This window comes from Thermobia domestica, chromosome 13 (genome assembly GCF_964235325.1).
Source record: "Thermobia domestica chromosome 13, izTheDome1.hap1.1, whole genome shotgun sequence".
In the NCBI taxonomy this organism is placed as follows: Eukaryota; Metazoa; Arthropoda; class Insecta; order Zygentoma; family Lepismatidae; genus Thermobia; species Thermobia domestica.
The window spans coordinates 125,447,416-125,560,850 of NC_137466.1; the positions used below are offsets into that span (position 1 = coordinate 125,447,416).

At 35.2% G+C, this 113,435-nt stretch overlaps 2 protein-coding genes across 5 annotated transcripts; both read left to right on the plus strand.

The window, feature by feature from the left end:
- The first annotated feature begins 1,567 nt into the window (after positions 1-1,567).
- LOC145668484 (protein transport protein Sec61 subunit gamma) lies at positions 1,568-23,452 on the plus strand. The gene is made up of 4 exons (XM_081736417.1): positions 1,568-1,726; positions 13,351-13,455; positions 15,094-15,196; positions 23,237-23,452. Exons 2-4 carry the CDS (start codon positions 13,362-13,364, stop codon positions 23,244-23,246), a joined length of 207 nt encoding a protein of 68 aa, XP_081592543.1. The 5' UTR covers positions 1,568-1,726; positions 13,351-13,361; the 3' UTR covers positions 23,247-23,452.
- Positions 23,453-36,228: 12,776 nt separating this feature from the next.
- LOC145668485 (putative peptidoglycan muropeptide transporter SLC46) lies at positions 36,229-98,519 on the plus strand. Of its 4 annotated transcripts, none has more exons than XM_081736419.1 (6): positions 36,229-36,379; positions 58,377-59,389; positions 69,331-69,432; positions 71,396-71,542; positions 85,564-85,647; positions 91,524-98,519. In XM_081736419.1, the coding sequence occupies exons 2-6, from the start codon at positions 58,453-58,455 to the stop codon at positions 91,766-91,768; spliced, it is 1,515 nt and encodes a 504-aa protein (XP_081592545.1). In that variant the 5' UTR covers positions 36,229-36,379; positions 58,377-58,452; the 3' UTR covers positions 91,769-98,519. The 4 variants fall into 4 exon arrangements, with proteins under 4 accessions (XP_081592545.1, XP_081592546.1, XP_081592544.1 ...); XM_081736420.1 differs by lacking the exon at positions 36,229-36,379 and adding an exon at positions 36,472-36,602; XM_081736418.1 differs by lacking the exon at positions 36,229-36,379 and adding an exon at positions 36,617-37,043.
- The last annotated feature ends 14,916 nt before the right edge of the window (positions 98,520-113,435 follow it).

Below are 113,435 nucleotides of genomic sequence, written 5' to 3' on the forward strand. Positions count from 1 at the left end.
TTCTTGAGTGCGGGGGTTTCGGCTGTAGGGGTTTTGACCGTTCGTGCGTTTGGGGGATTTGTCCATTTGTGTGGGGGTTATGACCGATCGTGTGGGCGTTTTGACATTTCTTGAGTGCGGGGGTTTTGGCTGTAGGGGTTTTGACCGTTCGTGCGTTTGGGGGATTTGTCCATTTGTGTGGGGGTTATGACCGATCGTGTGGGCGTTTTGACATTTCTTGAGTGTGGGGGTTTTGGCTGTGGGGGTTTTGACCTAGACCCATAATCATTATTTGTGTATCACTTCAGGTTCAAAAGTTCTACTAACCCAAACTCCGAGTTGCATTGTATATTGGACACCCTATAGTATTTCTCACCTAAAAATGAGTTTTTCGGAAGATTTGTGTAGCCAATTAATTTTACTAAACAAACAGCAAGAAGTTTGAAAATTACATCCATTCTTTCGTCCTATGGGTTGTTTAGCTTCCAGAGAGAAAAAAAGGGATTTTTAAAAAATATTCAAGAGGGGCATATGTTATGGCAATGTCCTATCTGCTGTCTTCTGAGGCATAATTTCACAATCAAGTATTTTATTTAGTCCAGTGGGTATAGGCCTACTGCACACATCTTTTCAAGTGAAGTGAAGTGAATTTCTTTGTCGGTATTCTTGTTTCACATTACTCATGTCCAATCGCAAGTGTAATTTTCAGGAGAAATATTCAGTGGAATGGTTATTTATAAAGCAAGGAGGAAATAACCATGAAGTAGAGCGTAAATATCCACTAACTAGGGAAGGTCGCAGGGTGTTTTTGACTTCATATCGATACTATGCTCATTCAACTCCTTTTTACATACGAAACAACCAATTAGGGAACCAAAAAAATCCTTGGTAGCAAGCGTATTTGAATTAGAAGCATTGAAATTTCAAAATTGAGCAGATTTTTTTTAAAAAATGAAATAAACACTTTTAAAACAAAAACTTCATTTTTGGTATCGGAATGTTTAACAGAGGTGAGGTCAAAATGTACGCATTTTGCAAGATAATGGCACTTGTTGGGGAGGGAGTAAAGGGTAATGGCCTCCTACAACTTACAAATTGCCCCCCGTTTGACACACCGGATCGTGTAGGCTGATAAAATGTATTGGCTTCACTTATGTTAACTGTGTATAGATTGAACTGGAAAATTGTAAGTAAAAATCTGGAAAATGCAGGTCATTAATTGATTCTGAACAAATGAGTAGTAATCTCATCTTATATATAGCCAGAGATTGGTGTTCCGGTTTTTCGTGTACAAAATCTGGCAACCCTAAATAGATGAAATTCATATTCTCAATCCGTGCAAGACTTGGTATATTTGTAGTCATAATATTGTAGACCGATTGTTCTAATCTTCGCGGTTCGTAACACAGTAACCAATGCAGAAGCTAATAGAAGTGATTGTACAGTTTGTACCGTCGTTTCACGTTGCCTCTTAATAATTTGGTTACTCTACACAGAACATACGAGAGAGCCATCTGTGCAGACTGTAGAAGTACCAAATTGCTGTCTGGAGTTTCTTATATAGTCTTTGAACGTTTGGTGATTTAAACCGGAAATAACGTTGGCCAAACTTCCTGTTTTATGTGGCAGCTGACGTATGAACAACTGACGGTGAAGTAGACTTACGAAGTGGCAAGTCCCTTACGCTTACAGCTGGTAACCGAGGAGAGAGTACAGTCGGAGGTGTGATTGCCAAAGGAAAGAAAAGGTATATTGGTTCGTTTTTATAGTACTACGTAGTTTTATTGTAATAATAGAACAAGTGTTACGTATATTGTTTATCCTTAAAAGTAGTGCTCTTTGTATATCTTGTAACATCTTGCAAGTTAGTGAGTTTCATTCATATGTGATCCAGTTTATGGAAAAAGAAGTTGATGTGCAGTTTTATTGCCCAGATTCATACATAAATTCATTGCACATATACTTCTTTTTCAGTAAATCTAATGGCTTTGGTTTAGTTATGGGGAGACAACGGGAAGGTTCTAGAACACAGGTCCCCCTATATAGGTTAGTAGGTAAATTGGTTCCATTGTGTACCAAAGTTTATTTAATTCATATAGTATTACCGAGCAAGCGTCAGCGAGTGAAGGTGGGTTAGAGCCCCGCAGGGCACGTTGATTTCTGTCTTTATTACAGCTCAATGAGAACTGGAACCTGTTCTAGAACCTTGCCTGAGACAACTCTTTCACTTTTTTTTTTTTTTTTTTTTTTTTATTCTACTCTCATTCGATCATTTTATGGTTCAATACGTTAAATTAGATTAGATTAGGTTTTGTTTCAGCTACAACAACTTTCCACTTAACATCAATTGCCAGTCACAACTGTAAACTCGCTCCTGTAAATTATCCTGTTTCTGGCTAGTTTCCCCCAACTCTATACCGTTACTGATATAGTATACATGAAGCTGCATCAGTTCCCGAAGGAGCAGGACGCTCATACTTTTAGGGATTATTGATTAAGTATGTACGAACTTAAAAAGGGGGTAACAAAGCGACTTTTATTTACTTATCGACTGATACGAAAATAAAAAAGAACGTACCTTTTTAACATTTGTGAAGCAATACGTTGATAATGAGCAAAATCTTTTAAAATTTTGTGAAGAGCACTGATTAATGAACCTAATAACAATTTGCAGAAAGTGTGGAAAGGAGATAACAGCGAAAAAACTTGACGAAAGCGGACGCCCAACTTCGGAATAAATGCCGTGTATACACATAACTGAGGATAGCACAAAACATTGTATATGGCATAAAAACACGTACTTCACGCGTTGGATTAAGTATCTGTGTGTGTTTATGGACGTTTTCTCGTACAGGTTTACTTTTGGCGCATCACTAGAAAGAATTTTTGAAAGATAATAATTATTTCATTGCTTTCTCTTATTTCTGATAAAAGGTTTCTCCTGAGTGACTTGAAAATCTTACTTCGCATAGATAAAATTCAAGGGGGCCACCAGAAGAATTTTTAATTTTACAAATCTTTTAGAATTTGCGTATAAATACGGCTTCCGGATGTATGGCGTAAACGCTACAGCGCAAAAACACAAACTAACCAATGCTTGGTGGCCACTAAAAGCGCTAATGCTATCTAATCGAGTCAGGACACAGCGAAGCTGTTGTGTAATCGCGTTAGCGAGTGTGGTGAAAACAAATGAGTTTTGACAATGATAGTTTCAGTAGCACTTGTGGTTTCGTACTACTAATATTCCACTTGTAAACATAAAATGCAGATTCTGTACACTGCAGAAATATACCACCTGCTGTAATAGTATCATCTTTCATATGCATTAATTTATTTATACTTCGTAAAGCACTTGTAATGATTTTACACTAATAACCCAACACTTGCAAACTTAAAATTCAGCTGCATTACTTTATATTTACTTCTGTTGCCTGCAGAAATTTGTTCCTTATGGATAGTATTGACTTTTACGCATAAATCTTCCAAAATATGGTGCACCAAAACCACATCAACACCCGTTTCTCGATATGTTTTCATTACTTATACATGGGTAATTTTAAAGTAATATGACACAGTATTTCCGTAGATTTCAGAATTATGTGGATTCCTGAACTCTAGGACAGTTCTATGCATGCACATCATAACTTAGCACACTGCCTTCAAATAGCCTACCTCACTTTACGTCATTGCACTTTGGATATCATGGTTTTTGCCTAGTTTATGGACGAATCCGTGCTTAAGAAGTTAAACTTTGTTTAATGTATATCTATGTATGTACACATCTCACAAGTAAGAGCACAACAAATTTCGAGTACTTGCATATTGGGCTGTTAAAATATTAGACTAATCTTCTGGAGATGGCGGTCCCGGATTAGACTCACTTGAACCTATTTTCAACGGTGTAATACTGCTTATGTATTATTGTGATATACTTTACCTAGAATTACTTCTTTCATTTGCATCGTTCACTGTTGTTAATCACAAATAATTCTGATTTTCATTCTTTCTTTCCTCTTCAGTACATATGTATTCAGCTGTATTGTATTATTGTGCAAAATTAGTAGTGTTTTAAACTATGCACTATTCGAATATAACGAAAACAATAAATTCTTACCTTCTCATGTTTCTAACCAATACTATAAGCAACTGTTTACTACATTTATGTAAATAAGCTTTTAGAAGGGACTTTTTGGCCGGAGCTTTCTATCAAATACATGTCCTTGGAACATTAAAAATTACAAAAGACATACAAAAATATGTTTCTTTCCTGTAGTAGGTTGCCACATAAATGGATACTTATATTCATGAAATATAAACTTTTCTTACGAAGAAATGCACCCTTATCACTTAGAAATAGTTTCTTATGGGAGAGTTGCATTAATGGGTGCAGATTGTCTTTAGCAGAGCTGAGTATAATTACAGTGTGTGCAGATATTACATAAAAGTTGTAGTGCATAGAATACGAATAACTTGGAAAGCACAAGCCAATTTGTGCTAGATAACCACTACAAGCATGAACGCTGTCTGAGTGAGGACATGGGCATAGAAGGAAAGCCCAAGCGGAAGCGAGGGTGTTCGTCCGTTGGGACCAGGCGCGTTGACGACTATAAGTATACACATAAACGATAGTGGAAAAGCACTATATGGCATAAAATGCATTGTGTATGGCACAGCTTTGCGACACTTCGTACACTGCCTTCACGTAGCACTTCATTTCATGATGCCTTTCTTATGAAGTACTACATAACTACCATTTCATGCATGTAAGAGATTCCGATATATCTTAAGTATCTGTACAATCCTATTGTGAAATCAAGTAACGTATTTCTTGCATGAATTTTACACATTTATGCCCCCATAAAATGTTGCGCCATGTCACATTTTATTCAGATGCAACTCCCGTCTTTTAGCTTTCGTTCTGCATTACTGTATTTCCCTTCATTATTCCATCATTCAAGTCCTAGATTAGTTGATAAGACAGTGGGTATGGAACTGTCGTATTATGCTCTATTGCCTGTTCACCTAACATCGCATCAATACACGAACTTATGTAGTCCAGAACTAACTTCCGTTTTCTCCCTAATTAATCACCCTACACTGATGATATTTATTACTTTGTTTTGTTACTCTCATGCTGACATTTCGTCTGATTGTTTATTTCTCCGTAAATCTTATATTTTGGATCCGTCACTTGCAGGAGTTAACCCAAGTATTATTACAAATATGTTCTGTAAATTGACATGCATTGCATTGGCACTGACTATGAATGAATGAACAAGGGCTTGCTCACTACTCCAGTGATAGCTTTGCGTGTCATCCTGTGGTACAAAATTAGTATTTTCATCCACTTACAACAAATGCCTAAATTAAATCGATTTTCAACTCCGTTTGAAAATGGAAACTCTTGTAAAATAATAATAATCCCTTGCTGGTTACAAAATAAATATTCGGAAATACATTCATAACAGTCCGAACTCTTTTTGAAAATTTTCAAAATGTGGGCTTTTGAGAAAATCAAATTCAAAATGTAGAATTTTTCGAAAAATAATTAAAATCCATAGTGTTATACACGAACAAATGTCACTCACGCAATTTTTGGTCAATTTTGAGAAATTTAGAAGCCTGTTATTTTGAAACCAGTTCACATAGCAACCTGAAATATCAGGGCTTATCGTTTTCCAATGGTAACGAGAACTGTACCAAATTTCGTCAAAATCGGACTAGGCAAGGTAGAATTTTTGAAAATTGTGTTGATTTGATATTTGAATGGCTTTTACGTAACTTTGTCAAACTAAAATGTAACTTATTTATTTGCCATCTGTTCTAACTTCTTGTATTTATTTGCCATCTGTAACAAGGTCTAAAGCTGCTTCAAAAGTGTGCAGCGCATACAAATATAGAGAGATGTTGGCACACCATATTAGACAGTTTGTTTTCACGTAATTACTGTATAATTCTAGTGATATCTCTAAAATATTTTAGAGCTCACATGCAGCTATATAGGCACCTTTCTAGTGGGAGACCTAAGTTCGATTAAGTGGAAGCGTATATGATTCGAATCCCACATTAAACTGTAGATCCACGTCTCGTGTAAGTCGATGCTCAAAACTGAATTCAACCATTTTATTTTACTTAAAATTTGAGACTAAAATTTTGCTGCAATTCATCTCCGATTACGTCACTTCCAGTTTATTCGTACACCTTATCAATTATATTGCCCACATTAGCAGTAAGTACACTTTGTCATTGCTTAGCGAAGGATTTCACGTGTAAATTGAGCCATTAAACTTTTAAACTGCTTCGAGTTGCAGATCTCTATAATTTAACACCAGCTGTAGAAAGTAGGATTTTATGTACCTATTTAGTAGCTATTTGGCACCATTGTGCATTCACCAGAAGAATTCTCCTCCTTTATATTTTGTCAGTTTCAGTGCAAATTGACTTAAAAGTGCTTCTTGTTAGGAGAGCTCAATTCTCTGTAGTACCGAATTATAGCATTAAGGCAACATTAGATTCCTATATTCACTTCAGGTAGCTCCCAAGTGTTTTAACTGGGAGCTTAATGACACGTATTAATCGGAGCAAGATACAGACTGTATAAATATTAGTTCGTTTGCTTTCATTAGCCCAATGTCCAAAGTTTCTTCGGCTCTTCATGCGTAACTCTCATGCAAGTTGACCCATGAAGAAAATACTGGCAGTGCTAATTCTTTTTAATTCGACAATCCAAACTGGAGTTCTTTTGTAGTTCCATCAGGAAAATGCTATGGTAGTACCTTTAAATGCAGACCTTGGCCGATTTTCTTCTTATCCCATTGTTGTAGATTGTTAATAATTCCAAGCCTGAAAGGTTATTTCTGGTAATTCGTTAATTTAAAAATAATAATGAAAACTTTGTTTATAGTGGTTAGCACATTTAGGACAAGTTCTTTTCATTAATATGGGAAGACGTACTTTACATTTGCTGTACTGGTTACTCGCAGATTAAAGAGTTCTTCATTTTTCCAATTGAAAAGTAGAACACACTGACGCTGACTTGATAAGAGTTTCACTGTATAGCTCTGACACAATGAGGCAATGAAGTCTGCAATCGCGCATGCTTGTACGCATTATTTCTTATATTAACTGTATTTGATCTCAGTATTGTTACGAGTATTTGTTACATAATTTCTTTTCTGTAATTGTTTCTCATTATGATATTTTAGTTTTATATAATTGTTTTACAGTAAAATTGTACTTTTAATGGTGAACTATTTTGGGTATGAATACATGCGTCACTAATTCAGTTGCATATCGGAATTCTTTAGTTACATATTCCTTTATATGCAATTGTTTTGAATAAAGACATGCAGGTAACAGGGTCATATTCCAAAGGCGACAACTCTAGACATTTCAGCATGAAAGAACTCACTCAACAAATTTGATACTTCCAGAAGCAGACTGAACTAAATTGAATAATGTTGTACGATAAGCATATAGGTATGGTAGTACTCTATGGTGCCTGCCATTTCAATTCAGGCAGAGCATATACCATCACCATCTCAGATATTGTTGAAACTTATTTTTATAGCAACTAGACATGTTTTTAAGAGACCCATATTTTTTGCTTTGTCGAAAAAAATTTTCCCGCCAAGTAATGGGCCATCAAAGACGGGGAGTACAATTTATGAATTTTAGAAGACATGGAAAATGGACAACTTTGGAGCCTCACCATTCGGCTATGGACACAGGTAGTTATAATTCTTGTTGTGGTATGTACATAGGGATATAAACTATATTTTGTTATAGTTTGGTTTGTGTGTGCGTATCTTTTTGTACATAAATTAACAAATGAACGTCAATTTATCTGAAAAGTCGAAGTTTGCGAATTTTTTTTTCGAGCACTTCCGGTTCGAATTTTAAAATTGTTTTCACGGTTGGTAAGACCTGGTTACCCGCTTTCTGAAAAAAATTTGTATCGCTTCTGTGTGCAACCGTTTTGTCGCAAAAAAATTCGAGAAAATGTAAAATTTTCAAAAATCGCCATTTTCTCGAAAACCCCTTCTTTTAAAATTCTGAAATTTTGTCAGATGGTTCAACTTTACATGAATAATAAACACACCAAATACCATTCTCGACCAATGCTTCATGAATTAACTGCAGCCTTTTAAAGTTACGAAGTTTAGTTAACTTTGATGTCACAGTTAGCAACACTGGGAAAAATAAAAGTGCATTGATTTGATGATGTTTGTGGTTCACATTCATTAAATGAAGAATAAAAGGTTTTCTTGACTGTTTTCTTCATTATTTTGATCAAGAAGGCTCTCTGATATAGTCAAATGAGCCACCCCCTGCTCCGTCGTTTTCTTAAACCGAAATAATCTGAGGTGGAAATTACGATTACGAAACACACAAATTTTAAGTTTACTTGAAATGGCCATCCAATAAATTCTGATGGTCTACAAAAAGCCTGAACTATTACCTCAGTGATGATTTGGAATGTTCCAGACAAAGTCTCAATTAAGTGCGATGTCATTACAGTGATCGAAAAAGGATAAAAAGTTTTTAAAAAAATCGAAATGTTTTCTTACGCGTTCCAAAGAAATTTACTGACTTTTTAAACAGAACAATCCCAACATAAGAATGGGTCACTCGGAATTTTACAGTGGGTCAGTCCGCAACCTGCGAGGGAAGTGTGTATGTGTATGTGTGTGTGTTGTGTATTGTTCAAATTTTAAGTTAGCTGCTACTGCATTGCTACAAATCAAAGGTACAGCCTGTATTGAAGCTGTCATGAGTGACCTATTTCCTTTAGTAGTATGATCCGTAGAAAATGACAACTGTCTTCTTCAAGAATGTGGTGAATGTCCTGGAGTGGAAGCAATAAGTGTCGAGTCTTTAATTATTGATTCTAATGAAAATGAAAGTGTTACGTATTCCATATGGGAAAACAATCTCGTTAAAAAAAACTGTGCCACTTTGTTTTCGTATCGTACATTGCTGGTTTAACTTAAGAATTGTAATTCATGACTACATCAAGAAACTCCAAAGAGAATTAATTGCTACCGAAAAGCACCGTATAAAATTTCAAGATACAAATTTTATTTTCCTGCATGTGGACTTCGCTGAAAACTGGACTCTTATTCTGCAAAGTGAAATTCAGAGTTATCACCGGAATATAAAACAATTGACAGTTTTGTTGTAATAAACTTCGATAAAACACACGATTCGGCTCATGTACTCATAGCCATAGACAAGATTCTAAAAATACTTGAAGAAAAGCGAAAATATATTTTATAGAAAAAGGTTTGAATACGAGAAAATAAGTGTCTACAATTTCCCAAACCGTGTCAGTAATTTCTGATTGTGCTGCGTCCCACTTTAAAAATCGCTTTCAGATGTTCGAGATGCAGACAGGTCCGATAAAGTAGTGGTTTTGCAGTGAAACCGGCCATGCAAGGGTCTCTGCGACGGTATTGAGGGAGGGGAGGTGTAAAGAATGTGGCAACGCGGCATAACCTTAAGCAAAAACAGATACACAGTATTAAAACCGCAGAAGAAAAAAAATGAAATGAAATCTTTAATTTTTACGTCCCACGCTTATGCCGGTTAGGCTAAAGAAGACGGTGATTATGAGAAATGAATGAAATGGTGGAATGCAGAAAGTGGGAGGAAACGGGATAACCCCGAGAAAACCCAAGAGCACGGTGTTTGCCCACCACAAAGCCCACACGGCGCGAGCTGGGATCAAACCAGGGACCCCAAGCACCGGAGGTGAACGCTCTACCACTGAGCCACCGCGCCCCCACTAAAACCGCAGAAGAATTCGTGATTATAGTGCAAGTACAATCTCCGGGTATTACTCTCGTTTTGTTGCCTGGAACTTAATTCGACGACTTCCGGAAGAAAAAAAAAGGGAAAGTATGCGACCGGTAACTGGTATTCAACGAAGTCATCATTGGCTTTCGGAAAATGGCGAAGTTTTTATGGCAGTAACTGGTCACCGTGAACTAACTTCATGCTTCCCCCAAAATCGAACTTTTGCAATTCAAAGTGTAGATTTAAGAAATCTGCAAAAAGGAACTTTTGTTACATACATATATGTACGATAACCAGTGGTGCGTAGCAGAAATATTATGAATAAATCATGAATTACGTGAAGTTTAAGTGTTGTTTATGCTTCCACATGGACCTTCAGCATTTGTGACTATCGACAATGTGCTACGCAGGGGCGGATCCAGGACGGACTTCTGAAAGGGGGGGGGTAATACTGCTACTTAGAACTACTTTTAAAAGCTCCAAACTCTAAGATCGGTTTTATTTATATATAAAATAAAAAGTTTCTTCCCCTAGATCCACTCCTGGACCAGTTGAGAGTGAGCCAACACCTATTGGAGCACCTGCACGGTTACATGCTATTAGCGAAGAAGACACCAACCAAGCAAATGATTGGTCCATGTAATAATAATAATAATCAGTAAAATTTTGTTTCCGAAGACTATTTTAAGTAAGTGAACTTGAAATTTGTGTGTTTCGTAATCGTAATTTCCACCTCAGGTTATTTCGGTTTAAGAAAACGACGGAGGAATAGGGGGAGGCTCATTTTACTATTTCAGAGAGCCTTCTTGATCAAAATAATGGAAAAAACAGTCAAGAAAATCTTTTATTCTTCATTTAATGAATGTGAACCACAAACATCATCAAATCATTGCACTTTTGTTCCCAGTGTTGCTAACTGTGACATCAAAGTTAACTAAACTTCGTAACTTTAAAAGGCTGCAGTTAATTCATGAAGCATTGGTCGAGAATGGTATTTGGTGTGTTTATTATTCATGTAAAGTTGAACCATCTGACAAAATTTCAGAATTTTAAAAGATGGTGTTTTCGAGAAAATGGCGTTTTACAATTTCCCGAATATTTTGCGACAAAACGGTTGCACACACAAACGATACTTTTTTTTTCTTCTTCTTCAGAAAGCGGGTAACCAGGTCTTACCAACCGTGAAAACTGAATTTTAAAATTCGAACCGGAAGTGCTTGAAAAAAATTTGCAAACTTCGACTTTTCAGATAAATTGACGTTCATTTGTTAATTTATGTACAAAAAGATACGCATGCGCAAACCAAACTATAATAAAATATAGTTTATATCCCTATGTACATACCACAACAAGAATTATAACTCTACCTGTCTCCATAGCCGAATGGTGAGGCTCCAAAGTTGACCATTTTCCATGTCTTCTACAATTCATAAATTGTACTCCCTGTCTTTGATGGTCCATTACTTGGCGGGAAAATTTTTTTCGACAAAACAAAAAAAAAAAATATGGGTCTCTTAAAAACATGTCTAGTTGCTATAAAAAAAAGTTTCAACAATATCTGAGATGGTGATGGTACAATTTTATATTTTTTTGCCTGAGTTGAAATGGAAGGCACCCTATGGAACTACATCCGGTTGTTATTTTTTTTGTGAATATTGTAATTTTTTTATTTACACTAGTCTCCAATAAAATTTCTCCGGTACCTATGTACTCCTGTACATGAACACTAACTTGCATCTTAGATATCTATGAATAATTACAGAACTCTTGTTTCGAAGTCTGTGCCCATACTCCAAGTTACCATATGTAGGTTGAAAAACTTAAAACTTCCCCCTAAAATACCTTAGGTAATCAGCCACTAAATTGTGTGTTTAATTTATTACTTTTCATTACAAATTTCAGATCGTATGAGGTTACTTCAATTCGATTTCTTTATTTAAATATACGGAATATGCGCTGTAAGTTCTTTCTTGATTAAAAATAGGCACTAATTTTATACCTAGAAAGATCATGTCTCCTTGTCATATGATTTCAAACGTCTCTGGGGCCTTTTTGATTAACTCCTGCTGAATACCCAATATTTTTGTGGGAACGCACATAACCGTAAGTAAAGCTGTGTGATGAGCTACAAAAAGAAAGAAAAAAAAAGTTTGGTTTTCAGTAGATTCTGAGTTCTAGTATTTCAAGAATATCTCCACGTGGATGAATAACAAATGTTAATCTTTCTGAGTGCAAAGTAGTGCCTATTTTTAATCTATAAATATGTATCGTGTAGCATTCATTATCAAGTAAGTTCATTTTCTGTCTGCTCGTTTAAAAAGTTGGATCTCCGTAAAAGTGAGTAAACTCTCTCGTTCTTTCTCTCCGTCTTTTCCCACTTATGTGGGTAATGTTTTTGATGAATCTTCTCCATAATGCACTGGCTCGGAATTCTTCCTCTGTTAGACCTTTCTCCTTAAAGTCATTTTTAACCATTTCCATCTTGGTCTCCCCTACCTCTCTTTCCATTCACTTCCATTGCCATCACCTCTTTTGACCACATAGTCGTTTGTTCTGTTCATTAGATGGCCATACAGTTACAGTCTTCTTTCTTGGATTTTCGTAGATATCTCGATACCCTTGATTGTTTTCTTTACTCTCTCATTGCTCACTCTCTCTCCCTTGTTGTTACCCATATCCAGCCCACTACAGTAAAAACAGTATGTTCCACTCACCTTGACATTAACACTATACTCATTAGAATCTCTCAACCTCCCTCAAAAATACAAATTTGACATGGAGTCCCTTTTTTTTAATCACTATGCTCCTTATAAACTACGAACATAGTAAGACTTGATGGAGAAATCACATTAATTGAAGATTAAAAATACTATATCATTGTCTTCAATATTTTTTTTCACTTTCATATTTTAGAATTTGTTGACATAGATGGAACTTACACAACGGCACTTAAGTATCAATGAAATGAATAAAGCTTTTCCAAGCCTTGTCTACTGAATATCCGCCATGATGTATCCTAATATTACAACTTAATTCTTTCCAATTTCGTTTCTTGTCAACGCTCCTTCACCTCAATTAAAAATCTAATCTTCTGAACAATCTGAGGACTTGTGTAACATTTGTTGAATAATCTATTCTTTGTTTACATTTTATTATGATTTGCTGCCCAATTGTAAAACTTCTCTTGTCCATTTTACAAAACTTTTTTCTTTCATCTTGATTTCTACATTTGAAAATAAACAAAATAAGTTATGTAAAATGTAAAGTAAATACCTGACTGCATTTAATGGGATAGTTAGCTGAAATTAGGTATTAACAAATCATGAACAATAAATCAAAAAATTAAAAAAGTGGATAAGACATGTTTCGGAATTGGATAATTCAATTGAATCATGTTTAAGTTCGCTTTCACTGTTTCACTTTCATTTTTATTCACATGTATTTTGGTTACTTTTGTTTAAATGAAGTTATGATACTCGTGAATGCTAAGACAAAAAAACATACTTTGTGACATTTCAGTATCTCAAATAAATCGTGAACGGTCTGATAACATACTGTTCCATTTCGTTTCAGATTGTATCATAATGGATCAAGTATCAGCATTCATTGCACCAGGACGCCAGTTTGCCAAGGATTCTATTCGTCTGGTGAAAAGATGCACAAAACCTGATCGGAAAGGTATGCTTTTTTCAGTTTTCTAGGAAGTTCATATTGGTGTTAACGGCTACATAACGCCATAGTCTCAGCGGAAAGCAGAATTTTGTTTTAGGTCTCTGAATTTTTCCAAGTGCCTATAAATGTAATTCGTCAAATTTTAACGCCTATTAATGGATATTTTCTTGTACAAGAAAAGCGAATGTTAATATGAATGGTATATATTCCAAACTATTCCTTGTTGACATTTGCTCTTCTTGCACAAGAAAACATCGATTCGTAGACGTTAAATTGAAGGGCATCTCATTTATGCCCCAAAAAAGTGACATTGGCCCTTTTAGTCCCATGCCAAGATATAGAGGATAAAGTTCTGCACAAAACTTGACAAAACCGTTACAGAAACTCATGAACTGCTTCAACAAGCCTACAGGGAGTCTGCTTTTTCGTATGTACAAGTTACGAGGTGAATGAAGAAGTTTAAGTGGAGGGCAGGAATGGGTGAACGATGACTCCCACTCTGAACGACCATCAATAAGCCAAACTGATGAAAATGTAACTCGTGTGCGTGAGCTGTTGAATGCTGACCTTCAAATGAGTGTTCGACTCTTAACCAACGATCTGAACATTCCAAAAACCATCGTGTATCGCATCATAACGGAAGAATTGAACATGCGAAAGGTGTGCACTAAGCTGGCCCCCAAATTGTTGATAGACAATCAAAAGGCCAATCAAGTGTTGATCTCGAGTGAACTGAAGAAACATGTGGAACTTGGACCGGATTAGTTGAACAGAATTATTACCGATGATGAAACGTGGACATTCCAGTACGATCCAGAGACGAAGCTTCAGAGTGCCAAATGGAACATCCCTGCGTCCTCGAAACAGAAGGCGAGAATGAGCAAATCCAAATTGAATACAGTGTTGATTGTCATTTTCAATGCCAGGGATGTGGTTCACAGAGAGTTTGTGCCTCAAGGACAGACCATTATCGCTGCCTACGACGTTGGTGTTCAGGGAAAATTGCAAAAAAGGGACATCCGCGTGCTAAAAGACCGCCGCTACCTGGCTGCTGCGTCACAACAACGCCCAGCCACCGCACAGTCCCGACCTTACTCCGACTTCTATTTGTTCCCCAAGACCAAATGATCTGGTCTCGTAAATTAAAGTTCTGAAAATTTATGTTAAAAGACAAGAGCAATTCTAAGGTCAGGAACATGTTTTATGTTGTTACACTGTTACAACCCATGACATTTATTAAAAATGAACACTTGTTGGTACATCACAAAAAGTTGGAAAGTTCCCTTGACTTTTGCGTGAATGTGCTTTGAGGCTGGAATAAATAAGCCTGTCAGAAAATCAGTCACATGTCTTGGTTTGAATTAAAATTTTAACTAAATTCTCTATTGGTATTTTAACAGCACTATATATGGCAATTATAAGACCATATGTTTTGAAGGTGTGGGAGTTGCTTTATATGTGTCAATTTAGTTGCTTGTTTGTGAAACATTTTATACCATTAGCATATTACTAGTATATGTGCATGCGCGTAAAATATTTTTATGAATATGTGACAAATTTGCGTTAAGAAACAAGAGTTCCTAATGGTTCTCTTCAGTAATTTGATTAAACAGTTTTGCAATATAAGCTCTTTCTTCCTTTCAGAATTCCAGAAAATCGCTGTAGCCACAGCAATCGGTTTCTGCATCATGGGCTTTATTGGTTTCTTTGTTAAACTTATCCATATCCCTATTAATAACATCATTGTGTAAGTATTGTCTTCTATCAAATATAGTGTTAGTAAAAGTATTGGGAATTAAAAAGTAAGGAGGTTTCAAGACCCCCATGAACGGTTAGAGTATAAATTTCTAGAGAAAGTTTTGCGAATCGGTCTCTTACTGGTGTCCTAAGAGACAAGTTTAGTAACATAAGGTTTCTTCATAAATAAAAGAAAACAAAGGGTAAACTGTTTCTGACAAATAATAGTTTATAATAAATAAATAAATAAAAGTAACTCCACAACTGTCTGTTCGATGTACGGTCTTCTCATAAATATAATAAATCCTTAAGGCAACCATGTCGTGATTTTACGTGGGTATCAGTAATTTTAACATAATTTTGGTGTATGTAAAGAAAATTCTCTTGTCAAATTTCTTCTTAAAATCAAAGTAAGTCCTGGATATATATATAGTCCAGTATAAGTATACTGGATAATATATATGTGATCTTGAATATTCTTGTAGTTAGAAACGATTCTTATCCCTGTTGTTCTGCATTTAATGTTTTCCTGTTGTTACGCCATACAATTCGGAGCAGTACTATGTGTAGAATAGGGTGGAACGAAAATGACCTTTTTATATTAATAATAATGATAATAATAAGTTTTGTAATAGTGGGGAAAAGTTGCCTCTTACGTTCAAAAAGAAGAAAAAATTTGGTTGTTATACTACAGCATCTTAAGGTGCCGCAAAGAGCTTAAAAGTTCGTAAAAAGAAATTAAAAATTGAAAAATTATTTTTTTATGGTTTTCTCGTACATATAATGCTACAAAAGATAGTTGTAAATACATATATAATTGGAAAAGTTATTAATTACAAAATATAATTTAAAAAACATTATTGTGAAAAAGTTTGTATTTTTGCTAATTTTGAAACTTTTGGGAACTATTTTTGTTGTTACAAATAATAGTAAATGAAGTTGAAATAACAGCTCGTTAAATCAATTCTATATTTTATTATTATAATACACGTGAAAAAATATCATAATTCACTTTTAAAGACATTGAAAATTCCTTTTTTATCGTTTAAAAAACCCTTCATGATTACGTATGTTACAGCTGCAAAATGTTTGTTTCTACTTCATTGACACATTAAACTTTTTTTTTGTATCAAATTTTGGCATGTTCTCACGTGAGTCAGTTTTTGCTCTTATATGTCCTTCTCTTGCGAATGAACCACACTTTGAGCCGATTCGGTCACCAGTTTCACAACTCTTTCCACTGCTTGCGTGTGACAAGGAAACCGGGGAAAGTCGATAAGCGGGTCCCCTTTACTATTTGGTTGAGCTTCAGATGTCTTCCGTATAAAGTCTTTGAGAGAGTTACTGAGAACATGTTTTACCAGGGGGGGTTCAGTTACGTCATTTTCACCCCATGATGATATGTCGATCTAATCCTTTGCGTCAAAGTTTATCTGTGGGACATTAAACTTCCTGACTCCGCCTCTATTTTCTGTTCTTGCTTTTAAAACACGTTCTAAACAAAGTCCACTTAAATTTTTGCGCTCATCACATAGCATGGACGAAAGGAGATTTTCTGCAGGAACAAAGTACCCATTTCTTTGAATAACTGGATCTAGAACTTTCTTTAAATCATCAGAGAGAGAGCGTGAATATGAAAAACAGATGCTTGGAACCATAAGTACATGAAGGTTTTAACTTAATGTTAAACCACACAGGTGCATACACTTTCGCAATGTACTCAGCTAGAGTCTTAAGGTTTTCAGTTGCCACATACAATCTAAGTATACGGTTTGCTAATGTAAGCCACCTGGAGTGAGCAAGTTTTCCAGGGTTTCTTAAAGATAAATCTAGCGAACAATTTCCACTTGATACAGCGATACACATATCCAACAAATACCTTTTCTCTGTACTTAAATCATTTGTTTCCAAAAGAGGAAGGTTATTTTCAATTAGCAAGAAAATGACCACAGGAAGATTAATACAGTTTTCCAGCTGCTGACCTATTTCGCTTTTAAATTCATTAGGTCCCTTTGTTTTACCATCTAAACGATAAAAAAAAGATGTCGCAAAAGTAGCTCATTTTCATGGAACAAACAAATTAACCATTGTAAAGGTCATCCTATTTCATTTTCCATCGAAGGAATCACACCATTATTATGTTCCATATTTACAACGGTTCCATCACACCCAATAGCAGTAAAGTTCAAAAGTTGTTCGTTGTGTTCTGTCCAAGAAACTCCAATATACTGTCGGCTATGTCCTTTCCAGTGCCAGATTTAGGTGTTACGTGGCATAAAAACTTTGAGTTTGGTTACTCTATTAGTAAAATGTGCTCTTCTAAAATAACTTATTGGTATAACTTAGTTCCTTTCTTTTCTTGAACAATTGTTTTGCCTCTTCCCTATTAAAAAACAATCCTCTATTTTCGATTATCTGATAACAAAGACTATCATTAATGGTATCTCTTCGATTTTTTGATCCCTGTGATTAAACCCAAGTCCTGTAAAGCAGCACTAGCTATAGCTGCAGCAGCTCTATCTGATATTCCGTTACGGTCACAAATGGAAGCTACAGATGCTTTTTGATACGCATTTGAGTGCTTATCTTTTTCTCTTTTTTTTAATTTTAAAGGGCCTGGTAGTTGTTGTTCAAAATTCAAGTCTCTTTGCTCTTCAGTGCTGTCAATGTCGTCAGTAACTGTTTCTGTTACACTAGTACTTTGTGTCCGTTCTTGATTAAACTTAACTATTCTCTTTGTTCATTGCTTTTTCTTGTTTCTTTCTTTCTTTAAAGCGCTTGTGGTAGCTCTATCAACATTACTCATAACCATTTTCCTTGTAGAGCGTTGATCTTTTAGAAGCTCTTGTTTTAAAACTTGTGGTTTTCTTTCTTTTATACAACTACAAGTATGAAAGTTAACACTTGCAGGCAGCAATATCAAATAGACGTTTAGCTTCTCTAAATTTTGCGAGGTTCGAGTCAAACTTATCTGACCCTTTTCTACTTTTAAACCTTAATAAATTCCTATATTTAGCATGATAAAAGTTCATCTGTGAAATTCTAAAGTTAGAAACAGTGGGAATAGAAGCTCTTGATTATATTTGTTCTATTTGAGGAACTAAAGTCTCACATATTTCACTTACACTAGGATCCTTCCCTGACGCAACTTTGAGGTTGTCTAATAAAACAGTAGCACTTCATTACATCTTCGTAAGTAGGCAGTACAACTTCACAAAAATCGCTAAATCTTCGAAAATAGGAAATTTTGACATTTGTCTTGTATTCACTTGTTTGGACTGAGCCATTTTAACTCGCAACAATAAAGCAGCACACTAACTAACATAATATTACGTTGCTCTGTTACACAATAGACGCCAACTCAACTGAACTCGGTAAAGCGACTGACACCTGGTCTGAGCTTGTCATCACACGAAAACACTGTTGCCAACTCTTATTGGCCAACTGTTGCTAAATTTAGTAAAAGTGCACATAGTTTTCATTTTCAAGTTTCTTGGGTAGAGTAATGTAAACATGCCACACAGTCAATATGTAATTCTTGTAAGAATAAGAGCATACATTTCGTCACAATAGGATATATTGAAATAAGAACCGGTGCAAGATATGCTACAAATAATTAAATATGAAATACATAAATAGTAAAAAAAAATAACATTGCCCTAGCCACACGGTTATACCGCTTCTTGTAAAATCAGCGAAGTCAGGCAGGGGAAGGATAGAAGACCTTTCGTACTTGCTAGATGGTGTTGCCTTTGCGGCATCCACTCAGCATCGTCAGGATGATTAGACTCTGAAAGACTCTGATTAGACTCTGAAAGAAAGAACTGGCGAACTCTGGTGTTTCATAATGAGTGGAGCCGATATCCTGATCATATATCGCCCCAAAGGCATAAGTTTCACAAACTAGGTGGTAGACCCGCATCCTTTGACCTTGTACTTACGGTCTATCATGGCGTATATACTGGCCTGCTGTTTGTGTTGTGAAAATATTACGAGACTTATGACTTATCTTTGTACAAACTTTATAACTATGAAAAATATCAATACCCAATCGTTAGCTTGTTTCATAGGTGAGTACATTATTATTTGACAGAAGTATTATATGTTATTATTTGACAAAAGTATTATATGTTTGCTTTGTTACGATTGTACTAGACTTTTTGTAACCTACACTAACCTGACATAAGTAAAGAACACGAGAAATAAGCCTGATACTACTGCTACACACCGTTGTACAGAAGGGACATTCTTCATACTGAAGTTGGTATTTAGTGAAGCCCTCTTTGTTAGTACATAAGCTTAATTTCTATGTAGCTTGGTAACCAGAAATTCATCGATGATATTCTGTGACAAGTAGTACAGTACATAGCAGATTGCCTCTACTAACTATAGGTCTGTGTGGCCGTTCGTACAAGTTTAGGTATGAGAGATAGGAATCATTTTTATAGGGTTCATGTCCGTTCTACTACATTGTTTGACCCATTTTGTCTTCCAATGGGTGGTCAACTTTGCTCAATAACGTACTGCTCAGTCCTCAGTAAATTGCTCATCGTCCCGCGACTGTTTGCCTGTTTCAAAGAAGGTTAGCAATTCACATTCCAATATTTCTTTCGCAATATGCCCACCGCAAAATATGTAGCACACGACATTTTCGCAGCGTCTTTTTTTTTTTTTTTTTTTTTTTTTTTTTTTTTTTTTTTTTTTTTTTTTTTTTTCCAAATTGCATACCACGCTATGACACTATACGTTGCCGTAAAATAGTAATAAATCGTAATGTGTTGTTCGTTTCACATCCATTGTCGACCGAGAATTTGCGAAATTGGCATTTATTGCAGAATACAGTATAGTTGCAAAAGTGTTGTCGCTGTTGCACATGCCATTGGTAGTTTCCTAAGAGGGGCTTTTTTTCGATTACGTGTAGCTACATTTCCAAACTATGCAAATATCGCTAGACGGTTCTATCAACCTCGGCTCTGATGTCGTTAGATTGAATTGCTGGCTCGTATTCCAGGCGACTGCACATTTCATGTATGGTTAAAGCTGCTAGATTATTCAGAAGAAAATAAGTAAGATTTTTAAATATTTAGATACACATGTATATGCTTTCACACAATATGGGATATATATTTAGTTAGAAACTGGGACAGTTTGATTAAAAGTAATTTCAGCACAAAACATAAAAATGTATGTTACAGTTTCCTTTGGAAGATGACGAGGTTCGGATCCCATGGTACAATATAAATCCTCGTCTCATATGGCCTCAGTGCTGAAAGCAGTTTGGCGACACCTGAAAACCGCGAAAAGTCAAGGAGCTTAACAGTCAGAGAATTCTGCTAAGAGTCACGGAATTTCTATTTTCCAAGAGTGTGATTTTAATAACATTTGAAATGAAAATTTTAAGACCATTTTGGATGTGCTTGAATGCTTGTTTTCTAGTTGGTAACTTCAAACTTAGAAACAAATCTGCTTTCCACTAACGATGTGTAACAAACTTATGTTCTATAGTTGTGTGCTTTTTTTTTTTTTTTTTTTTTTCGCATGTCTAGTGGAATATCATATTGGTGAATCATCCATAAAGTGTAGTTGGATCAAGAATCCAATAGGAAATTAATTTTTTGACGCACGCATAATTTCAACATTTTTTCTTTTTCGTTCCCACTAGTTTTGATTTTATCCTTCCCACAAGTTTCCTGTCCTGCATTAAGTGAGGGTAGCTTATCACACAAATGAAAGGATTTTTGAAATATGGTTGCTCGTATTTGAGCTTGTGTGGTTTCATTTTAATGTATTTTAGTTCGCAAAGAGGTTTATCTCGTAAATGATTGAGTTTACGAAAACTACTGATAAATTTGCACATCAGCATGTGCATTGAGTCAATACTCAGTGGACAACCAGATTGATGTCATCAGACTTATGATCTTTAAGTATGAGATACGTATATAGATACCAAAGTGTACTTTTATTTGTGTTATAATCTAATACTTCTTGTTACATATTTAATCATTTTTCATCTATTTTATATTTGTGTAATGATTTAATTATGTTGATTCGTGTCAGAAGTTTTAAACAATATTGTTTATTCTTATTTTTAAACTATTCTGACATTAAAATGATGCAGCAGGTTGTACATGAGCTAAAATAAAAAGTTCCATTGTCTCTCTATGGGCATTCTTCGAGCTAAATTTTGTGGGGGCATTTTTTGACTTAAATTTCGTGTGCTTTTTCAGTGTCAATACAAAATGTTCAATTTTATAAAAGTTTTCTTTATATATATATATATATATATATATATATATATATATATATATATATATATATACGAGATGTGTAAAATTATATTGTACTGGAATGCAGCGTTTAAGAGATGGGCACAGAAACTCTTCTGGAGGTTTGGGGGGTCACCATGGGGACACCTTCGCTAGCACCTGGCTCCAAAAGTGTAAAATAAATTCCCATATGACTTTTTCCTTTCATATGTGACAAAACTTTCAGCATGTGACTGAAGTTAGATTCAAGTTTCAGGGAAAATACTTAATTCCTTGATTTATGTAAGAATTTTTATTAGGTAAGTATTTTGTAATGTCATAATAAAATACGTTGTATTTCTTCTTATAGTATTCTTTTTTCCAGATTAAGGAAAAATATATTCTGTATCATCGTTGTTAGGTTTCTTGGTCTTGTTTTTCCATCAACATGTGTAAGTCTGTATGCCTAATTACGTATCAGGAATAATTTCAAAAAACTGTTCTGGAAATCATGGAATTCTTTCCCATATTTTTTTGCGCCATCTTGTGAAAGGAACGCTAAACTCAAATCCAATGAATCAAATATATATTACATAATTCTTTGTTACTTTTTAATTGTATGTTATTGAAACTGCTTCTAAGTCCTTTCATCCATTTTAATATGTTAAAAAAGTCCCGTAGAATACATCGAAATTCTAAACCACTTGAGGTTCTGCTTTTATTAGTTCACAGTAGTTTCTGTTCCTGACATCAGTATATCGTTAAGATGCTAGAACCAAATTATTCTTCAACGTAAGATTGGGTGCCGGTTAGATAGCAGATAAAAACTCAATCTGTTGCATTTTATCTGTGAATACTAAGTTAAATCTCAAATTGCGTTGTTAACCCTGTATGAGAAATCAGTTCCTCTAAATTAACACGTTCACTTCGTTACGACTCACCGGTGGTTCGTGCGATATTTCATTTCTGTGCTGTGCCGTTTTATACATTCTATTACCTCTATTCGTTTTCGGTATTTTCGTTTGTACAGATTTTTAACATTACTGGCATCCACATGCTAACATTCAACGAGACACACGTGACTCGTATAACACTGAGATCCAAACTGTTTTACACTGCCGCATCGAACGTGTTAAAGTTTTTTTCGCACTAACCTATGAAACATTTTAAAAGCGTCCCAGACTATAATTTCTTTTAATTATTAAAGAAAACTGAAGAAATCATTTTGTTGGGGAAAATTAAAAACGTATAATGTAAAAGGTGACAGAAAAAAACGTAAGAGAGAAACATTAAGATCTGGAGCTCAGCGTGGTGCTGGTCCCAATCGACCTTACCTTGAGTCTATGCGTTTCTTTCAGTTTCATTTGAACTGTGCTATAATCCTATTAATAGTTGCTAATGGTACTCATAACACAGTGTTGATGCTGTGCTTACACCATACTGCCAGTGCCTAATTATACGAACTGAGGTAACTCCGTTAGCTTCTCACAGCCACATCAGCGCCATAACGCGAGTTGTTGTATTGTATGTTCACATAACCACCTACATCATATTTATCGATCTTTGCATTCGTTGGGTGTTTCTGTGGAATCAGGTGCCCTGCGTGTGTTCTATTTACTTACGACAAAATGTGTGTGTACGTATATACATTTCCGTAGTGTTTATACTCATCTTTTTAATTATAATATTCCTTAATAAAAACCACGAGCTTCAAAATTTGTAGTCATGTTTTAAATAAATTAAGATAAAATATTCTAAACTTGCTGTGTGTGTGTGTACTGATATTTTTGTTTCTTTGGTTACAGGGGCTCATGAAACGTAGCAGTCATGAGGCACAAATGTTGGATACCACATTGGTGTTCCGTCTGTATTATATTCGGGATTTTTTAAATAAATGTATGACGAAAATTTTGTGGTCAAAAAAAAATACTGTTTTCAAAAACTGTACTCGGAAAATAATTTGTGTGATGTTATCTAGTGTAAGCGATGTACACTATTCATTAAAAAAGTCAACTTGATAATTTCAATTGTTTTATTTTTGTGAAGTAAATTATTACAACTTCATATCTATGTTAATGGTGCAATGTTTTAATAAGATATTACTGTATTCTTGAAAACCCAATACTCATAAATAAAACTAATTGTTGAAATACTCGTAATTGAATATACCATGGAACTTTTTCTCCATCTTGTTACCATAGGAACATTAACGTCAGTCTAAATGCAGTTGAAACTAATATTATTCTTTGTTCCGCACTAAATACAAAATATGAACATAGCTTCAAAGAATCAAAACCGGAAGGCCAGTAATTACCCTCACCATAATAGAGATGTACTAATAATGTAAAAATATGCACAATGATTAGTTGACTTCACTCATATATGTGCTAATTTGTGTCTATGGAGTCCTGTTAGATTGATATTACAGCCAGAAATCTAGGTAGCGGCAGCATGTTGGACAAGATCAATACATACCTGTAATTAGGGGTCTCCATCTTCAAGGAAAACCGGCACTAACGACACATGAAGGAATGACAGGTGGATATGGTGGAAAATGCCATCTTAAGACAGTGAAACGCTGGAAGAGAGAGTTCAAATGTGATTGCACAATCTCAGGATTACTCAAGAGAAGGTCGTCTCTCAGTGGTGACAGACCCAGGCGTGGTAGCAGAAGTTGAGCAGCTAGTGCTTAAAATAGACGTGTAACTATTAATTTCTAGGAAGGTGAACAGGAGGGTTCCGTTTACACGACATTTTACATATGAGCAAAGTGGCAGCAAGGCGAGTTCCCCGATTGTTGAAACGTTTTCAAAACAGTAACGTGCACAATATGCATAAAGCATTGTGGACCTACCACAGGAAAAAGGATGCTTCTGTAAACAGATTAGTGACAATGCTGGGTGTATTTATTTGACCGTGAAACCAAAGAAATGTATGAAAATACGGAAACGCATCTCGCCTCCTACCCCAAAAGGCGAGATGTACTAATAATACAACATTCATTCGTAATGTCAGTGTTTTGGGATCATTAAGGTGTATGTTGTGATTGATTGTTTACAAAAAGACGCTGAATCACGAACACGCTGAAGAGTTACGGGATGCTATCGAAGCAAAAAGATTGTATTTCCTCTCGAAAAGTGTATTGCTGCTAGTGGAAAATGCACCACCATATCGAGCAGCAGAAACGCTTTTTGTGTGTCAATGTGGCTACGAACCTTTGCCCCACTCACCATATGCATCCGATCTAATTCCGTTCAATGACTTCCTCTTTCCAAATATGAAGAAACATTTGTGGGATACAGATTTTGCAGATGAAGCCATTAATGTGAAAATCTAGTTTGCCTCTCAACTCCCCAGACATTTATTTCATCATGGTTAAATACTTTTAAATATTCAACACATAATTTAAAACGACTGCTGAATACAAATTTGATGCAATTCTGCATATCCTTTTAGTTTTCTTGAAATATTACGTATGAAAGACATCTCACGTAAAAACAGTATCTCTAGCAACCTTGCCATATGATTGACATCACTTGTAAACAAGGATGCTCCTCTAAACAGATTAGTGACAATGAATACTAGGATCAGCTTTGTCTGCACAGGTAAATCAAATGAGTAATAAGATCTTGGTTTCGATCAACTATGGGTGATGAACAATTGAATGGCCTATGTAATGTCTCCTGAGCGTTCGCCGTAAAAGAGTGAACACCAGGATAGCGACTTTTGTGGGTGAAGTTATTAATAAAATTGCTTTGCAATCTCGCCGCATTCAACTGGTGTTCAAAGCAGTGGAAGAGAAAGATTAAAAAACTATATTTATGCTTCGATAATAAAATACTTATTTCTATTTCAGATTGGATAACCGCATTGAGAATTTAAGATCTGCTTATTTAATACTCACATCATAAAATATTGAAATATCATATAATTTATAAGAAATAAGCCTGATTGTCCGCAGTTCTTCTCTTAGTCCCCTTAATAGCCTAACCACATAATGTTAGTCGAAATTAAACTGAATTCGCCCCCTCTGAGAAAAATCCTTCTGATGCTCTTCATTATATTTGTACAATTACTTTATCAATTTATAATTTTTATATTATGAATCGTGTAACACCAAAATAATGTTTGAGATATAATATTTGGATGAACTAATGTTGTCCGCGAGACTCAAGAAATGTCTCGTCCCCTGAGCAACACTTATAAACCAAGGAACAGATACAAGCTCATATTTAATCTGGTATAGAATTTCATTTACGTCTCGTTGTCCTTTCGGAAAATGCTTTATTATGAGCTTCAGTTATTGTATTAGAACCTAATTTAAATTCAGTTTACAAAATTGAAGCTATAAACGCCTCTTTGGGGTATGATTTTAGCTTAATGGTAGTGAAAGCTCATTGTTCCCTTTTTATCTTTACATAATGTTAGTATATTTGAAATTGGATAGTTCTTCCGTTCGAATTTTAAATGCCTCAATAAATGCTATGTAATGTATATTACACTTGTTTCACGTAAAGGTGACCGGAAATTTGGTTCATAGGCAATAAGATTGCACGAGTATCACCTGATGTGTTGGTCCATTTCGACCAGATTGCAAGAAATCTCATCGCCTGGCGATGGTTTGATCGACTGAAAAATTCATTCGATCCACCAGTTGCCGAGCGAGCTAGACATCGCCAGGCAATGGGATTGTGAGAAAAATGGTGTGTGTGGCGGGAAGTAAGAATATCGGGTAACTGCTAAGTGTCTGCGCACACGCAAATCAGCCCAAACGCGGTAGCTACCTCTTCGTCAGTCATCTTGGCACCACAAGTACTAGGTCACAATTGACAGTGAGGAACTGACTGCTTATTTGACTGAAAAAAAAAAATAAAGTTTTCCACCAGCAATCTGATCGCCATTAAACAAATTACCGGTCGCCTACTAACTCGCTGCGTATATGACCATCTTAATCCCTTACATAAAAGGTTATTTCCTTTAAAAAAGAAAGAGAAAGCAAAACTAAAGTTTCAGTTCAAGCATTAACTCTAGGGCTTTATGCAGAGTCGTTTTGTAGTATGGTTAGCGTCATACTAAAGACCTGGCTACTGGAGGAAACATATGTTAGACTAAATATAACATTCATATTTTGTTCCATTCAGACTAAATACTACATTTTGAGAACAGCATGTTATTTCTAACGCTATTAAATTTCCACTAAAAGGTGTTATAACTACAAACAATCCGTTTGAACTAGAAACCTATTGCGTCCACAGATTTGCTCTTTCCTATCGAACAGTCGATTACCTTTGATTATTGGATTGCTTCTTCTGTTTTCTTTTTCATTTAGAATGCAGTTTCTTTTCATAGGTATTAATGAAATAGTCTAACATTTTCTTGTAAAATTCGATCCAAATAGATTGTTTTGAGAAAACATTGCCGAAAGAAAATCACCCTAAAACTAAATGATCCCTTGTGTATTTTTTCATAAGAAACTACTTACGTCATATTTTAGGGTTATTAGTGAAATATTTGTTTACAAAATACCGGTAGTTATAAAGTGGCCACTTAAGCTTTGCTTGAGAAAGTTCAATGACGAAAGACTTTCTGATATGCGGCAAATTGGAATTCAGTTAGTCACCACCCCAACTATAAGATCCCCCCTCCCCCGTTTCACATTGCCGCATGTGTAATTTACTTTAGTATCCAAATAGCTACTGCTATTTAAATAACAAAGTCAATTTTTACGTAACATACCCAGGCCATACCGCTTAAGTTAGAAACTTGAAATTTTGACAGTACATAGGATTTATGACGTGAGATATTACTAAGGAAAGATTTTTGGAAATTCCACGAGGGAGTAGCAAATGCGGCTGGTAATTATTTTATTTTTATTATACAAAAGAGATGCAACAGAATATAGACCAGTGCTGGAAGATTTATACAAGATATCTACATTTGTTCACAATATATTAAACCATTACAATCAAAACATATTTTACTAACACAAGTCCTTAAAAAAATAAGAGGAAAATAAAGAAAAGAGGAAAAGAGTAACAGAAATACCATAGTATACGGAAATTGGAAATCCAAATTTCCTACAATTTATTTTGATAATATCCTAATTTCTCACACTTAATATACGTTATTAATAGGGAAATCCGTCAATTATTACAGTGAAATGTCCATATCTCCGAATCTCCAAAGGGTAGAGACATGAAATTTGATATGTGGACTTCTCGTTTAAAATAGGTATTGGTTATTTTTAAATGAAAAACCAAATAAAATATAAATCTAAACAAGTTACGTAATAATTAAGACAAATACAGCAAATTATTCAGTGTCAAATCTACTTGTTTCCCGCATTTTGGCCTACTATATAGCATGGTGTGTTTCCAGTCCTGCGTGGTACTGCAAAGATAAATAAGATAATTGTCTCCACATAAATTGTGTAATTATGTTTAGGATTAACAAATTATACATGAAAAATCAGACACATTCGAGGGAGGGGCAAATTCTAGGCACGCTGCCTCTTTCCACCAAATATATATATATATATATATATATATATATATATATATATATATATATATATATATATATAGACCATCGAATGAGTAACAAATTTAAACATCAGAAGGGGCCGCGGTGGCTCAGTGATAGAGCGTTCACCTCTGGTGCTTGGGGTCCCGGGTTCGATCCCAGCCCCCGCCAAGTGAACTTTGTGGTGGACAAACACCGTGTGCGTGGGTTTTCTCGGGGTTCTCCCGTTTTCTCCCACTTTCTTCATTCCACCATTTCATTCATTTCTCATAATCACCGTCTCCTTTAGCCTAACCGGCATAACCATGGGACGTAAAACTCAAAAGATTTAAACATCAGAAATAACTTTTAAAATATTACACACACACAAATTAACAGGTTGACTGCCATGAGCATCATATGTGGTGCTCACCTTATTTTTCTATGGGGCCATGAGCACCATATGTGATGCTCATGCTCGATATCACAAATTACCGACCTATACAGGTTCTTGAGCATCATATATGATGCTCATTGTCACAAATTACTGTGAGACCATGAGCATGACATATGGTGCTCGGCTCCCATTGGTACATTTTCGGGAGTAGCAATAAATCGCGACAAAAGTGTGACATGACTATCCATAATTGAGCCAAAGGTAAGAAGAAATTTATGGCCTCCTGAAAGCAGTACCCTCAAATCACCTTGGCAGTCAACCTGTTAATTTGGGAATTTTTTCATGAAAATGAAACTTCCAATTTTTTCCACTTACCATATAATTGCAGTTCACTAGAGTCTTTCTATTTGATCTGTGCCCCTTCTGACGCTGCCGTCGATGTGTGCTTTCGAGTACCTCCCTCAAAAGAGGAGGGAAAAGTTGTAGCTGAGATCTTTGAATTGTTAGATGCGGAAGCGTTGCCAAAATGAATTATTTCACGGACTTCGCTGTCCTCTATCTTGTTAGCCATTCTAAGTAGCCTACGATCTTCACTCGTCAAGACCAAACGATTGAATGACAAATTAGCAACACAGCTGAGGTCATTCACTTCTTTTCCGTAAGCAAAGAAAGAATTTCTTCCGTCAGAGGGTGGCGGGGATGGGGCCGAAGTATAGTTCGCATACTTTCCGAGGGTATAGATGAGATAGACAGGCTCTACCACTATCTTGACAACATAGGAACAAAGATTGTCTGTAGTTCGGATTTTTTTTTTCTTTTACTTGTAAATTGTCATCTTATGTGCAAATTTGTTTACCTCGGTGCAAAGTCTCGAGCATATTGCCAAAATTAAAGGAATGACAAAAAAATATTTTAAAAAGTATTGAAATATACGAAGACCGAAACTTAGGAAAAGTGACCTAAAAGCTGAAAATTGGCAAAATATACAACAAAATGCGTTTTGAAATCAACACTTTTTGTTTCAGGACAAAGTGCAATATTATGTGTATATGATGGGTGTTGTGTCCGTGATAACCAGTAAAAGATGACATTTCATCAATTTCCGCCCCTATTCATAATGAAGTTGGTCCAGGGCGGATCCAGGACGGACTTCTGGGGGAGGTGTTGTAATACTGCTACTTAGAGCTACTTTTTAGAGCTCCAAACTCTGGGATGGAATTTTATTTATATATAAAATAAGAAAATTTCCTTTTCTGGGGGGGGGCGATTGCTCCCCTGAATCCACCCCTGTGTTCCCCTATGACCCCGGAGTTTTGATAATCTTTATATATACATTTTACTCAATAGTATAATAATATACTAGCGAAAAATATAGGATACTACTAACTTATATCGGGGTAGTCTCTCTTTACTCACTAAGTAAAAACTCCAGTAATACTAGGCTACTGTAACAGCTTGTTCAGATATTAACCGCAAGTGCTTTCATTGCGAAACGAATTCAGTCTACCGCACTTTCAGAGTACGCTAACCATAAAATAGCCACAACAATTCACCGGATGCGAAAAGTGTGAGCAGTGTTTCTTCCAAGTATTCTTCCGTCCGGGAAAACTTTGCGTTGCTCCGTTTCTTAGTTGACCATCTCGATGTGTAGCTAAGATTAATTTAAATGCGAACAATGTTCTTGCTCTGTAGGGCACGTCATTTAGCAAATACTTGTTGGCCGCTGCAAATAATAAACTACTTCAATTCCATTCACAATTTATTTTTGCTCCCCTGGAAGAAATCCTGGGTCTGATCCCAGTCAATGTGAATTAGACATGGACGTTCAACGTAAATTCTCATTCCACCAGTTCTTTGCAGATTATATTAAATTGATCTTACATAATGATATTAGAGTTAATAAATACAGTCATAGAAGGATTGAAGCTAAAATTTAGTATAGCTATAGTTTGCAAACGGTTCTTTAACTCTGAACTATTAGCAACCCTGAGCGGAAGCTGCAACTGTAAACAAGCGGAGCGGTCAGGATCTTCATAGTAACAACATCCAGTTTGAATCTCTTATATCAAAATATGAATTACGTACACAATATATAAATTATTTTTCTTTTTGTCATGTATTCAGGCAAGTGGGAAAATAGGATGAGGCCAAATGGATGATTCGCATGCTTCTGCGAGTGTAAATGTTTTTTTATATTGCTGCCAAAATGTCTTGAGTCGTGGCAAATATGTGATTTAAAGCACACACTCTCGACGCATCCATGTGTTGAGCCAATAAGGGTCCAGCTGTTGCTAAGTGAGAGAGCTTTGTAGTCGTCTACGCCAAAAGGAGTGGAATTCTTTCAGCCGATAGCAGCGCTTGGAACGGAAGACTAGGTATCAAGTCAATGTGGTATATCTATAGTAGTAGTTATAATACTTTAAACCAGAGATGTGCGTCTACGCGTAAAAAACGATAGTTTACGTTTACGTGTCAACTATGCGTAGACAATGTAAACAACGTAGACTATGTAGAATATGTCAACAAGACATAATTTAATATGGCGTCGTGTACAATAAAGGAGCTTTCTTTTGTCGTTATCTTGCGAAATTGCATACAAAATAGAATGTCTAAACCAGCAAATAGTAACTTTCGAATACTTAGTTTCGTCTTGATGAAGGAAAATGAAAAATATTATGCATTTTTTAAAATATGCAATAAAAAATTGGCAAATACAGCAGATTCAAGACTGAAAGCCCACAGGTGAGAATTAGTTTTGTAAATTTCATTATAAAAGCAGTGCTCGAAGTGGAAAATCTAAGGAAGTGGTATGTGCAGAGCAGAGTAAACATACAGATTAGATAATTCCCTCTACTTTTTATATGTTAGTCGTTTCCCTAATCATTCGCTGCACCGAAGCAAAACAACTGAATGAGGAAATATGAACAAACGAGCAACGAAATTCTTCCTTACATTTGATAGTGGTTGTTTACATAGTCTACACGGAAAAAGGTGTAATGTAGATTACGTATAGATTACAGTAGACAATCGCGTAGACGTAAAATTATAGTTTACGGCACATCACTGCTTTAAACACTTATGTACTAACGGGCCTTATGCAGAGTCGTTCTGACGCATGATTAGTGCCAACTAAAGAGTTCGACTAATATGTGTTTCCTGCAGAAGTCAGGCTTGTAGTATGACGCTAATCATACGTCAAAATACTCTGCAGAAGGCCATACGTACTGGAGGTCCTGAAGTTCCTAATTCTATTTGGTGGTGGTGCTAATGTAGTTACGATCGAAGCGGCGAGGGAAATTGCATGCGTGTTTCAATTATGGAATATTTTATCCACTATGCTTAAACATTTTATGAACATAGAACATTATTTTTCTTCCGGACTTTTTAGTAATCTTGATTTCATTTCTTTGGTGATTTGCTGGGCTCAAAAAACAAAGCGATGCTTGATATAATGAAATATAAATATGGGTAAATATCTTACCAAGTGTTTCTCAAAAGAACTCAAATTTCGAAGTACTGGAATTTCATGTGTTATATCATAAATATTTAATTAATTACCTGACAATAAGGCATACTTTATTTGTGTTTTACAAAAAAAAAAAAAAAATACAAGGGCTATTTTATTCTATGGATAAATTTGTTCGGACGATTTTCTGAATAAAAAATTCACCGATTTTCATAGATAAATGTTTCATTAATAACCTGGCAATATGGCATAACTCATTTGTCCCCATAGAACGTGCGAGGGATAGTTTATTCTCGATAATTAGTTTTTTTTTCGGACAATTTTCTCAAAAAACTACTTAGGCAATTTTGTCACATTTCATTAATTAGGCTACCTGACAACATGGCATAACTCGTTTGTCTTGAAAAAACGTGCAAAGGGTAGTTTATTCTTGGAGGTGAAATTTTTCGGATGATTTTCTCAATACTCTTACAAAATACTTCATACAATACTTCATCATACTCTTACAAAATTTATCCACCTCCTGGTAAATGGCAACGTTGCACTTTCATTTAACATTGGACACATAAAGAGTGTATAGCACAAACGGCTCGTCCGATTGAAACTATCCCTTCACTTTAGATTGAGAACATCATATTTAGAGACGGTTTCCTTCTTACATTTTGTTATAACTCTGGTAATAACAGAGTTACCCTATATCAAGAGACTTTTGAGACACCCTGTATATCAGAGGTATGTTCAATGCCTCAATTGAAAGGACACATAATGGTGAACAACTTTTATCAGGGAAGTTGAGCTTGTAATTTTGTTACAAAGTAACATAATTACTCCGTTTGTTATTATGTCTGCCGTAAATGACCACCAACGGCAACCATATTTGATTTAACGACCTTCAAGACTGAATATTCTTGAGGACTTTTTCAGGTTTGTTTAGAATGTGCTCAGCATCATTTTGGCACATGTTTCATTTTTATTGCAATTTGTTCAAGGTAAAGTGCTTTTTTTTTTTTTTTTTTTTTTTTTTACGTACGTTGACTGGACTAAAGGGATTCCAAAACGCTACTAGACATCAGCATGACTGATGACGAACCCTGTGTGTAAAATACTCCGTTTTGTGACTATCGCAGCATTGCATTTACGGCGCACGCTATTCTGGAGTTAGTTGTTAGTGATCGTAACCTCCATTTGAAAATGCCCTCACTTTTCCACTCGTATCGCTAGTTCTAAGAATATTTAAAACTTTGATTTGAATCATTACCCATTCTATTTTTCTAAAGGGTTTCGGATGTGAAACAGAAGAAACTCTTCCGTGAAATAATATTTTCCGCGACGGAACGATCTACGATTTACAGAGAAAAATAAGATATTAAAAACCTAATTGCGTCGGATATTCATCTCGTACTGAGTTGTTTTATTTTTGGATTTGAATACTTCTGGACAAATCGAGTTTATTCGCATTCTGGCACTGATTTAGGATAAGAAGAATTTGAAAAGGAGTAAACTGAAGTCCAGAGACCAAAGAAAATGCTTAAAAGCTTGTTCATAAACGATATGTCCCTGGAGTTACACGTGTGCAGCCACTTCAAATCTGTGGTCAACGAGGAAGAGATTTTTTTTCCACGGTCGACACTGACGAACTTCAAATACACAAAGCATCCTGAATCCCGGAAAAAGATATCGATGCCAGTTCTTTAGACTCTGTTTGACCTGCATCTTCCGGCAGTATTTCCTCTTTGCCGATCATCGATGACCTAAAAGGATGTGTGCGATCTCCTTGGGGAAACGACAGTATGCAGTTTCGAGGAATTAAGACTGGTTAATTAAACCACCTTATGGGGTTAAAATATTATTACGGTACTACGATTTTCTAATACTTTAAGTTGTTAGGGGAAAAACACTACAAATATATTCAGAATAGAAGCATTTTGTAATAAAAAAAAAAAGTATTATGTAACAAGAGGGTGAGGGGTTTGGCCTTGCATTACGAAGTGTGACAAGGGGGAGGGAGAAGGTAAAAATTGGTCAAAAATAGCGTTACGTAATATCTGAATGGCCCAATATTCCATAATTAAATATTTCATTAATAACCTGATGACATAAGTCTTTTGTCTTGAAGTAATCTACGAGCAGTAGATTATTCTTCGGGGTAAGTTTATTCAGACTACTTGCTTAAAAATGACAGGCGACTTTGTTCATATTCTATTTAAAAAAAAAATCACTAATAATCCTTTAATCTTGCGTAAAGTACTTCCATCAGAATATTTATACGGGTTAGTATATCATTAATAAACCTCATCGACGCAAATCTGTCTACAACATTGATGGGGGGGGGGACGTAAGACCGTTCCCACATTTTTTTAAAGGTGGTGTTCAAAATATTTATGAAGTTGAAAAACAATTTATTTATTTATTTATTTATTTATTTGCCTGTTTTGCATACAAATGAGAGTAATCTCGAGCACGCATACAGTTGTCAAAATTACAAAATAATTACATATATGGTATAGAAAAAAAACTTAGATAAAATAATACATACATAACTATGACTTTTATAAGCTTATACAATCATAATATAATTGACAAAGAAAAAAAAACATTTATACATTATCTTCAAAAAACTCATTTACCGAGTAGTAACATTTATCTACTAAGAACTCGTGAAGATCCGATTTAAACATAGAATATGATTTGTTTTGTTTTAGAAAGTCAGGTAACTTATTGAAAATTTTTGTGCAGTTAATATATACACTTTTTTGAAAAAACGAGAAATTTTGGGGGATAACATGCAAATTATTAACGAATCGAGTATTGTATTTATGGACATTACTGTTTTCAATAAATAAGTGTTTGTTACTTACGGTAAACAAGATAACTTTATATAGATACGCACAAGGTAATGGTAATATTTTTTGTCCTCGAAAGATGGGCTTGCAAGAAGATTTTGGTGACAATCCAAACACAACCCTTAGTGCTTTCTTTTGTAAGCGAAACGTGCTAATACATTCAGTAGAAAAACCCCAAAAAATAATACCGTAAGTTATTAAAGAATGGAATTTTGCATAGTACACCGAAACTAAGGCCTCTGTTGTGACATTACCTCTTAGTCTACGGAGGCCGAAACAAATACTACTTAATTTTTTGTTGAGTTGAGAAATATGCTCATTCCAAGTTAGTTTCGAACTTATGGTGACACCAAGAAATTTAGTTGAAATAGAAAAGTCGACTTTTTTATTATTTACCATTACGTAAGGAATAAATTTATTTTGAAGAGGATAAGAAAAATTTAGCAAGGAAGTTTTATCATTGTTTAGAACTAACTTATTGTTACTTAACCAGTTACTTAATCGTGAAAACGCAGTGTTTAGATTATATTCAATATCATGTCGTGGAGGATCAGGGGAGCAGAGTTGTTTTCAACATTGGGAGGCGGATAGATTTGGGGCTTATTCGGAGGGGGGTTATGAGATGAATATTACGGTAGATGAATCTGATTTCTGAGGTGGACCTGCTGTATATTATACAGCAAGTGACATCAATTTCATCTCACTTTCCTTTGTAGGAGTCGGACACAGGTCATCACAATTCTCCACAATAAAACACATTTCAAATCACATTATTCGGGGGACAGTCCCCTCAGTTCCAAGATTGAAGGTGGCATATTCCGTCATCCCCTGGAATTTGCGTCAGCAATAACCCTTGCATGTGAAATAAGTCACTTTTTGTGGAAAAATCTACAAGGGATAATTTAGTTTTGGGTTGACTTTCCTTCGACGATGTTTTCCAAAAACGCCTTATAATTTGGATCGTATTTGACACGAAAATGTTTCCTGCACCGTAACATAATTTAATTTCTGGAATTAGAGTGACAAAGTTTAGTGTGGTGGCCCGTACCTTTTATTTAAATTACAAAGTTGATTTTATGAATTCTATTTATATTGGAAGTACTACATATTATATTTACAGTTGGAGAAACACCGAAAATTCTTTATCCCAAGACTGGTTTAGAATCGAACTTAAGCTTCGCACTTGGTGTGCGGATACTTTCCACAGAGCAACCAGTGACAGAATTTCTTTACTACTTTGGTTAATTGTTCTTTTTATAACATAAATTTAAGCAATTATTTTGTAGACAGTACAAAATTCTGTGAATATTTTGAATTACATTTCCTTTCATGTATTTTATAATTAATCATTGATAGCATTTCTTTATTTTCCTGAAATGAGTCTATTGCAGAAAAATATTCAATCTTAGGATCTGAAAAGCCAAGGAAAGTTATAACTAATTCTGTTGTTACAAATCTGTTTTACGAGTAAAGTTCGAAGTAGTATCAACAGGCAAGCAGACGGAAAATCTTCGCCGATACCTCCCAATGACGCCACGAGCAGGGAGCCAATCAGAACTCTAAGCGCGCCTTTGGATTACCTGTTACATCATATATCTTGTTTGTAAGCCTTTCTGGATAGAGGGAAGCAAGTTTTTGATGACATTTCCAAAACAGAGTTTAGAATAGCATAATATAGTAGAACCAATGAATCTTTTCGTGATTATCGTAAATATATTTTGGATACGGTGTGATATATAACGTAAGTTTTAATTTTACAGTATTTGATCTATTGTTCAATACTATATGTATGAAGTATTTAAAGGTTAAAAAAAAAAAATACAGCAATGTGGCAACTCTGTAAAATGTCTAAAATACGGGGAGGGGAATCCCTTGATTTTAGATTTGCCAGACGATGAAATATAGTTTATTGATAGAAAGTACATATAATAATTTGTGGCCAAATAGAAGCTTCCACATGAAAGGTATCACTCTTATAAAATCAGTGTAAAAAGAATGCTACATAAAACAACAATGGAGCACATGTACTCTTTTAGCAGGACGCATATGTGCAGTTGTATGTCAATTTCGTGATGCATAGGATGGATGGTAGCAATAGGTTCTTTCTCTGGCTATAGCATTTACACTTGAAAGTTTCGTTCCATGCTCTTTTGTCTCTCCGTTATATTTTATGACTTATTAAAGAAAATAAATAAATTAAGAGATTGACAACACTGCGGCAATATGAACAATGTAATTTAAGTTTAAATGTAAGCATTTCAAAGAAATATAGTAATCTCCAAGTAAAGTTCCTCATGTGACCTCTCAATAAATACAATATTTACGAAGAAAATCCGAGAAATTGAGTGAATTATACGGAATTCAAGCAATAGACAAACGAAAACCGCAAGGATTATTTCCTGAAGGTAGGTTCAGAAATAGAGAAAAATACGTTTACAGGGAAAAAATTGAGAATTTATTTATCGAGAAATTCATACTAACTAAACAAGTTTAGCGTAATTTAAAATGTAAAAAGAAGAAATGTTGTTACGGGGAAGCACGGATTGTTAAAATTGAGCAGAAAGCGCGGGAAATGTAGGAAGACATTGGAAATAAATAGAATAGCACTTACGACCAGTGTTTAATATTAGGTTAGGTTAGGATTACTTGTGTGTGCTTCTGGTAAGTGAGTATGGTCTCTACAGCATTTCTCATTTCTACAAAATATATCGTAGAGGTTTACTCTTGGCGCACCACTAGAAAGAATTGTGGAAAAATTATAATTCTTTCACTGATTTCCTTCTTATTGTCCCCCAACAGTTTTTCCACTAGGCGATTAGAAAATATCTTACTTGGAATAGATGAAATTTAAGGGGGACACCACAAGTAATTGTTGAAAAATTACACATCTATTACGATTCATGTATAACTACGGCTTCCGGATGTGTAGCATAAAAACTACACTACAGAAAAAACAACCTGTGCTTGGTGACTACTAAAATACACGAATGCTATCTAACCGAGTCAAAGCAGGTCGAAACTGCAGGGCCAACATGATTGAGCAGGAGTGTGTCTGAAGGGAGCAGGCTCGTCAGAGATGGTGCGTATGTTCACAAGCGAGGTTAGTGGAAAGAAGTTTGTTTTCGCAATGATACAAGTTTCGGTAGAACTTTTCATGGTATCATATTAGTAGCACTCCACTTGTCAACATAAAATACAGGTCCTGTACACGGTGCAGAATTATACCGCCTGTGGAAAATAGCACCTAATAGAACCATCTTTCATTTTCACTCATTTATTTTATCCGTTGTAAAGCATTTGTGATGATTTTATCCTCAGAATATTTATTTAATTCTTTTACTACAAACTAGTCAAATGTCCATGTTTACTGAAGGCATTCTTAGAATTTTGCAAACTGAAGGTAAGTAATCGCAGTAAACGTGTTACGAAAGGAACTAGCCTAACGTAACATAGTGTTTTTAACGTAATGTAACGAAGTTCCCTTCTCGCTTTTCCCCCAAGTGAGATTATGACATACATTGACAACATTATTAACAATGTAAATATACTATTCCAGCAAACTCAAGAATTTTGACTGTGCATCCTAGAAGTATATATAGTAACTAAATTACTTACCTATTAACTTTTCCAGTGGAAATGCTAAACACTCGTTTTCAATACTACTTTCACTATCGTCTATATCAGTTAATATTTCGTCATTGTCTGAATCTGAGTCTTGTAAATTTCTTATCATGGGCAAAAAAAAAAAAAAAAATGTAAACAAAAAATAATTCTTCGAGCCTGACTTCGTAGCACTTAAAAAAAATGAAAAAGAAAACTCCGCACTTGTACTCGGTTTGCTTAAAAGCATTGTGAACAATAATTTTGGAGAACAACTATAATTTTCGAACTATTCTTTATCAGTTTTCATATCAAGTGACACTCTTGGGCTTGGTGTAGATGTTACAAAAGCAATCCGTCTGATTCCTAAGCAACTCGATATACTCAAGTTTGTTTTGGGTTGTGATAATTTATGACACCATTCAGACGCCTGGTGCTTTTGAATCCGTTGTAGAGGAGAAAAGAGGGAATAAAAGTAGGACAAGCTCAGGAGAGTAATGCTCCCGGAAGTAGGAACGAAAAACACAGTTCTGATAGGTTGGCGTTATCTATGTCTTGCCACGTTGCATTTAAATAGCAGAATTCATACGATTATTGTTGTCGGTCCTGGTGTCCGAGTGGGCTAGCGCTATATGCTAGTAACGAAAATTCTTTTGGCGTGACTATTTGCCGTACAGTGCCAGCTTCTGTTACCAGTGATCTCGTCTTATTTCCTGATTTCCGTCTCTTTCCCAGCGCTAAACACAACTCAGTGCTGTGGTTAATATCGAGTACTGTTCATTATATCTTTACTCCTGAGTTACGCCGTATCACCGAATACCAGGATTACTTGTATACCAGATATAGACATTTTCCACCAACCAGACGAAAAACCCTATTTGCACATTTCCTCGATGTAGCTCTTGTTCAAGCTTATAACTAACGCCCTGACTTTGGACGTTCTACCACTATGTAATCGTGCATTCTGATCTCTGTCACTCTACTAATAGAAAACAAGGAACTGTTCTCTGATACTCATGTAATCTGACTGTACTTTATGATTTATATGTAACTCTACTGTAATAAAGAAAATGAAAAAAAAAAAAACCCTGCTCGAGGATTTTTTTTTTTTTTTTTTTTTTTACATTTTTATAACACTTTTTAAATTAAAATAATACGAAAATAATACTCAAAAATGTGATTTACTTACTTTTGTGCAGATAAGTAGTAGTAGTAGTGGGAACGGGTTAGAAGTCCCGCAGGACTCGTTTTGTTGCCCTTGTACTCCATGATATAAGGCTCGTTTTGTTCCCCTTGTACTAAATGATATAGATTTTGTGACTAACTTAAAACAACTGACTAGGATAGCGCGTAAAACAGCTGGCTAGAGTAGCGCGCGAAAAAACGTACTTCCGGGAGTATTACTCTCCCGAGCGGGTCGTATAAAAGTCGCACATAATAAGGTAGTGAAACGTGAAAGAAAGAGACAGAAAACATACTGCGTTTATTCTGTCGAATAAGGAAGAATCTATTTTGAAGTAAATTTCAAAACGATATTACGAACTTCCCGTACTTTGTTCTTATGATGTTAGGCATATATATGCAGTGTGCGAATTAGATAATCTATATTGGGGGGGATAAAATTAGGCCAAAGGACATAGTCTGAAGGTTCAAATTTCAAAATGAGACAATAAATGCCTTACCCCCCATATATATATATGTGTGTGTGTGTGTGTGTGTGTGTGTGTGTGTGTGACATCTGTAATAAATAAGAGATTTATTAATTTAATAAATCTACCGACAATAACTATGCACATACATATTGTCTGACATACACACACCCCACTAATCCTTTCTGAACGTGTTTTAATGTTGTACTCACTCTTGTCCCCGTAGCTGTCTAAGGTTTATTTAATTAATAATTCGGCTCGAGCGATAGCCATGATCACAAGCATATGTTAATTTTTCCACTCATATTGAAAGCTTCCACTTTGCATTAATACATACAGGTTGCGAAAAGAAACCTACTTCAGTCTTGTGAAAACCACTAAAATTATCAGTTAAACCGGACATATCTTTTTTTTTAAAAAAAAAAAAAAAAAAAAGAAGAAAGAAAGAAAATCTAGATATTAGCGTATCAAATAAGAAATGGATTGTTGCTGGTCCCGATTTCTCGCATCAAGGTCAAATCGAAGGCCAAATATTTAGAATCTCTCAATTCAAATTTCGAGCTTGTGCTTCTACTTCCCGCTAAAGCTGTGCTCATTACGACTTTTTTTCTCCAAATATCGATTCCGTGATGGGCACAGAAAGTCAACACTTAAAAATTACTTTACTGTTAGGTTGAAGATGAGTTGATTCACTATGGGCTACGTTATTCAAATAAGGTAAAACATTACACTGAAATTTTTCAGACAACATTAATTGCGTGGACAGCAAACTGTACAGCCAAAAGATGGAAAAATGAAGGGTTAACTTTAAAAAAACTCGCTCCAGTTGAAATGCTTATACAGACACGGACAATGACACGGAGAACCAGTCGTATTAACAAATGCTGAAACAAATCTTGAATTATTCGCTTATTCACCTAAAAATAACCCTCATTAGCATGTCTGCTCACTAGGAGCGTATCCCCCAGCGTGTACGTTAACATATACTTACGAGAGAGTACCTATATCTCAGATTTTGAGTACAGTTTCAAAAGTTCATTTCCGTAAACTGTAAAAGCAGTGATTACTATGCTAATTATCACAAATTAAATGCAACTTTTGAGTTGCATACACATAACCTACTAGGGAATGAAGACCATGTGCTAACAAAGAGTAGACTGGAAAATGAAATAACATGTTATAACAAAAATTAAAATAAGATGATAATCGATACAAATATAGAGGATGAATATGACATATCCGAACTTCGCCAAGTATGGTAGAAGAAGCTATGTGTTTACTTCTTCTTGGCCAACCGCTAAGTACATTTATAAATCTATGTGTGGCTTTGTTATACGCAATTAGTACATTCAAATTCACAAACGATGACGAACTGAAGGGTACGAAGGTACAGTTGCAAGTAACAAACGTAGTCATAATAATATAGTTCTACTAAACAACGTTGAAAATAGTGGGTAATTAGGTGGTAAGTAGAAATGACCAAAACTGAACAGTTTACATCGATCATTTCGAAATACAGCTAGAAGATTAAATTTACAAGAAATAGCAAAAATCAGTGAAATTTGGAGTTATACTAAGCATAGTTTGAGGGGGAAAGCGAGCATCCCCGGTGGGGATACTTCAGCTGACTTCTTTGGGGGGGAACAAAATGTGATTGAGGGGGGAAATCCCCCTCATCCCCCCCCGGTAATTCGCACCCTGTATATATGTATGAATCAGATTGTAAAGGCGTGTAGCCACGGGCGAAGAGGGGGCCCTGTCTGTCCAAACTATTTCCAATTCCAAAATGAGGTTCATCCGGTATATGTTTAAGAAACTTATTTAATAGTTAATGCAAATGACGGACGTTTATAATAAAATATGATTTTAAAAAAATCAATCATCATCAATACGGTTTCTGTACCTAATTAAAACAACTAAAATTAATCATATGCTTTATATTCTCATTTCCCTAACTGGGCGCACACCGTATAAACTCTCTACTATATTATTGCATAATAATATCTGAGTTGATATTTTTTCGAGTTTTTTTCTTTTTTTCTTTACTATTTTAACCCAGATAAACAGACTGCTACAAACAGCATTTGTTTTCTTATGAATAGCTTATTGATTCATCTCCTATAATCCGGTTTTCAACTTCAGTACTTTCAAGATCCGTCAAGATTGATAAGGTAGCATCGTGAAAATATATGTGTATAGTATGTATGGTGAATTAAAATGCTTTCATGCCTTTCTGAAAGAGGTCGTTTGTTATGTTTTTAAAGTGTGAAAAGCTTTCCTCCCCCTGAAAGTAATGTTCCCCTAGAACAACATACTGGTTACACCCCTGATTATCCTGTAATAAAAGTTGAGTTTTATTTCCAAATTGAAGAAAAGTCCACTGAAAATTAGACGTGGGACTCATCGCTCGTTTTACTAATTGTTTTATATGGAAACCTTTAAAAGCGTGTATCATAACAACCAGTTGACATAAAAAGATGTAGTTTTCACGTATGTGTTCGCTATTCTTCTCTCTACTTCGTAAAGTGAGCAGTTAATATGCTAATACAATATTTCTAATAAGCGCCTCTGGTATTGTTAAGATTCGCAGTAGCACGAGAAGTCAGCTTGCAGAACTGCTTGTCGCGAATTGTCAACACCGCTTAAAGCCAATTTGACGCCGCGTGAAGCCAGCTCAAGGCCATGCCGCTTGTCATTTGAAACACACAATAGAAATATACCCGTAACTTGCATTCTCACGGCGGACGCGAGTGCTCCCTATTGTAGCCCTCTCTCCCTACTACACGGCCCTCCTGCTAAATTCCTACTCTGACTCGGTTAGATAACATTCGTGCTTTTAAATGGCTACCTAGCTTAGGGTGGTTTGTCGTTTTTCCACTAGGCTATACGTTTTATGACGTTTCCGGATGCAATATTTACAAGCTAAACGGTAAAGTCGTCTTGAAGTGAATGTGCACCGAGGAATTCTTGAGAAACGTTATGTAAGGTAGTTACAGTGAATTTCCTGATAAATGAAATAAAAATTAGCGTTTTTAAGCTTGAAAATTCAGAATTTACCCTATAGCACAAAAGCCAAACGGAATAAAGGTCATCACTCTACGGTAACTAATAGCGAAGAAAATTTAAATTTGATGTTGAACTATATGAAGAAGTGTAGTGAGGTCATATGTAAACTCACAATAGAACATAATGTGTTTCAAACCCACTGTCTTAGGAACTAATCTAGGAAGTGTATGATGTGATAGGGTAAAGAAAGGTGCCGATTGGTTATATTCTACAGATCCCCCTTTAGCACTTAGTACTATTCTGTTTTAGACGTGCAGAAGTATGTGAATTGATTTCTCGGCATTTATTCCATTAAGCCCTGCCAGCTGATGAACAGAAGGAATTGATCAAAAATTACAAATTGCCTTCGGGAGGCATTTCCAGTTTTAGCTGATAGGTTAGGTTACATTTAATTTGGTAAACGAAAAAAAATGCAAAGGAAAAAGGACTTATTATCAAAACAGACGTTGAACATAGACCTTGAATGCTAATATAGGCTCGGAAGAAAGCATGCCATCCACCACGTAGTCATGTCATTTATACTCAATAATATTCATATTCGTGTTAAATTAATATATGCAGCACGACAAACAAATATTCAAGTATTTTAGGCTACTCTTTTTTTTAAAAAAATAAATGCATTTATATACATTGCTATATTATTTGTCACAATTAATAATAAAATATTGATCGTCACGCCATATTCATTACAATACCTCACTCAATACTACATACAACACTTTGATATACCATTTACATATGTTTACACGTACACACAAAATACTATCACACATACTTTACAGAACATTCTAGTCGTAAGGTTCTGTAAGATTGTGTGAATCTCCACGCAGAAATCGATCGATTTGCTTTCGACCTGTAGTATAATCCACACAAAGGCAATGAAGTGTGTTCTGGATGTTAACGAACACACGTTGTGCTGGTTTTTTTTATATACTGTTCTCCCTCAGCCTGTGTTTCAAAATTGTGGATCGTGATGTGTTTTCTTGTTGAAGTTTTTTCAAGAATTTCCACATTGTGGGGTGATGATGCCCTACTAGATTCTTGAACTTTTATTGTTCAACTCCTCACAAATGTTGTTCGTGCTCGGATTGTTGGCAAGAGTTGCTTCTTGGGTGTTCCATGAGCTTGGGGTATATCGTAGAGGAAAACGCGTCAGTTTTAAAGATTGCACCGTTGCCACTTCTCTTAAAGCTGCCTGAAACGTGTATACTTTGAAAGTGATTTATTAGATCAGAGGCATTTTGCGATGTTGTCTCTTTTAGATGGGGAAAAAAAAAAAGAAAAGAAACTTGTTTAACATCTTGCGACGGTGGATATGTGCGTAAACTGGGATGTTACAAAAGACTGGAGTGTGTTGACCTTAAATGCTCCACGGTGAACAAGAGAACAATATAAAGGTAAGTCCAAGAATATCAAACCTGATCGAAAATAATGTATACTATCCCAACCTACACTAATCTACCCTAGTCTAAGCTAACCTTACCCTTAACATGCTGGACCTATTCTTTGGCACTATATATGAAACGTGTGGTTAGTAGAGTGAGACCGTTACAAGTGTTATAGGAAGTTGTGCACTCGTTGTTAATTCTGAATACTTAGAGTAATGTTTCCAGTGGTCAGTTAGTTTCTGTCATTTTATTCCCTGACATACAGTTATTTAAGTCGTACACCTTGTAAAACTGCTTATTTCCTGTATGTCTTATACATTATAACACTGCATAAACCCGTAAAGCACAATCGGACTGCTATATGTATTGGCAGCTAGTACAGGCTAGTGCATTCATGTTCGTCGTGTGGATAATCATTTTTACATGTAGACACCATATCTTCACCATGCCTTGGCGCAAAATAGATATAATTCGGTTCTAGTAGCCTCCTACCACAGACTATTTTTGTTGTTGTATAATCGTTTCCGTATACCTATCGTCACTTTGCGCGTGCTACTTACGGACGGACTCCCTCTCAGGCCCACTAGTATCGCCTTGCCTTGACCTCGGAATACATGTCTTTCTTGTAGCGAACAGGTAGCACAGATTTTTTTTTTTTTTTTTTTTTCATTAAAATAATTATTTTTATGCTACTTCAGCTTGCATGTATATAATAAATCTATGTGTAATTATTTGGGTATGCTGCACAAAAATAAGAGTGTAGAATATCTTAGGGAATCGTTTGAAGAAAGGGAAAAAAAGCCAATGCGCGTTTTATCCATGCCGTAAATCTGTCTTTGTGATACATCACTTTGCACACATGTTATTAATTTGTACGCAGTTATTTGGGCATGCGCAAGGAAACAAGATTGGAATGTCCTAGGGAATCATTTGAAGCAAGAACAGTAAAGTTAAAATGTGTTTTGAATATGAATTATTATTGTAACTGTAATTCTGTACACTACTTACTGTCTTTGCAGTCGTAACTCTGTTTCTTTCATCGCTTCGATTCCAGTAAGCCAGTGTGTCATAGTAGCTATTCTTATGCCCAAGCGTATTGGGTAAAATTGTAAAGTCGGTAATACAATACGGTTTTAAAGAATTAGAAAAGATCTGTATAAGATATCGCAGGTGAACTTTACAATACCCGCTCTAATTGGTATCCTTACACAGACTATAGATATTACACTCGATTAATTTTAACAAAAATCGTTATATTTGACGGCTGAGCTCGGCTAGAGACAGAACCGTCCCGTAGTCCTTGGTGTGTCTAGTATATTGTACTTTATTTTTCAGTGACTTCTGGCAGGATCTAGGCCAAATTTTATGGACAAATACCCTATCGTCTAAGGAATAAAATTGCTATATTTCGTGGCTGTGCTCAGCTCGGCAATAGAAGCTGTGTTCCCAGAGCTTTGCGCGCTAGGAGCTTTTGAGTTCGGTTCACTGACCATGTTTCCCTTGTTGTAATGTATAATCAAGTAAAACACTAAAATCATGTTCAAAAACTTACTTCCAACAGTGCATATTAGTTATGTGCAATAAGTATTCTTCATCTTTTCGATTTCCCTATGGCATATGTATCAAAATTTACCTACTGTAGTTGAGAATAGAAAACATTAAACAAGAAAATGGATGTTTAGATTAAAAATACATCTATATTAGTGAGTTCCTGCTTAGTCGAAATTATTAACGCGCGCAACTTTGGTATGCAGGATCCGGGACTAACTTCCGGCTGGTGTTCATTGAGCATCATGTGACAATTGGGGAGCTATCTGCATTAAAACGTATCAAACTTCAGTCCGGAAACCCGGAAGTAGTGGCGCTTGGGAAGCGATAAGATAACCATACATCCCTCAGTTGAGTGAGCGCCAACCTACCGGCCACAGATCTTTATGGTCTGTATCGAAAGAGAGTTTATATTACTTTCCTCTGTGTTAGATAATTTAATCTGTTTCTTAATACTGTGTAACTAAAGAAAACTGATAAAAATATAACTGACCAGCCATATGGCACACATTACAGCCGATGATAGTGATCAGGCCCTACTTTTATCTGAACTCTTTAAGTTTAACATCTCACGATTGTGCATCGAAACTAAGGGAGACGGTGATCAGGCTGAAGTTAGTCCCTGCACTGAGTGGGCTGGAGGATAGGGGCACATATTTGACTCACTCTCCCGCCTTAGATATTACAGAATAAATTGTAGTCAGAATTTTCTGTGTAGGCATTTTATTACATATTATAATACGCTTTTCTCTTTTCGAGTGATCTTACCGTGTAAACGTGTATTCAACAAGGAGATTTTGTGTAGCTGCTACCGCTGCTGAATACTAAATCCTTTGTTGATTGTGTTTTACAACACTTTTTTTTTCTTTCTTTCTTTCTTTAAGGGAAGTAAGGAAGAGGATCCCGAAGTTTAGTCTTGGGCACCAGAGTGTGTTAATTCGGTCTTGTACGTGGTCAGTTATTAGCTTCAAACATTATATATGTCATTTGATATATCTATGAAAGGACCCTGGGAAAACGAACAACTTAATGTAGGTTTTCTTTTGTGTGTGCTGTGAGGTGCAGGTAGCTATAGAAGAAATCTATGCATACCAGGAGGACACCACCACAATAAAATAATACTATAATGTGGAGTGGCTAGGGATATTCAAAATAGTACAGTAAATCTAAATAAAATGCAAATACAATGCATTAGCCTACGTAATTCCCTGTTTGGAGATAATGGTGATCTCCTGTGGAAGCCGCCACTGCCACGTTTATAGTCGGTAGAGCATAAATAACTGAATGAAAACAAACAAAGATCTCTATCAAAGATAACTGTTTGACTTCATTAACACATGTAATATATACACTATAATGTCCCAGTAATGAGATGCACGCAAGAAATAGATGATGCATTAACCTATAAGGAAATAAAATACACACATAAATACAATATACATCAATATTGTATTAATACTCTCGTATTACGCTCGGTGTTTACCCATTAATATTCATAATAACAAGATAATCTTTAATATGAACGCTAATTACGAAGCAAGAAATTTGACCACAAATTACTATAGATTTAAATAATGATATGCAAATGTGCACTCATCTGCATTTTGATATGCAGATGAAGGAGAGGGAACTCGGCCCTCAACAGTGCGGGAGCTTTACGAAATTGCCAGAATTTAAATATGAGTTCTGAACCGTCAGATAAAAACGTCCAGTACTTAACAATCCATAAAACAGCTGAAGATAAACAAATGAAACATAAAGTGAGATAGAGAAATATCATAGGGCGCATTGAATGGAGCAGACTGTTTGCCCACAGAGCCCCCTGTTATGGGGTGCTGGGGGTCACTCAAAAATTTCAAAGAGGAAAGCAAGTGATCTGTTACATCTTGAAAGGATAACGGATTGAAAAAATCATGATAATTCCAATAATGTTTCTTAGTAACAGTTGTTCCTGTGGGACACAGTTTACGAATACCCGAGAGATTCAACGGTTGAGATTATTAACACTTAGGGAAAGCCAGATACTTTTCGAGTATTACGAGTTCTATTATTTTTCTTCTAAAATCATGTTTTACTACATTATACGCTTTACCATACGTCGTATTACGCGACTTGTATTTCATTTCGCAAAAATCAACTTTACCCTAAAAACTTGTACGGTATTGTCTGAATGTTATGATATATGTTTTGGTTGTGCAGTCTTTCCCCTTTACCGTTGTATTAACAGCTATTGTGCAAGAGCTCCCATTTGAATAGTAGTTATTTCGTAAACTGTGCCCTACTCGAATATATATATGCATAATAAAAATATACTATAAAAGTTCTTTTTCTCATGGTCTTCTTAATGATAATCACATGCCTTCCCATTTGAAATTTTCGAATTACGTGGGAGTGTGTGTACCATGATACAGGCTCTGTAGGACAAACATCACGCTTCATATGTGTCCTGTGACATTTCCCTATCTCAAGGCTTGTTTTATATTTTTACCTTCAGCCGTTTACTACTATTTATAAGCACTAGACGTATTATCTGACTGCAAAGACTTCACATTTAAGTGATAACCATTTCGTAAACGGTGCCTTACGACAAAAGTGATCATTCTAAAGTTTTTTATTATTATTATTTACATAATGTAGCAGATCACATATCTTCCCATTTGAAATTTTTGACTGACTCTCAATGCTCTGTGAGACAAACAGCACGTTCCATTTAATACGCCCTATGAGATACTCCATCTCACTTGTTGTTTCATCATCTTATCTTCAGTCGTCTGTGATTTATGAGCACTGGACATTTTGTCTAACTGTACGAGAACTCTCATTTAAATGGTGATCATTACGTAAATGGTCCCCCACACGAAAAATTTCCTACGCAGTTGTTTTTTCTCATAATTTTTCAAACATAGTATATTAAATAACATACTTTTATATTTAACATTTTCTGGTGAATTTCAGTGCCTTATAACGATGTTGACTCCCGACCGCGACACTTCGTCGAGAAGGCGTAACAGCTTTTTCAGGTCAACCTCCTGACCAGGGAACTGTACGAATGGGGCACTCGAGTTGCCCGACGAGGTGCATCACATGTGAAAGAGGATGTAAAAAGATGTCCATATGCAAAATTGTAGCGGCTGAGGGCAACATGGACGAGCGTGAGAGGCGGAAGAAGTGGGGCCTACAGTGGGACTTATAACACAGAAATATGCAGAATCACACGTTTCGCTCTCGAATGGTGAAAGAAATGCATGCCAATTGTATAGGAAGTGGAACATAAGAAGAGGTGCTATATTGTGGGGGATATGGACATCAAGGGCGCCATCTTGAAAGTAGCCATCTTGAATTTGAATTCAAAATATTAAATGAAAAGTGGGGCGTGTGGTATATCAATTCAGACTGAAATTTTACCAGAAATTCATTGGTGTGAAAACTGCTATTGTAACTATCTTGTGAATTAGAAAAAAACGAACAGGTAAGAAAGAGCACAGAGATGGGTAAACAAATGTCACATTCCCATTAAATAAACCTTAAGAATAAAAAATCCAAAGGTAATTAGGTTGAGGTTAACGACCGTTTCTGATTCGTATGTATTGCTTGTTGCATTACAAGCCTACAATGATGGAATTTTTGCACGTAGGGGTTTGACCACTGGACAACACAAAGAATGTCGTAATAAGTGACTGATATTATAATGCTGTATTCTTCTTATAGAGGTGCATCCAGTGACTTCATTTTGCGAATGGTTTAGATAATATGGTTTTCCACACGATCACTGTCATACGCGTACAGTATATCTTTTTGTCATGTATTCTTTGCTGGACAATTGACTTGTACCTTAACAGGACTCAAATGAATCATTGGTTATGTTGCCTATGTCCATATATATCCCCTCCAGACGTTGTTGCATGTTCGTATTTCTCAACTTACAATAAAGAAACTATAAAATTATTCACACCAATGCATTTGTGGTAAAATTTCAGTCTTAATTGATATACCACATGCCCCACTTTTCATTTAATATTTTGAATTTAAATTCAAGATGGCTACTTTCAAGATGGCGCCCATGATGTCCATATCCCTCACAATATAGCACCTCTTCTCATGTTCCACTTCTCATACATTTGACATGCATTTCTTTCACCATTCGGGAGCGAAACGTGTGATTCTGCATATTTCTGTGTTATTAAGTGCCACTGTAGGCCCCACTTCTTCCGCCTCTCACGCTCGTCCATGTTGCCCTCAGCCGCTACAATTTTGCATATGGACATCTTTTTACATCCTCTTTCACATGTGATGCACCTCGTCGGGCAACTCGAGTGCCCCATTCGTACAGTTCCCTGGTGAGTGAGGTTTTCCTGGATTTTCTTCATTCGTACCAGGCAAATGCCGGGATAGTATCTAACATGAATGTCCCAGCTGTCGCTTCTTTCCTTCCCCATTCCTTTCTTCCTCTCCAATTCCCCAGGCAATGTGATCACCAAGGGACGTCATCTCTCATATGTGTGACGGGTTATCATGGCCATAGATTCCGAAAGCCCAAAACTCTATTCCCTAATCCCTAGTGCCTCATGATAAAAGCCCTATAGGACTAACAGCTCTATCCATTTAATGCATCCTATGGCATTTCCATATCTCATTTCGTGTTTCATCTTTTCATCTTCAGCCGTTTGTGACTTCAATATACGTTTTAACTAACTATGCAAGAACTTGCATTTAAATGGTGGTCATTTCGTAAACGGTGTACTTTGTTTCTCAGAATATACACTTTACATCAAGAGTGGAGCACGTTCAGACATTTACATTGTCCATAAATATGCTGTTCCTCTTTCTGCACATTATTCGTATTTCGTTTCATTGTTGCCATTCGCATTCAGCATGAAATAAACGTGTTGTACTGAAATAAGAGGTGTTCCTAGTGGTGGATTTGGAACACAGATCACTTGGTTGCCAATTACGCACGTTTTGTCTACGTAACGCCGAGCAAAGATGATGGTTTTCTGTTACATACTTACCATGTGCCGTATAGTGTCGTCACCTCATCATGTCTTTATCACTCCGTACCACCTAAACAATGTCCCCTTACGTTTTGTCTTCTTTCTATCTCTAACATCACTGCGCACTGAGCATGAGCGCGAATTTTAGAACGTGATACATATAAAATGAAATTGAAAAATTTAAATTAATGATAAATAGAAATAGTAATTCAAGTTTTCTGAGTATAGTGAGGTAGGTATTATAGGCGGTTGAGACCAAGGGTGGTTCACAGATAGGAGGGCAGTATAAATATTTATCTCAATACTTGCAGGTAAAGTGCAACCATGTACATTGTGTAATGGGATGTGTGTTCTGGGACAGGTAAATGTTGTAGTTAGGCTCTACAAGAGTATCGGCGATTGCTAATGCGAATAAAAAATTAAAAAAAAAAAAAAATCAGCGAAGTAGAAGACTGGACGTATACATTTTTTTTTTAAACGCAACTTGCATCGTTTATTGTTTTTATTATTCCTTAAAAACCGTTCTGAAATTTTGTACGAAGCGAACATCGAGCTTATGCCCTTTGTGATAATCTACAATAACATCAGATTTATTGTGTTGCCAACACACATAAAATTTTATTTATTTATTTATGTATTTATTTTTTGTTTCAAAAAACTTCGTCATATAATTACATGAGATTTACATCACATGTATTACTCAGTGTTACAAACTAAGGACGTTACAGTATCACAAACATCCAGATTTTTCAGACCTCTACAACAGTTACAAAGCAAGTGAGATGGACGGGATAGCACCTACGAAGCACCTTAGTGTCGAATACTATTATCGTGATGTAATGAATTTCGAACAAATAGAAACAAACTTATAAGGAATTGAAGTATTTTTTTTTTTTTTTTCAAATGGCTTTATTTCGAAAAACTGTTTAGATACATATCACGTTGATAATTTTTAATAGACATAACGGTCATAATCCCGCTTACAGCAATTTGATCTCTCTTACCGGAACGAAGGAATCTCGAAGCGGAACTGAAAACGAAGAAAGTAGTAGAAACATAATCACACACACTAAAAAGGTATATTTTTAGCTCTTTCGCTGACTACTTCGTCAGATAGGGAAGAGAGGAATTGGGGGAAAAAGGAAAAAAAAAATTAAGAATGAAGAAAGTAGCTATGAAATGTCTAGGTGGATGTCATGTTGGGATGCAGGGATGTGAGATAGTATTCTAAGGCTGGAAATACAAAGAATTTTGTGGAGAAAGATAAAACTAATGAGGGAAGTGGCTCTGTAAGACTTTCAAATTCGTATTGTTTCATGCCTATGTAAAACAGTAAAATAAAGTAATAATAAATGAAATTGTTGGTTTACGAAATTGGTTAGACTTGCATTTCATGATTTTGTTATTGACAATTTAAATTTATATTCATATTAAATAATTTTATCAGTTCGCTGCGCAAAGCGGTATTACATCGCAGTTTGCAAATAGAAATATGATGGTGATGAACATTTCATAGCAAAATGCGGTGCAGTTGGATAGCAATTTATGAAAGAAAACGTTATAGCATTGTTTTTCCTTTTATAACAGAATAGAACGCAGAACGGTTATCTTTTGATCTCACATGTAGTTCAGTTTCAGAGGGAAATGTCCGCTCAAAATCCTGACGTCGTTATTTTAGGCGCTTGTTCGGTTTTCAATAAACCAGTTCATTAGACAACATATTACTGGAGACTGACTACAGAATTGATAACAAAGTGCATATGGTAAATAGAATAAAAATGCCTCAAAAGTCTTCAGTTACTCAACATTTAGAGATTCAAGAACCCAGCTTTCTATTCAGTCGGTAGATTATCTAAAGAAGAATCGTTTCTACACTTCTATAATTTCCCAGTTATTTCAAGCTTTAATGATAGGTTCTGAATGACACATCTAATTGTTTGTAAGATTCACCCAGAAATATTCTGAGCCAGAATTCGATCCCTTACTGATGAAAATAAGTGCGAACGTGAAATAAATGACGAAAGAAGTATTTAGAGGAAGAAAATTTTGTTTTAAATAAAGAGTTGAGAAAAAGACTCATAAAATACCTCATGCAGAGTATTGTACTGATGGGACAACACTACGTAAAATCGATTAAATAAAAGACTGGAAGCTTTTGGAATAGGGGTGTTGATAAGAATAAACTGGTTTCACAATCTCATTTCACTAATTCTTTCATCACCATTCAAGCCTTAATCCTTCGTCTCCCTTAGGAGCTCCTTCGTGGCTAAGCGGTTAGCGTACGCGCTTTTGGCGTGGGAGACCCGGGTTTGATTCCCGGCGGGAGCTCATGTGGTTCGGATTCCACGTTAATCAGTAGGTCCCGTCTCATATAGCGTCGCTGCTGAAAGGGGCGTTAAACTCAAAATCAACTCGTCTCCCTTAGCGTAAGTGGAATAAAACCGGAACACTAAACTGAAAAATTTCATTCCTCTGATACCTGTTGAGAAACATAGACAGTCATAGTTGTTCTATATGATTTTCGATACTTAGGCGTAATATAATTTGGAAGTGTGAAAAGCAAGAAGGACTTTACATAGTTACTGTAATATAAAAGTGATATTATTATAAATTTAAAGGAATAACTTAGAGGATAAGACGGTCGAAATGCACATTTCATAACACATACATTGCAGTATATTACAGCTGATGAGCTGAGTTCAAAACACGCAGTTGCATTCTGTATGTTGTTCAAACTAATTATGAAATATCTGTAATATGGTTAAGTACATACCAATAGGGCAGTCTTTCACTACTTGGATTTATTTTTCTACCCTCACAACAGTTCACAGCTAAGTTCATTTCTCGATTGGAAACGCTACCAACAAGAAGGTTCCCTATCAACTATGTCTGCAACAGAATACGTACAAGTTTGGCAACGATGCATCATGGCGGTTCTGCGCAGGTTTTAACCTATACTTGAGTAAAACGTGAAACAATATTGATATTTCGTAATGAGATAGTTACTTTAAATACTTATATATATCAGGTGTTCTAAAAATGGCCCACGGACCACTAAAATAAAGCGAAAATGTTATATGATGGTACGCCGTCCGGGGTCTCTTTCAAAATTTCACAATGTGTCAATGTCGCAGATTAACTTGGAGCCATTAGCATTACGAATACAACAAGCAGTTGAATCAATTGCTACATTAATAACTGATGCTAGTGTCAATCAATATCGACTTTAGCTATCATCTGTAAAGAATCAACTGTCAGAAAATATAACTATTTGATAGATTGGTGGATCTGATCTAGGGTTCTTTATTTGCGACGTTGCCACATAGTGCAATTTGTGTCTCCAGACGAGACTCGAAAGGTATATATATGTGTGTATGTGTGTGTGTGTAGAATAATGCTCTATAGTCCGTGGGCACCAGTTTTAGAACACCCGATATATCTTAAAAGCGAAACAAGATGTACGTACCGGTGGCGATTTGGATCATGAAGAAACCATCGATAATTCATGGAGCACGACACTCCTGGAATACGATCCACGTGTCCCAATTTCTCCCACACGATTTGAGAGATCTGATTGATAGAGTCATTTAACAAAATTCATTGTTCGCCCATCCTGAAAATCTCCTGCTGGCTTTAATAATCGACCAAAACTCAGTCATAGAAAATCTTGGTTGGCAAGTTATTAAGAAAGCAAGATAATTAAAAGAAGAGAAAAAATTTCGCACTTTTGTTTTACCAACCATCAGTTTTAATGCAGAACAGTACTATATCAATGATTTGGCTTCATGCTCCTTTAACAAACCTCTATTGACCAATAATATTACAAATAAACAAGTAGATGACTGTATTAAAAACAAAAACATCCACAAAAATTAAATAAATAAAAACGGAAATTTAAGACTTTCTCTGCCGCACCCAAGGAGTGGAACGACTTGTGAAAATCATTGCAGAGGCTGCTTTTTCCTTTATCAGCATCAGCACACGTAATGGCTACATCAAAGCGAAATTGGAATCTAGAGGACATATGCTGACATTTCGAAGAAAAAGTGACTATAAAGTCCAAGGAGAAAACTAGAAGAAAATCTTGGCCTGCCTCATGGTAAAATTATGTTTGCCAGTATAATTTGGGGTGGGTGGAACTTGCAGTCCATCCACCTCCTCTGGGTTATACAAGGCATAATAAGCTATAAAAATAAGCGAAGCGCTGGACAGTAATTGAGGAACTGTTAGCAATTAGAAAGCCAAATCTTTTATTTAGTCTTTTATATCGGAAAACTTTCGAATAAAACTCAAAGTCATAGCTAATTGGAAAAAATCAATAGGAAAAAAGATATTTTTAGCCAAAAATTCATAATTTTTGATATTTTTAGTCTAAAATTCATAATTTTTGACCAAAAGCATAAGTAAACAGCGGAATACCACTCGTAAGGCATAAATTTATCATAAACAAAGCAATAAATGACCATAATGTAGAAAAAATGTATAAAATAGCCAAATAATGACATTTTTGTGAAGTTCTTGTGCGTGTTGCATACCCAAATCACTATCAAAAGTTCAAGATAGATGCACGCCACTTAAACGACCTCCAAAAATCTAAAACAAATCAGGCGTCCTTTTTGGTCACAAATGGCCAATTTTCCGCACTACCCACCTTAACATTTCGAAGAAGAAAAAAAAATTTTTTTTTCGGTACACCCTAATATATGAGGCTACTTTTTAAGTAAGGTCCAATTTGTCAGTAGAAACAAAACTAGTAAATATAGTGACATACATTTTTGGTTATTTCCTCTGTACATATTAAGCTATATATATATAATTACCGTGTTTGTTTAAACATTTATCATAACGTTCGACAATTTTTTGTTTGCTCACGTCCGTCTGTGACCGAAGCTAATCTTCAACCGTTGTTTTCACTTCTTCATCGGTGTCAAACCGCTGACCGGCGAGGAACTGCTTCAGGTAGGGGAATAGGTAATAATCGCTCTTCACATCTGATTAGCTATTAGTTTGGGCAACAGAATGAGGGCGTGCATTTTTATGCAGCGACAAAACACAGATGATAGTAGGCCACGCCGCTTATTCTATATAGCACGTCGAAGCTTTTTCTAAGGTCACGTAGTACGTGTACGTAGCTGAACTGATGGTTGATCATTGTGGCATAAATTTGACTAGCAGGAGACCATGGCGATTAAGATAGCCATAATCTTGCGTGTAGACATTGTTTACTTGGCTTTCACTTTGACTGGAGATGTCATACGTCGCCATTCCAGTGATAGCCGCTTCGATTGTAGAGTCATTTGGGAACCCCATGTTTCGTACTCTGTGACAGTGTAGTCCAACAGTTTATCTCTTTCCTCATTGTATCAGGTGAAAAGGATCAAATCACAAGCCGGTCTCGTCTTTTTGTGTTCCTCAGTAAGCAGTCTGAGAACCTATCGCGCGCACAGTTTTCGCAACTTCAACATTTCAGGAAGATTGTGTACAGCACCGACCGTAAGACGTGTAGAAATTTCAGTGACAGCTGGGAGATCGTGAATCACTGGTTTTCATGGATTTTTGTGTCAATTGCACTCACATACTCGTCTGTGATTACAGAAGGTCGGCCGATCGCGGTTCATCATAAACGTTGTCTCGCCCGTCCTTGAATGATTGCACCCATTTACGTACCTTGCTCTCACTCATTCAGGATTTCTATCGGTTACGAGTCACTAAAGTCATGAAAAAGTCACGAAATCAGAAAACAATCATGAAAGTCAAGAAATTTAGCTTTTAGGTCACGATTTTTTTTTTATCTGTACAAATATAAGTATAGACTGGAAAATTTTGTTCTATAAAACGTCAAAATTCACCACAAAATATGTCTATGATCGGCTTTAGACGCTACCAAATCGTAAGCAAAACACGCCTCTATCTCATGCATGAAAATTCGGCCCAATTCACACCCAAATTCGCTCATGAGAATGTTATTAAATGTTATGGTTTAGGAAAGAAAATCATGAAATTTCATTTTGGAATTTTAGTAGACACCCTGTCATTGCATTCGGGCCGTACACCTCATCTGACAATGAATTTTCACTGATGAAACGTTCCTTGTTGTTAAAAATCAAATCACAGACCTTATTTCACACTTGGTGGGATGCTCACTTTGATGAAACATTTCAACTGCCCACACTAAACCATACATTGACGCTATGACTGCAACTGGTGCTATTGTCTCATGCCCAAGGCATGCTAGGGAACACCGCGCATGCGCATTTCGACAGAAGCAACAAACATAGCAAATAGGTGCAGTGAAAGTAACATTTAAAGATTAGCTTCGGTCACAGGCGAGTGAGATCTACAACACGGGCATACAAAACTTCTTCGAACACTATGATAAATGTTTAAACACATGGTAACTATGTAGAAAAATAGCTTAATTGTGTACAAAGGAAATAACCAAGAATGTATGGCACTATCTTTACCAGTTTTGTTTCTATTGACAATCAGACCTTATTTGAAAAACAGACCTCGTATAGATATATATGTGTGTCAACATATTCATACATGGTTGCATTGTATTAATGTGGGATCATGGCAGAGGACAACTTTGCGGTAGTGTGAATATTCTTTACTATTTATTCCAGAGTGTTTGTGTGTACATCATCGTTTTCATAACAGAGTATGATTCCCTCCATGTACGATGTGAAATTCTCCACAACAGTGCCAGCGTGATGGCAGTAAATGCACGTCGAACAGCATCCTTCAAGTTCTTCATTAAAAATGTTGTTTTTTTGTTACTCCAGAAATAAACGTTTGTGACTTTTGCAGTGCGATTGCACACTTGTCCGAGAAAAAAATTTTGTCCTTGAAGGGAGAGTTGTAAAGATATCGAGCATTCGCCCATAAGTCTGCTGACATCTTTGCACGTCACTATCACTCAATTCGTTTACAAACGAAGGTTTAAATGCCTCTAACAGCAAATCCTTCTTCATATGTTTTATTGACGTCGAGTATAGAACACCCAATTCCTGTGACCGCTTACGAATGGACTTTATTTTGGCGAACGTTCAACAGACGCTGCAGCTTGTTTGTGGTCGCCCTGAGCGGGGCATTTATCTTTTATGCAACCGGTTGCAAAGAACATTTTCTCCCACCGTAAAATTGTTGGTTTTGGAGATGAAGGTTTCTGAAACCTTACAGTGAAGTCATACTAAATATTTCACATTGATTTTCCTATGTGGGGTCGTTCGTGAGCCCACGTGCTCATTACGATCTGGTCCTCCATAGTATAAGTGAACTCATCAGCCATGATTTAGATGCACCTGCAACAATAAGTAACAACAATTCATTAACATCTATGAAATACATAGGAGGTAACGAAACTTTGTGATCACTTTGTGTGTGTGTGTATAAATACATATTATTTTGAACAGTTGTTAGTAAACTGAAGCATTTAATATGAACATAAAACAAGTACAGAATATATTTTAATAGTATTTTTATGTATTTTTCAGGAAAAGCTAATCCTTAATGTGAACTCAGTCCTCTTAAACCAGAATTGACTGCATAGCTATCTTCATCGATCTCACCATGTATACAAATTTTGAGCAAGAGAAACCTAAATGTGAAGAACCATTTATTCCAGTGGAAGTAAAAGAACGTGATACTAAGAAAAACAAACTGTCTCATAAAATCAAAGATGTCCTTTCAAACATAAGTGTGGAACCGGTTTTCTTTCTCAAAGCTATTGCAGCAGTTCTAATCTACCAAAGTTACCAAGATTTATTATTGCTGAAAGCATGCAGTGTGAATCTCAGCTATGATGAAGAGACTTGTGACGCTTTAAGACGCAAAAACGTTACAAATGCAACAAAGCTTGCTAATGATGAAGTACACAAATATACTGCCAGAACTGTTGGATGGTCATCTATCGCAGAACAAATTTTACCAATCATTTTAGTGTTGTTTGCAGGTTCCTACAGTGATAAATATGGACGTAAGCGCTGTATTTTACTGTCCTTATTTGGTTTTACTCTTCAGGGGGTTTGTTTGCTCATTAACAGTGTAGTTGTTGATCTACCCGCTGAAGTAGCTGCCGTGTCATTTTTCGTACCATTATCTGTAACAGGATCATTTTTAGTTATGAATCTCTCTTTGTATTCTTATATTGCCGATATTAGCAGTGTCCGTGCGAGAACATACCGCATTGGTTATGCTACAACTGCTGGTCGTGTAGGTTCCTTTGTGATCTCTGCACTTGGAGGCATTTTTATCTTTAGATTTTTAAAACTTCCAGGAATTTTTACTCTAGCTTCCGTTCTCTATGGCCTTTCGTTTCTCTATATTGTGATGAAAGTGAAAGAGAAAGTCGGTGAAGTCGGGGATGAATTATCGTGCTCGCAGCAGTGGAATCTGCGTCATATTCTAGATTCTATTTGTGCTGTATTCAAGAAGAGGAAAGGCAATAATAGGAAACATTTGATACTGGCGTTGATCGTGTGCTTTCTACAAAAAGGACAAGTTGCTGGTAAGTAATGAAAATTTACAGTTTTTTTCTTTTGATTTCTAATTGGAAAATAAATAAATAAATAAATAAATAAAATAAAACGCATTGTCCCAGAAGTAAGCCGCACCTTCTATCCACATGGCAACTGTAAAAAATTAAGATGCAGTTCTAATTGACTTTTTCTCCGTCGAATTTTAAGGATATGGCTTATATTCGAATATTGTCTTTCTTCTTTCTGTCCCTTAAGTTTTAAGAGCTTTTGAGTCAATAGGCATTGTTCAAAAAGTGATAAAAGGATTATAAAATAACAGTATATATTTGAAAGTATTATTTTGGTTTAGAATTACTTTCGTTTAAATATGTAAATGTAGTCAAAATTTATGATTTATATATATATATAATGTAAACTTATCAGTCTCTTTGCGATTAATAAGCAAGTAAACATTATCAGCCTCGTTCCGTACAACGCTGAAGTACTAAAATGTCTCGAAACTAATTTACGCTGGAACTATTAACAACAATGAGGAAATAGTTGATATTAAGGAACCACTTCAACATTCGCATTGTAGAACTGAAAGAAACTGAAATCATTTCGAATACATGCCATAACCCTTTCTCAGTTCCAAAAATTATCACGTAAAGTAAAATTTGTCTTGAGATTTGGACTAACAAACAGTGAGTACATATTTTGGATCCCTTAGATATTGCTTGTAGTGATAATCTTGTAGCGGTTGGTGCATGTTTTTCGCATCAATAATCTTTTTAAGACATATCAGTTTACTAGTATATTATTAATCTGTACGCAATTATTTGGAAATGCGCCAAGATAATAACACTAGAATGTATTATGTATTATTTTAAACAAAGAAAATGAAATAAAATAATGTCTCAAAATAGTCGACAGCTCTAAAACTGCACATCGTGCTACTTAAGTAGTGATTATACAACAACAATTCTTTCCTGTTATTCTGGAAGCTAAATAAATACATATTGAAAATTTGGTATCAGTTTGCTACACTTAAATATACAGATTGCAAGTTATTCTTCCAAAAAAAAAAAAAAAAAATACGCAATAATAAATGTCACTTGTTCTTCTAATGCATGATCTCGTAATGTATGCAAATTATATTTTAAACGTAAGTTAACGGTATCTAAATAACAACAATATATTCCTTTACTTTTCCAAATTCTGGACGATATCAACTGTACTGAGAAACATTCCATCACTTCAAAGTTTGGAATGCCAAGTATTCTATTACTACAAAAATATATTCAAGTTGCCCTCTGAAAATATTTACTGACTGAAATAATAATATTTCGTTTACTGAAGACAGTAAGAAGAAAAAAAGTTGAAGGCAATTGTACGGATTATCTGGAATACACTATAACAAGACTGATTTTTAAGGGATTACCTGGAATACACTATAACAAGATCGATTTTTACAGTCGACTTGATAGTCGAGCGTGCTAAATCGAGTTTATTTGATACTTATTTTGTAAACTTGATTTCACTTTAACTGGTTCAAATTCCTTTGTAATTTTACTTTTTATTTTTTCTATCACGATGTATTTGTAAAATCAATGTACACAGCGTACTCATTTCAAATATCTATATTAATTTTGCATTTTTAAAGAAGTATTAAAATTTATGTGTATATTTTGAGATCTTACTGAAATATTGGATTGCGGTAAGGAAATATAAAACATCTGTGCAGAATTTATTTACTTTTGTCATTATTATTTGAATTTGACAAATCATTTGGTCTGAATCTTTCCCTTTCTTAGACTTTTTTATTTGCGAATTATATTCATTGCAAAATAATGAAATTACATTGATTTAGCTAGAATATGGGTATTTTTTAAAGGACTATTTGGCATAACTTAGTAAGCAATTGGTATTATGTTAGCAAGTGAATTGTACTTACAGTTTTGTACCGGCGGTAATAAGTGGCGCTAGTATCAAGATCTATCAACTTTATGTGCCATCTGGAAAGAATCGCTGTAACTATTTTGATGGATTGGTAGATCCACTGTATACTCCATTATCTACCACGCGACGTTGCCACATAGTGAAATTCGGGTCTTCAGACGAACATCCTAAAAGTATACAATTATATATAAATTTTGCTTTATTTTGATCCGTAGAATAGTGCTTTGTGGTCCTTATGTGTTTTTAGAGCACTCAATATAGTGTTTTTACTATATACAGGGTGTTTCAAAACAATACCTACAACGTTTGGGAGGTGATTCCTGATGCCAAGATACGACAAAAAGTTTAGACCAACATGGGTTCACAAATGCTTCCTGCCGAAAATATGAAAAAATGAGCTTTCAAGGTCCATAGCTCCAAAACTATGGAACTTATCGTAGTCGGGTCAAGACTTCACTTAGGAACTAATATGTGCTCTATCAGAAAATATATGTTTCAGAATCCTAATGTTCTCACGTAATAATTTTTATAGAGGCAGTTTAGCTACGGGCATATAATTTGAAGTACTCACCAACCACCTCTTTAAAAAATGTTGTGGGAGTACCACATGATTCTGAAACTTGGATATTTGGATAGGGCACATACTAGTTCCTAAGTGGTCTTAACCCGACTACGGTGCGTTCCACAGTTTTGGAGCTATGGACCTTCATTTTTTCATGTTTTCGGCAACCTTTAACTCCGAAAGTAAGCATTTGTGAACCCAAGTTTGTCTATACTTTTTGTCTTATCTTGGTGTTAGGAATCACCTTCCAAACGTTGTCGGTGTTGTTTTGAAACATCCTGTATAAAATAATAAATAAATAATTTCCCCCAGTAAAAGAAAAGCTGTCAGCTCAAAATGGAGACGAACAACATATTTTTAGCCTCAGAAAAGCTCGATTTTGTCGAAAATTACCTAGAAGAATGTTCCCTCCCGGATATTATCTTGTTAAGCTCGATGTGATTTGTGGAGTGGTATGTGCCTTATATGTGAACAATATTTAGGTTAAACAAATTGAAATTTAAGAGTTAATCGTAATTTTAGGCTATATTTCATTTACCATACTTATGTCCTATCGTGTTGCTAATATCGTAGTGAAGAGCGTAGTGAGGGTGTACTTCAGTACGAGTTTTACCCCAATAAGCGATTGGATTCTAGTACATCATCAATTTTATGTTTAAAAATTAGCTGGTTTTTGTTCATGCTTTTATATTCACGCATATCATTGTTTTCAGCTCCAAAAGATGCATCGATTGTTTACCGGTATGTCTTATGTTTAGACTTTCTTTTTCGTTAAACTCTAATAATATTGTAGAAATTTCACGTCATAGTTAAAAATTAGTTGCAACTTTCTTTTTACATTATGGTTGGTTGATTGAATTGAGAAAACATTCATTCAGTAGAAAATAACGAACGCTTTAAAACTTTTAAACTATTTCTTAAAAGGAAAATTCTATTGAAATTTAATATACTTGTTTTCTGTAATAAGCCATCTCTCTCTCTCTCTCTATCTCTCTCTCTCTCTATCTATCTATCTATCTATCTATATATATATATATATATATATATATATATATATATATATATATATATATATATATATATATAATCTGTATGTATGTAAAATAAAAGTAAATACACTGATTAACTCACTGATCCGCTCAACGGATCTCAGAAACTACACGAGATTTTGCGAAAATACGCATTCTAATGGGGAATGAAAAGAGATTTGAATAAGCTTTTGCCGTTTGCTAGATCTCCAAAACTATTAGACGTAGAGCCTTAAATTTTTCTAGAAATGTTGAATTACATTTCATAAGAGGGACGAAGGCGTTCGCGAGATCTAAATTATATGGCGAAGAACCTTGAAATTTTGTGAAAAAGTTCCACTTACACTCTAAGCTATAGATAAGAAAGATTTTGCAAAATACATATTCTAAGGGAGGGAAAGTTTTTTTTTTTTTTTTTCGTTCGCTAGATCTTCGAAACTATTAGACGCAGAACCTTGTATTCTTGCACCCTAAGTCGCATATAAAGCGAAGTTTTGGAAATTACATATCCTAGTGGAATGAAAGGCTTAGTTAGTTAGTTAGTTGGTTTGTTTTGTTCACCAGATCTCCGACGCTATTAGACATAAAATCTTGAGATTTTCTATAAATATTATCCTTGTACCTTAAGCTGCAAATAAGGCTAGGTGTTGGGAATTGCATAGTCTAAGGGGAAGGCGGCTTGAATAGGGTTGTGGCGTTAGCCATGTCTCAGTGACTGTTTTGCATAGAATCTTGCAATTTTGTATAAATCTTCTCGTAGGACCCTAGGCTACAAATAAGACAAAATTTTGTTGGATTTGCATATCCTTATGGAAGATGAAGGCTTAAATATGTTTTTGACGTGTTTGTATTATTCATTTGCGTTTCGAAGACGAAGAAAAATGGAATGCAGTGAGAGGAAGAGATGAAAAATATTATCCGAGGTACTACACAGGATGGACGCTAGTTAATACCTGTACTTGAAAGTGTATTGTTTGTAATCGAAAAGTGGAACAATAACTGAACTGTTTGAAATGGAGTTTTGAATATATATAGTTAATAACCTATCTTCATTTTTTTTATTATATCATTTTGGTTATAATGCATATCCTTGAGGGGGCATGGGGGTCAAAAGTTTCAAGTAATTGAGTATCTCACGAACCCGTCAAGCTAGGAAGATGAAACTTGTCTCACAAACTGCTCATTACAAATAAGCGAACACGTGTCCAGCGTTTTTGAAAATCCTTGTTGCAGAAATTTGCTATATTTTAAGTCACATTCAAAGTGACGTTGTCTGTTGTGTGCGATCCCATCATGAAAAAATGGTTAAACTGTCTGAAATTAATTTTGAAACAATTTAGTACCTGCCTTGATGTAGGTTTTTATCACGCCATTTTGATTAAAGGGCTAATCGTAAAAGGGTTAGGGAAGATTCAAAATTTATATAGAAAAATAGAGTATCATACGATCCAGTCGAATTAGCAAGGTGAAGCTCGGAATATAAACTGGTCATTAAAAATAAGTGGACACGTATCCCAGTGTTTTACAAAATTTCCGTTTAAAGGGAATAAGAGGGATATTTCCGATATTTTTCACCATATTGAAACGACATGTTGTGCTGTTTGTGATCACATCTCGGAAAAACACTTAACAGTTTAACATAGGAAGTTTGGAACATAGTTACAGTCTTTCCGATGTTCCTATATTTCCTACATTTTAACGAAACCTACTATACTTTTGTGGCATTGCTACTTCCACTTGTGAAAATAGCATAAGGAAATAAGGTGTGGATGGTTGGAGGGCCTTTTGTCTCTACAGTAGGGTGATTGAATGGAGACTCTTCTGTGTTTCGTCCTTTCCTGCTTATTGTCTAAAGATAATTACACCAAACAATATACAGTTGACGCAAAAAGTATTTAGTTTCATCACATTCTATGGAGTAGTGATTTTAAAGAATTATAAGTAATTTATTTAGGTGTATCAATACTTTTTGCACTAACTGTAGGCAAATAATTGTAGAATATGTTATACATAGTCAAATCTTGCCGTAGAAGAACCAGCTGCAGAATGTTTACATTTTAGATTTTTTTTTTTTTTTTTTTTTTTTTTTTCGTTCCAGGAAGGGTGCAACGGTATTTCTGCGTCTTCCCCGTAGCGTTTTCAGTATTCCATTGTCATTTTTGCGTTTTCTGTTCTTGCAAATGATTAAATTATTCACATTTTGGAGACGTTACTTACAAACACTGATTTTCTGTTGCAGATTCTTTTTTACACTTTCCTTATAGTTGCTTAGTATTGGTGAGCTACGTACGAAAACACTAAGAAACTCGTATAAAATTTTGCAACGAGATAATTATCCATTTAGTTTTATTTGGAGTAGAATGTAAGTTCATATAGCAGTTCGTGTAATTTCCATGTTTTTTTTTTTATTTCTACCTATTGGATAATTGAAATGTTCCTTTTTCACAGTTTCACGAAACCTCCTAAATTTTTTCGTTGTGATTTCCTATATTTTTTGATTAGCATTGGAAAGCTTGTAGTTAGTACATGCCTCGAGATAAGTTTTTGTCATGTTACCTTTATTGAAGGTCATATCTTGAGGGGATTGGGAATTGTTCAAATTTTACGCAAAAAAAAATAGAGTAGGCCTATATCACGAATAAATCCAGGTAAGAAGATGAAACGCGATATAAACTTTTCATTAGAGGCACATAGATACGTGTCCCAGTGTTTACTAAAATTTCAAAAGATTTACGGACTTTTATCATCAAATTGCAGGAGTGTTTTATATTTTTCTCTACAGTGAAGTTGATTGTCTTTTGATTGTGATCGCATTACGAAAAAACGCCGAACCACTTGAAATGATCTTTGCAACTTACTTAATACCTACTTCAAGCTAGGCTTCTACCACGCTACTTTGATTAAAGAGCATACCCTAAGGGGGATAGGAGTTTTTAAAATACATGCGAAAAGTAGAGTATCTTATGTTCTTTTATCGTTATACTTTCATTGAAATGCAAATTCTAAGGGATAAGTGGGTTCAAATATATTCAATAAACTTATTCTTTCCGTGCAAAGAACGAGGATTTCAGTTAGTATCTTATTAATATTATAAAAACGTTGTCTGTTACCTTATAATGATAAAAGGGCTGAACAAGAACTAAAGTTTTGAGGATAGTTAGTATCTACTTTGGACTGTTTTTGTCATCTCAGCTTATTAACACTTTCAATACGGCTGTCAATAATGTATTGACAGAGGGTAATAACACTGGCGCGACGATTGTCATGAACGCCTTGACACAAGTTGTCCTTTAAAATTTAAATGTTCTGGCAAGAGCCATCTGTCAACCGTATGTACCAGATGATCGACGAAGGTCTAACGATCAATAGAAAAAATTGGTAGTTGGAAACACTAGACAGTAGCTGCGTAATAACATAATGAAAACAACCAACTGAATTGAGTTGTATGTACGTGTTATATTATCGTCTTGTATTTTTGTTTCTCCTCCTCATTCTTATCACGTATAGAACTGCGTGCGTTATATACAAACTCGAGTCAGTAAAAATGGAAGTGCTCGACGAAGACGAAATACGAAGCTTTCTGTGCCAAGACTCCGGGTCTGAATCTGACTGAAGATACAGATTTTGAAGAACTTCGCGACGAAGCACAAAAACATATAAATTTTAGTATTATTTTTCTGCCATTTAATGAAACGCGAAGAGATTGAGCTGTGCATAGTAAATACTATAAAAACAAAATATTATAATAAAAAATGGATTATGCTTCTATCGTTGATACTTGATTTTTAGCTAAAATCAGAAGTAGCATAAAAAACGCCCGTTTTCTGGGGAACTCTCCAGATTAAAAGTCCCGTAGTGAAAGTGTTAAAATACTCTCCTAAGAGAGAGAAGGATTTTAATGTATGCCAAAACAGTTGTATAACTCGCATTGAGTAACTCGCGATCTTTTCATTCTAGGGAGTGAAATTCGGTATATAACCTTAAGAACAAGCAGACACGTGCCCCAGCGTTTCTGAAATTCCATTTTTAAGGAGGTTTTATTATTTTTTTAAATGTATATAAATGACATTTAGATTTCCGACGGTACGTTTGAAATGAATTTTGAATATAGTTAGTACTTGACTTGGACTAGATTTTTATCATGCCTCTTAGGAAAATCCATATTCTAATGGGAAGAAGGGTTTCAAAATTAATGCCAAAAATACAATATTACCGGATCCCTTCAATCGTATGATTGAACTCGGTGTGTAAATACATTAAAAATAAGTCAATACTTACCCCAGCTTTTTTGAAAATTCCGCGTTTAAGAGGGGAAGGGGTAGTTTGTATAACTTGTTTCTTCACAGTCAAATTGAAGTTGCATGTATCATTGTGGAAACGACTGAACCACCCGGACTTAATTTTTTAAATCACTATTCTTAAGTGGACTATTTATAATTTACTTTTAATAAACTGAGTGTTCTGATGGAGGATATATACGAAAAAAAAAAAAGTATCTCACTACCTCTCAAGTTTGGCAGATTAAAAAAAAAAAAAAAAAAAAAAAAACTGCCAAGAATTGAATATCTCACAAATCCCTAAAGGTGAAACTCGGTGTATAAACTCTTCATTAAAAATTTAAGAAAGACGTGTTTCATCATGTTCGAAAATTCCTCTCCGACGGGGTAAAGGGAATTACTTTAAAATTCAAATTTATTTTTCTTTATTCAGAAAGTGTCAAATATAAAAATTTACGTTAGTTGGAGGTGTGAAATTTAACATATAAGCTGTGAGATAGAAGTAATGGAATACATTTTAGCATCTCAAAAATAGTCCGCTCCTGTGGGGACATTTCTATATCCAAATTTCCCTTTATTTTGTTTTTTTGTGGAAGTACTAAATGTAAGGATACGTTTAAGCTACAGGTATGAAATTTGGTAAATAAACTCTTAATTAAAAATAATGACATAAGTGTTTCAGTTATTCTGAAAAGTTCACTTCTGAGAATGGAGATGGTATAATTTCCTTAATATTCAAATTGCCCTTTCTTTATTCAGAAAATGCCCAATCGGGTCCGATCAAGGTGGAGGTGTAAAATTTGGTCAATAACTACATATAACTACATGTTTCAGCATTCCAACTACATGCTTAGGAATACGTGTTTCAGCGTTTTCGAGAACGCTCCTTTAAAAAAAAAAAAAGAGGAAACTTCTGAAATTTTCAAATATCTCTTTCTTTAGTCAGAAAGTACCCAATATGAGGATTTGTTTAAGTTGTGTATATTTTCTGCGGTACACAGTGTGTTCATTAAAAATACGTGTTTCAGCGTTTTCGTATATTCCAAATCTTAAGGGAAAAGGGAACAATTTGTATAATATTCAGATTTCTAGTTTTATATTTATTACATGTTATTCAAGATTCACCACGCGTTGGAAGTCCATAAACTATAGACAGCGACGTGTTCTAGGTGGCTATTGAGGCTGATAACATGTGAGGAATTGCTTGAAGCATTTAATTTTAGTGCAGAAACTATTTGCCAGCACTTCCTGCAGCTTGTGGTACATGGGTCCAGCATGTATTAATTACGGCTCAGAAAGATACGACGTGTCAGATGCTATATTTCGTCATTGTTTTGTTAGCGAAGGATCCGTTTCTATACAGAATGCTGACATGCGATGAGAAATAAGTTCTGTACGATATTTCCTGGCGCCTTTATCATTGGTTAGTTCCACATGAACTCACTTCCTAGCAACGAATTCCATCACTGCATCAACAGAAAATTACATACTTGTGTTTGAGGATCTGCTTGGGATATTGTGCATCGCGAACTGCTTCCCCCTGCTCAAACGATCAATGCAACTATGCACTCACAGCAGTTGGAGTGTGTGCGTGAAAATCTGAAACCCTTGGAGCCAGTGCTTATAAATCGCAGAAGTGTAATTTTGCTTCTCAAGTCAATGCAAAACCACATTTTGCTAATGTCATACGTGACACCATTATCTGACTTCGTCGGAAATGCTAACTATGGGATTGCATCATCAGATTACTTTTGGTTCGTGTTTCAAACCCTCGACTGAGTTATCCAGGTACTGGATGAATTCTTGGTTCACGTTTCGCTGAGTTTTACTACCGTGCGATCCATAATATGCCTCAGTGCTATGACAAGTTAATATTTTCATGTTAAACTTTACTCTTTCGCAGAACCTTTTTGTATACCTAAATTAATTTTTATTTCTTGAAACTTGATCACGTCGAAGTGCATTTGAGAACGAAGAGAAGGAGGTATAACTTCTATCGTACTATAAAAGCACTAGAAACAACAGATGATTAATATTACATAATTTTTCGTTGACTTGGAATCGAAATTATTAATCCCTGTAGATGATTTTGTTAAACTGTAAATGATTTTCGCAGGGTTTCCTTATCTTTCTTACTTGCAAATATTCTTTTCTTTACTTGGCAGGCGAGTGGGCTGTTCTCTATCTATACAGTTCATCGTCTTTTCATTGGAAGTCACAAGAGTATATGAGTTTCCTCACTGTCAAAAATGGAATTGTCTTACTTGGTAAGTCTTTATTTATTTATCATTCATCTATCTACTTGACCTGTTATGACGATCAACTCTCTAATATAGTATGTGATAATTTATAATATTACATTTTTCGTATTAAAAAAAAAAAAAAAAAAATCTCAGTTATCATCAATTTAATTCTTGCTTTCCTTAAAATTTTACGGTCACGCAAACCATAAATGTAACTTCTTAGGAAATATCGTAGGTTGCTTATAATATTATGATAGAGTATATTAATTTAACTTGTGGAATAAACTATAGAAACCACAGTGGCCCGCGTAGCGTAGTCACTAACACTCTCTTCTTTGGTGTGAGCGATCCCGGGCTCAGTCCCCAGTGGAACAATTCGTCGGAAAGGTGTAACAGCTTTATCAGGCCAGCCATCCTGAATGCGGTTTTTCCTGGGCAAATACTGGCATGGCACCTAACATAAGAGTCTCAGGGCGCTTTCTCCCTTCCCCATTCCTTTGTTCCTCTCCAATTTCCCGGGCAGTGCGATCGCCTAGGGACGTCCTCCCTCGTACGTGTTACGGGCTAACATGGCCATAGATGCCGAAAGCCCAGAAATCTAAATCCTAATCCTGTAGGAACCACGGCTGAGAAATTTTACCACGCCCGTCCCAATTAGTTTTTATGATAACGATAATAATTTATACCATTCACTTCCATGTCACTTGAAGATAGGTATTATGGATAATCGTCTGCTGTGAATGTTCCTTTTTTTTTTTTTTTTTTTTCGTTACATTTTGTATTTGTTGGAAATCCATATAAGTTAATGTACGTATTAACGTATAACGACTTAGCAGGTTTGATGTTCCCAGCTAGCTAGGTTATAAACACAAATCATTATTTTTAGGTGTATATAAATAGCCATTTTCCACACATCACAACTAGTTATAATTTAAACTAATTTTTAGTTTTGTTGATACATGTTCATACAATTAAACAGTTCATACAAAGGAACAGTTTTGCAGTAAACTGATAGCTCAGCATTGTTTTTTTTTTTTTTTTTTCTTATTTACTTATATTGTTGCCAATTCATAATCGGATTTTTTCTTATTGGTGAATGCGTGAATAGATGTTTGTATATAATAAAATACAGTATATTATTGTCAGAATAAATGAAAAAATGTGTGTTTTAACAATTATTTTTGTTTAATGTAACTAGTAATTACAGTATTCCATTCTCTGTCCAAGTTTTCTGTCTTTGTATAAAGTTTCATTTTTCTCGTCCTTGAATAAAATGTTTCGTACACACTTTTTTATGTAAGCAATGGATAAAGGTGCAAAATTTTAATATCTTTAATGTAACTGGAATTTCGTAGATGTCTACAAAGACCAGGTACTAAAACATTTGATCACAGGCTTCAGGCCTATGCGACTTCTTATTTTTGGTTAAGTTAGAAAGTTGTCAATCACTCTCGCGTAATACATGCAATAAAAATTACTACAAGAATAGTAGAGAAATTAGGAAAAAAATCTTTGGTGGAATACGTAACACAAGCCCGTAAGCCTAAAGAATACAGTCCGCGTACATTGAGCTACCAACAACATGGCGGGAGTACAGAACCAAATGCACGAATTACGCAGGCAGCCAATGGGCAATAGTTTCAACTTCTTTCAGTGTCAGTAGCTACGTAGCAAGAAACCTGTATAGATCCCTAAATTTCTTTCTTGTGGGCAGCCTCTTTTTATCCTCATACCATACTTTCATCTTGATGTTTTCATGTGCGCATTGAACTTGGGGCCTTGCGTAAATACGGGTCTTATGTAACATGATACAAAAAGTAATGTATCTTTTAAGTTAATTTACAGATGGGATAGCCTCACATTATGGGAAAGAAGATAATGTATAAGAATTGAGAAAAAAATATTAGTTAAAACAAACTCGATCAGTAATGTCGGATTTGATGTTATTTGTTTTTTATGAACATTATTTTGTTTTTAATTTATATAGGTTCGTTGGTAAGCTTCATTGGATTGGCACAATGTTATCAGATGAGAGACGAATTACTTGGTATACTTGCTTCAGTTTGTAGAATCTTGTCAGCGTTAGCTTTGGGACTTAGCTGCATTGGTTCTTCATGGTGGTTAATGTATGCAGGTATGTAAAAAGTTTAATTTGACGCTAAGCTTTAGAACAGTGGAAGATCATCTGTTCGAAACAATTAGTCCCTTCAATCTTCTGCTATTGTCAGCCCCTACTTCTGTAAAATTCTAATGTTATTATTATTAAACAATGACAAATAATATGGAAACTGTAATAAACTTTCGTGTTTCAGCATATTACTCGTATTTTCAATTAAGCGTATATATTAACCAACCAAAATATTATGACTACTTATCTAATACCTGATACGTCCACCAGCAGCTCGCAGAAAAGCAGCAGTGTGGTTTCACATAGAAGTAATGAGGTGGCCTTGGTAAATGGCTGGAGGAGTGGTGCACCACATCTGCATACGCAATAGAGGTCCGCACGGGCTCGGGCCGGACTCGGGCCTTCGAAGCATATATCACTTCGGTCCAGAGCCGGGTTCGGGCCGTAAATTTTTAAATATACAATTTCTCAGGCCTAACTTCGTAAATATACTGTAAACGATATTCATTGGACCCTTCTTTCTGGAGAACTTTTAAAGCACAACTGCAAAATTAAACCTCTAATTGCTGTAAATAAAAATACAATTTTGCGTTAATTATTAAGTTTCTGTAATTCGGGCTTATTTGATTATTAAACGAGCTCGGGCCGGCCTCAGGCCTAAAGGCTAAAACATATTTTGGACTCGGGACGGACCTCACATTATAAATCCACATGCCGGGCCGGGTCCGGGCTAAAAATCTCGGCCCGTGCAGACCTCTAAAACGCAAATCACTTAATTCCTTAAATCTCGTGGAGGGGAGCAGTAAGCTCAAGATCTGACGCTCAGTTGTATCCCAGAGTTGGGTTAGTTGGGTTAAGATTGGCTATTGCAGCATTTAAATTTCACTGCTGTGCTCCTCGAACTGCTACAGTACAACGTTGACCTTACGACAAGGAGTGTTGTCGTGCTGAAAGATGCCCAGCCAGCTGGGAATGTGGCCCACATAAACGGGTGTACATGATCAAGAATGGCCTGTCGATAGCTTGAAGCCACAACCGGTCTATCGTCATCGTATTGTGCACGTTTCGAGCAACTGTTCTCCTGGAAGACGACGGATTCCTGTCCGGTCGCCGATGTGATGAAGGCAGTATCGTGATTCATTGGACCATGCAATGTTGTCCCATTTCTTAGTGGTCCAATGACGATGGATGCGTGCCCATTCCAATCATAAACGACCATGCCGTGCGGTTAACATTGCTACACATGTGAGACATTGGCTGCGGAGGCCCATATCTAACAGTGTACGGTGAACTGTGTGCTCAGACACACACTCGTGCTTTGTCCATTGTAAGTCTGTTAAAGTCTGCTATTAGTTGTCCTACAATTTGCTCCCCATCCTGTTTTACAGACTTCGACAGTCAATAACGTTCGACACTTTTAATGAGATGCATGTGTGGTTCTGTGCTGGTTTCACCGTTCCTTTCCCACCATTGGAAGACACTAACCACAGCAGTTCTTGAACATCCGACAAGTCGCGCTGTTTCCGATATGCATGTTTCCAGCAGTCTAGATATTACAGTCTGGCCCCAATCAAACTGTTTTATCATCGGTCTTCTCCATTCTACGCAGAAGCAATACACTGACTGATCTAGAGAAATCCCTGTCACTATCTGGCGAACGGTTCTGCTGTGCCTCTTGTCAGCCCATCGACTTTGTTCAAGAAATAATGGGTGGTTATAATGTTTTAGTTGGCGAATGTATGTATGTTTACGTAAGTTTCTAATGGATAGATAAGTTTTATTTATCTTTCTAATTCAGTACTAAGGATGTTGCTAAAACTGTGAAATTTTGTGTGTATAGTTTTAAAATTTTAGAATGATATATACAGGATGGACCTTTATGTTGATACACACTTGTAACTTTTAAACTAATGGTCAACAAACACTGTAAATTTGTACTATGCAGATATCGAAAGGGGGGGAGGGGCATTATTTGGAATACTCTGTGATACCACAAGGTTAATAGTATTGCTAACCCAACATAAAGTTGTATTTTTCAAATTTCATTGTATCAGGTTATTACATATTTCAAATACACATGTAAAACGAAAACATAGAATACCATACTTGTAACTGGCCTGTGTGATAAACTTCGGAATTTCTCTAGTAGTAGCAGTTTTGGGATTAAGCTGTAGTTAAAATCGTTTAAAATACAATACTTCTGAACGATTTATTTATAAAGAATCACTGATTTTTGTTTCCTTCATTTCCCCAAGCTTTAGTTAGTAGTATAGGTCCACCAAGCGCTGACTCCGTTTTCCTGGGAGATCTCTAGTATCGCTTGTTAACATCGCAGTAGAAAGTTTCTACTGAGTTGCCAACGGTCAAGAGTGTTAGGAAACTAGACGTACTAGAGACAAGGCCAGAAGGTAGTCGAGAAGGAGAACCAGTATCAGTAGCAAATAGTAGGTGTTGGTAGTATTCAGTATCTTAATTTTCTCGAACGACTAAGATGCAAACAACAAGAGAGAATGACAGAAATAATAAAAACTTCTGCTCTCTTCTTTTACCGTACATTAAAAAAATGGCTCGATATTATTTGATAATAATAATACTAAATTATTTAATGGATGCTATGCATTTGTTCTATGTCGCCATAATCAATGGAAATTAATTACTTAGTGTAGGAAAACTTCTTTCGTCCAATACAAGTGTAATGTTTTACTGCAGTGCATGCTAGTTGTAAGTAAGCATTTCTTATTTTAGTATGACTTTCAACATCGAAGCGAACGAGAATGCCGACTGATTTTGCTTTTTTTTTTCTTTTGGTTCTTTTTCGAAAACAAAGAAGTTAACCAGATAAGGGACAGAAGTTAAAAGGAACGTTGATATAGTGATGCCAATGCATGCACCTTACAGATTTCGATAAATTAGATCTTGCTGTCCTTAAAAAACGAGCCTGGAACTTTTTACTAGGAACGCAGACTATTGCAACATACGGTATTCTGCAGTTGGTAATTCTGTTGTCGAGATATGTTTCGGTAGTAGTTTCATTTGTGGCCACTATTAACTCACCGTTTGTCAACCTATAGCAGTATCACTCTTTGTGTGGGAGGGGCATACAGGAGCCAAGAATTTAAGCAAGGGGGTCTGGCTGTCCCTTGACTCCGCCATTGGGTGTGGTCCTATCTCGATTACCTCTATCCAAGATACGGTCTCATTTTTCCTTGCATTTTTAAATTACAACAATATATCATAGACCTTGGCCTTATATTGTATAGTGTAAATGCATTTGTGAGCCGTTTTAATATTATTAAGTTGAACTAATTTTTGTCACGAGTTACTTTGGTCCGACATGTAAACCATTTTAGGGTTTGGGAGATTTTTTTTTTTTTTTTTTTTTTTTTTTTTTTTTTTTTTTTTTTAAGCATTTTCTTCACATAATTAACATTCATCGTAATGTATGGGTATATAAGGGACTAAACTGTTCGAAACGAATTTTTGAACAGTTCTTAGTACTTAACCTGAGACAAGACATTCATTATGTTATTTTGATTAAAGTGTATATTATGTGTGGGGAAGGAGGATCAAAATTTATGCCAAAAATATAGTCTCAGGAGCCTCTCAAGTTAATAAAATAAAACTTGGTATATAAACTCCTCATTAAAAATAATTGCACATGTTTCCCAGTGTTTCCAGAAATTCCATTTCTAAGAAGGAAAGGAAGAAATTTCTATAATTTTTGCTTCATATTCAAATCACGTTGTCTGTCTCATCGTCACGGGAAAACGGCTGAACCGTTTGAAATGAAATTTTGAACATAGTTAGTACTTGGATCGAGCCAATTCTTATAATATCACTTTGATTAAACTGCATATTCTAAAGAGAGTGGAAGAGGGGATTTAGAACGCATCCAAAAATATTGATATCCATAGAGCAAAACAGTAAGAGCTAGCGGGTAGTGGCTTTTTGATATGGTTTCAACGTCTGAGGAATAGATTCTCTTTGATCTTACTCCTCTGTTACAACCAGTATTGTAGATGTACTACTATGAGCAAAATAAATGACGCGTATCTTTATTTTGAAGTTTTTTGAAAATATTTCTGTTTTCTTTATATGTTCGAAATTTCGGAAGGTTTCCCCAGCAGGACAGGGTAATAACAAACCCGTCTTTAATATTTGTGTTCGATATTAGCTTAAAATAAATAAATTAGAAGCTAAAAACATTAAATTGACAGAAATCTCGAGAATTACCAACTCTGCTAAAGTGGGAAATTTTCAAGAACGCGAGGGAATTCTGCAGTTCAACACGAAGCAGCGACATCTATGTCATTGAGAGAAATGTGAATTAAATCTACAAACGAAAATTTTAACGAAATATTTCTAATATGTCTTATTACGTGCATTATCTGCAAACTCCAAATATATGAATATATCGCAAGTATTAAAATAAAGATAGAGCAAAAAGTGGAAATTATCTATGGAAAAGGACGAATTGGTAGCGCGACCGTAATGAAAAATCGTCTTTACTATAGAACAGACGTAGCTTACGTAACAAAACAAATAGCTCAGTTAGTTAAAGCAACAGGTCAGTGTGCCGAGGGTAGTGGGTTCGAACCTCCATGGAAGTGTCGTTTACAATTTTATTACTATGGTTATTTTATTTATTTTTTTATGTGGGAAAGAATCAAATTGTAACATATGTGTAAAACTCATTACGATACCAAAAAAAGAAAAAAATGTCCTTGTCGCACTTGCATTAGCGTCCGTAATTTTGTTTGCAAACAGTTTTGTAATTATTTTCCCTGTGCTCACTGCTCACTACATACTCGCTGGCGCATAACGAATGTTTCCCAGTAAATGTTAATTCTAATTTGGAGAATTTTATAAAGTTTCACAATATTTCTCACTAGATAGTCTTCTATCTACTTGTTTGGATATTTTGATAACAGATTTCCCTATTAAATGTTTAATTTTCCCTAGATGTTTAATTACGGAAAAGTTTTACAATGTATTTGTATTGAATTGAAATTGTTTTGAATTTACCACATGAGATAAATAGCTCGAAGGAGGAAAACTCAAGTAATTGATATTCTACGTAAAAGCAACCTATTGTAGAATGATGATACTTCTTCCCTTCAGCACATAATCTTTACGCTAGAGAGTCAGCCAGAAAAAAATTCTATTTTTTCCTCCGTATGACCACCCATCTTAAACCTCTACATACCATTGTTCGTCTCACAAAATTTCGGTGCTCCAAAAACATTCATATAATAATAATAAAACAATCGTAATCATCATCATCATCATCCTGAATATGCCATCCTTACATAATGTAAGGATATCTTAGTTTCTTAGTTTAAATCTTAGATATCTTAGTTTAAAATGCTTTCTTTAGTAATTATTTGAGCAACCATGTAGGAGGGGCTACGACGTTTTATTTTACCCCTCTCATTTCAGTACCCTTCAAACAGAAAGTAATTTCTGATAAGCAGGGCAGAAAAAATGAGTAAGAAATATATTTACAGCATCCTCTCCCCTTTCATGATTGGAATATCAAGTAGCTTTTTTATTCTACCAAAGATGGCCCTGTGCGGTTAGGGGTAGGTAACTAAAGAAATATCTAATATAGAGCGCCCCTTGATTGTAATATTACCGCTTCTTTATTTGTGCGAGGGAGCCCCTACACAATCAAGGGTGACAAAAAGAATAGGAAAAGTGTCTATTGATTCCAGTGGCGGATCCAGCACGAACTCCTGGGGGGGGGGAAGTGAAAGATTTTTTTGATGATGTGAAACTGTCACAAATTACCACTTAACTAAACTAAACATAATAGTGGGGTGAACCGGAACCCAGTCAGTTTAAATTGATGTAAAAGTTTAATTTTTGGCTTCATATTAAAGTTTTGGTTTCAAATGAGAATTTCAGTCCAAGTGGTCAATGATCAAATCTCGTGGGGCTCTTCAGTGTAGGCTAATACGGCGCCCTTATGAGAAAACGCAAAAATATTAAAATGTTTATAACTTTCGAATTTTTCGTCTATTTTAAAGAAATGTTTGACTTGGTATTAAAGTGTTGGTTCCAAATGACAATTTCAGTCCGAGTTGACAATGATCAAATCCTGGGGGGTCTCCTCAGTATAGGGGGCTACGGCTCCCTTATGAGAAAAGGCAAAAATATGAAAATGCTTATAACTTTCGAATTTTTCGTCTATTTTAAAGACATTATTGGCTTCATATTAAAGTATTGGCTTCAAATGACTATTTCAGTCCGTGTGGACAATGATCAAATCTCGTAGGGCTCTTCGGTGTAGGGTTTTCGGCTTCTTTATGGGACAAGATTCACGTAGTTGATATTGCAAACTTGTTTTATATACATGAGTGGAAACTTGCACCATTTGGTTAATTTTACCTCTTATATTTTACAGATTCAAATTCCAAGCAATAGTTACTGCTCAAAGCTAAAAGGAAGCACTTACTAGTTTCATTAAAATGGAATGTGTTTTATGAGAAGTTGTCATGGAGCAGACGAACGAACAGGCACCCAAACATTGGTTGAGTCGGACGGTTGAAACTCGTTAAGCTCGCTTCAATTATCATGATTATTATTATTATTATTATTATTATTATTATTATTATTATTATTATTATTAATATTAATAATAATAATAATAATAATAGAGCATTCAGCTTTGGTGCATGGGGTCCGTGGCTCGATTCCACTTCGCGCCAAGTGAAATTTGAGGTGGACAAATACCGGACATGGGTTTTCTTAGGATTTTCCATTTTCCTCCCACTTTCTTCATTTCACCATTTCATTCATCATCATTCTTCCTTAGCGTAGGTGCATAATCCTGCAACGTTAAACTAGATATTCCATTTAATTTTAATTTCAATAATAATAATAAACAATTAATTCAACTGAAAGGACTATAATTTATGTTAACGGCAATTATCATAAATATGCAACCATTATAAAAACAATGTTTTGAGTAGAAAGATAATCCTTTCCAAGTGTTAACAAATGCGCATGAGATAAGACATGTCTCGAGAAAAAGACGAGACACACTTTGTGACATCCAAAATAAGACGTGACAAATGTTTAGGACACGAGATAGCTTTTAAAATGTCTCGTCTTGTCTGGAATGCCTCGAAAACAAAAGTCTAAGTTTTAAAATTGTTTTTCAAGATCTATTCTGGGAGATGATTCGTGACATCAAAAGGAGACAAATGGTCCTCTTGCAGTTTTCGAATTCAGCTTCGTTGTCAAGATACAGGGTTGCCAACTGATCGTGTTTGAGAAACTCACGGAATAAATTCAACTCTAAGAATAAACTACTACCTATATATTTTTCAGGTCAATTGACTTATACCAAGCTGCAAGGTTAAATATTTATTTATGAAGTGTGTACAAAATTTGCCAGTGTCTTTTCTGAGAAAATCGTCGAGAAAAAGTCACCTCCAAGTACCCCTCGAGAACTACCCCTCGTAAATTTTTCTAAGAGAAATATCTGATACTGCAATATAGGGTTGTTAATTAAATATTGATTAATGCAAAATAAACAAAATTGTTAAAACCACTTTGGAGAAAATAGCTTTTTTCGATTTTCGGCTGTTAGTAAACCACACTTATTTTAGGCGGTAGGAAAAAAATTGGAAAATCTCCTGCAGTGATACTATGTAAACCCTAAGTTTAAAGTTTGGTGTAGATAGGTTGAACGGTATGGCCTCTAGGCGAGTGCACAGAAAAGTATACCGAACGGACGGACCAGAAGGACGGGTATCGAAAAATCACATTTTCAGTATGTAGACGCCATGAAGTATGTAAATCCGTTGAAATCTGAATTTGATATACTATTTTCACAATCACCATATTTTCTTCTCTCTTTTGTCGCTCGAAAAGAAAAGCCGGAGTTTACCACAAAAAGCTAGGGAGTTTACCAAAAAATATTTAATTACAGGGCCACCGCACTAAACTTTTTCAATTCAATTTCTTAACTGTGTAAGGCCGCAGTTGTTACTGAAGTGTGTATTTGGATAATACGAATAAAATTATCGTATTATTCAAATACATCGAATGTCAGATTATCGAATAAAAATCTTCGATTGAAGAAAATCCACACTACAAAACTAACTCACACTTTGAGCACATTTTCATTAGACATATAATAAAGCAATTAATGCAATAATTGTTTATGAAATATGAAAAAATCAAATGAGTCATTTTTGAGAAAGTCGTTCAAAAAGAACACGTCAGGAGTAACCTACCTCTTGTGAATTGTTTCGAACACTGAGTTAAGATATACTTTTGGTTATTAATGAAATATTTATTTGCGAAATTTGAACAAAATCGCCTGTCGTTCGATAAAATTATCGGGAATAATCTTGACCCCAAAAATAAACTATCCGTCGTAATTGTTTTTCATAGAAATGACATACTAAAATATAGGGTTATTAATGAAATACTTATTTATGAATTATCAATAAAATTGTCCGAGTAATTTGAGAAAATCGTGAGGGAAAAATAACTCCCCGAATAAACTCTCTCTTGAGGATTCTTTCAGGGTAAGCGAGTTATTCCATACTATTAGGTTTTTAATGAAATATTTATTTCTGAGTACGAACAAAATTGCTTAACTCATTTTTGAGAAAACCGTGGAGGAAAAACACCCCCAAGAGTGTTTAATTAATTTATAACGCTAAAATAAATAATTGTTAATTATGTATTTAATCCAATTGATAAAAATTAGTATTAACTACCCCTCGCATATTTATTTCAGGACAAACTAGTTTTGCCATATTGTTCGGTTATTAACGAAATATGTATTTTTTAAATATGAGTAAACTCTATTGAGTCGTTTTAAAGAAATTCGCCCAGACAACACATTCCACCAAGAATAAACTACCCCTCGCATTTGTTTTTAGGACAAACGAGTTATGCCATATTGTTAAGTTATTAATGAAATATTTATTTATGAAATATGAACGAAAACACTTGAGTCCATTTTGAGATCACTGAGAAAAAAACTCGCCCCTAAGTATAAACTACCCCTTGTAGACTTTTCTCAGATAAATGCCTTATACCACAAAATAGGGTTGCTAATTAAATATTGATTTATAAAAAAGAAAGAAAACAAGATCGTTAGAGTCAGTTATGGAAAAATATATTTTTTCTATTTTCATCGTACAGGAAACTACCCTTGTTTTGGGAGTAGGAGGGAAATAAAAGAAACTATAGGAAATACTATGAAAATCTTGGTGCAGATAAGTTGAACGGTATGGCCTCTAGGCTAGTGCACAGAAAAGTGTAGCGAACGGACAGACGAACAGATGGAGATGTATCGAAAAATAACTTTTTTCGGTATTAGGGGCTATTATACATATAAATTCGTTGAAATCTCAAATTTGATTTTTTTTTTTTCGATCACCATACTTTCTTCTCTCATTTGTCACTTCAAAGTAAAAGGAACTCAGAACTATAGATAAGAGACACCTACTTTTACACATAGACACTTATTGATTTAAAACTGTTTTAGTTTGTGTCATTTCACCGTCATTTCACTTCCAATTGAAAGGTTTTACCATGACTAACGGCATACCAATGACGAGACGGAAGTTTTCAGGAAGTAAATGCATTCAGAAGTCTAGACTGCATTACGCCTATCAGCCTGTTTTTACTTCTGCAATTGTTGACAGCTGTAATTTCGTCCAAACGATACATGAAATAATTCTTGATTGACGTCATTGTGTTACTATTTTAGTATTGTTCTCTTCAGACTTGGTTGAAGTTTTGTCTTAACGGTTATACATTTTTCTTTCTTATTTCATCGTTACATATAAGAATAAAATGTTGTGGTGAGTGGATAGATTCGAACCTACGAACATTGAGTTTTCATTCTTCCAACACTTTACCAATGGACCAAGCTTTGTCTTCACGTTAACGCATGGTTACAGGGTTTATTACGATTTAAATAAAATGGCTGGCTGTTAGTTTCCTGCTCACATATTTCGATAAAAAAAACTTTCATTGCTTCGTAGATACGTAGAGCAATGTTTAGATACACATTTTAGGAGAGTGCATTTTGGTGTATATAATAATTTCATGCCAGGTAAAAGCTAGATAAGTTTTGATAAAAATGTTTCATATGTAGTTCTCAATAATAGGCTTGCTGTTCGGAGTTAAGTTCCAAGGTTCAGCATTGACTAGCAGTTTTTGCTATTATCCCTTCTAACAATATTGGCAGTGGACAAAAGTTAACCCGTGTTGAAGCTTTTTGCTCCTAATTTAGTTATTTTACTTTATTATTTAACGAATATATTGAAAATTGTCAGCAGGCACGTATGCAGTAATTTATTTTGGGAGGGGTCCGACTTCAATATTAGGATAAATTATAATAAAATTTTAAAAGATAATCCCCAAAATTAGGCTAAATTTACAGAAAAGTTGGGATTTCAGAGGGGGGTCCGGACCCCCTGGACCCACACCTAAATGCGTCCTTTTTTGTCAGTAACGTTTCCTCATTTTGAAACCCTCAAAAACTTCGGATATATAAAGAAAAAACGAGTTATTTTCGATAAAATATCACTTCAAGAAGACGCGACAGTTTTATTGCACATGGTGGTATCCTACGTTCACAAGGGCAAGAATTCCTTCCCTTTGTTTCTCTCCTATTGTGCTCTATCGAAAGGTTAGGTTTGTAAAATATTACTCCTACGAACAAGCGTGATTGGCAGATAGGAATACTGAACATAACTCCACAGAAATGCATGCTGAACTTACGTTTATAGCTACCCTTTGGTGATTTGCCCTCAAGGTCAATCGAGTAGTAATTCAGTTCCGTCTCTGTTCTTAAGCCGTGTTCGTATTACTTCGAACAGTTTTGATAATGAAAAGCATGCCTCGTAATATAACAGACTTCTTTCGCGTAAGAAATCGAAACTCAGTTGGTCAGAGCAACTAGTCTGTACGAATTAGGTTGTTAGTTCGAACCCAGTACGAGTAAGGGTTTTTATTACTATCGTTTTTTATCTTTTTTATGTGAGGAAAAATCAAATTGTGACATCGCGTTATCAAATGTATTTCGTTAGGTAACTTTGTCTTAGCTAAACTTGAAACATCAGTAACTACCGAAATTATTTCACTAACCGATCAGTCACTGAACATTTCAAACATGTCAAACTAGTGGCATAACATGAAGGTTAACCTCTCCTCCATAGTCCTTAGTTATGCGTCCGTACTTTCAGGGCGTACCAAAGGCCGGGTGACTGCCCGGGGCGCCAGAGAAAGAGGGGCGCCAAAGAGCCTCAAAAAGTAAATTTTATAATGTTTTCTACTGACTTTTTTGTTTACATTCTTGTAAAGTAGTGGCAATTACATAACCATGGAAGAGGAGAGTTTCATAGTACTAAGGAGGCTGTATCGAAAAATGGAGAGATGGCATGTAGAATAAAGAGTGACGGGGGAGTAAGTATTGTTTGTTTGTTTGCTTGAGTTTAGCGTTCCATGGTTATGCCTTAATGGCCAAAGGAGATGTGGATACTAATTATAGTGGAATCCGAACCACTTTTATCGTTCAACAGTAACCCACCGAGAATTGGACCCGGTACCACAGAAGGCAGGCGTGCTAGCCACTAGACCAAGCGAAGGGGGGCGGAGTTCGCATTGTTTATAGCGGGCCATATTCTTTGTGAAGTTTTCCTAGGTAATGAATGTCTTTTTGAAAAATAGGTTTTAAATATTAAAAACACTATGATAAAATGTAAAATATAGGCTAGTACTGGGGGAAGGCAGCCAAAAAGTCACTTTGCCCGGGTGAAAATTTGGCCTGGTCTGCCCCTGCGTACTTTCTGTATATTTTTTGGCCTTGCAGCTTGTACGGTCCCCACGCCGCAGGGTTGCGGGGGCGCTGTTTACGCCTATACTTCGAACGTAATTCAATAACAGCTTAAGAAATTCTACCATCAGCGTGGAAACGGGAATATATATTTTTCTAATAGTCCCATAGAACTTTCACTCAGAACGCCAGATGCAATTAAGTAGGAGGAGCATCTGATGTTTCCTAAGTAAGTTCCTTTCAGAAAGTTTGCTATTTCTTTAACGGTGATGTAAATAAACATACTCATCGTTATTAGCCCGACACCAAACAATCCTGGACAAATCCCTCTAGAACAATAATAGGCAAAATTTATTATGCCTAATTTTATAAGCGACTCAAGGGTGAAACACTTGTTGACGAAAGCAATGCTGTGTATACGCTGCCTTGTTTCTGACACAATATAAAGTGCTTTGTAATCTTTAGACACTTTTCCTATTCTTTTTGTCACCCTTGGTTGTGTAGGGCGGCCTCGAACAAATAAAGAAGAGGTAATATTACAGTCAAGGGGCGCAATAAATATTTTAGGTATTTCTTTTGTTACCTAACCATAACGGCCTAGGGTCGTCTTCAGTAGAATAAAAAATGCTACGTGATATTCCATTCACGAAGGAGGAAAGGATACTCTAAATATATATCTTATCCATTTTGTCTGCCCTGCTTGTCAGAAATTATATACTTTCTGTTGGGACGGTGCTGAAAAGAGAGGGAGGAAATAAAACGTCGTGTCCCCTCATACATTTTATTTTTATTTATTTATTTATTTATTTATTTATTTATTTTTTACGTGGTTGCTTAAATTATTACTAAAGAAAGCACTCTAAACTAAGATGTCTAAAGTTACTACATTATGTAAGGGTGGCATATTCAGGAATAATAATAATAATAATAATAATATGAATGTCTTTGGAGAGCCGAAATTATGTGAAACGAATCATTACATGTAGAGCTTTAAGATGAGTGGTCATAGGGGAGGAAAAAACAGGATTTTTCTCTGTCTGACTCTAACGTAAAGATTATGTGCTGAAGGTAAGAAGCATAATCATTCTACAATAGGTTGCCTTTACGTAGAATATCAGTTACTTCAGTTCCCCTTCTTCGTGCTACTTACCTCATGTGGTAAATTCAAAACAACTTCAATTTAAGACAAATACATTGTAAAACTTTTCCGTAATTAAATATATATAGGGAAAATTAAACATTTAATAGGGAAATCGGTTATCAAAGTGTCCAAAAAAGTAGTTAGAAGACTATCAAGTGAGAAACATTGTGAAACTTTATAAAATTCTCCAAATTAGAATTAACATGTACTGGAAAACATTCGTTATGCACCAGTGAGCAGTGAGCACAGGGGAAATAATTACGAAACTGTTTGCAAACAAAAATTAGAGACACTAATGCAAGTGCGACAACGACATTTTCTCTTTTTTGTTATCGTAATGAGTTTTACACAGATGTTACAATTTGATTCTTTCCCACATAAAAAATAAATAGAATAACCATAGTAATAAAATTTACAACGGCACTTCCGTGGGGCTCAAACCCACTACCCTCGGCATACAGACTAGTTACTTCAACTGATTGAGCTATTTGTTTTCTAACGTGAACTGAAGCTGTTCTACGGTAAACACGATTTTTCATTACGATTGTGCTAAGAATTCGTCTTTTCCCATAGGTAATTTCCACTATTTGCTCTACCTATACGTTAATACTTAGCATAGATTCATATATATTTGGAGTTTGCTGATAGTGCATGTAATAAGACATATTAGAAATATTTCGTTAACATTTTCGTTTGTAGATCTAATCCACGTCTCTCACAATGACATAGATGCTGCTTCGTGTTGAACTGCAGAATTCCCTCGCGTTCTTGAAAATTCCCACTTTAGCAGAGTTGGTTTTTCTCGAGATTTCTGTCGATTTAATGTTTTTTGCTTCTAATTTATTTATTTTAAGCTAATATCTAACACAAATATTAAAAACGGGTTTGTTATTACCCTGTCCTGCTGGGGAAACCTTCCAAAATTTCGAACATATAAAGAAAACTGAGATATTTTCAAAAAACTTCAGAATAAAGAGACGCGTCATTTATTTTGCTCATAGTAGTACTACTTCGAGTATTAAATTCACATAGTTTGAAAGTCACCGTAAAATGAAACTCACTTATTATTTACAGGTGCAGTGTTGGATATTATGCATGCAGCTATGTTCCCCCTTACCAGATCTATTGTGTCCAAGGTGGTCTCAGAAAATGAAGTCGGTAAGTTCCAATTTTTAAGTAAAATTTCAATAATGTACAGAAAGACAACAGTAACATCCAACTTAATGTCCGTAATCACTAAAATTAGTCCTTATACGGACATCCTTAAGAGGCTATGTTAACGCAGTATGCAAAATTTCTTTTACGTTTTTAAACGTAACAGGTTGATGTTGACTAGGGTTGTGTTTCCTGTAAGTGTTTGTTGATCCAATTAATTGCTCCATCTTATCTAACTCCCGCATAAATTTCTTTCATTGCTAGCATATAACTAAATAAATCTATAGACTATGGAATCCGAAGGTCAATGCCGCATTCACTAAAGCTTTCCATTGATTTCTGTCCATAGCCAACTAGGTCCAGTTCTACTTCGTATTCCTATTTTTGCGAGATCCATCTTAATATTGTGCTTCGATCTATACCTAGGCCTTTCTAATTGTGTTTTTCGATTGGGGTTTCATTTGTGTATGTTCTGCTTAGAAATAAATTAGGTCAGCCAAATTCCACTTATTCTAACATTAGCAGAGGATTCGACCGGTGTCTAGCGGTGCGGACGGACCTTAGTGCTGGAAGCTTCATGCGTATCGACGTTTTACGAAAGCATCAATAAGCATGGAGCTTCCAGCACTAAGGTCCGTGGTGATTTGGTGAAGATTTTTTTTTTAGGTCTTATTTGATCGTCTGGTGTTAGTGTGGATACTAGACACAACAAGATCATGAATCTCCAATTGAGAAAAAGCACTATTAAATATTCATTTGATAAAGGTACAAGACATATTAAGTCCATACCAAGTTAAGTTGCGAATTCGTCGTTGGCTCCAGAATCAATTTGCCCGTTTGATTGCTACGATTGTTACACATTTACACAGTTGAGACTATTGTGTATACGTTGTCTTCGAAGCAAATTCATGAATTCTTTTTTAATTCGGCTGCAGATCCCTATACCTAGACATACTGATGGTACCATCAGTTAAGTGATTTTGAGTAATCCAAGTACTGATGTTATTTGGAGGATTCTTGATCTCCCGATTGATGACCATTTACGGTGCGTACTATCCGCTTGTGGAATGATATGAAGTTGAACGTGAAAAGTGACTCGTAAACGCCAATCCTTGGCCATCTTTCATTTGCCTAGTATGAATAATATTCTTTGTTGTATTATCTCTATTTTTTGCTAACTTGTATACTTTCTTCACTCCCCTTGGTGTTTCAAGTTCGTCATACATTTTATCCCAGGCTTACTCTGTCCACTGCCCTCTTTGCTGCCTTATTGGGCGCCTGAAAGCTACCTTTATCCTCTCCTGCCCCAAAATATCCCACTTTTCCTTTGCTTCTCTCTTTGCATAAATAGATTCTTGATATTCCTCATTCCACTAACTCATCTCTGTTCATGCAGAGAGATTCTTCCCTGAAGTTCTACTCAGCATATTCTCTGCGGCTATCAGTATGTTCCTACTGTTTACTTTCCATCACTTTTGTACATCCTCTTCTTGCAGATTTACTCCTTCCAAAACACATTCTTTGAACGATCGCCTTAATTTGTCCTCTTTCAGTCTCCACCATCTAATTTTGGGCTCTTCATTTCGCGACCTCCTATTGTATCTACTCGCGAACGCTCATCATCCTATGTTACGGGGCCACGCTTTCACTATTTATTTACTTTTCAGTTTTTAATTTCCTTGAAATATTGTCCTAGGCACAAAATGTAAATGGTTTGACTTTCTTTACCACTACTCTTGTAAGCCAGAAGCTACTCCTTTTCCTTCTGAAAACATGTATTGCAAATCATCAAATCGAATGCCGTCGGAATCTATCACTCTTTTTCCTTCCTTGTTGCTTTCTCCCACACCCAAGCCAGCGTATGCCCATTTCACACTTACGCTTTCCTCTATCAGGGTGATGTGGAGTTCGTGGACCGAATCCTCCGAGAATTATAGATTTTCTTCCTTCCATGTTGACTTTGGAATTATTACTTAAATGATTAATATTTTTCTGACAAGAGTATGTGCTTGTTTATTAAAATTAAATTAATTCGTAACAGTTTCCATAACATAACGTTATCTTCCTCAGACGTTAATTGGCATATGTATATTCATATTACCCTAATATAAGTAGTAGAGACATCCTAATATTAAATTATTATTATAAAATTTTAATTCTTGCCTTTTATATAATTTTAAATTTATAATATGAACAATAAGATATTGTTATAATTTACCGTTTCATTTTAAAATTTTATATTATAACTGTTTTTAGTATATAACCCACTATTATTATAATTTTTCTCTTTCAGTTCTCCTTCTTATTCCCAAATATCAATCAAATTTGACGCTTCCTCTCCATTCTATGTTCTATAATGTAATTTTTCTTATCCGTGAATTTTTTATCTAGAATTCTTTCTAACAGCCTATCCCATAATTCATGAATTTGAAGTACATTTGTTCAATTCATTAATATATCTCTTTTTCCTCTCTTAATCCTCGCTTCTTTCCATTTTCTTATTAATGTTCTACTCTTTTTCTAAACCTTGTACCCCTTCTCAAGTTATATCATGTCCTGTTTCTTTTACATGTTTATATATCGCGTTATTCTCTCCCTTAAATCTCACGTCATCCTTATGTTGTTTTACTCTTTCGTTAAGCTTTTTTCCTGTTTTTCCAATATATATCATATTACATTTCACTTCACACACTATTCCTTCATCTTCTTTTATGTCCTCCTTTCTCATTCCTCATTTTCTTAATCACTTCCAGGATTCTACTTTTTCCTTTTCTGTATATGTTCACACCCCCTTTTCTTAATAAGTTCTTTAGTATCTCTGTCTTTTCTCCAATCCTCTCTATCCCATACCATTTTCTCTTCTCTCCCTTTGTCTCTTTTCTTTTCCCTTTCCTTCTGCAGGGTGTCTATTGGTCACGAAAGTCACGAATGTCACGAAAAAGTCATGAAATCAGAAAACGGTCATGAAAGTCACGAAATTTAGCTTTTGGGTCATGATTTTTTAAAACTACAAATGTAATAACAGATTGGAAAATTTCGTTCTATAAAACGTCAAAATTCACCACCAAAAATGTCAGTGGTCGGCTTTAGACGGTACCAAATCACAGGCAAAGTACGTTTCTATCGCATGGATGAAAATTTCGCCTACTTCGCACCCAAATTTTCTCTTGAAAATGTTAGGAAATTTTATGATTTGGTGAAAAAAAGGTCACGAAATTTCATTTTGGAATTTTAGTAGACACCCTGTTCTGTCCTCTTTGATTCTATTTTTCTTTATATTCTTTATGTTATAATCATTTTTCTCTAGAAGATTGTGAAAGTTTCCTAGGTCTTTTTTCTTTTTCTCTTCATTATCTGTTTCTTCTATTCTCTTCTCTATATTTCTTATGAAGTTCTTTTTCGTGCTATTATCTACGTCACTTCTTTTATGACAGTAAATCACTGCCGCACATACCATCCTTATCTATTATTTATTTTCTATCCTTCTATACCATTCTTATCTATTATTATAATGTTATTTAATTGATATTTGGGAATAAGAAGATGAAAAGAAAGAGAAAAATGATAATACTAGTGATTATATATATATATATATATATATATATATATATATATATATATAAACAATTATAATAAATTTTAAAATGAAACTGTAAATTATAACAATATCTTATTGTTACATATCCTAACTATATAGAAAACTACATGAGCTGACAAATTATTGAGCACTTCCTGTAGGGCTACAATGATTAAATTTGGCATGATTGTAGCTTTCCGGGACTAACCGACAGGAAAATTGCCAAAAATGAATATTTTTAATTTTTAGGGGGTCTAAAGAGGGAATGAAAAATTTCCCCACGTTATTTAAATGGGCCTTTTTTGGACCTATAATCTCATGTTTTAGGTACTTAGAATTGGAATAAAAACTTGAAATTCGGTATGCTTGTACGTTTTCTTAGCACTATCCAAGTAAATCAGTAAAAATAAAAAGAAATCCAACTTTAGAGTGGTTTTATAGGGAACTGAAAAATCTTTCCCATGTTATTTATATGGAACACCTTTTACACCTTCAAATTATTGAGCACTTCCTGTAGGGCTACAATGATTAAATTTGGCATGATTGTAGCTTTCCGGGACTAACCGACAGGAAAATTGCCAAAAATGAATATTTTTAATTTTGAGAGGGTCTAAAGATTGGTTGAAGAATTTCCCCATGTTATTTAAATGAGCCTTTTTTTGGACTTATAATCTCACATTTTAGGTACTTAGAATTGGAATTAAAACTTGAAATTCGGTATGCTTGTACGTTACCTAAGCGAATCATCAGAAATAAAAGTTTCCAGCCGTAGAGTGGTTTTATGGGGAACTGAAAAATATTTTCCATGTTGTTTATAAGGGACGTCTTCTACACCCCAAAATGTTTAGGCACTTCCGGTATGATTAGAGTGATGAAATTTGGTATGATTAAAGCATTCCAGAACTAACCGACAGAAAAATTGCCAAAAGTGAATATTTTTAATTTTTTAGGGGTCTAAAGGGGGATGAAGAAATCCCCCTGTTATTTAGATGGGCGTTTTCTTGGGATACAGAATCTTACCTTTAGGATAGTTAAAATAGGAACAGAAATGATAGAATCGTGGGCTCAAGAGATGCGAGGCCATAGGCCGAGCAAAGACTGTGCGTGGGGGCGAAGACCCTGGATGGGCAGATTCAGGAAATGTGAACAGCAAGTTCACGAAATTCACTGTTGATGCAAATGGCAATAGATAAGAAATGCGAGGCCGTAGGCCGAGCAAACTCGGGGGACTGAGGGCGGAGCCCCCTGCTAGCTAAAGGCTAGTTATAAATATAAAATTATATATAAAGCAACAATTAAAATTGTATAATAATAATTTAATATTATGAGTCTCTATTATCTACATTAACCTCTTGCACTACGATTTATTTTCTGAATTTCCTGCCTCTTCTTTCGCTGCATCAAATTTCTTTTAAGTATAAGTTATGAAAGTGTATTATAGATGGTTTATCATTATATAACTTTCAAAGCATCAATATAGTAACCTTACGCGATGCTACAATAGCTTAAATTTTATGACGACTGTAGCTCGTCATTGTGCGATTTGGCACCGGGAGGCCATGACGAGCTAGACTCGTCATTTCAGTGCAAGGAGTTAATATGAACATACATACGCCAATTAACGTCTGTCTGGTTAGAAAAATATTATTTTTTCCTCTTTGCAGCCTACTTACAGAACATATGCACATACTCTATTGGTTATTCCATCCCTGCATATCTTGATACTCATCACCCCGTCACTTCTATTTACACTTATCACACAATATTTCAGATCACTAGAAAGGTCACAATCTCCACATCTTTTCTTCCTTGTCGAGTTTCCTCATTACCTTTCCATATTATTTCTTGCATGCACAGAATCCTCAACTTTCTTTTTTCCATCAGATCTGCAATCTTGTCTTTCTCGTCCATTCATTGTCCCGACATAAAATGTTCCCACTTTTACTCTCACGTGGTATAAGTTCTTTAATCGAGCCCGTCCTCTATTCTGTAGCCCTTGCTTATTTCTCACAGAATTCTGAAGAAGCCTCTGCCCGTCACCTACAAGGGACGCACCAACATTTTCTGAGGCTTTATTTAAAGGACCCATCATGATGGTTTTGGCGTAGCTTTTGCGACCGGGTGCCCTTCCTGACATCAACCCGTAACTGATTATTTACTGTTAAGATCAAAGTTTCTTACATCAATACGTGAAAAGGGAGAAACATTTGTATACTTAGTTATATTTGTGTGTGTTCGAGTATGTTTCTGTGTATTTACATTATAACAATTCTTTTTTTTTTTTTTTTTTTTTTTTACATAGGAAAAGTGAGCTCTGTCCATAATGTGATAGAAGCACTTGTCCGCATTATATTCCGTCCTGTATATACTGAAGTGTATGCAGTCACTATCAACTCGTATCCAGGAGCATGTTTCCTCATATCAGCAGGAATGTCCCTGATATCCGCACTCATATTTTTCTATATGCATTTTTCTGATAGAAGTATAAAGAAAAAGGAATCTCGCAAAGTGAACATTTGTGAAGCATTAACTGGAGGATTGTTTTAAGAAGAATATCTCAATATTAAGTTTTCAAACTTTTTTATCTTGTATTGCATAGTTCTTAATATATTTTATGTACGTTCATCCTTCCTTTTAAGTGTTGCTTTTTATATAGTTTCTTTGTTTGATATACAAAACTCATATATTTTGTTATGGTGTCTGTTATGGTGTATGGTTATTACATTAATACTGTAGTAATAAAACTTACTTCAGGCAATACGCGTGTATCAGACGCTACATTAAATGCTTTAAGAGCATTAATACATTTTACATTCTTTAATTCATATAACGCTTCAATTTTCATTATTGTCACCTGCTTAGATTTTTTAAAAGTATTGTAGCGTATATCATCAAGACGAAGCTTGCTTGAGATTATTTCGTTTTTAGCAATCTTCTGTCTAAAGATATCACAGAAATGCCTATTAGCTAGTGATATAGAGCTTTAAATGCAAAAAAATGCTACATAAGTGAAGCGATCTAAATTTTGTGATGACAAATACATTTAACGTTAAGTTTTAAAATATAACGTTTGTTTTTTTTTATTATTATTTTTAGAATTTTTTAGCATTTATGACACAAATTAGTTATTAAATGAATTATAAATGATTGCATAAATCAAGTCATATAACCAAAAATATGTTTGATCCATCTTCAAGAAACCAGTAATGTATTCAGGCTAATGAGCAGCCGAGTAGCTAGCACGCTTGCTTTCTGTGTACTTAGGCTCGGGTTCGATTTCCCAGTGACTTATTTTTTTCGTTACGTTGTACAGGTACGTCCTGTTCCATGCAACGTCGATACTGAAAAAGGACATTAATCTCCTGTGAATTAAGCAAATAAATATATTCTACGTCAGTTTTAGTGTAAAATAATTTTCTATTTGTGGTTTTAGTTACTACAGTGTAGTCTTAGTAATCATACTTTTGTATAAAATGGTACCAAATTAAGGCTATTTGTTACCGAACTGTTAATTCAGTACATTATTTGAACATAGGTAAGAAGTATAGACCTTGAAAAAAAAATAGAGAACAATTATGTGTATACCCTGTTCAACAGTATATATAATTGTCTGAAAACTAGTCAGTGACTTTGAACTTAAAGTCAAATAAAAAATTAGGTCTTTTCAGTACATATTAAGACTAGTACTTCTGAATATATAAGTTGCAAAAGTGGTAGAACATGTTCTGAAAATTTCGAGAATCAGCGTTTCTTTTTCAGCTAATGGGGAAATACATTGTAGCTATAACAGTAATGTGTATGAGCCTTTCATACGTAATTAACAATTTGTTTTAGTGCCAGTATATCAACTTAAGAAGTACAGTTTGATTATTTTATAAAGTACAATTTAACTATATATATCTATTAACTAGTACATGTTGAACGGGATAATTCATAAGCGAAAATGTCTCATTCGGAGTTGAATACTGAATAATTTTAACATACTCGTACTCCTAATCCAGGTCTAGCTGTTAATTAATCTGAACCCATTGGATTATCCTAGTCATTTTTCCTAGTGAACTGAAGCAGTATTACCGTGAATAGCAATAACATTTTACAAAGAATACAGGTAGGAAGTCAAAGTGTAGACTTATTTAACGTGTAATCTCATTTGATTTTTTAGTCCGTGGTACTTTTTTTTTCAAAAAGTAATAACAATAATAAATAAATAAATAAATAAAAATTAATTCTGAAATGCCATTATTTCTTTGTGCCTTAATTGTGAAAATTATATGGTAGTTGAGGATATATATATTGTCGTATGTAACTGTTTGTGGAAAATTTATCGTAATACCGTAAACGGAAGTGGAATAATACCTACATAATAACGCGTAAATTTTTACACTGATTTTAATAGAACGAATAGTTTCTGATTGTGGTATTTAACTCGAAGATTTGAAAATGTGAAAGCTTATGGACTTGAATCTATAAAATTGTGAAATCTCGTAATTGAATATGTAGTTAATAAGTTACAATATTGATCTGCAAATGTTCCTTTAAAGCTGTTAATTGCGTGTGTAAGTGCGTTAGAACTATTTGAATAGTTATTAGCTTAGTGTTGTATAAAAGGGTGTTCAGGAAGGAAACCGACTTATCACACATGTTCCTCACATCAAAACAAGAAAAAAAAAATGTGTTTTGGACTTCGCTCAGAAGTCCTCAGTTTTGGAGGCAGAGGCAGTTTTAGACAATTTAGTAGTAATGACGCTAGATTTGCAACACTGTGACTATCAACAAACTCAGTCAATATGTTCCTTACATCGAAACAAGAAAAATTAGTGTATATGATCAAAGTGCAAAATAAACTTTTCTCTTGTTTTGGTGTGTGGAATATATATATAGGTGTTGTACATTCTTTGCCATTGGTTTTGTAACATACCGCAAGAAAGTGATCATAGCATGAATGAGTATTGTAGTGGTTAAGCACAAACTTTCTGTAGTTGCAGCTGTTATTAAATGTAATACTATCGGGGTTCCCGTCGATCTGGGAAAAATCAGGAAATTCCATGAAAAGCTGGAAAAACCGGAAAAATCAGAGAACTTAACTACGGAATTTACTTCTCAGAACTCACTTCTATTTTTGTCTTACCCTGCTACTTAGTAGGGGATATTTTATAAAAATAAATTACCTTGTTTTGCAAAACTTCTCTATCTATACACACGTTGTATACATGTACACTCATGTCCAAAATTATTGTCTCATGTCTATAAATATGTTGTTCTAGGAATATAATTTGATAACGAATTCACCCGGTATTTCTTATAATGTTAGTATGTGTATAATCGGTAAAGACATATATGTGGCAAATTTCATGTCAAAAGAGCAGTAAATAAGAACAATAAAATGAAAATAAAACTTCCTTGTCTATTTAGCAACATTTTGTTTTACTCATTCTAGTTTTCGTATTTGTAATTCTTTTCCTATGAAATTTACCACAAATATACATTTCTCGATTATACACATAGTATCAGTATTAAAAGTACCGTGCAAAATCATTATCATATTATATTCTTACAAGAAGTTATATATGCGTCAATCATTTTGGACATGAGTGTACATGCATAATAAATGATTAACCCCCTGGTTGGGAAAAATATATTTGTTTTTCTACGTTGTATATAGACCTGGAAATTTGTAAATAATGACCTGGAAAAATCAGGGAATTTGTGCTCGCCTAATAAGTAGGAACACTGAAGTTTTTAAATTAAATTATTTTTCTGTGTTAAGAATTATTCTAAATAGAATTAACTGAAATAGCAACAAAATGTATTATCGTTAGAAGGTCAAGTAATTGAAAAAGGCACGAAAATTTAAAATCTATGTAATACCAATGCCATGAAGTGATTTTACTTGATCCATATTTAATTAACTCTTATATGGTATCCTTTCTAACGTGTAATGAGTAAGAGTCATTAATATTTTATGTAATTGCTATATAAAGAGTGCTTTAATGGCTTACAAGGAAAAGGGAAGACTCACATAAATCTTCCCTGGAAAGTGTTTGTAATAGATCGGTAAATGTGTAATTTCTCTAGTGTTTGAACATAGTAATATATGCATCATCAAAACATAACTTTTCGTCAAAAGAAGTAAGAAAAGATTGAAAATAGATACGGCAAGGATTAGTTTGTTTCATATGTGTGTGTGTGTGTGTGTGTATACATAAAGTTGCACGACAGTATATTAAGGTTCTCAATTTTAGTTACATTTTAATGCTATTCGTTCTATTGCTAGTCATATGAATTAATTATTGTGCGGTAATTTTGATTATGAAGGGGTATAGTTTAAAGTAACCCAACCTTTTGTGAATACAACCAAGATATATCCATCCTATCAAACAGCAACTAATATCCTAAAGCAAAAATAATCAAATTGCAAACCTGTGTTTCAGTTAATTGGTAGGAAAAATTATTTACATATGTGTACAGTATCGTAAGTTACCTTATCAGAAAATAGATCATAAGCATAAATTTAATTTTTCGCAAAAATGTTCCATCAAGAAAGAATAAATTGATAGAAAAGGGCAAGAACTAGAGAAGAAACGATGAAGCTTTCAGTTGGGCGCCATATTCAAATCCAGTTCAGGATCCCAACGTGGTGCCCAACTGGACCCTTTACAACTAGTCTTCATCTCCCTATCTAATGAAACCTTAGCGAAAGCATTTATAGTTTACTTTCTTTGTAATTACCTTGCTGTTTTGCTCGCAAATACTTTGGTTCGCATGCCCGCTTCTGTATATAATCCTGCATTCTGTTTCTGGGAAGATTCTATTTTTCATCAGCTGTATATAGCCTAATAATGAAACGTAACACAAACTAGAAGACAAAGTCTCATGCAATATGGAACTTTTGGCTACTTTAATCTGAAATAAAATATACTTTTTTTTTTTCTTGTTTTTTTTTTTAAGTAACTAAGAAAACCTGAATCAATGATTGCAGAAAGAACTCCGAATCACATTTTTCTGAAATTTTGTTTTTAAGAACTTTTCCGATCCTCTAAAAGTATACACAAGGTTGTGTATATAAAGAGCAGGTGTGGAAGGTATTACAACAGTGCGAACGCAACTCAAGAAAGGTCTATATAGTATTGGGTGTAAATATTTTTTTTTTTTTCTTTAATATTTCCAAGCTACACACAATGGACCCAGGTCCTTTTGAAAGAATTACATTATAAACTTATTTAAATTAATTTGTGATCGAAGCCTTCCCCGCTGGTTTAGTGGCTATAGCGTGTGTCTGGTGCACGTGGTCCTGGGTTCGATTCCCGACCTGAAAACACAAAAATTTAATTTCACTATCATTAACTTTCAATAATTATCCATCTCCTTTAGCTTGAACGGCATAATTGTGGGACATTAAAGTATATTTTATTCTACTTGTATGATTGAGTCGTTCTGTCCTTTACATGCCGACCGGAAAACGAGATATGAATACAATTAACTCCATCGTGACACAAATCAAGCATTCTTGGTGGAGTATTGGTGTGACGTAATTATAAGTTGTCACTTGTAATCGCGAACTTTGGAAATAGAACGCTTTAAGTGGATATATATTATTCACTTGTATCCCGTTATTTAGTGTGTTTTACATTGTCAAAAATAAATGAAGTAATAAGTTCGAAGGGAATTTAACTTTGAAACTTATTTCACAAGAGCGCTTACGACTCACGTTCTTGCTAGTAGTAGCTTGTAGTAGCTAGTCCTTCAACTAGAATGATGATATGTATGCATGATTACGTAATTTCCATACAATGGTGCTCCCGTAACTATTTGTGATAGTATATATTCTAAACTTTGTTTTCTGTAAAGTGGAATGACTGACGCTCGTAGTTCCACATTTGATTAGCGGTGCTAGTACAGAGTTTTGAGAGTTGACCAATTATAAAGCAATTGGGGAACAACTGGTATTAAAAATTAGCGAACTCTGGTTGTAGAAAACTAGAATTAATGATGATGAAACCTATTGTGCTGACTACATATTATTTACAAAGCATATTTCTTTACGAATATATGTATAAAGATGGTTGAATTTATTAACCTGGCTCTAGAAGTGCTTGTAGTGTAGTTAATAGAATAACAACGTAAGTCACTGTGTTGATGTTACTCACTTCCTACATCTTTCATAAATTATATTGTACGCAAGTTTTAGAGCAAGAGTTCGTCACTTTTATGCTATATATATATATATTTCTTCTGTCAAGGACTTGGCTCTTAGAACGTATAAAAAATCAGAAGACCTTTATATTGAAAAAATATTAATTGACGCCTGCATATAAATATCTGTGCCATAAAGACATAGTTACTGAGTTCTTGTTTGTATAGGTGGTATCGCTAATTTTAGTTCTAGATTTCTCCTCGCTTTAGCTTCTGAATTTCCAGTTTTTTAATACCTCATTGAATCACAGGAGGAAGGAACTACCTCTGCCTTACTGCTTAGTAGCTATGTTGGGTAAGTGAGCTAGATCGTGCCTATGAGCACAATAATAATATAATGAATGATGTGTATGTATATATATATAATGAATGGTGTATAACCAGAGTGAACCAACTCCACTTTCAGCTGATTTTGAGATATTGGTATTTTCTGATTCTTGATTTGGCATACTGTTTGTGCTGCAGAATGAACGCGCTGTAACGCTTGTAAAGTAGTGTACTGTCGTGTTAAAAAAGTGAAGTTTCCAGTAACGCTCATAAGAGTGGAAACTTTACGTTTTTCCGTGTTCTACCTCATGGCGTTTGGTTCGCTCTGGTTCTACACCATCCAAAATGTATACATATCGTGTATTTAACTACATTTTACGAGGATCGGAAACTAATGGGTTGAACAGAACTAAGTTAACTAGAGAGGATTCAGAATTCATTGACGTATTACTGTTTTTATAACATGCTTAATAAAAAGACTATCACGAAGAGTAGACATACATTTAATATATTTTGTATTGCAAATGTGGATTCTCTGTTTGTATATTAGCAGTTAATATGTTGGTGAATTGATTTTTACTATTATCTCTTTCGTTCTGTGATATTTTTTGTCCGCCATCACGTACTTAATGTTTATTCGTGCGTCTGTGGATATACTTTAAGTAAATAACTAAATTCCTATTTTAAAAACGTCCATAATAAATTAAAAATCGCTTGATTACTTGGTAGAATAGCAGGTTGCGTGATAAAAGTAAGCCAAAATTAAGCAGTGATTGAGGATTGGAACTTAATGAGAGTGTTGTAATTGAACATATTATATTTTTCGTTTTCATTTTTGGCCAAGAGGTTGTAAAGAAAAAAATAAAATTCAATGGTCTCATAAAATTACAGGAATCCCATGGAATGAGGTCCGAATATATCCCCTCGTTTGATGCTTGTCCGTATTCATTTATTATCTATTGTATGAAATTCGTATATCCTACATTAAAGCTAATATATCAGTGGCGGTTTCTCTTAATGTTTGCATGTTTGTACAAACCTCCTTCCAATATTTTCAATTTTTATTTGTGCTAAATCACTTTTCATTCTATTGTCAACATCATCTTTTCTTAAACAAGTGCGTTTGAAACGGCGCTGGCTAGTTGCTTTCTGCTTGAGAGTTTGCCAAACTCCCCAGCTTTAACAGCTTCTGGGCCATTGCGGGAGTTGCGCAGTAAGAGAGGGGTTATCACGCCATGCACTGCCTCATAAGGCTTCATATGCTTGTACATCTTTTGCAAACAAATCTACCAAACAAAAACAGCCTTTCCAAAACATAACGCTTTGGAACTGAAACTTCACCACCGTCCCTCCCCCTGCAGTATTGGTTGACACGGTTCTCGCCTGAAGGAAAATAGTCTGTTCCTTTGTGACAATGTTGTGTACCGTAACCAAGTCGCTACAGAAGGAAAAAAAAAAAAAAACTTGCGCCTTGCCTAAATGCGAGATTGCCAAGTGGTCATAATTATTGGTTCTGCCAACCAAGTAAGGTCAAGGCAGCTATGAGGACAGTAAAGGCGACCCCGTGAAGAGTGAGGACAAATTAAGGGTGTCGATATTTAATACACTCGTATCTGAATAAGTAGAAATATGGCAGCATAGATACGTTTTCCTTTTCATGTGTGCAAGGGTGAATGAGAAAATTGGAGAACAGTTTTTAGAGAAAGGGCGTTAATTGGGGAAGGGGTGAGATTTTAAAGCGGGTAGCGGTCTTTGTAGTGTTGTATGTTTGTTTGTGTGTGTGCGTGCCGGTCTTTGTTGTTCATTGGAATATTGATGCTGTAATTGCATAATTACGTGTCTCTCCCTGATATACATGAACTAGCAATGCAGTAGCAATGAATTCTGTAACGTCTCTGTTGAATTAGCCGTTTTCGAAAAGAACTTCAGAAGCAAACCTACTTGTGAAAGACATCGGAAGACCAATTCCGACTTTCAATATAACGCAAGTAATTAGAAGTCAGAAACGAACATTTACAAGGAAGTTTAATCTCAACTTGTACGAACAGCTAAGTGGTTATGTGAATGTGAAATTAAAAATGCTTTGTTTTGTTTTCCCTGTTTGTTGTTCGGGGCGGAGGAAGATGCATGGAGTAAAAAAAGGTGCGGATATCCAGCATCTGCACGACAAAAAAAAAAAAAAAAAAAATCAGGTCATATAAGACACGTTCTGATCTCACTGTGTTGGGAAACGTGAATATTGCTGCTCAACTAAATGCTGGTTATAGGCGGTCCATTGAGAATCACAATCAAAAAGTGAAAATGAAATGAAATGAAATCTTTAAGTTTTACATCCCGTGGTTATGCCGGTTAGGCTAAAGGAGACGGTGATGATGATAGATGAGTGAAATAGTAAAATGAAGAAAGTGGGAGGAAACGCGAGAACCGCGAGAAAACCCACGAGCACGGTGTTTGTCCACCACAAGGTCCACATGGCGCGAGCTGGGATCGAACCAGGGACCCCAAGCACCGGAGGTGAACGCTCTACTACTGAGCCACCGCGCCCCAATCAAAAAATGACGCAAAACAGGTACGTGCTCAATATAATGATCAATTGCATTTCGTTTCGTGGCACCTTCGAATTGGCTTTAAGAGGACATGATGAAAAACAGACTTCTTCAAATCGAGACGTTTTTCGTAGATTAATTAATTTCAGTGCAGAACTTGACAGCGCTCTCAAGAGTCATTTAGAAAGCGCAATAATTTTCAAGAGTACGTCAAAAATCATATAAAATGAGCTTCTCCATTGCATGCTTGAAGCATGCCATGAAGTATTTAAGAGGGCTTCCAGGCTTAATCCCCCCCCCCCCGAAATCTTACTTACTATAGTAAAGTATATGAAATATCTTGCAGAATTTTCACATTTTGAGCAAAGCCCCCCCCCCCCGAGTTAGCAAAGCCCCCCAAACAAAATCGTAAATACGCCACTGTTATTATTATTATTATTATTATTAATAATAATAATAATAATAATAATAATAATAATAATAATTTTATAATAATAATAATAAAGGAGAGGTCATCTATTGTGCACCACCTAAAATTCAAAGCAGGAGCCGCCACTGATATATATATTAGTGAAAACTGAAAGTTGAACAAGAATATAAATTTCTTACAAAATACAACATTCATTTGTCTTTCGAACGAAGGATTAATATTCGTATCTTCTCTATGGACTAGACAATTCGTACATTTCATACTGCAACGTTCAAATGCCATCATTCTGTTCTCTAGTCTCATTTATTAAGATTCAGTGTAATTCATCTATTCCAACATTTGCAGATTTCAAAACTTGTAGGAAACTGTCGTGAGAGTTCTCCCAACATATTTAATTTCTGTACAAATTTAACGAGAAAAAACAATCATATACCCATTTATGTACTTAAACTAAAATGTAAAGAAAGAAAAAAAAAGTAATTTCGACGTCATTGTTTCATATCTACAAAATCATATATTTAAATTTCCGTTTACATGTTAATTCACTAAAACAAAATTATATTGCTTACTTAATGCAATAATATGTTCAATCTCATTGTCATAATATTCATTTGTTAATTTGCTTGCGTATCCATAAAATGGAGCATGTAGCTTTTAGATAATAGTTAAGTGAGCATATGATATAAGGATAATTTTTTACAACATAAACTAAGAAAACAACATTTATCCTAAGTTAATGCAGTCATAACTAATCCAGTCATAATATTTTAATAGATCCAAACTTTTTCGTTTGTACTAATCTCATCTCTGGCATTTATTCTAGTTAGAGTTCAATATATATTTTTAAGTAACATTAACTTTTGTAATGTCAATTAAATGTCACATTTTAGAGATGGAAATAGTTTCATATTTCATGTCTTTTGTAATTAGTTTAAATGTTCGCAGTTCTATAGTACATATTAAGTAAACTTAATTTACTAGAGTTGTATGAGATCCGTTCAGCAGAATGCTGTAAAGAAAACAAAGGTGATCTTTCATATGGAAACAAATTCTGGACTCCCGAATTGAAAGTGAAATTTAGAACTTAAACATAATAGCAATTATTATTCTCTTAACCTATCCAGTTTCTCCATACATTAAAAAATAATAATAATAATAATAATTGTTTTGCAAACAGCATAGCCACGGTGAACAGCAAATTGTAATTCAAAATATTAAATAGGCAAAGTAATGCTCTGGAAGAAGAGTTTGTTTGCTTTTCTCAATGTTCAGTTACGGAACATATTCACTAATTGCTCAGAATATAAACTTCTCGGAAATTCGCATTCCCATTCAGTGTCAACAAAATAAATTCGTTAACTTGAATTCACAACATAGAACAGCAATTTCCACTTGTTTTAGTGTAACATATGTGGATCATTCCATAATAGAATGTCGTGCATTTCTTCTTTCTTAATAACATTCCAGACTTTTAATAGCCTTACTCAAGCTTCATGGCTCAGTGTAGCCTTACGCAAGCTTTACATATACACGGCTGCAGACCTAACAGGTTATGCCAAACTTAATATTTCCTTGATTGCAAACTTACTTCAGGCTTGCCTATAATACGTAATATAAGGCTAGCCTTAAAATTCCTTTAAATTGACATACCTGTCAAGTTTGAATTAAAATTTAAACTTGGCAAAGTTATACACAGAGAGAATCTGTAAGGCCAAGTCCAACGCGCACGCGTTTTTGGGCAGCTCTCGTTCTTACATTTGGTCTGAGCTACAGATTTATACGTCAAGGCTGTCGGACTCGAAGCATGACTTAAAATTTACACTTGGCAAACCCATAAACAGAGAGAATCTCTAAGGTTAAGTCAATTAAGAGCAATATCGAGTACTAACCTTATCTATTTCGAGTACTAACAATATTGCCAGCATTAAGTCCAGTTCAAGTATAATTTTCGATTCAATTAACACTTTTGTATACTTATTTAATTTATCTATTCTGTACTCTCTGTTGCTCTCAACTAAAAAAGTCGTCCCATCAAGAGGGTACCGATATCAACAACAGAATCATTTTTGTTCCGAGCGTTGTTATTAGTCACTGGTACCACTAATATAAGTGATACGTAAATAGTATTCTGTCGCACACCTACAATATTGTATTTTAATTATCGCAAATATACTTCTGTCTGTAGAAACATTTAATTTTAAATTTAACAACTACTATGAACAAAAGTTTGGAACAACAACTAGAAAACTGACGTTGTTATATTCACACACTTTTGCCACTTGTGTTCTTCATCGTGAAGAAATATGTGAAATAGCATACAGTTAGCACGTTAACATATCACCTTTAATGCTCTCGATTATTCGTATCATCCCAACCTGGATAGTTTCCATTAGTAAAGAACTTAAAACTAAAACTAAAACAAGTTAATAAGTTAAAAAACCATTAGCTTTAGCGTAATTTATTTACTTAATTAGTAGGTAATTTCTCCAAAATAGGAAATAACCATAGAAAATTAATTTCTACATAATGAGATCTACACTCATCTTCTGTGAATTAAGAAATTGGTATTTAGATATGTTAAATAGTGTTCTTCAAAATGGATGATTAATGTATTTGGTAGTCAGTTAATGCGATTTCATTTTCAGTGTATGTTTTACTTTCTTTCAAGTATTATGTCCGTACAGAGCACAACAAATTTCCCGGACTGATTTTATAAAGGGGAAAATATTAAATGCAGAAAGGTCACCTTAGAAATCCTTCAACGTCCTCAAATATATTGCCCTTGCGGTGGAATTTCAACTTTGGACACATGAAATAATCCGTTGCAGCCAGACCTGCCAAGAACTGGCCCACAAAGCTACCAGTGTGTTAGGGGGCATTGTCGTGGAGAAAACTTAAGTTGCAAAAGCTGATTAAGCATGACCAGGCACGGGTCATTCGCTAGGGTAATCGCTTCATGACCTGTAGATAGAAGTTCCATTAGTAGTCTGGCCTTCTAGAACAAATTCATGATGAATGAGATCCTTGGCATCAAAAAAGGCAATCAAAGAATTGACTCGACTTCTATATGCAAACCTTGGTTGATCTAAGTTTCCTTGGACTGACCCACACTGACATATGAAATCTGCTGTCAGGACCAAATCTTTGCACTCGCTGTCTCATCTGTATGACATTGAGTACATGATACGAAACAGGCGCACAGCGTCTTTTTCCCCAAACCATCATGAATGATATGTCTCATTTTCTCCAGTTGATGGTGAAGTGCTCAGGATATTGCTGATTTCCCGGAGTCTCAGATTACTGTAGTCTGCAAGAAGGTTCCTCACCGAGTCCACAGTTCTGTCATCTTTTCGTGTGATTGAGCGTCCTGTCATCTCCTCGTTATCCAAAGAATGCCTGCACGAAAACGTTTGTGCCACTTAAATGTACTGTATATTTCATGCTCGTAAGCATTCTGTACAAAGCCATGGATTTCCATGGCTGTCGTCAAGTTCTTCAAAAAACTTGATTATGTCTATTTTCTTCATTTTGGAAACATGATCAAGTTACTGCGTAGCATGTAGTGCTGTTAAACCCATTGCTCAACTACTTGCCGAAATGTGTTGAAACTTCACGCACTCGATAGATATATAGGCTCATTCTTTTGTTGTTCGTGCGATGAGCCGCTTTCTCTGATTGCAAAAAAATCAATCCGGGAACTTCGTTGTCGCACTGTGTATACTGTATGTTCTCTAAACCAAAATATATTATACTCTGTTATGAAATGTTGAAAGGCTTTTTGGTTCACTCCACAATAACTTTCTTGTTTAATTATTTACTATAAATACATGATTATAAACATTGTATTACATATTAGCACAGATCGTGATGAATTCTGCATTTCCAAGCCTGGTATTACATTTGATGAACAAACTAAAATATGTCTTCGATCTTTTTTTTATAAGCTTTTAGGCGAAGTTTCTCTCGAAGGCATCATATACAAGTGCCAGAAACGTATTACTAATCAATCTAATAAGGGTATAGCGTGACGTAAAAGTTACCTCTAAAGGAAAGAAGCTCATGAGACTTCCGTTAAATATCTAGAAAGATCTTATGTAGTACCAAAATTTGGATATTCGTTACAAAAAATGATAGTCTGCTTTTAGTAATATATTTTATGTATCTATATAGATATACATATATAAATAAATGTATATGTAATCTATATAACAGTGTTTTTAGAAAGACACATTTTATTTTTGTGAGTGCATGGAAACACAGATGTTTGTATTCATATTACTGAAATGAATAACCTTGTAATCACGAATTTTATACGTGTGTATTTTTATAGTTATTGTACGTTCCAATAATAAAATATTTACATGATATTTTAAGTGTATATTTCCTTTTCAACCCTAAATAGGATGTTAATAATAGGTTGTTTCATGATACACAAAAATGCAGTGGTAATTTGAACAATATTTGATAATACGGAGATTCAAAATTTCACTTGCCCATATTAATTTGCAGAATGCTAGCAAATTAATTGCCATAAACAAACTGCCGATTGACTTTGTATGTTAGATGGCTGAACACTAACGTAATGTTTTCTAGCCCATTATCTTAATGTTCTTTCGTAAAGGAGGTCTGTGATGTGTGTTATTAGAAGTCCCATTCCACGGAATCTCTCTTTATATATAAGAAGTCCTAACTGACTGATGGATTGACCAACGCTCTGAAATTTTTACAGGGGATAGGATTTGTGATGTAATGGTTCACAAAGGAAGGATTTTTTTGAAATTCGGTGGGGGAGGGAGGGAAGAAACATGGCAATTATCTTAAAATGACGATATCTCGAGATCTTTGAAGGTTAGAAACATTGTGTATGGACTTCTCATTTAAGATAATTAGACACGTGTTTCATCGTTTTTTAAAAAATATTTGAGCTAGAAGGAAACAAAAAGCGGTGGGAATTACAATTATTATAATAAGATGTCCACATCTCGGAATCTCTTAAGGTTAGAGACATGAAATTCGGTATTTGTACTTCTCATTTAAAATAATTAGAATGTTTCACTTTATATATATATATATATATATATATATATATATATATATATATATATATATATACTCTAGAAGGGAGGGAAAAGGGGATAGAAAAAAGTTAGGGTTGCAATCGTTAAAATAACATGGCTATATCTCGAAATTCCTTAGTAGAGACATGCTATTTAAAAACGTGTTGCAGCTTTTTTTTTTTTTTTTTTTTATGTTTCCATTAGAATGGAAGAAAGATGGTAGGGGTTGTTGTTATTAAAATAATATGCCCATACCTCAAAATCCCTTAAGATTAGAGATATGTTAGGGATATGAGAAGCAGGGCGCAAAATTTCAAAGTCAGACTTAACTCGCCAATGCGAAAATGATAGTCGTCAGTATATCTCACGTACAAATTATGAGAAGACCCCCTCTCACTCACAACCTTTGGTTTGACAAAGAAAGAAATTGCATCAGAACATAAAATTTCAAACCAGACAATTAGATTCAGGATACTCAATTTTGAATTGGACAATTCCTGTACTTGTTAAAAAAATTCTTACCTTAAGACTTCACGATTGTGTAACGCTTTCTCTTTGCACTGAAGTACCAGTTGTTGATTGCAGTTTTCGGATCAAAGTCCTTAAGTGAAGGGCCATTGATGGAAATTGTCAGCAAAACTCACAGGTAAAACTGCACAAAATGTGACAATTGGAAGCAAATTTGGGAATCTCGTAATGAAGTTTCCGACTTAGGGTGGGAAAAGAGGGACAAATTGCTACTTTGTGAAGATTTCACTTTCCCCGTGTTTTCTCTCACTCAGTGGCAATTAGTTTCATTCGAAACAGAAACTGGCAGCCCTGTGAGTTTAGGCAGAAACCATTCCTACTGAACACTGGTCGCCAGCTCTAAAGGATGGGTCATGATAAGGGCCGATTTCTGCCTATCAATGGATTTTTATAAAAATTGATACCTGTTATGTACACGATATTCCGCGTCAAAGGTCGTTTAGATTATGTTGAGATCATTTCCGGTTGTCCCTGTAGAGCGTCCGGAAGTTACCCCTAACTCCAACCTTCGAAAAGCCGACGTAGGTGCGTGAGAAACGGATTTTTGTGGAAAGCGCGAACATGATGGCAAAATTCTTAATAATGTTTTGTTCTGCTGATAAAGGCACATAAAATAACCAAATAGCAAGAACACAGGTTGATTTGTTACATCATGAGCGCAATTTGTTTAGGAAAAGCGTGTTCGGTCAACCTGTATTTCGCTATCAATATTCGTTTTCGGAGTTGTAGTAACAATAGAGCGGACACTCAGAACAACACCAAAAATTGCCAAACTGTAGTCTGATATGTCTACTTGAACATACTAGAGACTCAGATTGTTCTTGAAGTCCGCTATATATAAAACAAAACGTTGCACTTGAAATCGCATGTCTGATATGAATCCACAGTAAAGCACAAAAAAATCAAATATGCAAACAATAAACTATCAAAGGAAAATATGTGAAGACTTTTGTGTTAAATATCGTCCTGAAGAATGTTTGATCGTATTCTGCATCGTCAGTTCAGTCATCATCCACTTTACCCTGGGCATCTTCAACGTAATCCTCCTAAGATGCTGGGCCATAGGATGCGGTTCGGTCGTGCGTGCGAAACCCTAGATACCACAAGACCGAAGCTACGTGAGCACAGCAGCCTATCACACTGGCACCGGCCTTACACGGGGAGTACGATTCCAGAATATCAGCAACATCGTACTTTATCCAGAGTGTGTAGGTGCGGGAAGCCGTGTGGCGAGACTGGATTTTAACACGACTGACATAATCGTTTTGCTGATTAAGAAAGAATTCATGGGCGAATCCAGTGTGGACATGCTTCCTAGTATAGTTTTATGCTTATTCGAGTTGGAAAACGTTGATATTTAGTTTACGCAGCATTTCTTCGGACAATACTGGAAAGTTCGAGAGATCTGCCACATCCTACAAACTACTACACAGGATACAGCATCCGACCAGCCTGCAACTTCGGTCCAAAAGAAGCCATTAATCTGTACCGCCACGCCAAACAAAGATAAACCATCAAGCCAACCCTCAACGTCAATCCATAATCAACCAGCAGATCGAACCTCAGCACCGATCAGAGGCAGACCAGCGGGAGGTCACGGTGAACAGTCAACCAAACGACATTTCACAAAAGGCGACTAAGGCTCTAGAGTTTGTTCCAGAAGCAACACAAAAGTGTGTAAAAGCCCATAAACGATAACATTTATCCTGACGAAGACAATTTCTGCTCACAACAAGTGCATTATCTGCCCAAACAGTTCACAGCGAGCGGAACAAAATAAAATGGGCTCCGATGGATGCGGTAGATCTCTTGAACTTTCCTGTATTGTCCGAAGAGATGCTGCGTAAACTAACTATCGACGTTTTCCAACTCAAACAAACATAAAGCTATACTGGTAGCATGTCCACACTGGATTCGCCCATGAATTCTTTCTTAATCAGCAAAAGGATTATGTCAGTCGTGTTAAAATCCAGTCTCGCCACACGGCTTCCCGCACCTACACTCTCTGGATAAAGTACGATGTTGCTGATATTCTGGAATCGTACTCCCCGTGTAAGGCCGGTGCCAGTGTGATAGGCTGCTGTGCTCACGTAGCTTCGGTCTTGTGGTATCTAGGGTTTCGCACGCACGACCGAACCGCATCCTATGGCCCAGCATCTTAGGAGGATTACGTTGAAGATGCCCAGGGTAAAGTGGATGATGACTGAACTGACGATGCAGAATACGATCAAACATTCTTCAGGACGATATTTAACACAAAAGTCTTCACATATTTTCCTTTGATAGTTTATTGTTTGCATATTTGATTTTTTTGTGCTTTACTGTGGATTCATATCAGACATGCGATTTCAAGTGCAACGTTTTGTTTTATATATAGCGGACTTCAAGAACAATCTGAGTCTCTAGTATGTTCAAGTAGACATATCAGACTACAGTTTGGCAATTTTTGGTGTTGTTCTGAGTGTCCGCTCTATTGTTACTACAACTCCGAAAACGAATATTGATAGCGAAATACAGGTTGACCAAACACGCTTTCCTAAACAAATTGCTCTCATGATGTAACAAATCAACCCGTGGTCTTGCTATTTGGTTATTTTATGTGCCTTTATCAGCAGAACAAAACATTATTAAGAATTTTGCCATCATGTTCGCGCTTTCCACAAAAATCCGTTTCTCACGCACCTACGTCGGCTTTTCGAAGGTTGGAGTTAGGGGTAATTTCCGGACGCTCTACAGGGACAACCGGCAATGATCTCAACATAATCTAAACGACCTTTGACGGGAATAGAGCGTCCCGTCGTGTAGAATGGTCGTGTAGATAAGAGGTATCAATTTTCATAAAACTCCATTGATAAGCAGAAATCGGCCCTTATCATGACCCATCCTTTCTAGTCAGGAATGGCGACCTGACGACCGGAAATTTTGTGCTCTCTGAGAAGTATGAGGCCATCGGCCGAGCAAATGTATGGATCTGGAAGGGAAATCCCCAGGTAACTGACGGTAGTATGTACATATTCGTGGTTTATTACACAATGTAAAAATCACGCGCTCTACTGCTGCAAAAGTTACGTGATGTTCTATATATGGTGAGGTTCGATTTGATTTTATTTGCTGTTAGCACCAGTAGTTTCTTCTTATGGACAAATGATGCACCTTGTTGTAAGACTGTAGTCACTTATGTTAAATAAGATTTAAGTTCTGTGCGGAGAAAAGGAGTATTTTTCGGGAAGTCCTTTCGTAATTGCTGTCTAGACGCGGCCCACTTTACAGTATAAATATGTAGACATTACATAAATGCATCAGAACGTAAGTAGTTTAAAACAATTACTTCTGCCCAGATTTTTTTTTTTTTTCAAAAACCAATCTGCGTTTTTCTAAATTCGGAATCAATCATTCATTCATACATTAGTAAGATAAATCCACGCTTTGACATTCTTCTTGTGCTGTAAGCGTTTTTGCTGTTTTAATATGTTATACATTTTATTAACGTTGGCTGTGGTTTCAATGTTCTTGTTCCTAGTCATTTCTTCACTGAATGCTTATTCTGCCAGCTATTTGCAGAATTCATGTAATTGAAAAACATGGTGCTGATTAAATATTACAACAATATCTGAATCGTCATAGACCAAAACTTACACAAAAAATTACGAGCGGTATACGCTAAAAAACCATTTTATGGTCAGAACTTATAAGTTACGTATAAACATTAAATTCTCCGAACCTGGAAATTAAGGAACTTAGGAGTATCAGCTATATGCTAACTTCTAGAAGAAGCCAGAAAATGGATAAGTTTTCTTGTTACGACTGAATTAATAGAGTGGGATTTTGACTTTATCAGAGACACGGATAATGTTAATTGAGACTGTTCTTGAAATGGCAAGTTTCTCAAATTGTGAATATAACATACAAAGGTAATAGTTGTTTCAATCGATCTGCAATATCCAGCATTATTAATAGACCTAGTATTCACTTTAATACTTTGTACAATAGACGCATAAGTCTGATTATATGGGAATGAATAGCATAGCAGTACAATTTAAAGAATTTTTAAATCTAGACTTCCGATAATTTTGAACAAAAATTTCTTCGAATTTGAAATTTCGGGTGGTTTTACGCCCTTATATGGCATTTTCTAGCCAATTTGCATAGAAAGTAATCAGATTTGGTTATTTTTCTTGCTATATTTTGTATAGGAAGTCCCTTGTAAAAAAATTTTTTTACGAATATTTATACTATGTACACTCATGTCCAAAATGATTGTCGCATATTTATAGCTCTCTTCTTGTAAGAATATAATTTGATAATGATTTTGCAGGGTAGTTTTAATATTGATACTATGTGTATAATCGGGAAATGCATATTTGTGGTAAATTTCATAGGAAAAGAATTATATATATGAAAATTAGGATAAGTAAAACAAAATGTTGCTAAATAGACAAGAAAGTTTTGTTTTCGTTTTATTGTTCTTATTTACTGCTCTTTTGATATGAAATTTGCCACATACATGTCTTTGCCGATTATATCATACTAACATTATAAGAAATATCGGGCGAATTCGTTATCAAATTATATTCCTACAACTACATATTTATAGACATGCGACAATAATTTTGGACATGAGTGCACCTTATTAAAATACACAAGAATCATTTTTATTAACACTTAATGAATTAACTTTGTTTCTTTATTTTATATATATATAGTGGTACAATATATTTACTCTTTTAAAAAGTCATCATTCATTTTTATAGAACTGTGAACACTATACGTAGCTTACAAACGATTTTTTTTTTTTAAACACTAATCTTTTGTTACACTTTCCGGAGTCTGGAACGGGTGTACCAGTACAGACTGGATGGTGCCATCGACATCAAGAGGCAGGCCATAGAATCCTTTGCAATTGTTTGATTTTTTATTCCCGTAATACCCCAAGCGCCATATAAAGTGTTACTAATACGCGTAAATACAAAAATATATCATAGCGCTGACTGCTGTATGAATAACGATCAGCACTTCCATCATATATAGAAAGCAAAATAATAATAATAAAAGGCAGATCAAAAGTCTTACCCCAGGATCTAAGGTCATTAAATAATTTTATATAGGTCGAACATGTAATTGCTCTATTTTATTTATACTATAATTATAATTTCGATCCTTTTATTCAATTATTTTATTAATTACTTGATATTATCAATAGTATCACCACTTCGCTGTGTGTACTATAAAAGAAAATCTACTTTAAACTATGTAGTCATTGTGGTGCCATCTCTATTATATTTTGCATTCTCACAGGAACATGTACCAGATAATTTTGATGTCTTGTTCATAGTTATAAAACTGCCACCAGAAGACAGAAATGTCAAGTTGACGAGTAACAATCAGTGACATTTGTTGTCGGAAATACATATCAATTTACAGCAAAAAAGGTGTAAATGGGCTTTTAAGTGTATGTAAATGTATCAGGACTTGCAATAAAATCTAGCTTTGATATAATAAGGGGCTTAATTAATGATTGATAGTATTACATTAATGAAATTGTGATTTCTTTTATTTGTATATCAGTTAATTTGGGAGCACGTATGTGCGAGTTATTTTTGTATTTGCAATGGTATGTAGGTACGGAATAAAGATGAATATATTAACAGCGTTAAAAGAAATAGAATGAATGCCGAGAAGCTTAGTAGCACATGTTACATATATATGGGCAAATTATACGAATGGTTATTTTACTATTACACGGAGTCTGGTACATGGCCTCTCGCTTATTTATAAGCGCCTACTCTTATGGATAAAAGTAATGAATTGTGGTATGAGAGGAATATAAGCTCTAACATACCTTTGTATGGTAGGCGTACATGCAATGTATAGGACTTTGATATGATATGATTTCTCTCATCTGACAAATATCGATTTCAATACTAGTCTCGTTTTGAACATCTTTGCATCTTGTTTTGAAGCGTCGTCTATTACGATTTGTTTTGGTTAACGAAATTACAAAATTTTGGTAGTGTGTGAAACCGAAATGGATAGTTACACGTCAATAATTTTTACAATAAATTTATTGTTTTGCTGAGCGAGTAATTTAAATCAAAATGACTGTTTATGTTTACAGTATTGTATCGATAAGTACGAGTTTTGCGTAAGTTTCGTATTAATTTAACTATTACTTTGTGTCTCATATGGATTTCCAAGAAATCTCGTTCTGTGTTCATTCTACCCCCCCCCCACCACCACCACCACCAAACAAAACAAATGTAGATATGTTTCGGTGTTTCTGACGAATTACACGTTTGGAGAATATCATGATGAGTCTAGGAAATTTGTAGAGGTTTTGTATAGTTCAATGATGTACCTTTCTCGTCTCCGAATGAGAGATTTCGTTGTCTCGTTTTGAACTGCGCAGTCTGCTTGTATTGCTTAACACGTACACTTTTACCTTTGTAGGAGTGTGTCGATAGAACTATGAATTTTGGAAAAGCATAGCGAAGATTTTTACTATTGTTATTTGTCCCGGAAGTCCGGACTCTCCTTAAACATGTGCTTGACTGCTGATAATAATTATCTTCAAAATTTCAGAACAATTTTATGTTGTAATATTGAAAAATCTACACTATGAGTGTCTTATTTTTTAACTTTCTGTGTTTAATTATTTTAGGTTTCAACTTACATTACAATGACTGAACATGCCGTAAAACAATTTAATATAGTTCTATTTATTATACTGTATATCATGCCAGTAGCGCGATTTCAGATTTTGCCGAAGGGAGAAGGCAAATTGTTCACCGACATAAGACTTCACGTTTTTATTAGTATATTAGTATACAGTTTATGAAAAAGCATGTGCTTCTTTAATTCAGAGAGGTCAATTACCTACTCCTCTCTTCAAATGACACTCTTGTTTCACATTTAATACTGCACATACAGTGCTGCCCTTCATTTTGCAGGAAGTCTATATTACGTGTGGTTAGTCTGTCCAGATAAGTTCGGATGATCGCGGCTCTACTGTAAGAACTATTGAACTTGGAAAAAGGGCTTGTTGTGGAATAGTGCAATATGGCCAGTGACTGCCACTATTATAGTCAGAGCATTTTCAGTTGTAAATAATTTCGTACCTCCAACAAGTGCTATTAATTTGTATTATCCAATCTTCTTACAAAGAAAGAAAAATCATCCCCGCAAAATATAGAGAA

Excerpts from the sequence above, each read along its gene's own strand:
- LOC145668484 (XM_081736417.1), top strand. The coding sequence starts at position 13,362 with ATGGATCAAGTATCAGCATTCATTGCACCAGGACGCCAGTTTGCCAAG. Across the intron at positions 13,456-15,093 it reads CACAAAACCTGATCGGAAAG|AATTCCAGAAAATCGCTGTA; the intron begins GTATGCTTTTTT and ends TCTTCCTTTCAG.
- LOC145668485 (XM_081736419.1), top strand. The coding sequence starts at position 58,453 with ATGTATACAAATTTTGAGCAAGAGAAACCTAAATGTGAAGAACCATTT. Across the intron at positions 59,390-69,330 it reads ACAAAAAGGACAAGTTGCTG|GCGAGTGGGCTGTTCTCTAT; the intron begins GTAAGTAATGAA and ends TTTACTTGGCAG. Across the intron at positions 85,648-91,523 it reads GGTCTCAGAAAATGAAGTCG|GAAAAGTGAGCTCTGTCCAT; the intron begins GTAAGTTCCAAT and ends TTTTTTACATAG.